The 144,179-nt window shown below is 43.5% G+C and overlaps 2 protein-coding genes across 6 annotated transcripts; both read right to left on the bottom strand.

The window, feature by feature from the left end:
- Positions 1 to 20,159: 20,159 nt before the first annotated feature.
- On the bottom strand, positions 20,160 to 28,249 carry NRN1 (neuritin 1). Of its 2 annotated transcripts, none has more exons than XM_071452487.1 (3): positions 27,596 to 28,249; positions 23,360 to 23,504; positions 20,160 to 20,619 (listed from the first exon to the last, which is right to left on the bottom strand). In XM_071452487.1, exons 1-3 carry the CDS (start codon positions 27,648 to 27,650, stop codon positions 20,388 to 20,390), a joined length of 432 nt encoding a protein of 143 aa, XP_071308588.1. In that variant the 5' UTR covers positions 27,651 to 28,249; the 3' UTR covers positions 20,160 to 20,387. The 2 variants fall into 2 exon arrangements, with proteins under 2 accessions (XP_071308588.1, XP_071308589.1); XM_071452488.1 differs by lacking the exon at positions 27,596 to 28,249 and adding an exon at positions 23,606 to 23,831.
- Positions 28,250 to 64,738: 36,489 nt separating this feature from the next.
- F13A1 (coagulation factor XIII A chain) lies at positions 64,739 to 125,231 on the bottom strand. 4 transcript variants are annotated; one of them, XM_071452463.1, is made up of 15 exons: positions 124,174 to 125,231; positions 122,691 to 122,844; positions 116,982 to 117,170; positions 105,229 to 105,480; positions 98,338 to 98,456; positions 92,590 to 92,697; positions 89,920 to 90,094; positions 86,666 to 86,804; positions 80,263 to 80,366; positions 79,400 to 79,488; positions 78,392 to 78,545; positions 77,512 to 77,799; positions 73,333 to 73,493; positions 70,411 to 70,547; positions 64,739 to 66,711 (listed from the first exon to the last, which is right to left on the bottom strand). In XM_071452463.1, the coding sequence occupies exons 1-15, from the start codon at positions 124,174 to 124,176 to the stop codon at positions 66,567 to 66,569; spliced, it is 2,217 nt and encodes a 738-aa protein (XP_071308564.1). In that variant the 5' UTR covers positions 124,177 to 125,231; the 3' UTR covers positions 64,739 to 66,566. The 4 variants fall into 4 exon arrangements, with proteins under 4 accessions (XP_071308564.1, XP_071308572.1, XP_071308581.1 ...); XM_071452471.1 differs by lacking the exon at positions 124,174 to 125,231 and adding an exon at positions 123,771 to 123,880; XM_071452480.1 differs by lacking the exon at positions 124,174 to 125,231 and adding an exon at positions 123,771 to 123,836 and having other exon boundaries at positions 122,691 to 122,839.
- Positions 125,232 to 144,179: the final 18,948 nt, after the last annotated feature.

Genomic DNA, 144,179 nt, shown 5'->3' with positions numbered 1-144,179 from the left:
TTGATGGACAGCTCTTAGCAGGAGGGCAAAAGGGGAGGGGGAAGGTTGGCACACCTGAGAGGTTGGATAGGTGAAACAGGAAATCACACTGCAACAAACACTGACACTGGATATTTGTTGGAATGTTCCTCTAGTTTTCTAACTACATGTGGGTTTGCTCCAAGTGCAAAATGCTTTAGCCCTAAAGCAAATACTTACAGGTGTGGGAAGCTGGTTGCTATTCAGGATTTGAGTTCTTCCCCAGCAAAATTTCACTGATGGGATCTGTGTTATCAGGACATCAATTTTCCCCCACAGGACACCAAAATGATAGACCTTCAAAGCTAGGATAATCAAAGGGGTCAATAAATGTCTTCACCCAAGACAGACAGGAAAACATCAGGGTTTCAGTGTGACTCAGGCTGGCAGAGTTTCTGTTCATAAGTGTTAATAACCTTTTTTAAATTTGTTTATTTTGGTCTAAACTCTGAGTTGAGACGTCAGTAAACCCCTGGGAATCCTGTGGAAAGCCAGCAGTGCCTAAACAGTGGCTTAGCTGGTGGCCAAGGACAGACAATCCACATTTCTCAGTGGTGTCACATATATATTCTCCTCTGCTTGGAGGTTTTAATGAGGAGACGTTTCCAGGATGAAAAGGAATAACGGGACTGAGAAAATTTAATCCTGAAAATGAAAGAGGAAGACTGAAAAGAGGATAATCACAAGTTTCAGCATTTAAACTCCCGTACATGGGATATGGTCTGTAGGAGACCACAGGAGTCTCTGTCGTGCCTAAGGGTTTTTCCTTTTCCCATAGAGGGGTCCAGTCTGGCCACTCTGGGCCAGATGATGTTGGACAATTACACAGGAAACACATTGGCTCCAGTGCAGCAGCTGGGGCTGCTCCCCAGGGCTCGAGGGCTCAGACACAGCATCCAATGGCAGCAACTCAGTGCCTATTACCAGGCATGAGGTGAGCAACGGGAGCTGATCCTCTGCATTAATCCACAGCAACTGTGAGATAAATTACATTGCTCTAAATGCCACTGAAGGAAATTTGGCTGACGTATGCAAACTCGTTAAGCTGCTTTAATTGCAGCACTCTGGGAGAAGGGGGTGATTTCAGCAGACTGAAATAGGATGGGGAGTCCTCACTGCATGAGACAGGAGAGAGAGCACCAAACACAGCTTCTCAGGCCAAGAGAAAAAAAGGGAAATCCTCCTCTCTCAGGTGGGAAAACAAGCTAGGCAGTCTTTTCCTTTCCATAGCACCTCTTCTCAGCCAAATCAATAAACAACAGATCGAGGCCTGAGGGACTAGAATGGCACAGGCAAAAAGGACTAGGCTGACACGCCTCATCCCCCAGCTTCACTCCTCACAGGAAAAGGCATTTTCAGGTAGATATGGCTGAAATAACTGCAGTCAAAAAAGGAGCAGGTGAGAGATGATTTTTCATTCATTAAAGACAGTCATAGAACTTTGTTGTCTCTCTTTGTTAAAGAAAATCAGAAACCTCCCACAAAGAGATTTTTCCTTTGCTGAAATCATGCTTAGCTTTTTTGTTTGGTTGGTTTTGTAAATGAGGTAGGGTACTTTGCATTGAGAATAATACCTTTTTTCATGAGAAAAGTAGAGGAAAAAATTCCTCTTCCTTGCAAAACTGATTTTTAACTGGGTTCAACCGTAGACATGGATTTGTTATTAAAAATAGTCAGAAAGATTTTAATCCTGCCAACAGTCAAGCATGCTGCCAATAAAAGTGTTTGAGCCTTATTCTTAATTTTTATCCTACCAAGAACTCTCCTAACCTTGTAGAGACAGCTCAAGTGTATGCTCACCATCCTTTTGGTGGCGAGCCCAGGTTTTCAGGGCTGTAGAAGTGAACTGACAGTTCAGAAAATAAAGCCTTTCTTCCCGGATTTCTTTTTCTTTCTTAACTGACAAGTGTACTGATGGCCAGTTTAATTTTATTTGACACAGATGGTCATTTCAGTTGGCAATCATCCACCAAAACACTTGTCACCCTTGGCTAATGACCTACCCGCATCGATAACCTTGTGACATCTTTTCCACATAGTATATGACAGGTGCCTGTGAACTTCCTGCAATGATCCCTTCGTGTTTTTAAATCCCAGCCTGCCAAATGCCTGGCTCCAAAATGTCATTTCTCCCTCACAAGGACACTCCAGCTGCTGAGGGAGCTCCCTGTGAGGCTCCCTCCATTTTGGCCCTAAGGCCTGGTAGGAAGGGACAAGGAAAATACCATGGGAGGACACATCTGCCCTTGGCTTCCCTCTGTCTCACCATGCCAGTCCACAGCATGAAGGGCTGGAACCAGGGCCTGTCATTCCCTCACCCTTTCCCTAGATCTGGAATGGATTGATGCTGCATTGCAGCACTGTAGATTGGGGAATGAGGCCTTTTATGCACCTGTGTGTTGTAAGGCATGTAGATAATAATTATTAATGACCCATAATAATTCTAGATTCTTATTTTCTCTGCATCTGTAATGATTAGAAATCCATAATTTTGTCCTCTGAGCTGCCTAGTCACTACAGAGGAGAAACTTCAGCCTTTTGCATGCACTTGAAGCCTGATCAGGAGTCCCCTGTAATCCAAGGCTGCCCAGTCAAACTCAGGGTTATGTGACAAGTGGGATGCCATCAGCTACTACAAAAGTAAGTAGTAAATAAGATTTTGTAAAGTAAAGTCTTGCATCTCCATGCAATATTTTTTAGCTCCTGTTCGAAAGACATTTTCCAGTCTGATCTTTCACTGGAATACTTCTACTCAGTTTACATTTGTTTGTGTCACAGGGCTATTTGTCCAATAAATTAAACAGTCAATAAATGCAGGGGCCATAAATCTTTTCTATCACTAATTACCTTAAAAATGAGGAGACTGCTATTCTACCTCCTTTATTTCATTTGATAGTTGTAGCAGCAGCAGCTGATCTGGCTCCTAATCCCTGCCTTCAACTCAGGAGCATTGCAGGGCCATGGGGAGGACAAATATGAAAATCAGGCATGTGCAGAGTAATTTTTCTCATGAGAAAACATATTAATATGAAACAATGAGAAGCCACGGGACTTTCTGACCTGGATGTAGCACACTTTTACCTTGGCTGAGGCTGTTCTGCCATGGTGAAGAAATGCCCTCTGGGAGATGCTGCTGTGTGACTGCTAACACTTGGCAGTCACTCCTCTATGTGAGCTGTGGGGAATCTCCATCACTGTGCAGCCATCTGACCCTTTTTTCTGTGAGGTCCCAAAGGCCTTCGCATGGTTTGTTTATTATTAACATCATTTTCCACTCTCATGACTTATTTTGAATATAAGGAAAATGGATCCTATTAAAAAATTGCCATCTAGGACACAATAACCCATATTTCATCATCTTACTATTAAATAACAAGTATTAATTTACTTTTCACCAATTAGCTAAGAACAGGCACACTAATTTTCCACATGTGACAGAGAGCTAGCTGCTGCTAGATTATAAATGTCATATGTGGATCCAGGATATTTTATGAAAAAGATTAGTGAGTTGTTTCTCACATCATAAATTTCCCGGTTGGTCTGCTAGGAAATATTTCCAGTTTGTGGTGCCCTTTCTGAACTCTTGACTCTAAGAGTGCAGCCCAGAGCAGTTGGATGCAGATGACCCAGAAGTTCTGCCAGGATTTCTGTGGTGTGTATGCCTGTGTGGGAGGCAGTGGCATTTGGAAAAGGAAGATAGCATCAAAGAGTATTTAGGGAATGAAGCTGTGGGCTCAGCTGTAAGCAAAGCCCCTGTGGTTAAAGCTGTGCCTGTTGAGATGTCCCATGTGACAGTACCAAACCCATTTCCATGCTTTGCTATGCATGCCCACCTCCTTGTCGAGCTGTTGCTGAAAAACTGTTTGTTACACAGTGCTGGGGTGTAAATGAAGGCAGTCACATCACCCTGCAAAGTCTGATCAGCCTAAAGGTCCTGTGCCCTCACCCCAGCACACAGGATCTGGCAATGGGAATGGACACCAGGACCTGGCAATGTGTGATGCTGGTGTTGTCACCCCTGCCTATCCCCAGTGTCCCACTCCCCACCATGCCCTGCTTTGCAGTGGTCACTTCCACTGACTTTCCGGAATACAAGAGTGAACAGTGGCAGAGATTTTCAGCCCCCTGTGCACACAGGGGTTTTTTTTAAAGATAATCATTACAAAAACAAAGGTCATTTAAGAACACACACAGGCACAGAAAATCCCATTTTAGACTAAAAAAGTGCAGTGGAGTTTGACCTTTGCTGTGTCTTCTGCCATGCCTTCTCTCTGGAGGTTTGTATGGTTCTCATGATCGTGCTGCTTTATTATTCCCACAGCTCTGTTTCTTCCTTCTAGGCATTAAATAAAGCAAAGCAAAGAACCACAAATTTTACTTAAAATGAGTTGACCTACCCTTGGAAAACGGCAAGTGCATTCTTAGGTAATTCACAAACAGGAAAATGAGACAAGGTCAATGATCAACTCATTTATTGTGCCTTGACCTATCTTACTGAGCCTATGGTTTGCTCCTGAGGTCTCAGGGCCACAGCCCTTGTGTGCACCAGTGTTTGGGATTTGCAGGCTGAGCACAGATCAAGGTCCTTTCCTTACAGGACCTTCCAGACTCACCTTGCACACTGGCAGACTGATTTTCAGTGGATCAATGAATGAGTTAGGACACTGAGTCTCACTCTGAGCACAAGGAGTAGAACTCTCCATTCGAATTTTCAGGCTACATCAGCAGGACAGAGATATCCAGAAGAGAAATCTGCTACAGCAAAAGGCCTTTTTGGAGTAGTGAGGAGAACCCCCCAGCCACAACAGCACAAGTGCATATGGACATTAGCTGTATAGGAGGATGGATTTTGCCATGTCGAGTCCCTACATGGGTCAGAAAATAGTCCAGATATGATTCAATTCTCAGAACCAGTCCAGCCATAAAAATGGACACTCATGGCTCAAAAAAAGCAAGAGTGGGAAATAATTCATCTTAACAACCATGAGGTTCCCTGTATCCTTTTACAAACAAAAGAAAGCACAAAGGGAATAACCCCTGTAAAATGCTGGTGAGTTTGTACTGTTCACCCAGCTCTGGAGCACTGAAGGGCAGGAAACCTTCCCCAGCCCACAGAACCCATGGGTTTTGTCCATCTGCACAAAGGGTCTCACCTCTGCAACACTGCAGCCCTCACAGGAATACCACAGGCTTCTCTGGCCTGTCTACATGGGGAAAAAATGATAAACAAACACCAGGCAATGCTGCCAGATGTCTGTAAAGGTACAAGGGTAAACAGTGTGCGTTATTTAGGGGGAAAAGGCCATGGAATCCTGGTTCTTGTAGATCTTCCCAGGGAGCCAAGTCACATGCACACACTCTCAATTAAGAGCTGCGTCTTTTCCCAGAAATGCCATTTTCCTCTGGGTGCTTATCAGTTACTGGACACACAAGAGGTTTGATCCAAGACAATTTACTTCTCATACATGAGTGAATATCTAACTGCCCATCTTCAGCCTGACTGATGAGAGCCCAGGTAACTTGGCAGGCTTCCTCCTCCTGTGTCTGAGGGATGGCTGCTATCCATGAGTGCTCCTGCCACAGATATGGATGCCACCAAAACAGATTGCCCTCTCCAGTGACAAACATTGGTGGGAGATAATCTGTATGAGAATGAAATAGTATTTTCCCCAATTTATTCTGCAAGAACAATGCAAACAGGGTATCCCATTGAAATGCTGGGTTGGTTTCCTTTGCTTTCTTACTTTCCTTTGTTCTTACTGATCAACTGAAGAAAAGAACCCCATTTCTCTTTTCCAAAATCTCCATGGTAAAATTCATTTCAGATCCCCTTCATGAAATGACTGGATAGAAGATTCTCCCTTGGGTCACTCAGCGTATTCATTACATTGCTCTCACTCCTCTAAGATAATGAATCATGTATCCCAGGACCTGTCCACACTTGCAAGTTATCAGTGATTAAGGTAAGGTGCAAATACAAAGTGCCATTGCTGTTTCTTAAGAGCAGCTCAAGGGTTGAGTTAAGCAGGAATAATGCACTGATTTCTCAAGAACAGCTTCCTCACAGGGTGTTAATCAGGAAGAGGTGACTGGAAACAACTCAGCCCTGAGATACGACATAGCTGAACCAGCCACACTTGCTCAAACCTCTCCCAGAGGGCTCTGGCTGCCCTTGCCAACAGTAGGAGAGTGTTTCAGGAAGCGCTGCTGAAGATCCTATGGATGATTTCAATCCATGCTGTGCATTATAAAGTCTGTACCACAGTTTGCCATAGGGAACCAGCATTAAACCATTAGTACTAGTTAGGTTATCTGCTTATGGTTAATAATATTGGCTGGTGTGTGCACCTGTTGAGCAGCCAAGCAAATGAAAAGGCATTTGACAAAATGTTCCAGATGCAAATAAAGCCCAGAGCTAGATGAGACTTTTCCACAGGAGCCTGTGTCAGGTCATGGTATTGCTGCTCAGCCAAGTTGTCAGACAACAAAGCTATGAAGAAACATTTAGTGGGTTGCAAATGCTCTCTTCTCATCTTTCAGTTTTGCAAATTTTATTGAGTGATGCTGTCCTTATTCTGTATTTGTCCCTTCTCCGTAGAAGCACTTGACAAGTCATCTGGGAACATCTATCATTGCATAACCTCACACTCGACAGACAAAGCTGTTCACCTCTTTTTGCCCCTTTTATGCAGCCAAGGGCTCCAGGCATTTCTCAGGCATCCTTCAGCAATGTGCTTCTGCAGAAATAAAAAGCCACAAAACTCAGAATTTGGCTTTCCTCTATGCTTTTTATTCTCCTAGCCTAACCCAAAGCACTTTAAAATACATAATTGCTATCATCTTAGGGAAAGTTGTGAGGTAATTAGGTCTCTGGTCTCTAATTTATAAGCAGAAGTGGAAAAACACCCTACCCTTCACAGGATTAAAGTACCTGTGGGTACAATTCACGCTTTCAGATCATCTCCAGCCACTTTATTCCTTTTAGGCCACTGCAGGTATGTGCAGAGATGATTATAGAGACTTCCTGGTCAATGCTCAGAGGAAAGCAGGTGCTTCCAGAAGGCACCAAATGCCAAGCTGGGTTCCAGGAACATGAAGGCTTGTGCCACCCAGACCTGTGTCAGCTGTTCGTGGGTCTGGGATTGCTCCCGTGCCCCACTCACCAGTGACTCTATTCCCACATCCTATGGAGTGAAATCCAGCACAGGAGCTGCTGCCAGGGCACAGCTGGCCAAAGGTAAGTGTGTGTGAGGGTCATTCCCATCCTGCAGCTCACAGGATCCCCGGCTGTATCTGTCACCTGGGCTCAGCCTGTCCTGGGGAGCCGAACATGCAAAAGCAGGCACAGAAATGGGGCTTCAGAGGCAGCTTGGCAGAACAGTTTTGGCATGTGGAGTGACAAGTGCAGGGGGAGTACAAACTTCTTGAGCAATAATTTGCTATTATGTGAATATATATTGTGCTACATGTGAAATTTACTTGGGGACTTGCTTTATCTAACATTGCTCCATCAGCTGATCTCAGGGGAGATTCAGGACAGGCCTCTCCACCTGCAGAGGAGCTGTGTCAGAACTGGCCTGGAGATACAAGTGCACAAACATTACCTAAGCCTGTGAACAAGAACTAGCTTCAGACAATACCAGTGCATACAACCAAGCCTGCCTTTGAGAGAGGACAGGTATAGGTGATGGGATATAGCATAAAACACTAAAAATGGCCTATATTCACACTTTTCTACACAACCATTAGTTTTTGTATTCTCTCAAAAATGACCTTCCTATCAATCCAACCCTGAGGCAGTTAACACATGGAGCTCAAAGCTGCAGCTAACCCATGTCTGTACACCAGGCTAAGAACAAAATATTTCATTATCATATTGAAATCCCTAATTCATGCTGAACTTAAACTTGAAGCAGCCACAGTTGTAATAACCCTGGGAACTTAGAGGATCTGAAACTTCTGAAAATCAAGTCCGGAAGCACTCAGGATTTCCACCAGTGCCACAAACCCAAGGAAACTTTCTGATGGTTTCATTTGTATTTGGAGTTTCACTGACCTAGCAAATAATACATGAAATATATTGTCTATTCCTCAGACAGGTTCTACATTACCAAATGCAATACTCCCAGCTGCAATCAGTGCATTCTTTTGCTCTAAACTCATTTTCCAGAGCTATATTTCTCAAAAAATATGAGACTTGAAACTCCACTTTTATGATCATAAAAGATTTGGTTTCTGCTATCCTCTTTAACAGGTGCATCCAGAGTCTAAGCCCATTTTAGGAATGCATCAGAGAAAAAAAGCTAAAATGACTTGCCAAAGCTGCTGTCTGACCTTTAAATACATATTTAAAGCTCTGTCTCAGGGCTCCACAGCCCCCAAGGATTTTCTTTCCTCAGTGCCAAATGCAGAGTTCATGCAGCCCCAGCTCCTCCAAACAAGGTGCTAAATTCACATGTTAAAACCAGGTGCTGTTTATGCAAAAAAAGTGGGACAAACATCTGCATGTCACCAGGCATCTTTCCTGTACACTGAATATAAATATCCAGGGTAAACCTTTACCTCTTGACTGTGTTTCCTCCTACACCTTTATCCTCTGAGGCAGCTTATGTAAGTAACCTGAGATAAAAAAATTTCCTTGTCATGGTGTAAAAACACTAAAGCTCGACTGCCTATAATCTGCTTCTTTTGCTGGGTGTCCACCAGCTCTTCAGGACACTAGAGACACAAGAGACACTATCCCTATTAGAGGGTTTGACATCTGAAGGTCTCGTGAATGGTTGGTGAGGGAATATGGTTGGTAAAGCTGCCGAGGAAAGGTGTGCTGCAGGAAAGCCCTGGAAGAGAAGAGCAGCCAGTTGAAGACACAATGGATCTGACTAAGAGGACTTATTTAGCAGCCCATGTGCAGATGTCCAACACAGCTTCATGTCTTGGAACTTCTTCTCTCACTCTGATCCCAAAGCAACATACACTGACCTTCCTGTGCCAGAGCAACCTCATGAGTTTGCTAGCAAGTCTTTGCCCTAGTAAGTCTTCAGAAAAGCTGGTCAGCAAAGATTTTCATTAATTCACTAGTGGTAGTGGTTGATGACCAAATAACATTGGTTATTTAACCAAAAGATCACATTCTGCAAAGAGCAAATATTTCAAAAGAACAAGTATTTCCTAACGATGTTCATTTATGACATAGAAAGCTGTGAAAAAGGCTTGGAGAGACCCACAAGAGATCATGATGTCCATGTGTGATCCATGTAATTTCTGGTGATGAACATCATCAGGAAATACTTGTAACCAACAAGGTTTTGTTCGGATATATTTGTTTTAAGGTCTGTAGGTCCTCCTTTAGATATCTCACCTTATTGTTAAGGTTGAGTTCTCCAGACACCTCAGCAAAAATTACCTTTTAATGTTGTTCTAGGCATTTTTTCCTAGAGATCACCTCTTCAGACCTCTTGGTCTTTGCTCCAAGGAAGGTGAAACATAAAAGTTTACTTAAATACCTGTACAAGCAGCAGTTTGCATAACACATATCTGCTGCCAATGGTACCTCATTGCCCACTGGGTGCCCAGCTCAGGCCCCACTGTTCTGACATGATCTGTAGAGCACACACATTTGCACCAAGTGGTGAATTTGGTCACTCACTTAAAGGGCTGGTTTCTGAAGATGAGTTAAACTCAAAAAACTGAGTAAAGTCAGTGCTTATTATCACATGGGTACTCAAGCCCAAAAGCAGCCTTGGTTGTGTCATAGGATGTAAAATCCTGCAGCACCACACACTTCTAGCGGCAGAGAGATAGCAGCTGTCTGGGAGGTAACTATTCCCTTCAGGTTAAATTAAATTTATGTTGGTTTAATTTAAGACAGTTGGGAACAGTTTTCAAGCTAAAATAATAAAAGCCATTCCTAAAGTGAAATAATGGATGGCAATAATATTGACATGTGGCAATAATAATAAAGATGTACTGCCCACTAAAGGATTTTTTTTTTTTTTAATGGAACCAAAAGAAGTTTCTATGTGGACTATAACCCAGAGGCCAATGAGTCTTAGGTATCCTTAAAAAGAGGGAACACTATCCTCAAACTCTCTGCTGGGATGCAGCAGGAATTCTGAAGCCCAGATTTTTTTTTTTTTTTTTTTTTTGCACTTTAACACAGAGGATGTTGAGGCAGGTTGACACTAAGCACGTGCTTTATTCACTGATTTTGTAGCTGGTGGCATACACCAAGTTCAAGGTTAACAGGAAAATTGTAGAAAGGATGCAGTTGGAGTCTTCAGGTGGCCATCCTCTCCTGGTGTCTGCTCCAGTGCAGCAGGGGATCACTGTCTGATCAACAACCACCCCCCAGTAAAATTATACCCTTTAGTAAAGCCTGCTCAAGTTGCCTTCCAGTGATCTTTGTCTGATGGCAATGCTGGCACTGGCTGGATTATGCTTGATTAAGTAGGATTAAGTACAATTTTGAATGTTGCGCGCTAATTGGTTGATACGCCTTGTATGAATTTTTAATCAGATATCACTTATCCTATATTAAAATTACTACTATAAACTCTTTATATGTAATATGTACTCATGGATCTAGAAGGCACCAAGTGGAAAGAGTGTGGGAACTTGAGTGCTGAATGATGTGAATTATAACTTGACAGCAACATGATGAAAAGGTAGAGGAGAAGAGCACAGGAGGATGGCTGAGGTATAGGAAGCCTTTTCCCAGGAAATATGGCATAAAAAGTTCACCCCTGGAAGGCTGTGAGGAAAAGAGCGCTGGTGAAAGGGCCATATGAAAGGGGCTGCCTCAGCAGTCCTGAAGTAATTTTAAGTGAAAGGTTACAAGCAAAAAAGCCCCCTAAAATTAGAAAACTTATAGGAGTAGGCCAGTACAAACAATTGCACTGTGCAATATTTGGATAACCAGACCCCCTCTAAGCCTCATAAAAATTACATAAAAATAGTCAGTGGGATTTTGAGTATATCCTGCACTCCATGAACACACAGGGCTCCAAACTATCCCATTCATCTGGCACACAGAAATTGATGGGAAGGTCTGAGCTTTTATTTCCAAGTTTCATTGTTTGTATGATCTACCATAGGCAGGGAAGATTAAAGAATAAGGGAACGCCTAAATTTAGAAAGAACAAAGGAGAGCTCAATAGATGAATGCAAGTAATTGCATCAGGTGCAAAACCACAATTAGCGACATTATAATTACTGAAATTAAATATCAATTTATGTGAGTATGCACTATAACACTTCTGACAGCCTCAAACAATGTATGATAGCAAATAGAAGTGGGATCACAGCTCCCTAATTTGTAAAGTAGAGCCATAGAACCCTTAAAGCTCACTTAAAGAATTTTATTCCGTAAGATACAAGGACAGGAAAGGTTTCAGTGCAAAGAGGATAAGTGACAATAAATGCCCAGTAAAACCATGCATACATCTGCAGCTATTAAGACACACAGCAGCTTTTCTAAAATACAAATGTAGTACATGAAGTAACAAACCCTGCAGCAGCACCATGGAAAACTTTGGTCTGAAGGAGAGAGTGGGAAGAAGAGAATTCCCTTTGGGATAGGACACACCTCGCTTTAGATGCTGCAGGCATACAGGTTGCATGCTAATTGTGTCTGTGTCTTCCTCTAGTCCACAGGGAGGAACAAGTGTCACCAGAGACAATCCTTACCATAGAGATATCCATTCAGCATGCCAGGTGGTGAGATAAATCCAGGTCATTTCTTTCCCTTACCAATTTTCATGAGAGAACTTTCCATCTCCTGGAGAATATTTTCTCCAGCATATCTCTCCAAGGCTGGCCCTTTAAGTGTGTGAGAGCTCTGCAGCCACAAGGCAGACATTTTTTTCCCTTCAAAACAGCTTCACTTTCCTCTCCCACCTCCCCTCTTTCCTCCTGGTGTTTAGGTCTTGTTTGCTAGCAGGATGGCTTTTTTTTTTTTCACCCCGTTGCTAGGTTGGTAGCCTAGTTTCCCAAGGAAAGGAAGCTTATGAGATCACACTGTCTGTGCAAGTGCCAGTCGATCCCTCCTAAATAATTTTTGAGCCTGTGAACTGAGTTTGATCAAACTTGACAGGGGATAGAAGTCTCAAAGGTTTGAGCTGCCTACAAGTGCTGTAGAAGTAGGCAGGCAGAGGAGAAGAAATGCTGGGAGTGCATCCACTGCAGAAATATTACTGCATTATTAGACACCAGAGAGTCCACATCGAAGACAGTCATTACCACCGAACTCCATGGGAGATACAATTTCACAGATTCAGCAGCTCACAAGATGACTTGATTAATATGAGCATGAGCAAAATGTTCTTCTCCCCTTCTTCTAGATCGCAAAGCTTCCAGTTGCAGAGCAGCAGGGGAGAGTGCAGAAATGACAGGCTGGTAGAGTGAATTCAGAGCTAATTGCTGCTCCTTCTCATGCCACTCCTCGTGTGGAACTCGACTTCCCTGTGACTCCGGTGCCCCTATTTGCGTGATCTGGTTCACACAAAGGATTAAATTGCACGGACTGAAGTCCTAAAGAGCAAGTCCTAAATTGCCGTGGGCTCTGCTGAGGAGGGTGAAGCTGCCTCATAATGGGCCATGGTTTCTAAGGGCAGCTCCATGATGAAGCATCCAGATCTGTGCTCCCGGCGCTGCTCGGCGTTGCAGTTGCTAACAGAGATCCATTTACCACGAGTGTGAGCTGGAACATGAGCTGAGGACCAGCAAAAGCTGTGAGCTGTGCCTGGTGCGTGGGCTGGCTCTCATTTGTTCCTGCTGTGGCTTTTCCTAGAAGTCAGGCGCCCCAGGACTGCCTGACTACTGAGCCTGAACAAAACCCTCGCAGTTCCTTGTTAACACTTGCTAGGGAGAAAAACAAGCTATTTGCACAGGTGGGATTCAAAGAGAAGTGGAAATCACTCGTCTTACAGAAAAAAAGAAATATGACCCACTAACCACAGCTGACATTAAAATAAAAACTGGGGAGTTGTGCAACTTTTTGTGTTCAGTGAAATATTGATGTTTTCTTCTTCTCCTAAGCCTTCTAAGTATTGATGTGCCAGATATCTGATTTAGGTGGAGAGAGTGCAAATCACCAGCACCTAAAGAAAATGGAGGGAAAGTAATTAAATGAACTTCTGATGCACAGCAAAACAGGGGGCTTGTGAGCAGTAAGTGACAATGCTGAAAACGGACTGGGATTTTGCAAGCAGGACAGATATTGCAACCTGCCCTGGACAGTCCAGCCAAGGGCACAGGCTGAAATTCACAGCCTTGAATGCTGCAGCACAGCACCTGCATGAGGCTGGGCTGCTACAACCTTCTGTAAGATGAGGCTTCTTCAGAGAGGGACGGGAGCCACAACTCTCCTGCACCCAGGGCTGAATGTTTTCTGTTACATAACAGACCTGTGAAGCGACACGGGAGCATCCTTTACCTATTATTTGTTGCTGTCATTTCAATCCAGGCATTTTTCTTCTGATGAAAGCTAAAAGGTAAAATATTTTTTTTGTAATTAATAAAGCCTATCTCCTCATGTAGCATTTTTCACAAATCTCAAAGATCTGAAAGTGCTGTTCCCATTTAATGGGCACTAGGAGTAAGGGTGAAGGAAATCAAGTGACATGTCTTGGCAACAGAAAAAAAAACAAGTATTGCATCATGGCTCTAGTAAAAAGGGACAAGGGCACCTATTAAGCCTCAATAAACAGCAAAGCTTAGGACAATTTTCTGACATACTGGATCCTTCAATGAGGCAGTGTGAAACTAATGTGACCAATGTTCCATGCTAACAAAACATGTTCTGTATTTTTCATCTGACAACATAATTTAAGGATTTGTTAAAATATGGGAAACAAAATGAGGCAGCGCCTTTACAGGAATCATTCCTTTGCAAAAGGCAGCTCGTGCCAGAGACTGGAAAATTGAAAGTGCCCCAGGAGAACAGAGGAAGGGATAAAACCTCTTACACTACCCAGTCAAAATAAAATACATTAAAAGAAGCATAAATACCAAACTGACCATTTACTGCAAGACTTCTTGCACTTAAGGTACTACAATTGTCAGAAGTGCTACTATTAGAAGTCCTGACAAAGAGAGACTATACTAGACACATGGTTTGACTCTTGAAGACGTGCATTTGGCAGAATTAGACCATGTGCATAGCTGTATCTGAAGGAAACTTACTGACAGCCACTGCAGCAAAATAGGTATTTTAAGGGGATAAATCTGATAAAACAACTCCTATCACTATCAGTGATTGTTTCTTTCTTATGGTTACTAATGGTTTTTTTGGTTGGTTACTTGGTTTTTACTTTGGTTGACTGAGGTTCTGAGGTTTTCATTTGCTGCCTTGGGGAGTATCAGTTTGAATATCCAGTAGTTTCCAAAGTGTTAAAGAAATTGGTGGTATTAAAGTGGTATTAAAGGATGCACTGCCCATCCACTCTTGAGGCTGCTTCCTGGCAAAAAAAAGGTGCTCTGCAGATTTGATCTCTGATGCTTGAGAAATCTGGTAAGTTTTTCACAGTACTTAATAAATTGATATCCTGGACAAGAAATGTGAAGGTGCAAAGCACAATGGACACACAAAGCTCTTTGTACTTTGGTGGCATGAACCTGGAGTTCATATTGGGATAACATAAGGTAAAACTGAGCATTCAAAATCCTTACCTAGGCAGAATCCACATTGACTTCAGGGGATACATTTCCCAGAGAATGGCTGTGTAAAGAAGGTCAGGACTATTTGTTGGTCCCCTGCAGCAATGTTGTTTCTCTGAAGAGACTTCCAGCACCTGTGATCAGGGATTTATTACTGCCAGTGAGTACCAGCAATCAGGTGTTGGTCAGTCTCACCTTGACCTTCAGGAGGCTGTTTCCATCTTTTCTTCATATCAGCTTTGGAGATAAGCAAACAAAGAAACAAAATAAAACAAACAGTACAGCCTAAAGAGCTAAGGCACAAGCCATAGGCTGGGTTTCTGAGAATTTGATCCATTTAAACCTATTTCTTCAGTACCTCCTGAAAGGCAAAGTCTGTGCCAGCACAGTCTGCCCATTTGTTAGCAAACCCATAGTTCAGGAACATGGGGTTTTGAGCAAAATCTTCAAACACAGACCCACCGTGGGGATTTGGGGGGAAAGGAACAGCCAGTAACTCACCAGTAATAGTGCTGTTGTCACTCTCCCACATCATCTCCAGTTTCTCTTCTCACTGGTAGAACTGGGCAGCAGAAGGTCCTTAGCCCAAAGCAAATGAAAGCCCTTTCCTGTACTACCATTGCAATGGGCCCTGGGTTGAAACTCTCCCTCAAGAGAAGCTCCAACCAGCTGGAAGCACATTTGCCAACAGTGCAATTGATCTTCAGCTGCCTTTAGCCTAAAGAAACTCTTTCAGACATCTAAAATCGCATCTGATTTCATAACAGACTCCTCTGCAATCCCCACCACTTTGCCTGCTCTCAACCCTTCCCAAAAAAACCCAAGACCTAAACCAAAAAAAGCCCACCCAAACCCACTTGTGATGAAGAATGAAGTGGCTCAGAAGAATAAGCTGATTTGACACCTCCTCCTGCAAGTCCTGCCAGCCAACTCCTGCAACAGCCTTGCTCTGCAGCACTCTGCAAGCAGGATCTGCAGCTAAGGCAGGGGAGAGGGAAGAGGTGGAGGAGGGAGGGGGGAAGGCACAGAGGCTGCTCACATAGAAAGCCAGGGCCATTCCTGCTACCCGCCCTGGAGGCACCACTTCTGCATCAGGCGGGAGTATCAGAGGGAGAATCTGGCTTTCTGGATTTAACAAGCTCACTTTTCCTTTAATTGGGGCCCTCAGGCACTACTGTAGTCCACCTAATGGCACTAATCATTAATGAATCTGCTTGGTGAATAGAAAGGCTGAACTGTTCTCTCTCTCCTTAGGTTGTCAGCCCTTCTTACAGAACTTAGTGGGTTTCACTGGGCAGGACAGCAACTGCACAGATTTTAAAAGGACCCTGGAGAGGAAAGGGCTGGAAGTGCCACTGATCCATTCATCCCTGGATTGTGCAAATGAGCCAAGGACCATCAGTAACTGGCTGCTTCCTCTGAGATGTAAATAGAGGCACGAAAAAGTCCTGTCAGAAATGGATACTGCACCTTATTTCATACCATGCCTCCCTGCTCCCTCCACAAGCACCAACCAGTTTGTGCTCACTACCACTCAGATTTTTCCTCAGTTTTGTGTGTCCTGGCTCAAGCTTTTGCTCCCAGCACAGGCCCACTCCATCTCCCTGTTACAGCCTTTGAACAGATGGGAAAAGGTCTCTTTTTTTTTTCTTTTTTTTTTCTTTTTTTTTTTTTTCTTTGCCCTTAAAGCAAAAATAATTGACCGCCACCAGCTCAGCCCAGTGCCGGCAGGGTCTCGCCTGCCGTGTCGGAGGGCAGCCCGAGCCGGGCCAAGGTGCAGCTCTCCCTGCAGGGCTCAGCCAGGCTGCTAAAAGGGAGAGGCAGGGAGGCAGCGGGAGAGCAGCCGCAGGCCAAGCACGGGTGCATCCAGCGCTGCCGGGGAAGAAGGAGCCAGCGCTCTGCAGCCCTCCGGGGACTGAGGGGCTGCGGTTGCTCAGTCGGAGCTGGGAATAGGAATTAGGGCAGGCAGAGCCGCAATGGCTGCAACTCTTCCTGATTATCCAGCCAGCTAGAAATACACTGGCTTGTCTTTTGTTTCAGCTGTGGGTTTTTCCCTGTTGATCTGCATTTATGTTTTGTTTTGTTGGGTGTTTTTTTTTTTTTCCTTTATGCATGCGTATGTGAGCATTTTCTTTTAAGCAGGAGAGATAATTTTACTGTGGTCACTGTCAAGGTTTAAACGCCCTTCTGTTGCGTTTTTTCCCTCTCCAGTTCACCAGCTCACGTTTGCCCGGGAGTTAAGAAGGGATGTTAGAGGCTTGAGCCTCTTCCAGCTCTTGCTACAGCAGCCGCTGCCTGGGGCAGCGGGACCAGCCTGGCAAGAGGCAGCCCAGCCTTTCCCGCAGCCTCTACAAACCCTACAGGTGCAAGGCGGCAGGAGGCAAGTCCAGTACACTCAGTCCTTTTCTGGGACTTGGCGGAGGGCTCGTGTTTCCTTGCCCACACAACATGGCAAGGCAGAGCAACCATCCATCCCTGCGGTGGAGAAAATTAAATACGTAAAATCAACCTTTGCGCTCAGGCTTCAGAAACGGCCCTTGAAAGGAGCAGAAAAGGGAACAACCAATGCCTGGCGCATTGGGGAGCTCTTATAAAATGAAAGGGTGGGAGGGAAGGGGGAGTTTGTTGGCTACTCGTGCTCCCCGAAAAAAGCCACGGAGCTGCCGGCGGGAAGAGCCTCGCTTGCCAGCGTGTCCGGGGGAGCTGAGCCGGCGGGACCGGGCTTTGCTGCCCTCCCTGCCGCCTGTGCGGGAAATCCCGGGCTGCAATGCAGGCCAGTGCATCCCGGCTAGCTCGGCAGGCCTGTGCCCCGGGGCTGAGCGCCCGACAATTATTAGCCCCAAACAGGAGGGTCCGGGAGGAGACAGAAGGGAGGAAAGGGGCCCGGGAGCGACCACCGGGCACCCTCCCCACCCGCTCCGCTGTTTTTCACTGGTTTGCCGCCGTTAATTATTCCCCTCAACGGAGGGTTAATTGGGGGATGTGCTAATTACGGAGAGATTATTCATTAGTAATTGAACTTCACACGAAGATAACGCGAGTCCGCTAATGAGCTGGAAATCGCCCCCTTATTCGGGCGTTTCAGCTTTCTTCTGTGGGGTGAGGGAAAGCTGGCAGGCTCCCTTCCGACGGACGGGCACCGTCCGGCAGCCGGGAAGGCGGGGGCGGCGGCGGGAGCGCCCCGAAGCCGAGCCGGGGACGCCGGCAGAGGCGGGACCGGCGCCCGGGCACCCCGGGGCGGAGCGGGGCGCGCTGCCGGCCGCCGGCGGGGTCCCCGGGGCCCAGCCGGGACTGACAGCAAGCTGCGGAGCCCCTGGCACCCCAGCAAGGGCTTCCTCTCCCCTCTCTCCTCGGCATCTGGCATTTCGTGCGACAGGAAACCATAACAGCAGCGCCTGACCTCATGAATACAGAGATGTGCACAGAAAAATCAATTTAGGTCTAGATCCTCTGTGGGGAGGGAAAATAACCCGAACCATTTAAACAAAGCTCTGCTCTCCAGGGTTTTCCTTTTTCTTTGGTGGTGGTGGGGATTGAATCTAGAGGGAGGCCAAAGTAAAACGAAATTGAAGCAGACCTGTGTCTGCCGAAGCGAGGCTGAGCTCTACAAAGCCCCCCCCAACACACGCATAATGTATTTTATCATTAAAAAATCAACATTGCTTCCAGTGGTAAAGGCGCCTGACTCCAGTTCCCGAGCACATTCGTTGCTGGGATTCAATCCGTTTGGGAAATGCAGATTGGCTTGCGACCCACTGTTTGATTTATGAACTGTTACATTTGTTATTGCTTACACATTACATTGCGGACCTTGGGAAAGGAGGGAGCAGGGAGAGGGGGCGAAGGAGAGACTCTGCCACCCTACACATTGGCAAAGGACAGCTATCGCACAGGCGACGGCTCCCCGGCGGAATAAATCACCTCGCACCAACTCGTGGTCCCTACCTCCCCATCGCCCACTCGCCCACCCACCCCCGATCGCCAGCTGGGCTCTCCTCTTAAAAGTAAAAAGGACGTGTTCACTATTTGATGTGTATTTCTTTATAAAGGCATCAGGCGTCTATAAATAGCCGAGGTTAGAGCAGCTTCTGCTGCGAAATCAATACCCCGTCCCCCCTTCCCCTTGCTCCTTCGGCTGAGCTGCCTTATTAATTATGAAAGGGCTCCTCTGCGCCCCGGCTCCGGCTCCGCAGCCTCCTCCCCCTTAATGGTGGTGCTGCCTTCCCTCCGTCCCTCCCTCCCTCGGCCGGGCTGGGCAGCGCTCCGCGCCCGCGGGAGATCCGCGCCGCCGCCCCCGGCCGGCCCGGAACGCGGGGGGGCTGCGCTTCCCGGCTTCGGGGGCAGGAGGAGGAGGAGGAGGGTGGGAGGATTTACAGCACATTTATAAGGAGCAAAAGAAGGGGGAAAATAAAAAGAGAGGAAAAAAAAAGGAAAAAAAAAGAGAGAGAGAGAAAGGCTTCGACTAAGCGATTGAGGCACCCTGTCCTTGTTTGAACTGAAATTGCCGTGTTCGTCAAGGGATGGGTTCAAGATTTAGACTTCCTTGCCTTAAAAGCCCGGTCCTTTCCAAGATACTCTAGGTATATTTTATAAAAAGGACGACACCCTCATTTCAAACAATAATTTTTATTTTATACTTCTGTCTATACTTTGTAGCAAATCTTTTTTTGTTATTTTTTGCTGAATTGACTTTATAATAAACTTTTGTTTAAATTACATTTTTCTTCTTTTTTAAAATCAAGGCTCTTTTTTTTTTTTTTCAAAATCATTTTGCTGTTGTTATATTTTTTTCCCTTTAGGTTTACATTTAAGCCCCCTTTTTGTGATCTCTACTGTTGGATATTCAGGTATTTTACTGTTATGTGTAACATCTAAAACAAAGAGGAGGAAAAAATTAAAGGCAGTGAATTCGGAAAGATGCCTTCGAACAGCAAGTAAAGATAAACTCTCAGAGATGTTAGCAGCATTCCTTCATTCCTCCGGGCATTTAGATACGTCTTTCTTTCTCTTGCTCCTTCTTTCCTTAGCTGTTCGTTTCCCTCTCTTTCTCTCCCTCTCTCGCTCTCTTTTCCCCTTGAGGAAAAATGTTCTTTTTTATAGATTTTTAAATTTTTTTTTCCAGTGGAATGACCAAAAAAAACAAGCGACTGTGGAGGAAAGATGAGAGATTGTGAATTATTCACCATATGCTTCACACGTGGACATCTACCTTGGATTTCTCGCCAGTGCCTTTTCCTGTCTGCGGTTTTTGTTCTCGCCTCGCACACTGCCACATTTTTAGCGGAGCCCGTGGCTCGCCGGGAGGTACCCGGCCGGTTACAGCCTTAGCAGTGGGTGGCCCAGAGCCGTTCCTGAGATTGCGTTTGCACAACGAGGGCTCGAGTTAGTTTCTTTATATTTTTTCTCTATTTTTGATTCGAAGCGATAGTAAAGCTGAGGTCCGATTTGGGCTGCGCGCCGCTGCCTGTTTGGTAAGATTTGGCAAATAAAACACAAAAAAAAAAAAAAAAAAAAAAAAAAAGAGGAAAAAAAAAAAAAGGGAGAACGCTTCCACAGTCCTACATGGGTGTTTCACCATCATCAGCCACCACCACTACCATCATCATCATCATCAACCACAGAAAAGCACAACGTCCCCAAAGCAACGGATGGACACTTCCTCTATAGATCCAGCACATGGAGAGGGTGTGGGTGTGAGTGTGCTCCTCGCCCCCCTAGAAAGGCAGCCAGGTCACTAGGGCGGCCCACAGAGCCGCCAGCAGCAGGGGCAAGGCCGGCGGCAGCAGGGACGGCGCCGCGCCGCTGCCGCCTCCGCACAGTTCAAATAAGCTGCCTTGGAAATCGAGGTTTTTGGATTCCCGTCTCAATTTCTCCCAGAGGTCTGTCGCTCCTTCCTGGCAATCGGTGAGCGCTGTGAGGGTGCAGGCGTGGAAATCATCCCAGTACCTGCAGGAAGGGAGAGCAGCCGGCGTCAGAACAGGCAGGCACCCACCTTCCCGGGGAGGGGGCCCGCCCCTCGGGCCCGCCGCCCCCTCCTCCCGCGGCGGAGCCAGCCGGGCACGCCTGGAAGGGAGGCTGGGCCGGCGGGGAGGAGCCGCTGGACGAGGATTCGGGGTCCCCCCCATCCCCAACCCCGCCTTCGGCACCAGCCCTGTCAGGGTGCTGCGAAATCGCTCTGCCGGGTCCCTGGCGGAGGGGTCTCTGCCTGACGGGAGGAGGGGACTTGTCCCCCCCGGCTGCCAGAGCCAGCCCAGGGGGCTCGTCCCGGGGCTTTCTCGTCACCGGTGGGAGCGGGCTGGGGAGATGGGGGTGGGAAAGGCACCCCCTCGGGTGCGGCGGGCAGAAACCCTCGGGGGGGATTCCCCGGGGCGGGGAAAGGCCCTTACTGCGGGAAAAGCTCAAGGAGGAAGAGAAGGAGAAGCAGGAAGGGTAGGAGAAGGAAGAAGGAGCATCTTCCGCTTCTGGGCGCCTCGCACCGACCCGCAGCAGGGCAGCGGGAGCGACCCCTGATCCGTGGCCAGGGATCTAAAGCCAGGGAAGAGATTCCATTTCCTAGGATAATTTCCAGCTATTCGCACAAATTTTCCTCTTTTTTTTTTTTTTTTTTCCTAATTACTTTCTTCACGGGGACTGGACCGGCGTTTGTCGCCGGGGCAGGCACCCGTCGTCCCATGGACCGCATAGGGAGGGTACTGGAGGATCTTTCCTCTCCATGTCTGAGTTACCGAAAATCACCCCGAATCTGCCTTCTATTTCCCCCATGCCTCAAGGCAGACGTCTGCGAAACTGGGTCTTGATTTTCTTTCTTCTCTTTTTTTTTTTTTTTTCCCAAAGTAGTCCTGCTGCCTCTAATTTATGAGCACTCTAAGCTGGTTGTAGACTCCCAATGTTTGCTACATTTGTAATAAATAATGAGATACTGAGAAGCCAGAGTCTGAGAGTGTGCCTCTCCTGCAGTATTTCTGCTGTAATTGCATCTCCCAAAGGAAAATTAAATCTTTCACCATCTTCTTTCAATACACATCCCAGCACAGGGTGAAGGCAATCGGATGGTGGGAGGTGGTCAGGAAAAGGGTCTTTCTTGGAAAAGAGTTATTTTTAGAGATCAGGATCACATCTGGTCTGGCACTCGAGGGTACAAGATACCAAATCAGAACGCTGCTGCCCACGGGTATTTATTTCTGTTGCAGGACACAAAGTAAACCGCAGCCCAGCATTTACAGAGAGGTGCCAGCCTTTTTAGGTGTTTGACTTAGAAATACCTAGGTAGAGAGAGAGGAGTGTTACAGAGTCTCTTCACACTTCTTTTTCCTTTCCTTTCCTTTCCTTTCCTTTCCTTTCCTTTCCTTTCCTTTCCTTTCCTTTCCTTTCCTTTCCTTTCCTTTCCTTTCCTTTCCTTTCCTTTCCTTTCCTTTCCTTTCCTTTCCTTTCCTTTCCTTTCCTTTCCTTTCCTTTCCTTTCCTCTTCCCATTTCATGTCTTTTGTTTCCTGATTTTTGCGGAGCAAAATAAAACCCCACAACTATTCCAAACTTATTTATGTCTCAAGATACTCTCTCGTTTCTAAAGATTACTCTTTTTTCTTTTTTTTTTTTTTTGTTTTCTTTTTTTTTTTTTTTAACGGGGGATTTTGCACCGAGAAACAGGCAAAACACCCTGTGTTGCAACCGCTCTTTTCCTCTTTCTTTTCTTTTCTTTTTTTTTTTTTTTTTTTTTTTTTTTTTAATATATGTGGTTTGGGTTTGGGGTTTTTTGTTTTGTTGTTTTGTGGCGGTTTTTTCCTTTTTCCTCCCAGACATTTCGAAAATGTTCGTGTTTTCCTCCCTGTGCGGGACACGATTTTGCGAGGCGAGCTCCTTTTCTCCTCTTAATATTTTTGTTGCTGTTGTTGTTGTTATTGCTTTTGTCATTATTATTACTATTATTACAATTATTATTTTACTCCCCTTTATCGTTGCCCTTTCCTTCTTGTGCCCTCTGTGCCAGGAGCAGGGCGAAACTGGGGGCAAATGGGTTTTCCCGGGGCCATGGAGGTGGCAGAAGAGAGCTGGCGCTGGAACGGCCGTCTCCCTGCCGCTGGGCGATTCATATCGTGACAGGGCTCTTCCCTTTTTAATTACGTTTTGTTTTCCGAGGAGCAGCCTCCCCAGCTCCGGCTGTGCCCGGCCAGGGTGGGCAGCCTCGCCTCGGCCTCGGGGGGAGCCCGGAGCCCGGCGGTGAGCGTGTCCCACAGGCAGCAACAGGGAAAGGGATAACGATGCCCGGGCAGCTAATGTCAGCACCCCAGAGCAGATCGGGGGAAGGGAAAGAATATGAAAGAGGAGCTAAGTAGGGAAAAGAAAAAAAAAAAAAAAAACAAACAACCAAGAAAACAAACCAGAAAATAAAACACCTCAGATTCACGGAGGCAAAAAAAAAAAAAAAAAAGAGAACAAAAAAAAAAAAAAAAAAAAAAAAAAGACGTTGTAAAAATTCCCGCCAGACTTCGCTGCTCCCCAAGCCCGGCCTGTCCCCGTGGCAGTGAGCTTGGAGGGACCCTGGAGCGGAGATCCCAACCCCAAAGCGTAACCCCCGCGTTGCTTGCGTTCCTTCCCTCCTTCCCGCCACCATCCAGCCTCGCCCGCCTCGCCCAGCCCCGGGTGACCCCCATTCTCCCCCGCGACCCGAAGAAGAGAGGAAAGACCTACGCGCAGATCGTTTGCAGATTTCTCTTGTCGTCCAGGTCCTGCGGGTAGTTGGCCATGTTATCGCCCAGCCGCAGCAAACAATCCGAGAAGCCCCTAAAGACCGCATCGCACCGCCCCGCCGCTCTCACCGCCTGCACCAGGTACGCTGCGGGGGCAGGGGCACAGGTCAGCGCCGCCGCCCCCGGCCCCGCTCGCCTCTGCCCTTCTCCTCCCCCGCCCGCCCCCAGCCCTTGCTAAAAGCGCGACCTGGGGCAGCAGAGGGGCGCTGGGACCGAGCCGGGCTCGCCATCGGCCGCTCGAGGAGGTGAGCCAGGGGCTCTTCGCCCTTTTCTTTTTTAGTACCGGAGGGTTCGGTGTCTGTGGATTAGCGACGTTGCTTTCATTAAATTTTTTTCCTTTTTTTTTCCCTCCATTTTTTTCTCTAAGGGGAGAGGAGGAGGGGAGGTGAAGATGCGCTGCCTGCTTCTCCCCGGACTTGATCCTTTGTTAGAAAATTCCTCCTGGAAGCAGCAGGAGCGTTTCTCCGTACGAACGCAGGCGCACGTACACGCACACGCTCCCTATTGCCCAGGTCGCTGGGCAAACACCGTGCAAGGCGCAGCGGGAAAAAAATTAAATTAAAAATAGTAATAATGAAAAAAAAAATCACTAGAAAGAGCTGCGTCTTGCGCCTATCGCCTCTATCTCTGCGATAGAGACACTCAAAGAAGGGACCGCGACATCACTTAGCCAGCGGCGGGGGTACCGACCCGGCCATGCCTGTGCTTGGGGCGGCAGGGCGGGACCGGGCCGGGGTGAGCCCCGCTCCCCCAAACCTGCCGGGCAGCCCAGGCATCCCCCGGGATGGCTCTGGTCAAGGGCATTCGCTTCAGCACAACAGGAACCAACACAAGAACAGCCGCCTGCAAACGCGGGAAGAAAATGAGTTACGGGCTCCTCCTGCGTGCCCCGAGAGGACACGGCACGGGATGGGACACGGGACCCGAGGCAGGCCTGTGCCCCCCCGCGGCATCCCGCACACGGGGTACCCGGGCACGGCGAGGCGCTGGCTGCCCGCCGCTCTCCTGCCCGTGGCGGGAGCTGGGGACGCTGCGGTGTCCCCGGGCCTGGGGAATGTCGCTGCGGCCAGCGGGGGCGGGAAGGGGCTTCCCCCGTCCCTTGAGGAGGAGCCCCTTGCCGCCCACACCGTCGGGCGTCGGGAGGGGACACCGCCCGCGCCGTGTCCCCAGGGAATGGCTGTGACACCCCACGGGGGGTGTGTGTGTGTTTCCTTGCCGGGTACGGGTTACAAGCTAAATGGCTGACTCCAAAAGAGACTGTTTCAACCCAAATCCTCCTCTTGCCGTTTGATTCATCACTAACATGACTTGGTGGCCACTCCCCTCTACACACACACATACACGCACACCAGCACCAGCCGCCACCTCAAACCCCCAGCAGGCTCCAGACATTGGCTACGATAGGGGAAAAAAAAAAAAAACCTAAAAAAAAAAACCAGGCAAACAAATAGAGAAGAACCGAAGACCATCCCGATGGTAAAACCATGTCCTATAAAACCCGCGCCATCTCTCTCCCAGCAGCTACAGCCGAGGGGGAGTTGCCACGAATTTCTGCAAAAAAAGTGTTGGGCTGAGCTAAAAATCCGGGGTTCGGAGAGGAGCCCTGCCCCAGGCTGGGGCCGGGGGCCGGGGGGTGGCGGGGGTCACCTTTGGGACCAGTGGTGAGCCGAGCATCCCTCGCCCCCGAGGGACAGCCTGGCCCTGTCTGCCCGTGCCGCTGCCTCCGCACGGGGTATCCCCGGTTCTAAGCTGCCCCAAACACCGCCGATAAATTAAAAAAAAAATATAAAAGGAAGGGGGGAAAAAAAGGAAAAAAGCAAAAGCGGATAGACACGGTTCCTGTCTGGTTCAAAGACAACACAACGGGATTTCTCATGAACTAGGTCGCCTTTGCCTTGCCGTTGCCACGACCTTCCAGAGCCCGCACCCATCCAAAGACAGCAGTGTGCAGCAATGTGCAATGCAGCAGGACCGCAGGAGCCCTCCGTGACGGACCGGGCCCCCTCCCGAAACACATTCCCCGTTCTCCCAGTCCTGAGACTGGTCTATCCCTCCTGTCCCTTCCGCAGAGACTTAGCCCACGCCAGCCCCCCGCTCGGTCATCTCCCAAAATGTCAGGGATTTCGGACAGCTCCAATCTCCTATGCTTAAATCCCAAATAAATAAATAAATAAATAAATAAATAAATAAATAAATCCCCCCGCCCGCGGCCCCCCCCCTTTTTTTTTTTTTTTTTTTTTTTTAAGTCCCGGTGCATAGACATTTTGGGAACGAGCCCAGCATCCATTTCACACGAGCCTTTACCGGGGACGGGGCAAAGCCAGTGGCCCTTCGCAAACCCCACACCGGCAAACAGAAGCTGATTCCGGGGGTGGGGAGGTGTGGAGGAGGTGGGGGGAAGGTTACCCTAAATACCGAAGGAGGAGCAGAGAGGAGAAGAGCCCTCCACGAGCTTCAAAGCTGTCCCCTTTCAGGGCACCGCAAAGCCACCGCACCGCCACCATCCCCACGGTGTGCAGCAGTATTTGGGGGTAACTTTCCAAACGACTGCTCATGCTCATGCCAGCCCGGGAACGGCATTTCCCAGCGACTCTAGCTGCCTTTTGAAATTTGAAATAAAATCCATCCTCGGCTGAACCAAATAAACACAACAGAAAGAAAATCTTCCTCCTCCTCCAAATGAATGAACGAACACACAAACAAAAATTGCAAGGATTGAAATTAAGGATAACATCCAAATAAAGCCTTCCCCCTTCTTTCTGTGACAGTACAAAAACTGGCCTTGTGAAGTGTTCAGCCTTATTTAAAATGGAATTGTAATACGAATGTAGGGGTTTGCATCATTTAACCACATTTCCCAGAGGTTAACATTTCGCTGCACTATTTCTTCTCTCCCCCCCCCCCCCATTAGATGAATAAATATTCAAGGGTTTTTTTGCCTCCCTTTCTAATTTTCCCCTCCTTTTAATTTTTTTCCCTCTTCTTTCTTTGTTGCTCATAAAATTCTGCAGAGGTTTTCTGGAGAGGAGTGTGACCGATCAAAAGGATCTCTAAATAGCAATGCCGAGCTTTTTTTTTAAATTGTATCAGAATTCCTTTGCAGGAAAATATTTTCAAAGGGCTCTTCACACCTGACAGTCTAGATAATAAAAGAAGTGCTTTAATCCCCCTTTCATTTAAACCTTATTTTGGATCATGCTCGGGAATCTACATATCCAGTAGTAATCTTTAAAATTTGCCTATATAGGACCAAGGTGGTCATTAACTTGGAGATTGTTTAATGTCCGTAACTAAAAAAAAATCTCATGAAAGAAACGTATAAAATGAACCCGAGAGCAAACCAACAAAAGCAACCAGCGAAACCCCAAGATATTGAAAAAAAACCGGCAACAAGCACACAAAATACACACCGGCATGGAAAGAAACCTGGTCTATTTTAAGTTACAGCATATATAGAATTTTTTTGGACCTGCTCGATTTTTGACAGGTCTTCTCCAAACACAAAATTAACGACTGGGTGGTGGGACTCCGCGATTTTTAAAAGTAATTTTTATTTGTTTAATCACTGCATTCGAGTTGATTATTTCCTTTAATTTAGTGATGGGTTTTCTTTGGTTTCAAGATGCTCTACAAATGGGAAAACGTTCTGGTTCCCAAAGGGAAACCTTCGCTTGTCCCCCTGATTTTCTGCAAAAAAACTTTCCAGCTAGATCTCTCGCAAGACATTTTGTGCCCGTTCTAATTTATCTGTCCCTCGGGGAGAGGAGGAAAATTTCTTAGCACCGGAGCCACCAAACTGTAAGTGGAAGGGAACGAAGGGAACATCCGAAACCCAGATACAAACGCAACCGTTCGTGGCGACCGAGAGAAAAGGAGGGAAAAGAAGGAAGAAGAGGCGGAGGGAAAATAAAAAGCGAAGTATGAGTGAGCATGCACCGCTTTAGGAAAACGAAAACCAAAAGTGGTTTACGAGAAATCAGAAAGCGTCTCGCTTTCCTGCGGGCTCCCCTGCCTTGACAGCGTGCCGGAACGCGAAGCTGCCGCCGCGAAGGGAGCGCGGGGAGCGGGGAGCGGGGTCCCGCACCGACCGCGCGGGTTATCCCGGCGCTCCGCTCCTGCATGCATCAGCCGGGCTGGGGCGCGCACAACTTGACACGGAATTTGGCAGTCCACTTACCTATCTGTACAGCAAGGATCAGAGAAATATAACTGCCGTTCAACTTAAGTCCCATCCTACATTTAGTAAAACCATTTGCGGCTGCAGATCTTTAAATAGTTACTTTGGAGAACGTGGGGGAAAGCTGAAAAATAGACATTGCCAACAAGTTCCGAGCAGCGGAGGACTTTGCAGACAAGGGGGGGAGACAAGAGGAGAAGGAGAGGAAGAGGGAGGCAGCGGGAGAGGGCGAGGAAGGCTGGCTGGGAATGGTTCGCTCCATTAGGAGGGGGCGGAGGAAGTACAGCCTCACGCCCACCACCGGCCCTGACGTGGGGGGATGACACCGGCCGGGTTTTTTTCCCCTATTCTTATTTTTTTTTTTCTTATAAATGTGCACCTTGGAAGAGGAGCGCCATTTATAAGCATCACAGGCTGGATTTACGCGCTCTCCCCGTGTCCCCCCGCCCCATAAATCGCCGAGAAACTCCCCCCCCCGCTCCCCGCGTTCCTCCGGCCCCGTGTGGCGGCGATGGGGGCGGCAGCCGGGACCGTCCCCCCGGGGCGGGAGCGCTGCGGGGGCGGGAGGGGACACACAGACACACAGGCACAGACACACAGACACGCACACGGAGGAGCCGCCCCCCGGGGGTGGGGATAGCACGGCAGAGCCCCCCCGCCCCCGGGGCCGCCCCGTCGGGGCTGGCCGGGCCGGCCCCCGCGCTGCGCAGCGTGCAGGGGACGGGGACGCGCGGGGGTCCCCTCCCCCTGCCCGCCCCTCCCCCACCATGACGTCACCCTCGGGCTGAGGTCTGGGGGGAGCGGGGAAGGAGGGGGGCTGGTCTCTCCCGGCCTTTTCGCTGGTGCTCGATCCCGGCCGCGGCGGCAGCCTGGCGGTGGCACCGCAGAGGGTGGCGTGGCCAACGGGGTCACGCGTGGGACAGCCCGGGGGATCGCGGTGGGGCTGCCCCGCGGCGGGGACCGTGGCACCCAGCCATGGCACCCCATCCTCTGGCGTGTGATGGGGCTGCGTGCAGGGTGTGGGGCCCTCGAGGCTCCGGTGAGCCCTGCCGGGGATAAGGCTCCTTCTGGGCTACTCCGTCACCCGGGCACCCTCCCGGGACCGTCCGCAAGGCCATCCCCTCCAGCAGCACGAGAGGAACCCCAAGGTGCCAGCACGGGCTTCTCCCAGCGCAAAGTAATCAGACAAAACCCCCTGCAGCCTTCTCCCGTGGCTCTCGCACTGCACAGTTTTCCCCCTGCCCAGCTCAGCCCTGACCCTCATCACCCATCGCCAGGAGCCAGAGGGGGGCTCGTAGGAGTGAAAGTTACTGTTGGCTCCCATTCCTCCCAGCTGCCCCCAGTTTGCAGTTCCAGCGTGCTGCCTGTGCTGCAGGGTCCCTCTCTTTTACAAACCACTCGTGCCAATATTCAGACCTGAATGACAGAGAGACAGCAGCTGCCAGGCCGGGTACCCACGGCTCCCATGGGCTGCAAATGCAGCCAGCCGGCAAGGAGAGGGATTGCAGGGGGTTAAATGACAGTGCAGCTAAGAGTAAAGAAACTGGAGGGCAAGAGGGAAAGCTTCCTTGCTGAGAGCTCCATTCACAAAATAGGGCTGGTGAATGCCACTGCCTCTTTAGGTCTCCCTAATGTGTGCAGTGGCAGCCTGCATGGGCATCCCCTCAAAGCCACCATGGGCCCCCAAGCTCTGTTTCTCCAGCTCAAAGGCAAGGGTAATTTTGGGTAACTATGCCAGCCATCAGCCTGGCCCTGCAGATGAAAAACGCTGGCTTGCCACCTCTGTGCCTTCCCATAATTTCCTTTAGATCCACCTTTTCTTCCTATTTATAGATTTCCACTATGGACAGAGAGAAGAAGAATTAGAGGACAGAGCTGGCTGAAAACTAATCTGAGGAATTAAAAAAAAAAAAAAAAAAGGGTTCATTTTCAGTCAGCTCTCAGAGCCAGCTCAGCACGTGGGCACATGGTAGTGAATGAATGAAGTGCAAGGCACAGGCCAGGGGCTGTGTCCCCAGGCAGCTTGCCCTTCCATTCACTCCACCATAAAGCTGTAGCCCACAGTAGGGTTGTCCTGTACACCCTCCTGAAGACATTGGCAATGTCAAGGAGGCAAAGGCTAAGCTCTGCAATATGCACAAAATTCTCCTTCAAAGTAGGAAAAGTTTTAAGATGAAGCTGAGGCAAAACACTTTTTCCCAGGTCTTTGCTGCTGTGGTGAAGAGGGATTTTATAACGCATAAGAGAGATTGAAGCAGTTATCAAAATGTGGAGCCCTGTCCTTTTACCCAGAGGGATGGGTTTGATAGCCCAAAAGACCTTTTATATCTCACAGTTGGTGCATTATCAGCATAAAAAAGGAAGAGGATGAAAGGAGCGTTTGTTGAGGTACATGGGCATAAACATTGGACTTTTCAGGTCTTGGCAGCTTGGCCATTTATGGCTGTGTTTGCTGCTTAGAAGGACAGGACACCTTTGCAGGAGCACCAGATTGTGGAGGCTGCAGCCAGAGGAATTTTTCATTTTACTTCTCTGCCCTACTGATAACTGTATTGGTTTATTGGTTTATTATTTCTTATAGATTTATAAACATATCTGCTAGGGTTTTGACTGTTCCTCTTTTTTCTCAAGGCAGACAAGCTATAGCTTCAGGTTAAAGGCTGGGCTGGCTCCAAGAAGCTTGGATTGAATATTACACTCTGCAAATCTGCTTTGGAATTAACTTTGGGGCAGTTTCCAATACACAATCAGGAAGAGTTTAATATCTGGCTTTTGATATGTCTATCACTGCCGAAATGACTGTAGCCTCTGGCAATCTGGCCACAAGTCTCATAAGAACAGGCATTTCTAGGGGATTTCTGGCCCAGCAACAACAAAAAGAGATCTCACAGCTTGAGGCATCAATTACAGAGGAGAAAAGGGTCTGGCCAAATTCCTCTAAATGTTCTTGACTTTTGTGGCAGTCCAGATCTGTCTGAAATTCAAGCCTGACTCCAGTCTTACCACCTTCCCTGCCCCAGGAAGGGGCCCACTGCACTATAGATTCTGAACAAAAGCCAGCAGTTTCTGCCCATCTCAAATAGCAGCACTCTCAGCTCTATTGGAGCCGGGCAGCAGGATGGAGTGGGGACAGTTGTTTATCAGACTGTCCTTTTTTTTCTTTGTTTTCCCCCCAACCTGGTATTGGAAGGTGTCATGTTTTAGAAGGTGCTTGAATATCAGCCAGCCTCCAAGAGACATCAGTCTGTGCTTAAGGAGAGGAACGTCTGACCATGCCCTGCTCAGTTCCTGTCAGGACACTTTGCTCATCAGCACGATTTTGCCCTTGTTTTTAAGAAAAAGCTCTCCACGCTGGCAGCAGCAGCAGCAGCAGCAGCAGCAGCAGCAGCAGCAGCAGCAGCAGCAGCAGCAGCAGCAGGAGCAGGCTCATGCTCCACTTGTGAGGGTTGGCTGCCATGTCCCGCCGTGGTGGAGGCAGAGGGACAGAGCCCAGGGCTGCTGGCCAGATAAAGCAGTGCCAGGGATAGCGATGGGCACGGCGTGGGCGGCTCCGTGCGCGCCGGGGGCTGCGGGGATGTTTGGGTGGGCAGCCCTGCCCTGCTGCTGCTGCCAGGCACGGAGCAGTGTGCTGGGCAGATGATTTAATTCCAGCCTAGCTCCACCGAAATTATCTACCACAAGGGGACCCACCACGTTTAGAGGATGTGTTTTCTCATTTAGTTTTTGGCTGGCTTACTGTCATGGCTGAAACTCAAAAGAGGCAGCCGGCTCAAGGTAACAGAGAGATGCTTTCCCCAGCAAAGCTGTCTGTATCCCCACAAATTCTTTTTCCCTTCATCCCCTTTTTAAAATGCAAAATATCTCTTCAAACAGCTCACACCATGGGCTTTTTATTTCATGTTTCCAGGCTAGTAATAGGGATAAAAATGAAATCTTTGGTGCTGTCAGTCAGAGAATGATTTATTCTAAGCGTCGTCTCAGGTTGAAGGGGAGGGTCCAGCGATCACGGTGATATTTAAAAAGTCCCTCCCATGGGTGTTGAGCAATGCATTCGCTGTTAGCTCATCCTGCAGTAACACTGCCTCTACCAGGAGGTGACCGCTTGCTTTCTCTCTCCCTCGCGGTCAGCCAGAGACCCGGCCCTGGAGAAGCTGATGAAACAGGAACCAGTGGCTTGTGCTCCGCACCCTCCTGCCTCGAGGGTCTCCTGAGAAGCAGGGATGGGCTGAGTGACAGCCTCACAGCCCTGCAGAGGTGGCTGTCCTTGCTCCTGCTGTGGGTCCCAGTCCTCAGCTGCTGCCTTCCCTAGAGCAAAGTGGCCAGAAAAACACATGCAAATATCAAACCCAGCTGATAAATGAATACCTGTTCAAAGTATGATCCTCCAAGATTATATTTAAGCAGAAAAATGACGAGAACACACTGAAAATGTGACAGGTAGGATTAAAGAAATACCTTTTGCTAACAGCTGGAATTCTAAAGGGTTTTTTTGGGTGATCTTGTTCATTAGACACCTGGCTTCATTACTGGCTGGACATGCCTGGCTTTAGCTAAGCATAAAAAATTAAAGTTACGCGCCAGAATCTGCCCCACATCGCTCTAGAAATTAGTACTTAAAAGGCACTTATCATTCACCAGGAAAATCATTGTCATTTCATGCTTGTGAAAATATATTTCTGAAATGTAAACTGTTGCTCTGGTTTCAAATAGAAAATCAGGAAAGAAAAAGTATATGGCTGAGTTGATGTAAAAGGACATTATTGTTTGATACCAAATCTTTTAAAAAATGAAAAATGCTGGTTAAGATATTTTTAACCTATTTGAAACATTAAAAAATGATCTGATATAAACTTAGAAAGTGATTAGAATCATGGAAACCTCAGGCCCAGCTTCTGTGATTTTCAAAGAGGAATACCAGAATGCCAGGCTCCTCTATGCTCATTTGAAAAGCTCAGTCTCTGTGTTCATTCTTCAGTACTTTCTTTCTTTTAAAAAGCAGCCTTCAAAAACCAAGGCATCACTTGACCATGATCAGCTTGTGCCAGCCAATCCAGTAAGGGAAGAGCTATCTGTTACAGAAAGAGCAGTGTTTGCATTTAGCTGCACTCCTCTGGGATGTATTTTTAGGAGGGTGCCTGTGCATGCACTCCAAGTGCTGCTCATGAGCGTGACCCCTTTCCATGGGATGGTGGCACTGGCTCTGCTGCCGAGCCCAGGCGAGCTGAGGGGAGGCATGCTGAGGAGCCAGATGGAGTTCACACCCACTACAATTATGTTTGCAACACATGATTTGCTTAAGGTGCCTGTGGATGTTTCAAAAGAGTGGGGTGGCTTCACTAAAGCAGTCTCAGAAGAAAAGCAGTATCAGCTCCTGGCATCTTTACCACTGAAATTTTCCTTCAAGAAGCAGAAGCCTAAAGCCAGTCTTTGGGGTTTTTTCACTTTGATGGCACATGTAGTGAACTTTTGATTATAGGCTACAGGGGAGTATATAGACTTGGAAAATGGCTGTGTAAAGCCTTGTATGGGTGGATTTCCTGGCATCCAGAATTCCTATTGTCACAGAACACAGAACCATAGGACAACTCAGGTTGGAAAGGACCTCCAGAGATCATCTGGTCCAACCTTGGATGGAAAAGGGAATCTAGATGGGATTATCTAGCACCTTGTCCAGTTGTGTCTTAGAAACCTCCAATGCTGGGGAGTCCATCCTATCCTTTTGGAGGTTGTTCCAGTGGCTGTTTCCTTATGGTGAAATCCACACCACGTGTGGAATCTGAAGGTTTGTGATGAGCTGTAGGTAATGTGCCAGAGCTGCTGCTCACTCTCTGACATCCTTAACAGATACCTTGGCCCAGATACTTGTCATCCTGAGTGCCTGGTAATAACCTTGAGTGTAGTCCCATGGCATTAAGATAATTCAGCTTCTCTGGTTGCAAATGCCAATAACCAAATTCTGGATCTTGGTTCAGAACCAAACTTCAATTCTGGAGTAAACAGTGCCATTGTCAGAACAAAATCTGGGAGCATAAAGCCTATATCCTCAGTATGTATCAATAACTAGTATTAAAATTTGCTGACATGTGAACATTTCCTGCTTCCATGGACATTGGCAGCACAACTTCTATTGACCACAGTGAGATGGGATGTGCCTCAGTGGGGTGATATTCTGATCCACGTGTTTCTGCCATTGATTTATAGAGTATCTACTGCCACAGCAGCTATTAACCTTCAGTTACAGTAGGACTTCAATAACTGAAATACCACTCTGAGTTTTCTTTGTAACAGTCAATATGATTTGTTCTAGAAAAAAAACCCATAAATACATATTTAAAGAACCAACCTTATCAGATTTCCAGCTTTCATAGGAAGATACTGCTTCAAGATTTTTCTTCATCAGTCCTTAGTCATGAAAACCAAAATTTCTGGGGAACTTGGGGCTTTAGGGAGCAGGAAACCAATGTGTTAATTAATTGTGGGCTGATGAGAACATTGCTAGGACAGATGTTCAGCCACTCACACGGGCATTGCAAGAACTCCAAGTGAGATCTCACTTTCCTAGGAAGGATGAAATCTGGGAAGAAGAACGTATACAAAGATGAAAAGGACTCTGTGACAAGGAAACACATTTTAGGTCTGTACATTCATCAGCAGTCTGATTTGCAAAGATGCTGAGAACAGGCAACATCACCCTTCTCTACTATTAGCTTCAGGAACCCATTTATGACACTGGAAACTGGGAAAGGTCAGAGATAAGTCCTGCGAATCTGAGTAGAAAGCTTCTTCCTGATGTGAACTGCAAAGTGATTTCACAAAGGCATGACTTGAGCAGAGAAGCACACATTCATTAAAGAACATCCTTCTTCAGCAGCTGCATTTGGGCCACATTTGTTTCATGCATGCCCCAGTTGTCACAATTAGCTCAAATATCACTGTCATGTGTCAGCGCCATGCAGGTGATTGCAGCTGGAAAAGTCAAGAGAAGTTCCAGGCTGCTGTTTGTAGCTGCTTAAGAGCACCAGACAGCCAGGAGCCTCCTTGAGGACTTGTCTTGCTCCTGAGCATGATCTAGCAGTGCAATAAAGAGGCTGGGAAGGGATGTGGGTGGCTGTGAATTAAGGTGTTTCATGCATCACTTATCCATTGCCATTAGCTTAAATGCACTCAGGACCTAAAACAGCCATGTTTGTTTGTGAGCACCAAAGACCTTTGCCTAGTAACATTAAGGAGTTACTTCTCTTTCTCATGTTGTTCTCTGCCTGTGCCATCCATGTTCATTCTCATCTTTAGGTTTTGTAACGAACAGTTTGCTCTGCTAGACCCTAGTGATTTGGGGACTGAAGCCCGAGGGCCCTGGACAAGCGCCTCCAGCTGAGGAGCAGGCAGTAGCCATTAAAGGCAGGCTGGGAAGAGGCAGGCTGCTGCAGTTTGTCTGTCCTGTCACTAGAGTGAGACATGCTCACAAGCATCCTGGTCTCCTCTTTTGGGAGGTGCTGAGCAGGCCTGTGGGGTGCCAGGGGTGCTGGCATTGAGGGGGCACCCTGCACCATGGTAGACCTTGGCATCCTCAGCGGGCTGGGGCATGGGATTAGAAACTCTCCAGGTTACCCATTCTTCTGCACAGACTTTTTTTTACAGTTGCCTCAGAACAGTGAAAGTGAGGGAGTGGGTGGGAGAGCCCCTAAAAATCCTTTGTCATGACCTCTTGATAGCCCCTGATTCCTGGGCTGATCTGAGCTGTAGTCCAACAGAGACCTCAGAATCTTTCTATTGACTTCCAAAAGTCTTTGAGCCAGACCATCACACTGCTTAGCCTGAGCCAGACCAAGCAGCACGATAGGTATTGCAGGTATTTCTCATCCAGGCAGCAAGGAGAGCAAACTTTTTACTGAAGGGTAAAAAGACAGCAGTACTTCTGACATCTAAATAAAATGACTCATTGAGAAAACTGCCCTCTCTGCCCCCTGTGAAATGCCCATCTGAAGACCCGTGATTCAGACAACACATTTCAGAGGTTTTTCTTCTTTCCCCCATTTTTTCTTTTTCTCAGAGTGTGATGCCCTGCCAGTGAGTGACTTGTGCAGTCCAGACGGAGAACACAAGCTGTTAAAAGGTAGTGATTGCAGCACTGATCTCTTGCAGGCTCTGCAGTGTGAGGAGGTGGTTCTGAATCACAATGAACTTAATTGAACAAGAAATGGCATTGATTTTTCCTTTTCAGCCCTCCCCATTGCTCACAGCAAAGGTGCATCGAACCCTCTGCCCATGCCAAGCAGCAGAATTGCACAGCACAGTAGAATGGAGATTTTTTACTTTTGTCCTATAATTAGCATGTATTTATTTTTAAATAGGGCAAAACCCAAACCTCTCTAGGCTTTGAATTGGCATCGGGGAAAAGCACTGCTGGTGCAGTATGAATTTCAGGAGCCCAAGGAAGCAGGTTATATGAGAAGCCATAGCTTGCTCCATACTCCCCTGGCCAGGAAATAATGTTGCTCTTGAGTCCATCTGATTGTTGAAAGAACTAAAATGACACAATTGTCAAGCTGCTGAAGGGCTCCTAAAAGGTCATTTTATTTATTTTATTTTTTTAAGCTGGACAAGTAAAGGTATATATGCTGCCTCCAATCTGCAGGGAAACAAGGAAGAAAAGCATCTCATACTCCACTTATTGAATCATTGCCCTGTTAAGCTTGTTAACACATAATTACATGTTTGAACAGCTAGTGACTTCCTACAGAAGCTGTTAAACTTATCAGTGAACATCCCCAGGTGTTTACACTTACTTAGAAGTGTATGAAGTGCTTGTGAATTTTCCAGTGTCTCCAGCTAATTTTCCCAAAATGTGAAAAGAAAAAAAACCAAAAAAACAACAACAACAACAAAAAACCAAACCCAAAACAAAACAAAACAAAAAAAACCCAAAAAACCAAAACCCCAACAAAACAAAACAAAACAAAAAAAACCCAAAAAACAAACAAACAAACAAACAAAAAAACCAAAAAGAAAAAGGTATTTGGGAAATTCACTAGCAAACTCATTCCAGCAGCCTTAGTGCCCAGATCTCAGCTCTGGTATCATAACTGGGTTCCTTGCAATGCACACACAGCTTGTTTTTTTTTTTGTTTTTTTTTTTTTTTTTTTTTTTTTTCCCTTGAGGGGAATTCTGCAGTTGATATTTCCAGGCTGAGCAGGGGAGGGAAGAATGGCTAAAGGAAATTTAGGTTCGCCATGTGTCACAGTGAGATCAGCTACTACTCTTGATAAACACATATCCCCAGCAGCAGGTACTGGACAGCAGATCAGTTTGACCCAATGCTGGAAGTGGGAGGGCAGGACAAACCCCACCATGCTGCTGATCCTGGCTGCCAGCACAGTGTTTTGGGGCTATGAGCAGCCTAAGTGCTGGGGCTGCTCCCAAGATCTGGCTGCTGCAGAGTCAGCACCACAGCCCTCTCCCACCTGCCTCCTGCCACTTGCTACTTTCATTGCCTTCTGAGGAGTGAGGTTAAATGGATAGTTAGCATGTATGGGTTTCATGGAGAAGCTCAGTCATCACCTGTAATAAGAGTAGGATCAGACTCTTCTAGAGTTGGTGCAATTCCTGAAAGTGATGAGCATTGTACAAGAATGGAAGCAGTGTGCTGTATTGCAGTAAGATACACATAATGAAGTTCTTGGCATCCAAGGACTCTAATGGGGAAAACACCACCAAGAATTGCTGTTACCAAAGGGAGGAATTACACAGAGTAGCCTAAGAAATGAAACTGAAGGAAATGCCAATATTTTGTGTTTGCATGCCTGTGAACTGCTTAGGCAAGCCTTCAACAGACCTTGTCTGCTCCTGCTAAGCACTCATGCTTTGCAAACTCACCTCCAAGCTTGGCAGAGAAGGCCATGGATTTCACCTCCTGCAAGCCTGCACCAATGTCACAAGAGGCTGTTTTTACCATCCTAAGGGAACAGGTGGTATTTCTGCTCTCCTGGTGAAGGGAAGTCTCTAACCAGCTGCAAAGGCTGAAGAAACCAGCCAAGACCAGAAGCACCAAGGCTATACAAAGTGTTGGGAAGAGCTGCATGGATTTTTTCCTCTGTGACAGCAAAAGCTGTTTGCTACAGCTCACAGCAGTGGTTGTGGCTGGGCATATATTTTTTCAGCATGAAATGGAGAAGGGAATCTCTTGAGGCCATCAGGTAAAGGCTATTGCAGGCCCTCCAGCCCATTCCCATTGCTTATGTCCTCATCTCCCTGTGATAAAGTTACTGAGACGTCTGAGGTTGGATGTGATCACCTGGGAAGTGTCTCACATTAGTCAGCACTGAGTGCACTTGAGGATAAAGCTGCACCATTCATCTCAAATGTGAGGCAGCTGCTCAACTCCTACAGCTGTATTGGGTTTGGATTCTAACATTTTCCAGCAAAAAGCCTTGAAACAGAAAAAAAGTATCAGGAAAAGATGATAGGAAGCCTAGTGGTCTGATAGACGCAATACAGTGAGACTGAGGTATAGAGTTTAAAACATAAAATATTTCATATATTAAAAATATTCCAGTGATTCCATTGGGAGGATTACACCTAGCTTTACACTTAGCTCAGCCTTCTTTTCCTAACTTTCTGAAAAAAAAGCTGCTTTCTACTCACATTTTTTCAATTATTTTCTCTAGCCAGAGAAGGATTTTTTTGTGTGTAAAGTCTGAAGTTAATCTGACAAGGATTCTTAGAGAGATGAGCCTCACACTGAGACTAGGCTTTCTGGTTGGTACAGCATTTTCAGTTTGGGGAATTTTTAAATTTTATTTTTAAACACTGTATCTCTAAACTTGAGGTATGGAAGCATTTATATGTGACTATTTAGCTTTCTTATCTGAAAAATTATTCTCCTATAAATATTTTAACAAGGATACTATTTAATTTGAAGAATTCTGCAGTGTTATTGTTTTAACACATGCCTCTGAGTTCAATCTGCTTCATGCCAGCAACAACCTATGCACTTATTTAAAGAAAAAGTCCACCTATCTGCCTAAGTTGCTGTGGCTTTACAAGCAAAGCAGACTGGGAAACCCTTTTCTCTCTATACCAGAATTTTATGAATGAGAAGACAACCTTAGGAAAACTAGAGAAAACTGGATAAGCAGCTTAAAACCTCCTAGAAGATCCATATTTGTTCCTTTCTCTCACTAATTTCTGCAGTTTGTTGCTGATTGAATAGGTTGTTATAGGCTCATGTGGCTGCTGCTGCTGCTGCTGCTGAATGTGGTGGTACAGGTAGGCTCTGCTGGCTGGTGTGTGTCCAGAGAAGAACTGTGTCAGATGAGAGGCACAGGGGAAGTGCTGGTGGTTTCAGGGCTGCTGATGATGGGATGGTGACGGCCAGCAAGGGCTGCTGGGGCTCTTATCATCAGCAGCTTGCTCTGAGGTCCTGTGGCAGATGCAGCCAGCCTCCTCCCTCCCACCCTGTGAAGAGACAAGAGAGGAAATGGCATTGTCTGCTCTCTGTGAATGACTAAGGAAACTCTCGGTCCCATCAATCTTGTGAGGAACATCAGGTGTGTCTTGGTGCTTCTGGGACATGGCTGAGAAGGGGAGTTGACCTTCCTGCTGCTTTGGACAATCAGCTTAATCTTCATGCTGGACTTCCTAGTTCACAAATAACATTTAATTACATATTTTATGTAATAAGTTACATAGTTTATCTATTACTTATCCAAATAATTTAGTTGTAAATTCTATTGATTAGCATGCCTTTTGCGAGAAGCCTTTGATGCAGGCACAGTCTGGGCGCTATTAGCACCAGCATCACCTTATGGCTGGTTTCACCTCAGTGTCTGCCCAGGTGACCATGCTCCTACCACTTCTGGTGAGACTCAGGTCTGGCATTGCAAGTATATTTGGGCTCAAGAGCTGTAAATTGTAGGAGGTTTTCAGGCTCTATCCAAGCAATGGAGTCCCAGGTAACATGAAAACCTAGCTGGCCTTACTCTTGGAGCTGAGTTGTTGTCTAACTGGCAGCAAATCACACCAGTATCTCCAGAGTGCTAAATTTATTCCTCACTGCTTATTTTGGTAGGTAGGAAAGATTTCTCTTTCACATCAGTGGGATTAAAGTGCAGCACAGTGAAGTGGAAGATAAATCTGAAGTGCCATCAGATTTCTCAAATCCTAGCCCATGCTCTGCTCACTGGGGACCTCCCTAGCTCTGCAGCTGACCTACATTTAACCTTGTCTTTCTTGCCCTTGCAGCTCCTGGGCTTTAAAGAACAGATCTCTCACAATGTAATCCTGGTTCTTTCTGGTATTTTCTTCATTCCCAATTCCTGATTGTTAGAAGAATGGTTAATGGAGCTCGTTGTTTCTTTCATGTGATCCAACAGATCTGCCCATTGTGGAAATACATCTTGTTTTCCCTGGTGTGGTAAGAATCCACCATCAGGAAATAATGTTTCTGTTTTATTGCTTTATGTCTTTTGTTTGTTTGTTTCCACTCAGAAATTTTCTTTAAAATAAAGATTTTCTTACTTGTGCCTCTTTGTCTCTTCCTCCTGTACCTTGCTTCCAACATTTATGATGTTCTCTTCCTTTTATCTTACGGTTTTCTTACTGCTTTCATTCACAGACATGTATTTCATCCAAACTCACTTTGTAAAGCACTGCCGGTCACACTGTATGACTTTTCACTGGCCAGAGTGTCCTGTCTGTATTTTGGGTGATAGTCCAGGTTGTTTCAGCTCTCTCTTTCCAAGACAGAGTTTAAACTCTGCTCTGCTAAGCCCAGTGTGGCTTTCAGGCCAAGAGATTCCAATCTCACACCAATCATAGCAACATTATTTAAATTTGTATGGTTGTTCAGCCTGGAGAAGGCCCAGTGAAGACCTTACAGCACCTTGCAGTACCTCAGGCACAAGTGGGTCTGTAAGAGAGCTGGAGAGGGACTTTTTACAAGATCAGGTAGTCACAGGACAAGAAACAAAGACTTAAAACTGAAAGAGGGTAGGCTTACGTGAGATATTAGGAAGAAATTCTTTACTGGGATGGTGGTGAGGCACTGGAACAGGTTGCCCAGAGAAGTTATGGCTGCCCCATACCCTGGAAATGTTCAAGCCTAGGATGGATGGGGCTTTGAGTAGCCTTCCTTAGCTACATAGTGGAAGGTGTCCCTGCCCATGGCAGGGGGGGGTTGTAGGAAGGTGATCTTTAAGGTCTCTTCCTGCCCAATCCATTCTATGAAATGATTCTATGATCCTCAGTTAGAAGGAACCCACAAGATACCCAAGTCCAACTTCTGGCCCTGATCAGGACAACCCAAGAGTCACACACTGTGCCTGAAAGTGTTGTCCAAACACTTTTTGAATTCTGTCAGGCTTGGGGCTGTGACCATTTCCCTGTGTGGCCTGTTTCAGTGCCCAACCACCCAAAGCTATTAAAGATTCTAATATCCCTACCTAAACTTTCCCTGACACAACTCCAGGCCATTCCCTTGAGTCCTGTCAGTGGTCACCAGAGAGCAGAGATCAGTGCCTGCCCCTCTTCCTCCCATCACACAGAAGCTGTAACTGCAATGAGGTCTCCCCTCAGTCTCCTCTTCTCCAGGCTGGACAGACCAAGTGACCTCAGTCACCTCTCATACAGCTTCCCCTCCAGGCCCTTCACCATCCTCATGGCCCTCCTTTGGATGGTCTCTAACAGGTTTACATCCTTCTTATACTGTGGCACCCAAAACTGCCCCCAGCACTGGAGGTGAGGCTGCCCCAGCTCAGAGCAGAGCAGGACAATCCCCTCCCTTGCCTGCCTGGCCATGCTGTGCCTGATGCCCCCCAGGACAGGGTTGGCCCTCCTGGCTGCCAGGGCACTGCTGGCTCATGTTCAGCTTGCCATCGACCAGGAGCCCCAGGTCCCTTTCCATGGGGCGGCTTTCCAGCCTCTCATTCCACAGTCTGTCTGTACAGCCAGGGCTGTCCTGTCTCAGGTGCAGAATCTGTAACCTTCCCTTGTTGAACTTCATACAGCTGGTGCTTGCCCATGTCTCTGATTTGTCAGGGCCTCTCTGAGGGGCCACTCTGCCTTCAGGGGAGTGAACAGCCCTTCTCAATTTAGTATCATCAGCAAACGTACTTAGTATACCTTTGATTCTAAGTCCAAATAATTTATGCAGGTGTTGAAGAGCACTGGCCCTAAACAGAGCTGCGCAGAACCCCACTAGTGACCAGTTGCCGGCCTGATATCACCCCATTCACTATAAACCTTTGTGCCCAACCTGTCAGCCAGTTTTTTGCCCAACAGAATCCTGCTATAGATCTGGAAGGATCACACAGAAAGGATAGTGGAGAGAGCAGCAGAATGTTCACTTCATTATAGGAAAGGTCAAACAATTAATGTAATGAGCTCCTCAAAGTGTATAAGGGTGCAGATCATCAGTGCACAGACTTAAAAGACAGCATTGTAGCAAACTCCAGAAGCAGTTTTACTAACTTAAGAAAATTCTGAGTCTATGATGGCACCTGTCACAAGAGGCAAAAAACCCCTCAACAAACCCAAAACAAACATCTCCCCTGTGAATCCTGTTCCAGGTCTTTGACTGCAGAGGAATGCTAGGCACAGAACTATTAGTATTATTAGCTTGAAATTGCATCTTGAGAAAGTGACTGAACTTGGAAAGCTGGAGAGAAGAATTCCACTGAGGAACCACAGAGCTGGTGGGGGACATAAAACCGTTCATTATTCTTCAGGTCTGGGGAAAATTACAGTAGAAGTAAAGAATTTACTTTGAAATACATTCTGGTTATTTCAGACACTAAGTGAAATTTGTACCAGCTGAATTGTTAGCATGCTTTTTTTTCTTAAAGGGAAGAAAATCATGTGAAGTCATGGCACACATGGGGTGCATTCTTTTTTTATTTTTGAAGTGAGATCTAAATTAGTGTGATCTGAATTAGTCTGATAAACTTAGGGTAAAGCTAGTCTGGACTTTTGTAACTGGGAGCTGTACCCTATACAATACAGCAGAAAACACACAAGCCATCCCTCAGGAGCTGTGATTAAGGATGTGGTTAGTGGCTCATTCCTGCCCCAGAGCTGAGCCCACCAGGAGCTCAGAGAGTTAGCAAGAAAATGCTCTTCCTTGATCCTGGGTTTCTATTAAGCTGATCACTCGAGCTGAGAATTGCTCCATCTTTGTCTCTAATGTCTTTGGAATATCTAAATGGCCTCAGGGGATAGAAAAATAATATTTACATGTAAGATCATAAAAAAAGAGCTATGCCAGGCTAAATTTTGCCTTTTGATGCATATGGCTTAATGATAAAGGAGTGTCTTGGGCTAAAGAAGGGATCAAATTTGCATCTCATGTAAAGTCTTGGATTTGCTGCTGCAAGATTAAACAATCAACTTTAAATCAGGGGTTTATAACAAGTGATTTTTTGCTTGTTTTTGTAGTAACAACCACCATTAAAGAATTTTTCTTTTTTTATTGAAGACACAAAAGGGGAGGGGCAAGTGGTTTAAAGCACTTCAAATACATAGTAAATTTTATTGCATGAGCACCTTTTTTTTAATGCTTCCTTACCAATTAGAGGGAAAATTTTACATTTTCTTATATTGTTGGTGAATTTAGGATTGGTTTTGCAGTGTCCTGCATTGTATGAAAGGAAGAGTTGGGAATCCTTCCTGACCTATGGCCATGGCCGTTCATTCTGGCTACTCTTTTAGAGAGACAACATGCAAACCACATGCAAAGTGAGAAAAATCCCACAGCAAATCCCATCACAAAGGTTACTGTCTTCTACGCTGATTTTTTTTTTAGCAAACTGTCTGGAGAAACCCAGATTCATCACAGCTGCTTCAGCAACTGGCAAGCTTCTAATTATGTTTCGCTGTTCTGAGTATTACTGCTAGGATATTTTTTGAATCACACATGATAAAAGGTGACTTTGACTTAGCTAGTTATTAGCTAACAAGCACAAAAAGAAGAGAAATCAGGCAGTGAATGAAAATTATGTAGGAGGGAGAGAGTGACTTCAGGAATCATCAAGCTGTGTTCTAGTCACTGCTGCAGGTGGTGTAGCCAACCTGAAGTAGTAATGGTTTGATGGCTGCTGGAAGGTGCAGCCAGGGTGGTGATGTTTGCATCTTGGAGAAGGCCACTGTACCTTCCAGTGACCTTGAAATAAGTTATGCCCATCCAAGAGGTATTGTGGCTTCATCTTGTTAGTGGAATCAATCCATACATTCAAAGTTTCTGACTCATGTCAAGCCCCGATTTTTGCAAACCCAGGAGCGTATTGTCTGATCTGTGGTTAGCAATATCACAAAGTAACTCAGAGGGAGAGAACACAGATCCATGGCAAGCTTTTCAATGTAAGTTTTGCCACAAAAAAAAGGCTTTGACACCTTGCGCACAAAATTTCCACATCTGTATGTGCAGCTGGCTTGAGCCTGTGTGGAAGCTCATGCAGCTGGCCCAACAGGAAATCCTCACAGTCCACATTTGCAAGTACAAATCAGCCCTCACTGACAAGACCAGCTGATGGCTATCCCAGCCATGGGTCCAGTAGGTCTCATGGTGGTGCTTTCAATAGCAGCTTGGCTAATACCTAATCCTCTGTTCCCTTAGGAGCCAAAGAGCTGCCTTCTTATGCTAACATCCATCAATCACTGCTTTCTTAGGTGAGAACATGGGGCAGGAAGACCTAGGGGAGCTCAAGTTACACAGCCCAGAGAATTTCTGAAGGAATAACAAAACTAAAAATTTCTTCATATAATCTTACAGCGGATTTGAATTTTTTAAGGAAACAATCCTTTAAAACAGCTCTACATATTCTGCTTCTCTATAGACTTCCACTTGGGGACCAGCTTTCTTGTTTATCTTACCGAAAATGTTTTCCAGTGCTTCAAATTTTCAAGGGATTTTGATAAGATGAGGAGGAATTTTGCTTGTACACAAGCTGTGGGAGAACTTTTGGCATTTCTCTTCACACTGGTGTGTTTCTGTCTCCATTTGGGAGCCATCTGAGTCCCTCCACTTGGCTGTTACCCTTCTGTCCGTCATGCATACGCAGCAAGACATCCATTTTCACTCTTTTCTCCAGTTCAAATAATCTTGTAATCTGATAAAAAAGGCCATTATGGGGACTGAAAAATCATGAAAAGTGACAAGTGTTGTCCCCTCCTGACTTTCCTGACATTATCTCTCACTCAAGCTGCCAGGAAGCAGCATCTGCTTCCCTTGTTATCCTGGCATTTCCTCTGCATGATGAAGAAAAATCCTCTTCCTCATTACCAGCCACGCAGTGCATCCTGCTTTGCACCTGCTTCTTGTTTTCCCCAATTATTTTCTTTACTTTAGTTTACAAGTCTTAATTTAGAAAGGAATGAGCAAATGCAATTCTTCCCAGATACATTTTTCCTTCTCCTTACCATCCCACTGAAATGCCATCCTTCCTTATTCCTTTCCTTCCTCTTCTCTTTCTGTCTGCTCAGATTCACTTCTCCCAGCCTTTGTTGTTTCACCTCTCCTTCCTCTTCTCCCACAGACTTATTGCTCCTGCTCTGTGGTCAGCAGTGAGATGATCAGCTCTGTTGTGTGGTACAAGGAAGGCTTGAAGCATCAGCTCTGCTTGGCACCAGGAGCCTGGGGTGCCAATCAGCCCCAGGGCATTGCACCCAGTGTCCCGTTTGGGACCAACTTCTCTGTATTCCCAAAGAAACCAGCAGGTGACAGCTCACAGGTTTGATGCTGGTAGTGGTGGTTGCTCAGGCCAGTGCAAATAACCTGCTCTACTTTTGATTCCTAAGGCCTGGAGGAATGGAGCATCACAGAAACTGCCTTTGAACCACTAGGAAAAAGCTGTAAATTCAGGGTGAGTCTCAAGCAATCTCATATATCTCCAACACCTCATTCCTTGTAACTCCTCAAAACACTCTGTTGACAGACACCTGTTGTGTGGCAGTGGTACACTCCCTGTGAAAGCTTTTCTAGGCACTAATAAAAGTGATCAAACTGTCTCAGAGCCCAAGGCAAAATGTTTGCTTCCACATATGCCGGCACAACTTAATACAGATAAGCTGCCTGTGAAAAACATAACCTCTAAAGGGTTCTATCTCAAAATTTCCCTTAATTTGATGGGAATAGCTAGTGACAAGCAGAGCTCACTGTGGCTCTTGGAGGGCCAGGCTCTGCAGTCCAACACAAGTGGAGGTGGTGGGGTTTGACCTCCAGCTTCTGTCAAGCACTCGGATTCCTCTCCAGCCCTTGGGCTCTAAGCAGAAAACGCCGTGGTGTGGCTGTGACTCAGACAAGCACGGAATGCAAATGTACCTTCCTATCAATTAAGCAGGAAGAAACAGTAATTTGGCTGCAAATATCCTGACTACTAAAGCAACCAGTTTAATTACTGAATCTTGCTGAAATTCAGCTTCATTGAGAAATGAAGTCTAATTCTCTTCCCATGGGGGTGGCTGCACTTCTGTTCCCTTAAGGAGCATGGTAATTTTTCTTATTGTGGTCCTCATGGTTGGTTAAAAATCAATTTTCTTTATCCTAATTCTATCTACAAAAAATCCTGCTGTGTGCTAACTGCAGCCACCCCTTTGAGCCCAAATACCTACTGTGATAACTTTTCTTAGGTGAACTTTACCTCATAAGTGTTGTGTCATTATTTAACATGATCAAAAGCTATTATAATGGGTTTGTATAATTAAAGTAATTAATTTAAATAATTACCTTTTTTCTTTTTTGTAAGGAAAAAAGATATATGTAATAAAGTAGTGCTCTTGTCTTAATCTTCCATCTTATTGCTACACAAATTGAGCCTCCCATATGTGGACCTTTTTCTCATTTCATAAATATAGAATAAATCAATTTAACAGGATCTAGAAATTCTCCAGGATGTGTAATTAAGGGCTTGGTCTATTTGTCTGCCTAGCTTTCATAATCTACCAAATATTACTGCTTCTGGTCTAAAAGCTGGGGTGTATGTTCAACTAAAAGGTCTGTACTAGATTGGGTTTCTTTCAGTCTAGCACATACCAAAATGTCTCATCTGTAAAAATTTGGGATTTTGACACTTAACATAAAAGAATAACTTTTAGAAGTTATAGAAGTGGAACTACTATTAAGAAAAAATATTCACTTGGTTTTCATTATTCACCCTGTTTCCTCAAATGGCCCAAATCCAAAATGTTTTGACACCCAAATCCTGACATCAGCCTGTGACTGTAAAGTTAGTGCATTTTTTCAACTTTTAAGGAACTGTATGTTGCCAGTTTGTCACATGCTGTAAACTGGCACATCTTTATTGAAGCCAGTTGTACTCTGTCGACTCCATGCAAAATAAATAGTTGATCCATTGTATTCTAAGTCTTTATCCAACTCTAATTAAAACCAAATAATTCTTTTGCCAGCTTCCTAGAGAGCTAGACCAGACTCCGGGAAACAATGGGAAAAACTGTAATTTGTGTGATTTTTTAATATCACAGCCAAGGAATTATATTTATGCAAATGTCCTTGGCTAAAATCCAGCAAGCAGAGCTGGGGACTTCAAACAACCTTCATCCCTCCAATTTAGGGCCTCAGAACCAATGCAAAGAAGCCCCAGAACCAAATTTTATAAAATATGTAAATTTGAGGTCTGAGGGCACCAATACTAAATGGCACTCCTCAGCTCAAAATGCCAACCAGCTGACCAGAGAGAAAAATTTAATGATGCTCATATAGGATAAGAATGATGTTCTTATACGATAAGCAAAATCTTAAAGTTTAAAATTTGTCCTTTCATCTTATCAACAAGCCATAATGGATGAAAGTAACTTGCTACACGATTCTAGTTCACTGAGAAGAAGGAAAAGAAGTGTGACAATGAGTCATCTGGTACAAAGCATAAGAATTCAGTAAATAAAGCTTTTTTTTTTTTTCCCCAGGCAAACTGACTTTTATCTGATAAGGTCTGCATGACAGCTGTGTATTTCCAAGAGTGCCATTCTCTAGAGGCAAGAGAACTAAAGAACACCAGTAAGTCGGGGGTAACCTACTTCTCTTGTGTATCACCTCACATGCTCCTTTTTTTTTTGGAGCTTCTATCTCAGCAAAGCAGGGGAATCACAGGCAGTGCACACACTTACAGAGCTGTTCCCACCAAGACCGACCCCCCAGACTCTAACTCAGGTCTTTGGATTGCTCACTTACAGGTTTACTGTGCCCTCAATCAGTCCTACAAATAAAAACAAGGCACTGGGACTGCTGTTAGAAGCTTTGAATCAGGGACCTTATGATTTGCTGCTGGCACAGACAGACAGGCACAACCTTGTCAGCCCTGCTAATAAACTTCAGTCACAGAGCAGACCTTCTGACAGACTCCACAAGCTGATGATATCTTGCAGCTCTTAGGCAAAGATTGTTTCACATGTCAATGCAAAAGGCTTCTCTATGATATTATTTTTAGATTTAGATTAAGATTTTTATTAGAGATCTAGAGTGAAAAGAGAACATGAGGAAGAGGGGAGGGCTGTGACAGCAATATTTTCAAATGCTTCTCCCTTGCCCCCTGCTCCTTAATCTATGCTGAGTTACCATTCAGTGATGGAGCTTTGCAATTCCACTCATCTCCCATCAAGAAGTCATGGACCACAATATGGCAGTGCTGGATATTGAACAAAACATGCTTCCTGGAAGGTGGCCCCAGCCCCAGCTGTTTCAATAGAGAATGGAAGATAATGCATGGCTGTTGGCAGGCAGGGAATGGTGAACTAAGTGACTTTAGGCTCAATGTAACATCCTGGCCCTGCTCTATACAGGGCTGCCCATGGACACAGATCTACTGAGTCCTAACCCCTTGTGAGCTGTCTGTCCCAAGGGCATCCACACTGCACATCACAGGATTCACCTGCTCAGGATGCACCTACCCTGTGCTGCTCCACCTCTGGAAAGATCAGAGAATCAGAATGATAGAATACCCTAAGCAGGCAGGGACCACCAAGATCATCAAAGTCCAACTCCTGTCCCTGCTTAGAACAGCCTCAAGGGTAACACCATGTGCTTGAGAGCATTGTCCAAGTATTCCTTGATCTCTGTCAGGCTTGGTGCTGTGATCACTTCCCTGGGGATCCTGTTCCAATGCACAATCACCCTCTGAGTGAAGAACCTTTTCCTGATATCCAATCTAAACCTCCCCTGACAGAACTTCAGGCCATTCCCTCGGGCCCTGTCACTGGCCACCATGGAGAAGAGATCAGTGTCTGCTCCTCAGGTGTCCCCTCAGTCTCCTCTTTTCCAGGCTGAACAGACTAAGTAACCTCAGCCCCTTCTCATATGGCTTCCCCTCAAGGGCCTTCACCATCTTTGTAGCCCTCCTTTGGATACCCTCTAATTGCTCTGTGTCTTTCTGATACTGTGTTGCCCAAAATTGCACACAGGGCTTGAGGTGAGGCTGTACCAGCATGGAGTACAACGGGACAATCCCCTCCTTTGGCCAAATGACAATAATAGAGACACGAGATCCCTCTGATACCCAGAGCACCTTGCATCTTTACAGGCATCTGTTCTGTCAGGGGCCCACTGATGTCTGGATGTGAAAAGTTCCCTTCAGAGGTACTTGTGGTCTCCACCTTGGGAAATAATTACGTGTATTTATGATGTCTTCCAGGTCCAAGGGCAGGTGAACTTTGCAGAGAGCTGCAGAGCCATGCACTGCTGCCGAAGCCACAGATTGAGGCTGTTTAAGGCATCTCAAGTGGCCACTACAGCATGCAGGAGGTATGACGTACCCCAGTTGTGCTGGGACCACAGTGGGACACACTATCCTCTCCAGGGGTATCCTGGCCCCTCCACTGCCCAGTGGGACACCACTGATGTGTGCAATGTGTGCAGGAAATTTATTCACACACCTTGGCCGTGCTGCTCATGCACAAGGTGCCCTTGGTGTATGTCAGCACTGCCAACCTTGATGGAAAACTTGACACTAGGTAGGAGAATCCAGTCCACCTGAGGTCATCCAGGTCCTTCACTCAAACTGTGCCAAGGCAGAAGGGACAACTCACTGTGATCCTCACAAGGGACAAGAAGCACACACTCTCTGTACGTGCATTAGCAAAATCCTCTGTACATATTACTCTGCACCATGACTAGCAATATCTTTGATACTGCCTACCCTTGAGATTCCTCTTTCTCTTTCCATCACTTCCAACTCCATCCCTTCTAATAGTTCTCATTTCTCTGTGCCCTCTCTTTTCTCATGGCAGACTCTTCTTTCCTTTCTCCACCTGGCTGGATTTGCCAACCCCTCTCACTGATATCCTCTCTCTGAGAAAAAAAAAGTTAATTCTCTTTTGAACTCATTACCTGAAGCAAGAGGTGTAGCTCCAAACTGTGAGGACCAGCTGACTGACTGGGACATCCAAAGATCTCTCTCCCCAGCCAACACTCCCAAAATGTAGGTTTTGTTCTCTTCATGTAGATACTCCAGCACAAGGGTGAGCAGGAAATGGGGCAATTTGGCCACTTTGTGCTGCCTCCATCACTGGTGGGTAGCTGATTAGATGATTGCATGAATTCATCTATATGTCTTAATACAGAATCTTCTGGAAACCTAGGTGGTTTTACATGTAATTGTCTCTTTCAGACCTTTGTTGAAACATTCATTTCTTTCCTACAAGCTCATGTCATGAGTGGAGTGTTTGAAGCATGTACCCCATGCTTCAGTGTAGAAGTTCCTCCTGAAAATGGACCCTTCATGGGCCATAATATTCTCCAGTCTTTGGAGAAACTTTTGGTGGATGAGTGCCTTTCTGCCACCAGCTGGTTCATGGCATGTCCAGAAAAGCTGAACACCTCTTGACTGGTGCTGCAATATCCTTTACATTAAAGGGCACGCTGTGGTCTCAGTCGAGGTGTGACCAATTAGTCTTTGAGCAGGAAATGGTGGCTTGAGGTGTTCAGCTGGAATTTGCCAGGCAAGGATGCAGCTCTGCAGATTCTCACAGGTGCAGTGAGATAAGTGCTGGTAATAGAAAGAGAAAGGCTCAAAAAAATATTTACCTGGCAATATCCCCTTAAACCCATGACTCATCATCACAAACACAGTTCCGATTCCTTTCCATTCATGTCTCAAGGACTAATACCTCAGTTCATGAAAATTTTAGGCAGTTGCTTTTCTGTGTGGTATTTCAGATTCTGGCTAATGGATGTGGGTAGCACAGATGACTTCGTTATGAATGAACAGTGCTCTGGTGAATAAGTCCATGCATTTCTCCAGCTCCTCACCAAAACACGTGAGGCTGTGAGTGGGTTTGACAGGGTCAGACTTTGACATCTGAAATGGAGCAATGATGGAGCAGCTGCTGCTTCATATGCTTGTCAAACATAGCCTCAGAATGCAAAACAACCTGGATTTTAGGGCTCTGCTTAGAGAGAAATCCTTTTGAGTCAAGGTGCAGGTCTAGGCATAATGCGAGGTCTTATCCCACATTATTGCATTGATTATTGTAATTATGTCCTTTCAGGACATTTTCAAGCTATACTCTATCCAATTAGAGCTGTTTTAAGTACCTCTGTACTGTACATCGTGTGGTGTTGGAGAAAGGAGGTCGTACATGTATTTTATTTAGTTTCTTGCTCTTACAGTAAGGCTTTTTATGGTAAGAGTTGGCATTATTTGTATTTGTATTCTTTATTTCACTAATGGCTATATATGAAGCTATCTTCCTGTGCACCATGCCAAAAATGCGTTTTTGCAGTGTACAGTGTCCAGTTTTATATACAGATGGAGAATAGACCCTCCTTGCCCTTGGCCCATTCTTTTGTGATGGGTTTTATACAGTGAATTTTCTTACACTTCATTTGCAACAGAACACATGAAATTGTGGCATCATCAAAGTTCACAGCAGAAGTGGGAAAAGGGTTTCTCCTTGAATATCTACATATGTTGATCAACAGTGTTTAGTGGAGCTAAGTCTCCTGGGCTTCTTATGCAGGGGAGTGACTCTACTAGATTTATCTCCTCCTCCTCCCTTTTTTTTCCTTCCTCCTTTATGATTTGGGCTTGGTTTTTTGTTTGGTTTTTGTTTGTTTGGTTGGTTGATTGGTACATATTGGGGTTTTTTTTGTTTGTTTGTTTGCTCAGTTTGAGTTTTTATTTGCCTAAACTTGAAGACAAACTTTCAGCACCAAGGCTTTAATTTGCCCCAAAATGGATCCTCCTTCCCTCTGTGCAGAGGGTGAGACCAGTACTGATGTGTATTTTATTTCTGCCACCTTTAATGGATTTAAGCCATGGTTTTCTTTTGACTCCTTCATGGAAAATTATATCAGACTGGGAGAACTTCCACAAAAGCCATTTACAGATGGAAGTCACACTGTTTCCAGTTCTTTAAACTGCTTTTCCACCCCACAGAACACTCTCCTCTCCTCTCCTCTCCTCTCCTCTCCTCTCCTCTCCTCTCCTCTCCTCTCCTCTCCTCTCCTCTCCTCTCCTCTCCTCTCCTCTCCTCTCCTCTCCTCTCCTCTCCTCTCCTCTCCTCTCCTCTCCTCATTATTGGAGATAATAAGTTTTCCCCCTAGGAGGCCTTGTTTTTTTCAACACTCCCATGTCAGGATGAATGTGCTCCATCATGTTTCTATGCGTGTGATTAGTTCATATGTAGACATCATCACATGCTCTGATGCTTTGCTGAGCCAGGTGTAGTTTTACAACTGAAGCCTCGAGTGTCCCTAAGAGATACTCTTTTACCTCTGCTAGAGTGCCAGTAAGCTCAGACTCTGGGTGCTGCAAATCACTCTTATCTGATCTGTTATTCCTCCTTCCCAAACTGAGACCCTCTGCCCCAGTCCTGCTGGTTTCCAGCAGCTCTGATGACCTCTCTGAATTGGGCCCATTGGTTGCAAAATCCTGAAAGCTCCCTTTGGAGCAGATTTGCCAGGCAGATCTCCCACCATGACACAGTTTGAGGTGTTGGTGGCTCCTGCTGGGGTGGAGAAAGAGGAGGAAAATCAGGCCTGTACTGTTTGGCAGCCTGCTGGGTAAAGCCTGCTGGTTTAACAAGGGAAAGAAAGGGTAAGATATTATTATCTTCTTTTTTTTCCCCCACAGTTTTCCCCTCTATGCTTTCATGGAGTGAAGGTCAAAATTGGATGCCAGCATTTACTGTGCATTTAAGTGTCATCAAGGAAAGGAACCCCAGGTGAGTCTGTGGATGTTTCATGCTCCCTGCTGGTCCCACTGGTCAACTCTCAGTGGAGCAAGCCCACCACAGCTGGTTTGTGTAATGAATTCCCCCAGCTGTCCCAGACTTCAAATTGTGTCTGGGAGCATCTGCCCCACACTTGTGTTGTTATGAGTTAATGTCTTCTGGTCTCTGAGTCATTGCTGATGAATATTCGGGTGTTTGGAGCCTCATCCCTTGCACACATGAAGACTCTCCAGCAATGTTAATGAGACTTGCAACCAATCCTTGTTGACTAGAGCACAGCCAGAGCCAAGCAGAGCAAACAAAGAAGAACAAATTGGCATGCTGCCATAATCCAATGTCCTGATAGCCAGATCCTGACCTGCTGACCATAATGCTTCTAGAGTCAAATACTTCAAAATTACCTTTGCTTTGTTCTTCATAAAAATACTTACTCCTAGTCAAAAATAGAAAAAAAAAAAGCCCTAAAATGTCTAAAAGCTATTCCTGGGACATGTCTGAAAAATACTGATTTCTTAAGTCAGCATGAATATAAGGTTTCAGTAATTCAGGAGGATGATATAGGATACTAACATGTTCTAAATCCCCCGAATGTGTGGGGTTTTTTCCCAAAAGCGATCATCATTGTGATAGATTTTTCTGTTTAAGCTCATGCAGACCTCCTAGTCTCTATCATTGCTGTTCTTATAGTAGCAGGCACCAAGATCCTGTATGTAAATCAAGTTGCAGACTCATTAGTGTTACTGCTGCTTGCTTGCTAGCTGAGACACCAGTTCTGATTTAGGGTATTTTGACACTTAGCAACAAACTAAGCTTTGTGAGCAGGTGGCTGAGCCAAAATAGTAGGAGAGTTCGCAGTTAGCTGAAATAATAACAAGGAATTGCTGGTCAGAATATGCTTTCTTTCTTGATTTATTAAAACAGCCTACAAAAACTCGTTGTGAAGGATCCACTCCCACGAGACACCTGTTCAAAGCCACCATAATACAGGTGTTTTTCTTTGCACACAGAGTTGCTACACCCAGAGTATCCAACAGTGGATTCATTCACCTGTGGTGGCCAAAGTCATCAATAGCCTGTGTTTCTTGCCTACCCAGGAGATTTTTAACTGCTCAGTTCTAAGCTCTCCCAACAGCTTCTTGCACCTGCAACTCTAAATTCACCCTCCTTTCCAGATCTTCATTGCTGTTCTCTCTGTCTGAAGAATTGGAAGTTGTCTCAGATGGTCTCTCCCAGCCCTTGTGTGGCAATTTCCTTTTCATCACTTCACTTATGTTGTACAGAGAGGGTAAGGAGATCCACTTGTCCTTTGAGGGTCTCAGTGATACTTTGGATCAAGGACCTCCTCTCACTGTTTTCCAGCCTGGCTGCCTTTCACAAGCAAAACAGCTTTCCAGGCACTGGAGATAGCATAAACCTGTCACTGTCTGCTGTGTCTGCAAACTTTCCCTTTCTGAGAGGAAAGGAGACCACTTCCCTTCACATGAGACCCTCTCACCATGCCAGATAGCCAGATTAAAAAAAAAGGAACAACAAAAAAATTGGAGGAGAGATCAGCTCTCCACTTTGGTCAATGTGCATTTGTACTCTCTGGTCACCTTTTGTTCCTTTTATGCTGCATGTTTGCAATCTAATGCAAGGATTTGAAACCTATGGCTGAAGGTCAGACATAGCCTGAAAATTAATCTCTCATGAGCTGTGGCCACTCAGTTTTTAAAGGCATGACTGCTGGCTTGCTTGACAGCCTGAGCTCCTGGGGTGGCCGGCCAGCAGTGATTGAAAGAGCAGCAGAGCTGTTGCCCAGAGGGCAGAGCCCACCCTGGCCTCAGGGCTGGAGGATGGCACTTGGGGAGGTCCCAGAACCCGTCTGCTTCTCGCAGCTCCGTGATTTCTCTGCGAGGCTGTGAGCAAGCCTCTTCCAGAGCTCTTGTGTTCTGCAAAATGGGGCTAGAAATAGAAATTTGTCTCATGCGCGAGACTTGCCATCTGTTTGGGAACCTTGGTAGCAGGTTCACCAGATGAAAGTGAAGTGTTGAAGGCTTTGTATGGGAGGATGAGAAGGTGTATGTGTGTCTGGGGGGGCAGGTTGGGGTGGTAGTCTTGCAAAGGTTCGTGCAGCAGTTGTGAAAGCAGCCGAGGGGACGGGGAGCACAGCCTTGGTTGAGATGCTGTGAGTGTTTCCAGTGTGCCGAGTTGGACATAAAGCTCCACACTCAGACTCATAGGCCAGTGAGTGGTAGGTACTTGGTAGCTTCATTATGGGCATGCAGCCTGAACCACTTTAGAGGGAAAAACTTATTTTCAGAAGGCGGAGGAATATTCACTAGGAAAATGAGCTTTCTTGCAGCATGAATTTGCAGAGATCGCTAGTCACTTTCTAAAATCCTGCTAGTTTACATTTACAGATAATTATGTATAAAGAACTAAGTTATATTAACAGTTGCAGAAGAAATCAATGAAGATATTGCAGAGAATTGTGATCCCAATGAGGAAATTAGCTGCAGAAGAGGAGGAATTGTTGACAAGCAAGAAGCTTTTCCCAGTAAAATACCACTGCCACTATTAGGAATGCATAAGGAAAAAAGATATATATAACTCAGGACGTGAGTGAGTTGTCTGGCTTAGGGGAAAAGGTAAAGGAGAATTGTTTTCTAAAAAGTTATTTTTAAGAGGTAAGCAGGTCTTTAAAGCACAGGCAAGAATTCTGCATATTATGTTTGCTAGCACAGGGAATTCAGCAAATGAGCAGCAAACCCAAAGGGCTCCATCCCAGATGATAATTCTCAAGCAAGGAGTACTTAAGTGTACCCCTGGGCCCACATGGAGAGATTGGGCAGGGACTTCTGCGACAAGTGCACTGCAGAGAAAGAGGAAGAATAATCAGCAAAGGCCATGGTATAGACTGGAGTTATCAGAAAAATATTAACCCTGTAGAAAGTGGTCAAATCCTGTTATTGCTTCTATGAACCCTTAGCCTGATTATTGCCATGTGACACATTAGGTCATTTCTTCACAGTAGCTCTTGGAAAGCCCTTTATACATTCATGAATAGGCATTGAAAAAAAAAAAAGTAAGCCTCTTTCTTAGCAACTTGATACATTCCAAAGGGCCAGGGCTCAACATCCTTGGGTAAGTGAGTGCTTTGAAGATGCCTGAAGGTGAGTATGTGTGTGCATGTGTGTAATGCATTTGTGGAGACCTTGAGGGCACTCTGGTTGATGGTGCCCAAGCATTTAAATGGAATGACTTGGAAGACCTTTTAAGATAAAACAACTGCAGGGAAAGAGTTTTTGAAATGAAGAGGTGGCAAGAGAGAAGCACTGGCTCTTGGGTTTATGGTGCTCTTGCCTTTAGACCTCGGTGCTGGTTTTTTGAGTTGTTTGGGATCTCAATAATGTACTCAAGGCTACTGAGTCAAACAGAGTTAGGCTCAGACCTCAAAACTATTACAGATCTTCCCATCAAACCTCCAAGGGATCAGTTTAACATTCAGGCTACAGGATATGTAATGTACTTTACCACAAAGTTGATTAATTTTCGTATCAACAACCTGTATACGTGCTAATATTTCAAAAATCAGTGGATCAGTTTAAAGGGAAAATTGTAGGCAATACTTTAGCATCATTATCAACTGAAGTGATGATTCAGAGGTAGTAGGAAACCATCAAGACTGTGGCAATAGAACGAAACAAGCTTTTAAGGAGGTAGAGCTGTGGCTAATTTTGAGTGAGAGTCATCAAAACATCACTATACATACTTCTAGGATGCCAAAAATTGTCTAACTGTGTTGTTCCACATCACTCGGAGCCATTCTGGATCAGCCTCCAGTGTAGTGAGATGCTTAAGATGACTTACAGAAGTGTTGAGAGAGGAAACAAGGTGAAAAGTGTTTTCAAGGCTGATGCAGTAGTAAAAATGCTGGTCTCTGATGAAATGAGAAAACCTGACTGGAGTATGGGGATGTTGATTTACTGTGCTTGACGCACAGAAACGCTAAATTGATGTTCTTCTCAAGAGAAATTTCTGAGTCAAAGATGACACAGCAATGGTGTGTTCAGCGTTTGCACTAGTATTAAAGTAAATTTATCAAAGACCCAGGATACAAGTATCCAGCTTGGGCTAATTAAAAGTAGATCTCGTTGTTGCAATCAAGTACTATGTTTTAGTCAATAAAGAGCACAAAGCCAAACCAAAACCTCATGTAAGCCAGTCCAACCCTGCAACAGCAGCTGCTTTAGATATTACTTTAACCTGCCTTTACAACACAACAAAACATAGTTAATATCGATTCCTTTAAAAGCTGGCACATTATCTATGGTCTTGTATGTGTTCTGATAAGACATGACTCGTCCTGGGAGGGACCATGTGCTTTCACTGAAGTCAGCAGGAGCCAAGCACTTTTTAGTCAGTACCTTTTAAAGACAGCCCTGTATCTCACTGTAAATCAACCCTCACTGGAAGCAACCATCTGGGATGATTGTTGCTGGAGACGTTACATATGGAATAACTTTAACTCCTCTGTCTAATTCTATGTTACCTACAGGATTTATAATAACCTGGAGTAATAATATCATGTTTCTGATTTATATATTTTTTGTTAATCCACAGTCCATGTCAAGTCTTTGGGAAAAAAATAACATTTGACTTTTTGATCATCGTACAGATTTTAATTTGAAGCTTGTTTATTCTTCCTATCCCAGCTGTAAAACAGGACAAAAAACAGAGAACAGACTTGCACAAAGATGTCAAAAAATCAGCTGCAGCGATACTTTAATCTGAATCACCATCCTGCTCTATCTGGTTGACATTATTGCCTCCCTCGGCAAATGACTGATCCTCAGAAATATTTCCCCCTTTCTCTGACTTCAGGAATGGGTTTAGTTAATTCCTATATTATGGAGCTATTGTCTTTCTTCAGGTTCTCTGATTTTATTCCCATTATTTTCCTTGATTTTTCAGTTAATTTTTGGAAATCTCCTGAAGTCAACATATGTGACAGCAAGAGAAGCAACAACCACATTTCTGAGGAAGATTTGCCTGCTCTTCTCTGTGTTATTTTTTATCTTTTCTGGTGTTCTCCTAGGAAGAGCTCCTGGAGCTGACTTCATTGCCCATGTCTTTTACCAGGAACCTATTAGGGTGGGTTGCAATAGTAAATGTAACCTAGCCAGACATCAACAATACAGCTCAAAACTAATGAAGCACAAAAAATAAAAAAGGAAGAGGAAAAACACTATTATCTTTCATTATTTGGTGTTTCCTCATGTGTATTATTTTCTTGTCAAGGGATGGAGAGGTGAAGAACAAAATCAAAACTCTCCCCTCACCAAGGACTGTGATGAGACCAAGCAAAGGGGAGCAGAAAGGATTTCTGGTATCTGCTGGTATAGGCAGTTACCAAACTTATCTCAGCTACCTCCCAGCCACATCAACCTTTAATTCCAGCATTCAATTCCATCACCCTGGGTTTATGGTTCACCAAAGCTCCAAGTTGGTAGGCTCAGTGTGGGGCTTATGATTTTCCTGAAAGCCCTGATCTGACTGGAAGATAGAAGTGTTCAGCTGCCCAGATAGGCAACATCAATTAATATAACAAATCATTAAAATAAAAAATTACAATAACTTAACAATTATGTCATTGTAAATTTGGTTACTGCAGTGGCCCATCACTTCAGCCACTCCAGTCCCACTGAAAGCAGAATGAGATACTCCCACTTCCAAGCTGCCAGCACAGCCAGCCTGCCTCAAGCTTCTGTTACCACAGATGTTTCAGAAGGGGGGATCCCACCACCAGTGCAATGACCACAGATACCCTGAATCTTGGCCACGAGTTTTGCCTTCTCCCCTTCAGCTCTCAGACATCCCCTGCTTTGTCCTTTTGTCGGCTCTGCAATGTGTCTCAGCTTTCTGCCCCAAGTTCAGCAAGGCCAAGGAAGCAAAGAAAGGACTGGGGTAAGGGGTCAAGGAGCACTTTCATCATCAGTTTAGTCTATGCTTTGTTTCTAAGCACCAATTTTCTAGGTACAGGTTTTGTGTAAAAGAGACCCATAGGCTGAACAAATTGTTGTGGATAAAAAGCACCCAAGAAGGTGTCTGAGCCATAAAGTCCCTTTTGTGCTGCAGGAAGAGACATATTTGTCTGCTGTTTGTTTGACCAGTGATATAAAGGAACCAAGATCCACTTGGTGACAGGAATTTCAGATTCAGAGAGTGGCATAATCAGTTTTCCTGCTGGCATGTCTGTGTTGTTCTAGATACAGCCTCTTATGCCTCTCTCCCTCAAAATTTTTCCTAGCTGGATTTGTTTCCTGCTATGTAAAATTCACAGGTAGAGGTTCTTTTACTTTACTAAATTCCTACACTCCCATCTAAAGTCTGCTTTTTTTTTTTTCCTTTTCCTCAAAATGGTAGCTTTTCCTGTTGCTTAATCTCACACTTTCATTTGTAACCACAGTTGGATGCAAGTTAATTTGCAGTTTGATGATGACACTTCGCCATTGCTGAGTCTCTGAACGCAAAGGTATTTTTTTTCCTGGGCACCAGTTATGCTGATGAGGTCAACAGAGCTTTGGGAATAGGTTTTATTACTTAAAAGCTCTTCCAGAACTAGCTGATTGGAGCACAAAGTATTGTTTTATATTGCAAAAGCTGTGGCTACCTAACTTAAACCAGTTGAAAGGCAGAAAATAATTTATCAGTATGTTGCAGTGGGGTTTATAATGGCCCTGTGCAAAGCTTATCTTAGTAAAGGAAAACGTCTTCCTACAAGCTAAACTGTTTAGGCAGCAGAGGCTTTGGAACATCATCTTTATAACAGTCCCTAAATTAGCTCAACTTGTTTGTTCTATAAAGGACAACAAACCCAACAAACTTTTAAGCAAACAGCAGGGCAAACTTTTCCAGCTGCAAAGGGGATTTGGAGGCAGTGTGCATCACTAGTGAAGTGCACAGCATTTGGTTAAAAGGAGACCAGTTCCCAAAGCATGCATCTTGGTACAAGCACAGATACAGCCAGATCAGCATAAAGATACTTCTAGGGATCACACAGCATTAGTGTGCCACTCTGGAGAGAGCACCATCCATTCCTGCTGATACAAAACCAGACCTGAGGGAGACTAGAGACTTTTTTAATTAAAGCTGGTCTACCAAATATTCCTACCATTACTTCTGAAGGTGCACTTTTTGTACCTCCTGTTGGAGTGAGCAGCGGTGATGCGAGAACTTTTGTACCAGTACAACTACACAGAGAAATAGTGAATGCTTCCATGCTCTCAGATTGCATTGCCCAGGCAGATCTTTGCCATGCAGCTGTCACAGATGTTGAGCTCTTGACCATCCCTCACATCTTCCAACCAGTAACATGTTTTTGAAAAAATTGTTTACAGTGTTTTAGTTCATGTCACAGTGATCTGAGAGCACACATTGGATCAGCTTTTTTTTTATCTGAGTTGACTGAAGAGTGAAGAGTGATTGAATTGAAGAGTGCAACAAAAGTCTCTCCAGGGGCTCACAGCCATTCAGACCAGAGATGGCAAGTCTAATATAAACCCTCCAAAATACAGTGTAGCTATTGGGAACTCAGTGCCAGCAGCTTCACTCTAAATACCTGTTCCTATAAAACTTACTAATGCAAATATAGCTGAAGAATGTTAAAACTGAGTTACAGCTCACTGGATTTACCCCTTAGTCTCTGAGGTTTTTTCTATGCAGATGTCTGAAGTTCACAGCAGCATTTCACTATTATTCTGCAGGTTATTTCCAAGCAGAGGAATTTTGTAATCAGATAAAACAACCTTTAGAGCACCATACAACCACAGAGATTCTGAGACATATTTACTTTGAAGAAGGGCAGCATGCAGATAACATTTAAGCACATCTCATAATCCTATGAATCTACATAGTGATGAAAGAGATCAGTTGGTTTTCAAATGTTAATGCCCTACTTACTGTTCATACACTGCTGTAGAAAGGTGACCTGTGGTCTTTTCAAGGGCAGTCACACTTCTCTGACAGAATAGAGGTATTTCATGAAACAATGCATGCACAAAATGTGTTCAACCTTTATGGTACAGATCTTGCAACAAGAGCTTGTTTTGAATCTGTTTAAACCACAGCTGAGTCCAGGTTTAACTTAATGAATCTGGGTGCCAAGAGATCCACATTCTCCCTGCAAAGGTAGGCCAGTCACTCATTAGCAGTGTCCTTTCAAAATGCAGATGCTTAAAACTGCTGTGTTTAAATGGTACTTAAAGTCACATAATGCTGGGAGAAGTTCAGAGGAGAGAAACAAGACTGGTTACAAGCTTGGAGGAGTTTACATGCACAAAATGACTGAGGTAGGACTCCTAAAGTGAAGAAGATGTGATGTGGGTGAAATGCAGTTCAGAAGTCTATGAAACTATAGGTTCCATGTTGGAGAGGGAAGAAGGTCTCTCTGATTCTCCCAGTACCAGAGATACAGGATGTCAAAGGAGGTCAGTGGGAGAATGAGGTTCAAAGTAAATACGAGATGTTTGATTATATCTGTTGATAGCACACTTGGGAATTGCCTTGGTAGATGCCAAAATCTAAGGAAGCTCTCAAAGACCAAAAAAAAAGAGCCACCAAAGCTACTGAACAGAGATTCTATGTTGCATTTGTGCCCAACCAGGATAGTCCTGTTGCATAAGCAAAATACTTGAATCTGCAACACCATTCATTGCTACTACAGTTTTCACTAGACCAGATGTTTCCCACTCCTTCCATTAGGGTTGTCATGATGCATTTTGATTGCTTGAAATTACAGGAAAATACATTAAAATTAATACCTAAATTAAACTCTATTCTGTGAACACACTAGGAAAGAAAACAGACACTTCAAACTTTGCACAAATCAGTCTAACATGCCGATTCACTGATTCATCACTTAATTCATGATGTTTCCAACTTGCAGTTCTCTTATTCATAACTCACAACTCACACAGCAATGAACATAGAAGTTACCAAGTAGACAGTGAGAGTGCTCATTCATTCTTCCTCCCCCATAACTTTGTGGGTGTCCCCTGTTTCACACCTGGAGGCAAAAATGTCTCATCAGTCTGCCTGCTGTTGGATCCACTTCAAAAGATTTTTGGGTAAGCTGATGTATTTATAACTTCCAGCTTGGAAGCTCGATCTACACCATTTCTATAAGTTAGTGGATTCTGAGGAAACGGTCACACAATCAATACAGCAGGATTATGGCTGCAGGGATGGCAAGCTGCAGGTGATGGCAGCTGCATAATGATCTCCTCCCCTCCCCTTCAATCATGTCCTGCCTGTGTGTTGCTGTGGCTTTGAGTGGTGCTTCCAGCATATGTTAGGGTCTTGTGCCCACTCTGTGGGAGCCAAAACCTGAGCAGGAGCTGCATGAGTGTTTGCAAGGGGTCCCTTTTATTCCCAGGCTAATCCTGCAGAGACCAGACAGGCACAACCCTGTTTGAGTTGGGCTGCAGGTGACTTACCGAAAAGGCTGAGCCCAGCTTGGATCCCTCATAGAGCACACTCATCTCTCCCTTTCTCATCCAGCTATCATGCCGGCTCCAATATACAAGACAATTCCTCTCCTTCCAGTGACACAGTGTACTTTAGACTTTCCTCTTTCATAACAGGGATAGCCATCCTGGTTTTCCCACCTTCTCTCATCTGGTTGTCTTCTGTTGTCTTCCTCTGTTGTCCCATCACTCAAATTCAGCAGTTAGTACCAGCAGCCACAGCCTTCTCCTTGGGAAAAACAAGGGTGAATATGAAAGCAATATGCTGAGAAAATGGCATAGCAGGAAGGAAAGTGCCCAGCAGCAGAAAGGGGTGGGGGACCAGGTGTTTCACTGATTTGGCATTGTTTATTGATTAGTTTCAGTTCAAACCAATTATCACTGGTAGTACCAGTCACTAGAAAAGTCAATGCTCAGTCACGTTCTCTCCTTTTGGTGCACAAATCAGATGTGCCATTGCTTGAGAAAGGTCACAGCTTGGTGATAACCTAGCAGCACAGGCACTGGGGCCTGTCAAGATTTTTACCTGTAAAAGCAATTATCTAATGCCCTGGTATCACTACTGGCTTTCTTTTAGTTTTTGCTGTGCTTTATCCAACTGCATGGCGAAATTCTTGTTGTTGTATGTCCTTTTTGTAACTAGTAGAACAGTAAGTACAGGTAGTTATTCCTTGTAGAAGGAACTATTTATGACCTCAAAATAAAATGCAGCATAAAGGTTCGGTAGGATGGGATGGTAACAGGGGCCTTGACACTGCAGGTGTAGGATGATATGAGAGGCCTCAGGCTACAAACAGCTCACCAGTAGTTAATAAGTGGTTGTCAAAGGGTGCAACATTAGGAGATAGGTAAGAAAAGTTCTAGATGTAACAAAGGAGACCAAACATTGAGTACCCAACACAAGTAAAATGCATCACGTAGCAAATTAGGATCTGCTGTGGAGCCGAATCAATAAAAAAAAAGAACAAGATGTAGTGTGTACAAGAAGTCTGTAAAAATGACCTCTGATGTATCATAGGGTGACAGGAAGAAATTTTCTGTTGTGCTTATCCCAGTGAAGAGGAAGATAAACTCTCCCCACTAATATCAGACTCTGCTTGGTGGAGGACTTGGGACACTGGTGACTTGCTGTTACACATGCCCCCATCCAGATTGGAGACATCACAGGGGCAGTGTAGAGGTCCATATAAAAGCAGAGAAAGTGGAGAATTCTATAAAGTTTATGTGTACCTAATATAATTTGGACTAATAAATGTTAGTATCATTGTATTAAAAATACAAGAATATAATACCATCCTAGTTATTCCAGCTACTAATAATTCTCTGATTAGATTATCTTTAACAAGACTAACAATATATTCTTCCCAGGTCTGCGTGTAAGACGTGTTTCCTTTTGATCATAGCAAGATTTAGAATGTGACAAGTTGATGGCTATTGGAGCAACCTGCCCCACAGCTTGGATGTAACAAGTTGGTAACAAATGATGTTTGCTTCAGGAGTGACTTGTTTGCATTTAGCATCTCGCAGCTGCTGGACTGTGAGAGCTGTGGAAATCTCAGCTCTGTCTCTTTGCTTTTGGACTGTTTCCTCCCCAGTGCATCTCTGAGCTGTGATGGTTGTGTTGAGGACCCAAGTTCAGCCCTCTCAAAAAAGACTCTCAGCTGAAAAACTTGAACTCTATAACTCTTTTCAGGTTCAGAGCTCCTCCTGATCTGAGGTCGCCAATCTGTCCTCATTATTTATTGATCACACCCTATAGGTACACAAAGTGCAATCACAGCACTCCCTTCTCCCCCAGTCAGGTTTTACCTGTTTGATGTGACAGCCCATGCACGGGCTGGCAAGTGGCTGAAATCCTAGAAGCCATCCGCATTTTTTCCTTAGATTTTTTGTGAGCATCTCGGTGCACAGTGAGAGGGTAGGTGGTGCCAAGGGCTGCTTACATCCCTGGTCTCTGTTCCCAGCCATCACTTCACTTCAATAGACCTCTCTATATACTATAAGTAAAACACTTCCTGTCTCCTGGCAAAGGTCATTCAGCTAAGTGCGTGTCAGTAAAATGACTTGAAATATTTCGCTGAGAGAAGCACTCCTTAAAAATGGGACATACGTAAGGTTTCATTAGGGGCAAACTTGTGCTTTAATGGTCTCTGACAAGTTAAAACAGGTTCCAGGGAACCTTTTTCCTGGCACTATTGATGTTCTCGGGAAATCATCACCTTCTCCAATTATTAGGTAGCCAGTTGTTGAAACAGAAGGAAAACCAAAGGAAAACAGTTAAAATTAGCCTGTAATATTATTTTTTCATTTAAATAAATATGAGTTTTTGTCCTTCGCACCAAAAAAGACACATGGCTCAGAAGTGAATTTTTTAATTTTTACAATGAAGATGCAGCAACTGGTGTCTACAGTGCTGCTATGTAGAAGTGATTAATCAAAATGCAGAACACAACACACAAGTGCAATCAGACACGCTTTATTTTGAATTCTTATTACACTGTATTTATAAAATGCCTGGAATAGAAAGCAGGTTTATATGCAAGAGCACAAAATGGATAATTTTATTAAAAGATGTAGAGCTTGGTAAGACTGCTTAATTATCTAGCAGAGATTGTCACCTTGCACTGACAATGCATTATTCAGTCTCTTCTACCCCACAGGACTTTGACATGGCAAAGTTTCTGATGTGATCACATAGGCTGTATAAAGTGAAGGTGTGTCCATTCCTGAAGTAAAAGCCCCCAAAAATCTGGTTTTCCTGGATTCTGGGGTACTCCCAGACTATATCAGGTGGTATGAATTTTTGCTTTGTTCCCCACACTTTAGTAAAAAGAGCAGCTGCATTTCTCTTCCCCCAAGACTTTCACAGCTAGTTACAGGTCTTGCAGAAGTACCATGGGCAATGTGCAGCAACAAGAGGAGCAGAAGGGAAGGAAGGCATCTCCCTTGCTTTTCACTGAGACCACCAAATGACATGGCCATCCAGTAAAGCCCCAGGGTTTAATGAGAAAGATGATCCTTTTAACTTTAGAAACTCAGCCAGCTCCCATGTGCTGTTAATACCTGATCTGCTCCTACATACACACTGTGGCCAGAGGGGAGGAGTTGAGGAGTTGCTGGGGCTTGTGTGAGTTTCTGATTCTCAGGATACATCTTTATTCCTTTCCCAGATGAGATTCTGTCCCTCTGTATTCCTGGGGTTACTCATGTAACAGGTCTTCATTCTGCTTTAGCCATGATTCTTGGGAACTTTCAGGCACTATTTAATCTAAACTCATACCCATATTTTTAGTTTAAAGTCACCCCCAGCTCCAGTGCAGGACACTGGCTAGGTTGTGGCACTGGCAGGAGAAGATTCTCAGGCTCCCTGCTCCACTCCTCTTTCCTTCACCCCATTTGCCAGCATGGACTGCTCTGGGACAGCAAACACTCCTGACACACTCATGTGGGAGAAGGGTCTACAGGGTGGGTTCAGGAGAGAAAAAAAGGCAGAGAAGAGTGAAGACAAAACATGTCTTACACAAGAGATATGACCAGCAAGTGCAGGTTTTGTGTGATAAACTCTGAGCAGAGGCAGAAAAACTCTGGATTTTCACCCAGCAAAGTAAAGGAACAGCACACCAACTGCATACAGGGTCTGATGAGGGTATGAAGTGAGTCTGTGTGAGTGCCTGCACACATGAGAGAGTAGGAGAAAAAGCACAGGGAAGCTGCGGGACAAAACAAGAGGCTGAGAATATTCTGGAGATAAAACATCCTGAGAGATGCTTCCAGCAAAGTGAGCTCACCACTAACCAGAACATTATTAATTTGTAGCATAAAGCAGACCCTTTTAGCTAGAAATACCTGTTTCTATTGCAGCCCGAATGATCTATGATAACATTGTGCAATTCAGTCTAAGAATTTATAACACTGGGTTCTTTATTTTTTTCTTTCCTTTTCAGTGAAATACCAGGCCTTAATTAAAACTAAAGTTCAGATTACTCTGGCGAATGGAGCTTTTCAAATTCCCTTGCAGCACTAATGCAAAAGACCATAAATACAAGTGAGCTACAGGAATAATATGACCTGGAATTGCCTTTAATTACATATAGCTAATTTTAAATCATTCAGCATCTAGGTGCTCTTTTATACTCTCCTCAGTCATACCAATTAGTTTGCTTTATCAATTTTTTTCAGCAGAAGGATTACCAAAATAACAATAAGCAGATTTATATCTCTCCATCAGCCACCCCTGATTGTGATATTTTTAAATATAGCTAATGAGAGAAGAAGGCAGCACCTTGGTTCATGGTTTCTGAATCTGGACATTCAGCTCACCATACACATGCCTCAAAGCATCAGAATTCAGGCTTGCAATCAGCTTCCGTAAACCTGCTCGCATTGGGGTAAATTTTACCTCCCAGGTCAATGTAGAGTTCATTTGGATTCTCCTGAATAAAAAAAAGAAAAGTTTCAATATTTCAGTCAGCCAGTGCTCTCAACCTAACACAAAACTAGAGAAACTGAAGGTAGATAAGTATAACATGTCTGAAATCTTTTATGTTTCACTCATTCTCATAAACGTCGTATAAATTACTCTCTCCATCTTCTATTCCTCTCAGAACTGACCCTGTTAAAGCCTTTTCTAGCCTTTCCTCCAGGCTAATTTTAAATTTCCAAAATGAATCCATTTTCATCTGCCTCCTGTCACTTCTTCTCATGATCACCTTCAGAATGACCTTCTTTATATCTAACATATATTTTTTCTACTTTATAATTCCATTTTTCCTGTTTATTATAGCCTATAGCCTGGTGGTGATTCCTTAAGTGGTTAGATAAGTCCAAGTGTTCAGGTCATTTCTCTGCAAACCCTATGAGATGTTCAACCCCTCAGCCACTCCTACCCTGAACCACCCTGCCATCAGCAGATGGCCTCAGTGGCCCCTTCAGATGACTTCTTCATGTCCAAAAAGCAAGTCAAAATATTCTTGGGAGTCCTGCTGTTGTTGGTTACTCTTTTACATTATGTATGACTCCTGATAACTCATATGTAAAACAATGGCACTCTGCCCTGTTCTTAATTTTTAATTTTTTTTTGCTAAAATTAAGATGCATGGACGGTCTCAGGTATTGGGTTTCCATGTTTTCTCAGTGGTTTCACACGGTTCTGTGTGCAGACTTTAAAGGCTGATATTTATTGATTGATTGATTGTGTTTGGTGGATGCTGGGATACAACTGCTCCAAAGGAAGCAATGGAAAAAGCAGTATAGTGGGGAGCTATTTATGAAAATGAATTATTTTTTCCTCAGCATTAAATAAGAGGGTTCTAAGTTCACTGCTCCTATCTCATATGGCTACAGTGTCCTGAAAACAAGAAACCTTAATTAGCTCTAAATGAGCTAGCCTGGAATCCTCCCACCTGAGTATTTGTTTCAGTGCAAGTCTGCCCCTGGTAAAATGAGGTATTCCAGCTCCTTTTTGCATACACAGATAGAGGTACCTTGGGGCATGTACCCACTTTTAGGAAAAATAAAGCAAGCAGAGAAAGATCATATTTTTGTAGTGAGCATGTGCAGACTACTTCCAGCAAGTGTTTTCCCTCTTTTTATCTTTGTTTTTAATGAGAGAAATTCTGTTCCCTATAGCTGGTGGGCTTGCATCTACCAGGTGCCCACTAAAATGGAATTATGATAAACCAATGAATTCAATTGCTGAAGAAAGTAAAATACATTTCAGAGTTTATGGGAATTATCTGTGAGGGATTATCTGAATGGAAAGTGAAGAAGTAATTACAGAAGTCTGCCATGCAGACTTCTTGAGCAGCTGGGGGTCCAGATTCCCTAAGGATGAAGGTTTTTGGGCCACAGCTTCACAGTGCTCCAGTGAGAGAGGGTAGCACTACCATCTTTGTTTTATAGTGCTATCATCTCACTGCATATATATATGTGTGTGTGTGTGCATGTACAGGAAGACAACAGCTGTGCTGGGAAACCAAACCTGCCTTTCCCTGTCTCTCTACTGTCCTGTTTCTAGAACAAGTTGCTTCTCACGACAGATGCTAATACTAGCTTAGCTCTGACATATAGAAACACCCAAAATTACTTACCTACTAGCGTGAAAGTATGCTTGGCTATTATTGTTTTAGCACTATCCATCACTGTCTGGTTAATTCTCATTTGTCATGCAAAGACTATGCCCTGAGTAAGAATTGCTGCTGCCAAAGGCTTTTCCATAACTCATGCTCCTCATCTGTCTGAGGCTAATAGCTAAATATCAATATCTTTATCTATATACAGACTTTATGAATGGTCAAGACTACAGCCCTGCAGCCACTACATTGCCAGAATAATGTTGTATCAGCTAGGTCACACACGATCAGTTTTTTGGAGCCACTCAAGTGATATAGAAAAATTACCTGAAAAGTACACAGAGGCCAAAAACCTTATCTCCACATAGAACTGTAACAGCTCCATCCCATATGTACCAGTCCCTGGCAAATAGGGAAGTGTTGAAAGGGTGGGGAAAGCCTAGAATGTGTTCAATTCTCTTTGCAAAAGGAGTAAGCCACCCTGATCTGATGTTCCTGGGAGAGAACTCAGTGATGAATGATTCTGCATAATATGCTGAGCCATCATCACACTGGAGCCATTTATCACTTTGAATGCATGGAGACAAATGTGATTATTATTTAAATAAACTACAACTGCCCCTCGCTCTGTCCTCCGTGTGTATCACCTGCATCCTACATTCATCTCAGAGAAGTTAAATCTTAAAATAACTAAGCTGATCCTTTTCCATTTACAATGTTGCCAAGGGCATTACTGAAAAGGGGAAAACATGGTGACTCTAAGGAAAATGACGTGTTCTGTGAGTAATTTTTCTCCCCTAACTCTTATGCCTTTGATGCACCTGATAATTTCTGCATCCTTGAAGGTGAGGGCAGTCCCCAGCAGCTTTTGGATTGAAAAGGATGCAGAACAACAGGGGAGGCCAGCACAGCTGGGCAGCAATGAGGGCTATTGCCACAACTTGTGCAACTCTTGTGGACCATGCTGAGTCATGCTCAGCAGCACCTGTGACATACCTTGTGCACAAAGCAAACACAGTATGTTGCCCTTTCATGGTTATTTTTCTATCAGCTCTACTCTGGAGATTGGTTTTGATCTTTTTATCCCTGTCCCAGGTGTAGTCAGGATCAGACCTCCCCTGCTGGCTGCAGAGGATGCTGACAATTTATGCAGCTGCTGAAGCACAGGCAATTTCTCAAACTTCTTTTACACACACCTGGGGACCATCAGCTCAGGCAATGATAGATACTAAGCCCAGATAGATAGATGCCCATAGCCTCAAAATTTTCCAAGTTTCTCTGTTATATACCCTTGGCTAATTCTAAGCTCATAACACCAAACTCAAATGGAAAGAGGATTTACAACTTGCTTAGCATAGGGGTATCATGGTATCAGTGTAAGGTGTGACTCTGAGAATAATGAAGGTGGCTTTCCTTTTCCTCAGATCTGGGAGTGGCCTGTGCTGGGAACATGCCTGTGTGCCAGGGCAGCCCTGTGCAGTGGAGCTACTGGGGGGAGCTGTGCGCTCACACAGACACTGCAGCTATGCCAGCAGGCTCCGCAAACAACACACATTTTGTGTCTTGACATGAGCTTGAAAAGATCATCTGAGGTACCTGAACATCTTGTATAATCATGATTAACATGGGCAGAGAAAAGCCCTTTCCGAGAAACAGCACAGGACTCGATTTGCACATGCTGAGTGAGCGGCAGTAAACACTTCAAGTGCAGGATAAATCTTCCTCTCTGCAATAGCAGCTTGTAGGTGCTATTGTCAAGTGCTAAAAGTAATGTAATACAGTGAAAAAGTAAACTTGGGCTGCACTAGCAACTGCTCACAAACGCTACCAATTTCTCCAGCCCTGGTACTGAGCAGATGAAATGCTCTCACAATCTCTCTGGATAGCCCAACTTCTACTGACTATTGAGACCTATAGCTCCCCTGTGTATTGGATTTTAAAGTACAGAGAGAGTGTTTGAATTAAATTACTCAGCACAGCATTAGTTAAGTGTCTCTTGTGAGCTTCCTACTGTGAGCAAGCAGGGGACAAGCTCCCAGCTGGGTGTGCTTTCTTCCCTACCCGAACTGCTTTTTTATTGTTCTCAGCATGCCAGGTCCCTCAAGGCGGAGCGTGACGTTCTCCAGGGTTTGTTTCAGAGGATTGGTGAATTCCACAATCACAGACATTTCTTTACCAGCTACCAGTTCACCTTTGGTCTGCAAGACAAGGAAAGGACAATGCACCAGAAACTGATAATAACAGATACACAGTACTAGCAAGGCAGAAGAACAGAGCACACAGCAAAATTGCAAGAGGCAAAGAAAGCTTAGTGAGAAGAAAATTGTTGGATGGCATATTTTTCCACCCATTGTAATTTTCCCTCAAACCACATGGCAGATCAAGAGGCTGGCCCTCATTTCCATAGAAAACTAGAAATCTGTATGTACAGTTCTGGAGCTGAGGACCCAGCTGAGGGTGAGTCCAGCTGATGGGGTCTCTCTCCCAGACTCTGCTCCCCTCCTCAGGCTCCCCACTAGCACTGAAGGGATCTGCTCAAGACATTAGCTCCAGAAGAGAAGGGCAGGTCGTACTACCCTAAATTAGAAATACCAGGCTATGTTGGTTATACCCTCAAAATTGTGATGCCCATCTTCCCCTTGCTTTTGCATTTTCTTCTCATGCCCTGAAGGGTTTTTAACCTTGCACATGGGCTCTATGGAGGCCTGAAGGCCAGTTTTCCTTCAAACCCTATGTAAGCAAAGGGACAGTATATTTTGCATTGGAAAATTGTAAACCTCCAAACAAATGTGGTTTTAAACAATGCATGGGGATTTGGGGTTCTTTAGCCTCCTGGAAATTCAGCATTTCTCACAGAAAATGTGTACTTATTTTGCTCAGGCAAGGGTTTTCAACTTATGGCTGGCAGATCTTCCAGCCCACTTCATGGTCCATCAACTGATTTAAAGAGCCTTGAGAAAGGTAACTAAGAAAATCAAGTATCTTGTCAATAAATTTAAAGTGGTGCTTTAAGGAAGTATGACATTTGCAAAAAGCTGCATAGATTCTCATCTAAGGGATTACTCTGTGCCAAAAACCAATAAAATAACTGGAGTAAAGGAGGAGATACAACTAAGCTCTCAATGGCATTTGGCCACCTGAATACACAAAAGGACATCAGTGGCATTTTCAGAAGTCTTGGCTCAATTAGAGATCCTATAACGTCTTAATTTCAATTGACCATTTAAGATCACTGGGTGTTAATCAAAATCATCCTGAAGTCCCAGACTTGCAGCTGAGACCATGATATGTATTTGCTGGTCTTATTTTTGTAATCCGATCTCAAGGTTAGAATTTCCTCAACTGTTGAGTCTGAAAATCTCCTTAGACCAACAGACAAAGACCAAAGGTTCATCTGAAGACATAAAGGGATATACATTTTTTCATTCTTCTCTCTCACTCTCACATCAAGAAATTTGGTCAGCCAATCACATCCACCAAGCAAACTTCACAAGAAAACTAAACAGACAAATTATCTCAAATTTCATTAAAAAGCAATAAATCAAAATTTCTTCTATCAATATCTGCTCACACACATGTGCACACACACGCCCCCTTAAAAATCCAGCTTTTAAAATTTCAGTGTATTTTCATGCATCACAAAGAAACAGAAAAGAGAAAAACTTAGTTTTACTCAGAAACATGGGTTTTGGACAACAGTCTACCTATATGCTAAAAATCCTTTCTTCAGAACAGCAGAGAGGATAAACTATTTTGAGGTTGAAAATCTGAGATGATGTAGAAGATGTTCTGTTTAAGTATTGAATTGAAATAATTCTTTACTTTTAAATTTTGGTTATCAAAGACAGGTATTTGAAGTAGAGTTTGCTTGTCTTGTTTACCTCCTCTCTGGAATGCTTAGTATCGAAAATGCAATTATCTGATCAGAACATCATGGTATTTCTAACCATAAAACAGAGTAGATTTTTTGGACAACTTTGATGTAGTCTTGATCCACATTTCTAAAAAAGCTCTTTTTGCAGTTGCTACATGAATTATTATATGGAAACCTGAGCACTAGTTCAAATAAATATATTGAGGGGAAAAGTTGGATTTCTTTCAAGGTCCTGAATTTTACAGAGCTGTATTCATACTTATATAAAGTTTCCTGAACAAGTCTTCTGATTTTTTTTCCCTAGTATTAGGAAAAAAGCATATCCAAATTCCATCATTCAAAGCAGATGAAGGCTTGGTGCTTTTGAAAACAATGCAATTTATTTGGATGCTCAGTTATGAATTGAGAAGTTTAAATCCCAGTTAAAGGGGCTTGTTAAATTAATCCCAGTTAAGTTAAAATGCCTTGTCTTTGCCATACAAGCATAGCTAGTATCACAGGCATTGCTCTTCTCCATTTTCATAGGTACCACACCACTGTCTGCAGAAACGCTCCAACTTTTGGAGAACACCACTGGCAGTACATTTAGAGTGGCGGCAAAGCACTGAGGTCCCAAGACATTGTCCTGAATCAGTGCTGCCCATTCAAGTTTGGAGAAACTTTCCACAATACCTGTGGAAGCTCTCCCAGCAAAATCACTTCAATAGCAGTGTTCTTCATTCTTCAGCAAGAGCCCCCTTGTTGTGCTGTGTTGCTTTAAACATAATAGACTTTTGAAGTAGTTAAAGAACTTGAATGACTTGAGTGAGAGATCTCTATAACCCTTTGAGTTTCTTCAGCTTTCTCAGATCTTTTCCCCTCTTTCCTCCACTGAGATTGTTTCAGCTCTTCACTACCAATGCAGCTGTCAGCCTCTCTCTTCAATGTAGGAACGCTCAATACACTATACAATAATGTACCTGTACACCCTCACACCCTCCAGCCAGCCACTGCTCTATAAGGTCCCTGTTAGATGCTCTAATGTGCATAAACACACACACTCCTCCATCCCACAATCAATGCAACACCCTTGTAGAGGACACATCCCTTCCACCACAACCTTGAGCTACCTTGATCTGCAGGGTGGGAATTTCCAGCATTACCGCCTTCTGCACGGCCAGAATCTTCCCCGTCTCATTGATCCGTGCGGTCACAAAGAAATGAAAGGAGGCTTGCTCCAGCAGGTCACGCATGTACTCGCTCGATTTGATCACAACGTCGAAAGAGCTGGCTGAGGGGAGACACAGCAAAGAAAAAAGGCATCTGAAGCCATCTGATCACTAACTGCTTCTCTCATCATGGCCAGTGCCAATTACATGAGTGTCTAGAAAAAAAGGTGGCTTTTGAGCTAAGGAATGGCTTTGATTTTTTTCCCTCAAACTAATTTAATTTCTTCACTACACCATTTCCCCTCTAATTTTTCCCTCTTTCCATTTAGGCTGTGAGCTTCCAGGGGCAAAGGCTGGGTTTGTGCACAGCCCCTGCCCAGTATCCTCAGCATGGGCCAGGTCACTCTTGAAGATTTCTAGGTGCTACCACAAAATAAATGAGCAGGAAAGCTGGAAATACGTATCTATTGGGCATAAAGGTCCAAACCAGCTTTTGAGTGTCATTCCTGTAAATGTTTGTTCTTTCAGTTTACTCCTGTTCTTCTTTTGCCTCTCTTCTTGGCACAGGGATGCCACCAGCAGAGTAACTGGGGGATGTGAACCCATGCAGGCTACCTGGGAGATCACCTGCTCTCCAGGACATGTCTGGTTATCTGCCTTTGCTCTACATTTGACTTGCCTGCAAAATTTAGCATGAAGGTCTTCCTGTCACCAGCATGCCCTCCAGAGAGCTTTCACATGCTCTCTGACAATAATTATCGAAGGGAACAAGTCCCTGTAGGCTAGACAGTTAAGAAGCAGGGAATCATTAATTTTAACTATATTGAACTGCAATTCCCAGGCCAACAATGGTGTGAGAATGTGATGCAGAGAATCAGACTTGCTAACTAACTGACCAGGCAAAATATATAGACCTCTAGCTCTTCTCTCTATAAACATTCATTATAACTCTAGTAAACACATCAAGATCTCCCAGCTATTTCCTGTGATGATTACTGTTATCTGTTATTTGTATTGTATTTCTGACATACACTGTAAACACTGGGATAATTGAACTCAGTTGGGTAAATGACATTCACCCCTTTTCACTCTTTTGATCCGCTCACATCAAAACCAGTTCCTTGATTTGGTTTCAAAGCTATTCCCTTGATGGCCACCTGACCTGGATTTACTAGGCCAGCCTTAAAATTACTTGATGTGCTCCTGCTCCCTCCCTCTCACTCTTTATCTTGTGTAAAAGAATTTCCCATAATACCCTTAACTGTAAATTATAAATCAGGCAAGGCATTTCTCATCTGAGAAGTAAATACATAAATAAATTAGTTACAAACCAGGAGAAATTTACTTTACAATGGAAGAAAAGGCAAACTCTTCTGTTTAAATTTAATCGCTGGAGGAAAAAAAGAAGAATATACTTCCATTGTCTTAGCACTGGTTGTGTGGATAATTTGTCAGTACCACTTATTGCATCTGGGAAAGCCAAGGGAGACACAGCACTGAGCTGCCTTATATTTTTTTTAAAAAATAGAGAAAACTAAATATAACTCAGTAGATCCGAGAGCACTTTTGAAGGCACTGGAAGGTTTAAGCTATTCAAATCCTCAAAGATGTTTTCAACCCACACAATTCCTTTAATCATTATTCTGAAAATAATTCATTCGTTTCCTGTTTGAAAACTGAGCTTGCCTCACACTTTCAGTATTTTGGGCTGGGAGAATGCCTTTAATAAATCTGTTTAGCATTGTAATTTTTTGTTACATATATATATATATATATATATATATATATATACACACACACACTTCTTGACCTGAACAAATCCTCTTTGGGTGCCTCAGAAGGTACTCTCCCATTACATCCTTGACAGATTGTTCTCACACACTTGCAGATAATCACACTACCTTCCTTCACACTGCCCACCTGCTCAGACATTATTCCTGATTTCATATTTTCCTTCTTTCCAAGGAAAAGGTGAAAGAATTCATGCTCAAATGTCATGTATCACCTTCAGAAATGGAGGAGTTTTTGTCCTGTTACGGAACAGGGTGCCCCACAAGTTGATGCCTGTAGGTCAGATATAAGCAAATCCCCACCCTGAAAAGTGGGAATAACTTTAAAAATGTCTCATTAGCCAGAAGCAGTGATGGGGACATACTCTTGATACACATACATAAAAATCCATGTTCTGGTCTTTCAGGTGCCTCTCCCCAGTCTGCATTCACTCACCATCGCTCAATTCAGAGTTTCCAGCACTATTTCAAGAAGCTTTTTTTTCTTAGCATTTACTTAAATTAGAAAAAATGAATTGTGATGCTCAGTGATGTTTAAAAATCTATTAATTTCATTTCTTGCAGAGAGGAGACAGGTGATCCTCAAAGCACTGCAGAAGCTGTATTTTAGGTAGTAATACCCTACACAGACCTTTGATACAAGAGCAGACATAAATAAGTGCTGAAACCATGCACAAATCACAGCCAGAAAATGTAGCAGACACTTCTCCTACAAGATGACCGAATTTTCCCTCATCAAAGAAGTGGCACAGAATTTAGACCAAGACTATTGAAACTGATTTTTTTTTGCTGCATCTATTCAAGTATCCAAAAGTTTTCCAGTATTTCAGATTAGATATTTAGTAACTGATGTAAGTCACTATAAGCCCTCACACTGTGTTTCGATAGCGTATATTGGAACAATCCAACGCCCATTTCCAGGCCCCCTGCAAATGATCCACAGAGGTAGAAAGAATCAGCAAGTAGCTCTCAGGGCTTTGTTACAGGCTGGAGGTAGAAGTTTTATTAATCTTCACAAGTAGATCCTTATCAGTGGACTTCTACTTTTTGCAGAATAATGAGCTCCAAATAAAATGTGCTGTTTCAGATGATGTTCAAAGTGAGGAAGAAAGCAGTGGATTTTTTTTGTGGCCTGATAGGAACTGTGGTTCCATGGAGACTTCTCACTGAGACAGAACTAATCCTCTTGGAAGAAAGAGGGCTCACAGTGTCTCTTGAGCTGGGATGAGGTAGAGAAGACAGAAAACTCAGAGGTCAGCCAGGATTGCTGTGATCCAGCAGCAGACCCAGTTCAGGCGGCCGATCCTTTGGGCTCCCAAAGTCCTGCCACTCCTCCTGCACTCAGAAAGATTGATTTGCCCAGTAGCAGTGTCTAGAAGGCAAAGTCATGGCTTGTTGACCCTCTCAGCAGGGAACTCAAGTGAAGGATCCTCTACTTCATCTCTGTAAGAGCATGTGGTCATCACTTTTGCTGACCAAGGACACAGGCCCGTCTGGAGAACAAGTGATTGGCAGTCACTTGTTGCTAGAGCCTGCTAGGTAGCACTTGGAAGTACAGCTGCTTTTAAACATGTGTTGTAATGGCTAACAGGAAATAGATTATGTCCAAGTTTAAAAAGGAGAACATCTCTCTTTCCTACTTTGAGCAGTACAAAAACCTGCCCACAGCCTCCTGAGCTGGTCTGCCAGGACCTTCTTCTCTCATGAAAAGTGGCAGGATCTCCCTACTGTATTCCAGAGGGCACTAGGAAAAATAAATGGTGCATCTGTAAAGATAACTCACCTTTGGGGCTACTGCACATCTGACAAGTGTCCCTGCTCTATCGTGGCACCTTCTCATTACATATAAACTTTTTAGATCACTGTAAATATGAAATCCTGAGCCACAGAGTCCTCCAAAGCCAGATATCCACTTGAATCTACTCAGAACTTGTCAGCTTCTACCAGTTAAGACAAAAAAATACACCCTCTTGTCTCTGTACATGACATCCCATGGAACCAGAACTTCCCCTTCACTTGCTAAAATGCTGCTAGGAAAATAAAGGAATTCAAAGGAAAAACAATACCTTGCAGCTTAACACCTGTGCTCCTTTGATTTCTTTTGTACAAAAGAACTAAAATTAACAATTCCCAGAGATGCAGCTTGGTGTAAAAGAGCATTTTGCAGGAAGAAACAGCCTGAAGGAAACAGCCTCAGCTTTAAATGACCCTGGTATCCAGCCCGGGGTAGGGAGAGGATCCTTCTGATACTCAATAGATATCCTACCCCTGGCTACTGGAACTGGCTCTACCCATGGGTGTAAACACTGGTGAAAGTTAATAACACAGAAAATAACTATGCAAGACTTACATGAAGAGGGTTCCAGTTTTGCACTGAAAGAGTGTTTCTTGAATTCACTTTTTGGGACTCCTGTATAAAACACTATGTTGCCTGAAAAGTAGGTAGTTGCAGTGTAGGAGTTGCGACTCTTGTTCCTGAAAGTTATAGTGACTTTAAAGTCATTGCCAAGGACTGCCTTTTGTGCTTGGAAGTCCATGTCAACATCTGTCTGTGGCTGGTACGTGGTGTCTTGGATACTTTGCTTTTTAACACCATACATCACAGCAGTCTCAAGAGCCAGCCTCTCCTCATCTGAGCCTAGGAATGAATGAAAACCAGATTAAGAAAAGAAACAGAAGTCCAGCATCAGCCCCCCTGATCATAAGGGTATGTCTTCCATAGTTTGTAGTACCTGAAATAAATAGATGAGGACAGTGAACCCTCCTGGGGTAACACCAGCAATGGGAGAACTTGACAGCTACCAAGGGAGTTGGTGTGGAAGCCATATCAGACAAACTGATGTAGCTGAACTCTTATCAATAGAGCTACACTGGTTTACTCTGTGTCAACATCTGGCCTGAATAAGAAATGTCTAAACATCTGTACGGAAAGCCTTGAATTGTTTTGAATGCTTTGAGTTGCTCCATGACTAGCCTTTATTTTCACTACGACTAAGTTAGTCTAAAGCATTTCAGAATAGTGAAGTTTGTGCTTTGCTTGTGCCTTATGATCAAGGCATCTACAGTGTTTCTGTGATAGAGTTACAAATAAAGAATTCCAGAGGGGACTTTTGCAGCTTTTCATGAAGCTCCCTCAGTGACAGAGGTTTCCAAGTCATCATCCAGGATTTGACTGTCTATGTCTTATATATAAATCTATGTCCATATGGTCCCAGCTCATTTCAGGTTACCTTCTCGGAACTTGTACTCCTCAGTAATGTCCATCATTCCATCACCTCCAACTTCCTTGGTCACAATCAACTGCCCAATACGGGTTGTGTCAATGTTTTCTACCACTTGGGTTCCATTTTTCTCCATTCTTGTGTAGAAAATGTCGCTATTCACCTATGAAATTAAATGAAAGAAGATTGAGATATATGAAAGTAGAGAGAAGGAGTCAGCCTATCCCCCCCAAAATAATGACATATTGACTTGAAGTCCTGCTAATGCCACATCTACATTTCAAGTTTAAAATTAGTCGTATGCTGAGATGCATTTTACTATTCACAGCTCCAGAATTACAGAGAGTGTAAACTTTACAAGGCTACAGAGAGGTCATTCAAAATTGAGGAGCACTACTACACATTTCTTGTACCAAAAAGCTTTAGAAATAGAGAGGAGAATGCTTAATAGCTAAAATGTCTTCATTCTTTTCTGTCCTAAGCCATTTACAATTCAATTAGAGAGAAATTTGTCTCACAGTGTTGCAATTCTGGGCATGCCTCCTCTGGTGATGCAAGAGGTTAAAGCTCCAGACCAGGTCTCTATCTCCTTATTGAGATATTTCCCTCTCAAATCTGTCAGCCAAATCACCCCTGTTAGATCTCCATGACCCACCGCAGCCAAAAGGAATTTGGTGAGCAAAGAGAATGAGCAGCTAGAGCTAGTGACCCATTCAGCACAGCTGAATCTTGGAAGGAAAAATGACCACAGCCTGAAGATTCAGTGAAGTCAGAGCAGCTTTTTCTTATTATTATATTGAGGAGCAGAGAGTAGAGAAATCTCTGTCATTCATTAGAGCCATATCATTCCTGCTGGCATGTCAAAACATAATGATGAGATTGTTCTGTGGCATGAAGTATACATGAAGTAACTTCTCAATCCATAAATTGGAGAGCTATCTTCTGTCTCACTGTGGTCTCTCTGATATCACTCACTCCAGTAAAAATTTTCACATAAAACAAAATTTCACTTTGTACCTCAGCATAGACAAAAGGAGCATCAAATTGGAAGCAAACGTGACCATGTTTAATGGCTTGAACTGAGGCTGGACCACACCTGTACATACCTATGGGGAGAGGAGAGACAAAGTGAGAGACCAGATAAATTAAAAACATGTAAAATGTTATATTTTCTCAAAGAAAAAGAATTCTTGGTGTTTGACAAAATCTTCTAATAGTTTACAGGAGCTCCTGACCAAGAAGCAAAAAGCTTAATTTTGTTACCAGCCTTGTAGATAACACAGACTCGGCTCTGGAGCAACCTGGTTATTCAGTACCTTTAATGGCACTGTAACATCCACTGTAAGTCTCAAGTACTTGAAATACGGTTACAGCTGGGTTTGGTTAAAACAGATCATTTTGGTAGGAGTCAGGTACACCACAGGCCAACAAAGACCTTGCTACAAATTTGAGAAGATTGCATTTTGAGGGCTGGGAAATTAAGGACTGGAAAGAAAGACCAGTGACTTTATTTCTCTCCTACCTACCACCTGCTCACGTAGTTCAGTTAGGGCTGCATAAAGTAAGGCTCCTATACAGGTACTCTAAAATGCAAAAAGCCATCTTTGGCAACAGGATCACATCTCTTCAGTACCAAGCAGGACCTTTCTCATGAAGGATTTTGTGTCCCAGGGCATCATGAGCAGTGTTATAATAAGTACAGACTTATTTTAGAGTTCAAAACAAATTAGAAGAGGGCCCTGAGGTGAGTGTGGTTATTTGGTCCAAGAAGTTGTCACTGGTCTTATGGTGCCACTGGCTCAGCTATCGTCAGCTCATTGTTTGAAACAGAGATCCCAAACATTAGAACGTGAACTAAGGAGGACTTCAAGCAACATTACCATCACTAGTTTCTTGAGGTGTCCCATCAACAACTTGCCATCCTCCGAAACCAACAGGAAGGTCAGGTCTGGTCATCCAAGCTTCATTCCAGCAATGATAATTCCTTAGAAAAGAGATGGGACCAGTATATTAAATTCTTGGAAACAAGCACACAGGCCAAAACAAATCCTGTGTATTTATATCCTGGCATTGCTTCAGTAACACTGTTTGCCAATTCAGGGATAAAAATGTTGACCCTTTAAAGAGAACAGATTTTTAGGTCTATAAGTTTGGTACCTAGCTGTTAAAATCTGAAAGCCACAATTTTTCCTTGTAGTTTCTTGACTGAAAGTTGAAGAGGGTTTTTTGATTCTTCTAATACGTTCTCAGTGTGTTTCAGAAGATATGCCAGTGTTTGGAGATTGTTGGAGTGTATGAAAAGCTACACAAACTAGAATCCCTTTCCAGGCAGACACCTCCACTTCAAGCAAACTTTGAATCTTCAAGCCAATGAAAGATGGTCTGCTTTATAATTATTCAGACTGAAGCTTTGGCATCTCTTATGAAAAGATTTGGAATCAACTCTGCAACGTACAGTGTGTAGTTTTGTTTTCATGGCTCAAAACAAGCATGCTTTGCTGGCTTCCATTTGGGTTGAGAAAAAGACCCTGCACAGCCTTTCTAAAACTATCTCCAATGTAGATTCCTCGTAAGTTTTTTCCCATGTGTCATGACAATGCATGATGTCAGAACTCCTAAAAAACACATCTCATAAAACCTACCTACAATCACTGTGGGCCAACTTGCATCTTTAAGGCCCAGGACAGTGACCTGAATTATAAAATTCTGAGAGTAGTTCATCTAGGTGCTCAGGGTTAAAATGCTCTCACCTGGCTGGATGCTCAGGAGAATTAAAAAAACAGCACAGTACCATCACAGTCTGCCCTGGGTGTTTCAAAGATAAGCAGAAAAGATGGACAGATGTTGTAACTTCCAGCAATGCTACCAATGCTCAAGGGAGAGAACAAGCAAGAAAAAAAGATAATCTGGAAAGAAGGTCTTTCAGTAAAGACAGCAAAGTGTTTGAATTTCATTACTGCAAAAAATAAAAGAAGGAAAGAATAGAGAAAGGGGCAATTTTGCTTGCAAATTATACATATCCTACAGCAGATCTGAATAAACTTACATCTGTGTAGCTGCTGATATAGCCTCTAGTACATGCAATGATATTAGCAACGAAAATGGGGATTGTTAAACTCTGACCATTTCATTAATAATAGGTGAAAACCAGTATGGAGCAGAGTCAGAAGGATCTGAAGCTTGTCTAACAAGACATTTCAAAGTGGAAATGAAAGCTTGGATCAGGGTAAAACTTGTCAGTTAGGAGAGTTAATGAAGCAGCACTACAGAAAAAGGAATTATTCAAAGAAAATGACACACACTCAGAGAATTTTTGATGCTGCTGAGTAGTCAGCACTGAATCATGCTCACAGAACTTTGCTGAGGGCTACCCGAGATTGGGGACACACTTCGTGGAAGGTGGGTATTTGCACACTGCTATGCCAACATAAGAGAAAGACAATCCCTGCCCTGAAACCTTCACTGGTTCACTTTGAATCAAAGTCAGATGTGTCACTGGCTTTGCATTCTGCGAAAGAAGAACCTGAAGAGCAGGCAAAAGGAAAGGATGATAAAAACAAGGCTGGGAGTGGGGTAACAGTGTGGAAAATGGCAGATCCACTTCAGTTATTTAATTAGGTAACATAGTTTTTCTATATTTTTTTCTGTATTTGTCTCAGGAACAGGACCTTGGTTTCTGGTTTCTATTGGTGTATACTGGACACAATAGGATGGCAGTTTTTTTAGGTATGCTGCCATGCAAATACCAAGTACACATAAAGATATTGAATCTGAATGGACAAAAAGACACTGCTTGTAGAGCAGTGAGCATTAAGAAAAGGAGGATGAGGGAAACATTTGCCTTTCCAAAGGTAGCAGAAACCTCCCTATAGAAGTGAGCATAGCTGAAGAGCTGATTCCATGGCCATAATTTGTTGAACTGATTCTATAATTCTTGTATTCTACAGCAAGCCTGAGACATTAAAGACAGCAAGAATGGCAATAGAGATCAATGTTGTGACCATTAAATATTTACAGAGATAATTACGGATAGACTAAACAAAGCAATGGGGAAATTAATAAAAGATGACTAGGCGGGTTTTATGCCTGGAAGACAATTCAAGAATGGTAGTTCGTATTGCTTATGGGACAGGCAGATGCTGGAAGCAGCTGCTGCCCTTTTATGAGCTAACAAGTTCAGGCATTGAGGTTGAAAGGGACTGCTAGGGTCAGGCACTGATAATATTATTGAGAAATTAGAGCAAAGTCATCTGGGACTAAATGGGAGAGCAGAGGTCTCAGAAGGGCTTTCTCCACAGGCCTGGATATGGACGAACTCCCATGGGGTTGGGTCACATCAAGAAAATTTCTGCTGAGATGCTGATGTTGATCTGCTTGGACCTCACAGTAGGAGTGAGTCTTGATTCCCATCCAAGAGAAATATTCTTTAAGTGTCTTTATATCATCATTAAGAAAGACAAGGAGAACAGACAGTACTGATGGCCCCAAATCCGGCCAGATTTATAAAAATAACTTTCTGCAAAGTCTGTGTAATTTTGTATATGTGTTTTGTTGGTGGTGGTGTTGTTTCCTATCCTGAGGGAGAAGACAATCTTTAATAAAAATAAATAAATGTCAGATAACATTCAGAGGGAGCCCCACACTCAGAGATTGATTGGACTAAAAATCCTGGCTCCAAGTATCCCTGAATTCTGAGAGTATTTAAGACCTGAAGACAGATCAGCTCCAGCAGTACAAGGCTAAAGTACAATAGAAATGATATATTAATAAAGAAAAAGAGCTTTGCTTCCAGTTTGCAAGAGATTATAAATAAAAGTGAGAAATGCATTTAAAAAATCATTATAAATACCTTGAGCTTGTCCTCTTAAAAAAAGAAATAAAAGAGGCATTAAAAATAAAATCAGGGTTAAGACACAAGTCATTTGGAGTCAGCATGTGGGCTACCAAGGAGTGTTACAGAATAATGAAAAGAAAGGACACAGAGGAGAAATGAAAAGAGGTGTATATATTAAGTCATGCCCAAAGGGTTATGTGCACCATGTACTAATAAATGCACTGGGAGGATAAAAGGATGAACAAGGCAGTTAAAAAAAGTTATCAAGCCAGGGAAAAGCAATGTAGGATGGAAGGATGAAATGTTAGTGTAAATTTGCATGTGGATTTCATTGGGACTAGGATGATTTTGGATGATCGTACCCTGTCCCAAAAGAATGCAGGAGAAAAGAGATTAAATTAAGAAGTCATGGGAAACAGCTGGGTGAAAGAAAGGGAAGTAAAAGGAAGTGTCAAAAGTTGGTGGGATGTATTTCATAGATCAGGTTAGGAGAAGGAAAGAAGGGATGAGAGTGAAAATTGTAAAGCATAACAATGATCCAGTGCTGGGTGTGTATGGATTGTGCACTGAGGCTCCCAGTCACTGGCTCTTGTTTCACATATCTTATAGGCAGAGGAGGCTTCAGAAGACTTCTCCTTTACAGATCTCTGAGCCATAAAAGGATCAGCCCCATGAGATATGCTGAGTCCTTCTGTCTCACAGACAGCAAGAAAAACTGCCCAAGGATACTAACCAGAGTCAACAAGGCAAATAGCAGGATCATGGCTCTGGATCACAGGAGAGTAGTCTTTAACATGTTTAAGGTCCTACTTGGAAGAATACCATGGGAGGCAGTTCTGGATGGATGCAGAAGATGGATGCACAAGAGGTAGATGTTACTCAAGAGTCACCTCCTCCAGACTTAAGTATGCTCCATCCTTGTGTGTAGGAAATCAACCAAAAGTGGCACAAGTCCACAGGGTAGTCCCAATTAAACTCCAATTAAACATAAAAAAAGTGGTGTTTAAGAAAGAGGGGGAGAGTGGGGACAGGTGACCAGGAGGAAAACAGAGCCACTGTCTGAGCATGCAGGCACAGGTATAGGAAAGCCAGAACAGGGCAAACAAAGTATGTCGAGGGACATGTAGAGCAGCAGGAAATGCAAGCAAATCAGTGTCAAAAGGAAGCCCATAGAATGTGGCTCTGCTGTTGAACACAGCAGGCAACCTGGTGACAAAGGATTAGGAGAAGGCATTCAATGTTTTCTCTACCTTGCTTTTTACTGCTAAGATTTGCCCTCAGGAATCACAGCCCATGAAACCAGTGTGGAGGTTTGGAACATTGAAAACTAGACAAGTAACAAGATAGAGAACAGTTAAACAAACTGAACACACACAAATCCAATGGATCTGATGGAAAATATGAGGTAATCTCATCAAAAATGCCGAGGGAGCTTGCCAATGTCACTGTAAAACCAATCATATCTATCTTCAAAAGACCATGGTAATTGGAGGAAGTTCCTGCAGACTGGAGGAAATTAAATACTGCTCTACTCTTCAAGAGAGAGGAGTATCCAGGGAGAGAGAGACTTGTCAGCTTCCCTTTGATGTCTAGGAAGGTTATAGAGCAAGTTCTTCTGGAAAACATTTCCAAACTTATTAAGGACTAGGTGATTGGCAGTAGTCAGCATGGATTTACAAGCAGCCAGCTGTGCCTGCCAAACCTCAGAGCCTTTTCTGATTAAACAAGCGACTGAAAGGACAAAGGGGAGACCTACATGGGGGTTGGTCCTTTTGACTTTAGTGTCATCTCCTAGAACATCCTCACGGACAAACCTTTGAAGTGTAGACTAGACAAATGGACAGCAAGATACATTGAAAACTGGCTGAATTGCTGGGATCAGAGGGTTGTGATCAGTAGTGATCACCCTAGCTGGAGCTCAGTCATTAGTTGTGTACTCCAGGGGTCAATACTGGGTCTGACACTGTTCAACAGCTTCATTATTACCTGGATTATGAGACTACCTGTACCCTCAGCAAGTTTGCTGATAAAGAAACTGGAAGGAATAGCTGATACAACGCAGACTGTACACAAGGAGAAGGAGAAACTAAGGCAGCTGGGACTGTTCAGTATGAAGATGGGAAGGCTGGGTAGGATCTTATCATGTGTATAAATTCCTGGTTAGGGAATTGAGGGAAAGAACACAGAGCCAGACTCTTCTCAGTAGCCCAAGGACAGGACAAGAAGCAATGGGCACATACTGAAACACAGAAAAATCTGTGTGAAGATCAGGAAACACTTTTCTTACTGTGAAAATGGTTGAGCACTGGCACAAGTTTCCTAGAGAAGTAGTGGGGTGCCCATCCTTGGAGATACTTGAAGCCCAACTGGACACAGACCTGAGCAACCTTCTCTAGCTGACGGTGCTCTGAGCAGGAGGGTTGGGTGACTTCCAAGGGTCCCTTCTAGTCTCAACTACTCTGTCTTGCTGTGACACAAGCATCACATGTAAATGAACCTGCTTTCCTTAGATTTCCTCTTGAATATGGAAATCACATAAAAGATGTCACAGCAACAGGTTCAGTCACTTCCTCCACCACATAGTGGGTTTATTGCAGTTTTAATACAAAGACTTCCAGAGACTAGGTTATTAATGAAACATGCTGATGAGCTGCTATGCTAATGAGTTGAAGATCTCATTGACACAAGTCAGGTATATTAACATTGAATAGGACAAGTATCTCCTGAATTTAGGAATGTAGAGGTCACATTCATTTTGGAGGAGAGGCTTGAGGGCCAATATCCCACACAGAGCATATAATCAATATATGCTACACTTCTCCTGTCAGGCAGAAGACAGTAGGAGTTTGAAGAGCCAGTTAGAGGACTGCCTTCTCAAAAAGAATGTGTAAACTCCTCTTGGCCCTAGGGAGTTTCCTTTTTATAAATCTGGTGATAGCATTTCAGTATCTTTTATGATACCTTGACTTGTTTCTTTTTCAGCTGAACAGGGTTTATTTTGGAAAGCACCTCTTTGCAACAATGACTGTGTGCACACAATGTAAAACAGTCTACAAATATGGAAACTGGGCACAAGCAGATCAAAAAGGGTGTTTTTCCACAGATATTGGGGTACCCCTTGGACCTTGGCTCCAGAAGAATGGAAGTGCTCATCCTACCTTCTTCCATTTTTAGAAAAACTGATCCCTAAGAAGCATAAGCCCATTCCAGCTCTCCAGGGTGCTTAAATGAGCACTGTATGGGAACATTAACAGCAGGATTCCCCAGGGGTTGCCTGTTTACACTGCAAGTCTTCATATTAGTCAGCCTACCAACAATCTATTCATTCTGTTTCACATAAGCCAGCAGTGTTCTTCCATGCACAGAGAAATAAACACAATACAAACATTGCCATGTTTTTTACGACTTTGATCATTGACACATTAAAGGCATTTTCCAGGAGGACTCACCACACAGAATCTTTTGTAAGTCTGGTGTCCACTTTTCCTTCGTCATCCAGAAAGAAGTCCATCCGTAAATTGGCATTGTTATCATGGGCAGAAGAATAGTTGGTAATGAGTCTTGCAGGTATCCCCAAGCATCTCAGAACTGTGGCAAAAACAGAAGAGTGATGAGAAGGACAAATATGGAGACTGCGTTCATGGATGACAGGGTGAGAGGACTGAAATAGTAATTACCAGAACAAAATGGGAAAACTCAGTCAAATCAACCCAAATAATTCCTTCTATCTGATTTATATTGCACATGCTAAATATTTGATTTGGTCCCAAAATTATGAGTGTTAAAGACAAATATTGGTACAAGGGTTATAACTGAAGCATCTGATTACTAATAGTTTCAAAGCAGCTTTGCATAGTAACCACATGGTGGAATTTCAGGTCAAATCTGGGTGCAATGGGTCAGCTGTATGACCAAATGTGATACAAAAGAAAAGAAGTTTGAGCTTGCAAGAGATGCACAATATATGAGGTCTCTTAGCATCAGTAACTTGGGAGAATTATGAGACTATGGTAAAAAGAAAATTAATAGAAAGTATCTCCTTTTAAGGAGATCTTATTTGGAGTTTTTCTGTTTGATGTCTGCTGTCAGACAGGATCTGGAGGACACAAAGAATAAAGTAGAAAATTACTGTTAACAATGGGGAAAAGCTGCATTATTTGCAACTGAAATGACAAGGTTTGAGAATCTGAATAAAATGCATTACATAATTCATATTGCCTGCCAAGTAACAGCATTTTATAGTCAATTGTCCCTTCTTTCATTAAGACCTTAAAAGAAGGATCAAAAAAATAGCCCCTAGCCCACACTCTCACACCATCACAAAATAGCACTGATGACCCTTCTTACCATTTGACAAGTGGTAAATTTAAGAGATGTGGAAAAACTCTGGAAATGCTACAGCTATGTCCATAATCTGAAACAGTGCACCAACAGGCTTCTGTGTTTGTTGTATAGTCTGGCAGATAAATAGGCATGGAGCACATCCCCGGGCTAGGGGAACGGGTCTGTGGGGTGACACATCATCTCAGCTACTCCAGATTACATCTTTGTCTCAGCCCGGAAAAGGTCCTGGCTTTCAATTTAGGGGCCAACATGGTTCTGCAAAAAACAGAGTGTGAGGGGTTTTTGGTGGTTGACAGGGTTTGTTTTGGTTTTTTTGGTTTTGGTGGGGTTTTTTTGGTTTTGGTTTTTTGGGGTTTTTTTTTTGTTTGTTTGGTTGGTTTTTTGTTGTTGTTGTTGTTGGTTTTGAGTTTTTAAAGATTTTTTTGTTGGGTTTTTTTTCAGTTTTTTGGTTGTTTTTTTGGTGGTCGTGGTGGCAGTGGTTTTTGGTTTGGGGTGGATTTTTGGGGCGTTGTTTGTGGGTTTTTTTAAGGGAAAAGATTTTTATTGAAAATTCTATTTAAAAATAGTTCCAATGCTGCAGAGTTGAACAGCCCTGCTGCTACTGCTGGGTTTTGTATATTCATTACTGTCACTACTGTGACTCCCAATAAAGTGTAACACTGCACATTCATTTCAAATTCCTGGATGAAAAATTACCTGGATGCATCCAATACCATATGTACCTATTGATTAAACTTAATTCAAGTGCCTTCCCAGGCTTCCAGCACATGAGCCATCAGGGCTCATTGGAAATAATTTGTCTGACAATTTCAAGATTAATGACCATTTTTTGGAATGTTTTAGCATTTTTAACAGATGAGTATCTGGAGTGTACAATATAGTGACCTTGGAAAGCTGGACTGGTCACAATGATAAAACATTGACAGATGAGAGAGACTCAAAACCACCTCAAAACAACCCTGAGAGTTGCACGTGATTGTTTGGACCTTCACTGTCCCCTGTGCAGTGGTCAGCAGCTGGATGTGTCAGTGGCCATCATCAGATCACCCAATACTGGACAATATTTGCGTTTCATAATGCTCAACAAACTTTATACTTGCAGTGCAAAGTGCCAGGTCTCTGACTTGACTAACTTAGTCAGCAAACCAAGGCAAGTTTTGCCCCAGATAAATACGCCTCTCCCTTTAACACAGCAGGCTCCAGGCTCTGCTGCATCGCCCCAGTTTCACAGTGGCCTGCAGGCAAATTACTGCATAGTGGTGATTCAGGGGAAGTGTGGGGGGAAGGTGGGAGAACTGGTGTGTGCGTCTGCCTGTGATCTAGGGAAATCCAGATAAGGCAATGGGCAGAGAAGACAAAGTGGCCCATGGAATCCACTGCAAGGAATTGCATCCATAAGAAACATTTGCATGAACTTTTTCAAACCCATTGTGTGAAGCTCAACATAACCAGGCAGTGTGCACTCACAGCCCAGAAAGCCAACAGCATCTTGGGCTGCATCTAAAGCAGTGTGGTCAGCAGGGAAAGGGAGGGGATTCTGTCCCTCTGCTCTGCTGAGACCCTACCCTGAGAGCTACCTCCAGCTCTGGGGTCCCCAGCATAGGAAGGACATGGACCTGTTTGAGCAACTCCATAGGAGGCCACAAAGTGTGTGCCTGTGCATTAGCAGATGATGTTGTTAGAAAGTGCTAGACAGTCAAAATAGGGGACTAATCCAAGGCTGCTTTCCCCAGTGGTTTTTATGACGTGCAACATTCTGCTTACTGCAACACTAGAACTCTAGTTTGACCAAATGTGTTTAGACTTAACCTTGTAGTGCTAGACAATTCATAAACTAGGCCGTTGTTTATTTTCTCCATTCTTCTGGTTCATGAACTCTACATAAAATGTTAACAGTGCTCAGTTAACAGATGCAGGGACAGTGCAGCTCAATTTTCCTAGGACCAATACTCAGTAGGTAAGTAAAGATTTGGCCTTTCTGGAGCAGAAACATGTCCCATACTGAGTATTTATTCAATGTTTTAGGTCTAGACAACAAGCAGTCTGTCTAAGAATTCATGACAGAAATGTGGACTGTGCTGAAGGACTCAACTTTCATACAACCTTACCCTCGTGAGTCACTGAGTACATTTCACTGAACCAATAAATAGTTGACAGATTTGTGTGGAAGAGCAGCTGACCTGAAGGACACACCAGAGGTTTATTTAAAGACCATCTATTTCAGCCATGTATTTTTAAGTACCTCTAGTATTTACTCCTGAACAGCACAGTGCAAGGAAGTATTTTAGTTAGTTTTACCTAAAAACTCTGTTAAGCAGGAGCCACATAGCAGCTTGGAGCTTTTCTCACTGATACCTACATGTGTTGAAGACACCAGCAAAAACCCAGCACTGGCCATATCGGACAGGTTGCTTAGAACTGTAGTACTCCAAGAGAATGTCCACACTTCCCGTCCAGGCTGAAGGTGCAACACCATAATCGTACGAATTGTTCCAGGATCCAGCAATCACACCGTCATCATCCCTGGAGTTAATCTAAAATCAAAGGAAATGAGCATTAGAGATGTCAGAGCCTGAATAACAAAAAGCTCTTTAACTCAGCAAACCAAAATATGAGAAAGAGTGAATATAGCCAAGTTTAGGCTAGAAAGTAAGAGAGAAGTGTTTCATTATGAAGGTAGGGGCATAAGTAGGACAATCTTGTTAAGGGCCATGGATTCTCCATCACTGAACAATTCTGAATGAAGGTCAAACACTTAAAAATAAATCTGAAATTAAATCACCACACTGAGTATCCATGTTGCCAGTTAATAACTTTTATTAACATTAAACATGCTTATGGTTGTGTATTTTTAATAAACACAATCAGTTTTATACTGGTAGGCAAGTCTCAGAAATATTAAGCTGTATGCTTTCCATCATCTGTTTTTCTGTCCAAATCAGCCCAGAGATTTTAATAAAATCACTCCTGATTTACAACAGATTGAGAGGAGAACCAGTCTACTGTTTTCAGAGTAGAAACTAATTTCTTTGGTCTGGCCCACATGAAAACAAGAAGGAATTTGCTGTGTAAGTTTTCCTCTGGTAAGATTATACAAAGCAAGGAATTTTGCTGACTAATGGCTATACTGATAGGCATTAACGAGCAATACATCTCCTAGCTGCAATTTGAACCAAACCAGTTGAGGCTGTGCAGAAAGCTCATTCATGCTGTACCTTTTAATTATGCTAATGTGGAGCAGCTACACGCAAGCCAAATAAATCACAATTCTCATTTAAAAGCTTTTGGCTGCATTAACTACTCTTTTATAATTAGAAAATCGACTTCCTGTGAACTCTAGGACTGAACTGAGATAAGTATTCAGAGTCATAACCAATGGGTTAAGAGGTTGTGCCCATCTCACCAGTGTAGGAAACACGCCAAGAAAAGAATCACTTCAAGGACAGGACAACATGATGATCTTCACTCTCTGCTCTGACTGTAATGAGTGGAAGAAGAGAGGGACTCTACCTGCTCTGCTGTGCCAGAAAGCCTCAGAAGGATTCCAGCATGGGGGGAGCATATCTTCAGACAAGCTCAACTCTACCACATTTCAACTTGATCAAGAATGAGGTTAAGTAACACAGGTGGGATTTCAGCATCTCTTGCCCACTTATTACTCAGGTCCAGATTTCAATGACCAAACCCTCTACCCAGTTATGGCCCAATTCTGCAGATCAGCCCTAAAGTCTATTGAGTCCTGGATTTCCAATGGTGAACTCCTCCATTTCTCTAAAATGTTGAGTGGCTCAAAACCCAACTAATATCCAAGCCCTATTTGGATTCATAAACTTTGTTCAATTCTGTCCTGAGGACTTTCACAGTCCTTACATGAGGGACTTTTGCATCTTCTAGTTCAGGGATGAGGAAACCACATTTGATTCTTTCTTCTATCCAAAGGTCCAAAGCTGTATTTCTAATTTCTCGGGTGAAAGAACTAACTAAAATGTTAAAAGACAAAGAGAAGCAGAGGTGTTCTCAATACTTCTTGCTGAAGCTATTCTATTTAGCATGCAAGATTGAGAGGCTGGAGATTCCACTTCAATGTCTTCTAAGACAAAGAGCTGCTTTTCTTAAAGCCTGGGCAAATTCTATAACAAATGGGTTAAAGGATCATCTATCTCCAGCAGCCACGTTTTGTGGACAGTCTATTTTAGTAGCTGGCTCAGGAGAACATCTAATTACTCCAGCTCAGTGACTAGAGTCTTATTCTGGGAAGCAGAAAGCACCAGTTCAGACCTCTAATAAGGCAAAAGAGAGGACTCAGCCTCTGACTTCCACAACCTGGATGAGTCTAGCATCTTGAATATTAGGGATGGGACTGTTCTTGCACCCATAGCATGATTCCTGGTGCCTGGCAACTGGAAAGAATGGAGGTCTGGATAGTCTCCTCAGTTATTTTAGGTACTTTCATTCTGACTGGGGTATGTTTTGTGGACCTCATGTTAAAGAGGACAGTTCCCACAGTGTTTCCCTCTGGGGTCAAAGCAGCCCACTTATATGACTGTTCTCAGCTGGATTAGGTCATTGGGGCTTGGATCAGACACAACAACAAACACCATTGCAGTGTTCTAAGACTCCATTGAGGTTAGTGCTGGAGTCCACATAAAGTCCCTCTGGTCCCCATCCAAAATTCCACCCATCATGCCACTTTATTATCCATAGCAGAAAAGGCTTTCTCAATTATATTAGCTACTGGAAAATGAGCACATTGTCACATAAGAATCACTTATGCCTGGAGTGAAATGTCTAAAAGTGGCTTTCCCACCAGTGAGGCACAATTCTCAGGAAAAGGCAATAAGCCAACAGCAGTTGCTTGAACCTTAGTGGAGAGAAATAAAATGTCAGACCCCAGAATGGACAATTGTCAGAATGGACAACTGATCTGTTGTGTGTTGTAGAGAGCATGTCAGGGCAAGAGGGACAGTTAAATCAGCACAGTTTTGATTTATGGGTCCTTTCTGACACATATTAGGCATCCATTACCTACCACTGCTGAGGCAACACGGCAGATTTTGATTGGGTTTCCACGACCAGAGAGCTCCAGTTCTGCCTTGTCCATCAGGAACAGGCAAGCATCCAGAACGTTTTCTTCAAACTTGATAAAAGAAAATAAAAAGGGACACAGGGGAAAAATTGACTCACTTTTTATTCTGGAAAGAACAGGCAAAGCTATTTTTCCCTGTTGTTGTAATTGCTGTTCAGTTTCAAAATTAGCTGGTCACATCAAAGCTCTGTGTTTAACAATAGAAATTTTCTTCTGGAATAATCACCCATGTGTGGGAAAAAAAATAAAAATGTGAGAGTCTGTGAGGGAAGAGAGTGTAATTTTCAATTCAATCTCAGTCCAGTTTCTAGAAGGTTGAAATGACAACATAGACTTTGTGACAGGACATGAAATTTTAAGTGCTAACAAGTATATAATAGGAGGGTATATAATAATAACTACAAGAAGCTTGTCTACTTGCAAAGGACTTTATGTCCTTCACAGATTCCAGACCTGCTAATTCCAGGGCTTCTCTGATACAGCCAGTGCATTGCTGAGAACTTGAACAATAAGTGGTTTGCCAGTGGTAATTTGAAGACACTTATATTTCAAAGTTATTTTTTAAATCTGTTTAAAATTGACAAACCAAAAGCTTATTATATAGATTAATCCTGGTCTAAAAAATTTAGACATCAAAAATACCAAGTGACCTAAAGCAGTCTTCTCCAAAAATAGAGTGAAAAGGTACATTTTTTTCAATCTAGCATGAACAAGTACAAGAATGAATTGAGGGCAGAGGTGTCTAAATAGACCAGAAACCATTTGTCACAGAACTTGCCCTGCTATGTATTTCATTTTCCTCAGAAGAAACTGCATAACAAAGGAAAATACCTCTCTCCTCTGGAAAATGGCAGCAGACAGGAAATGCACAATAATAAAACAAATACCTTCTAGATACACAAACTTATATTAACATTCAAGGCTGTGACAGAAACTTCATGGTGTTAGGTTTTATGTTCTATGCTTTCATCCTGAAAGATATGATTCATGCTAATAGGATTTTTGCTCTCAAGCTGCTACTAGAGCTGGATTGATTTCCTAACTCTCAACAGCCTGGTTTAGGGATCCTTGGCAGATAAGGCCGTCCTGAATTTCACCTCCTGAAGAAAGTGAGAAAGACCCCAGATCAAACTGCTGCTTTGGCAGTCTGGGGAGAGGAGAATGAAGAGTGAGGTCAGAGAGCTGAAAAGGAAGCCCCAAAGAGTAAAGACTGCTGCTGATACAGCAGGGAAGATGGGAGGGATAGAAGTGACATCCTAGACACTGAGCTCTGGCATAAACCAAGAAAGGGGAAGCACGATCGTGTTTCACCATCTTCAGCCATTTCCTGGCCAATCGAAGTCCTTTGCTTCTGCCTTGAGGATACCACTGCCATATGGATCCTTTTCAGCAAGCATCCTCCAAGGCAGCACATCTCTCTTATCATCACCCACACTTGCACTGAATTACTTTCTCTGGAGCAGATATTCACTAGTGATCACTTTACAGTCTGAGCAAAACCGAATTAATGGTGTTTGGGAATAGGGAAACAAGGATCAGTGTTTCTCAGAGACCTACTACTAGTATTTTGTCATTACTGGGAAGCTGAATAATTGCATATCCCAGTACTCTCTACTGGGATGTGATGCAAATAATGTCAGGTGAATAACTGTGCTGTGGAGAACCTTTTTCCCAAGGAAAATCCTTGCAACAGAAAATGTAAACTCTGGGCCCTTGCAGCTGTCATTCCGGGCTCAAATTCACTTTTCTTCTAGTCTGGCCCAACAATCTTTTACCAGGATCAAAATCTGCTATCTGCACTTCAATTAATCAGGCCTGGGTTAGATCACTAAGAGGTTTACCCTGCAAATTAAACTTTTCTTATCTACAGTTTATGAGACACTGTCAATCTTGCCAGTGTATACAGAAAGAATAAAGAGGAAATAAATAGCTATCAGGGTTGTTGCCTTCCACCTTAGCATTTACAAAGTGACATGAATGCTAGTGAAATAGCTGGATCAACAGGGAAGAGAGGACAAGCTGCAAGGGCTTACACTTTGGAGTAGTGTAGGATGCAGAGTAGCCTTAATGCTAAGGCCAGTTTTGCCCTTCTTGACTATTAAGGAATTTTAAAAATAATTAATCAAATTAAATCAGTTTTCTGCCCTCATTCTTGGCAAGAAAATCCTACCTAGAGGGAAGTGGAATAGAAAAATAGCAGTTATAAGGCTTAACATCTCTGAAATATCAGAGGAGCCAGAGAAATAGTAGGCAGGGCAGCTAGAACAGTTGGGTGAACCTGATTCAGACACAGTCCCTGTCTGTTCCATTGAAGCTGAAATGAAAATAAACCTTTTTCAGGAGGAAGGAACTGTGGTATAACCACCTGGGAAAAAATGCAGGTGGAAAATAAGGCACGAGAAAGCACCCAGGTGAAGTGCACAGAGACATGCCTTGTGTTACAGAGCAGCACATGTAGCTGTCCTGGGCATCCACCTGCATGCTAAACTGTTTCCAATAGATGACCTTCCATTTAAACCAAAGGAAAGAGGCTGTATCACTTTTTGCACTGGTTGACTTGAGGCTGTGTTTCTCACAGTCAGTTGCAGGCTGAGATGTGATCTCATGTTGCCTGTGGTCTGACCTGACCAAATGCATGTGCTGTAGAATTACATGGGCACAGTTTTTTGGGTTTCCAGGCTCAAGCAGATCAATGTGTGGACTTGAGAGAAGCCATGATGGCAACGGAACTCTATGTTCACTTGTTTTCATTTCTTCTTCGCACAAAACCAAAGTCAACATTAAATGATAGATATAGCATCCAACTTCTGACATTTTTCAGCTAGAGAATTCCTATGTGCCTAGATTTCTTCCAAAGCCAAATTTCCCCTGGATCCTCCATGGAATTTTCTGAGTGACTGCCTTTTGCACTTTCTTAGGAGGGATCACAGTCATGTTACAAGGAACACCTCCATCCTCATTCATTGCAGCCATGTTTCAACTGTTCTGGGTTTTTCTCTTCCTCTGTCCACATTTCTTGCCTTTTTTTCTCTCGTGCTGATGCTTCTCATTACAGACAACAGATTTGAAAACCATCTCCAACCAGTTTTGAACTCTATGCTCCTTTTTAATTCACAACATGGATTAAAGCTTCCAGCTGTCACTGTCCTAAGTAACTTTTTAGCTTAAGAACATTACCATGCACTAGTCTATCTGCATTTTTGTATATGAACATGTACCTTTCACCTCTTTGACTCTGTGTGGCCTTGTGCTTTTTACTTACATGTGGTAAAGGGCTATATATCATAAATATAAAAAGCATAATTGTATGATATATCATAATATAGGCCTTTCTGCTAGTGCTTTTACTCACAGAAATGATGCTGTTTTTAACATCTAGGATTGCCAAAAATGTGTCTTTAATGGTTGGAAATGGACAGGGTAAGATCAGGAGCACACTCTCCTCCCTTTCACTGAAAGCAAGGGAACCAGAAGAATATTTTTCTGTTCCTTTGAAGATTGGCATGTCTGTTAAACCCCTACAAAATAATTAATTCCATTAAAGCTCTTAGCTTGGGCCTGTTGAGATGCATCTGCCACACTCAGCTTTCACATGGGCAACCAATAGCAAAAGATGCACCACAGCACGGGGTGAAAATCAGGTCCTCTGATTTCAACCAACACAGGAATTTCCATTTCCAAAGTACATGACTAAGGACTGTGGAATGGCCCTAAGCTCCCAGGCAGAACTACCTCCTAGCAAAACCAAATAAATAATGCAGTTTCTCGAGGAAGGCTGGTATTTGTGTCAGGAAGATGCCAGAATCCCAGAACATAAACACCTCAGACCAAGCCACCATAGGCCATAAATTTAGCATCTTAGGACATAAATCCAGTATCTGGTTTAAGCAGCATCTTCCACCTCCAGCTGCTTATTCCCCTCTCTCCCTCCCCCTTACATCTGTCATGGAGTGAATCCCAAATCTAGGAACAGAGCAAACCCAAGAAATTACACAGGGAAAAAAAAATTAAAAAAATCAAGGAGATGCTTATTCAGCTAGATCAGCTCTCCAGTCTGAGTCACTGCATGGCTGCACAAGTGCTTGCAGGGGGAAAGAAGGGCCAGGAGGGGGCATTTTTGGTCAGCTTACATGCAAGCCCAGCTTTGGCCTCAGGAGCTGGTTCCACATCTCTTATATCAGAGGCACCAGCAGTTTATAGAATTTCTTCACCGCTCCTTATTTATGGGTTGTTTTTGTCACAGTCAGGAAACCAGTCAGACCCTGCAAACAACGGCACTGACACAACCAAAGGAATGGTGCAGAGGCAGGAACTCCCTAATGCAGTGCTGCCACAGGGAAAAAAAGATGAAATTGTACCCTTAAATTAGGAAAAAAGAGAGATGTGAGTTCAAAGAGCTCTCCAGGGCAAGCACACTGGCAATCCATCCTGCTCAAGCTTTGAGGTGGTATTTAGCTGAGGGAGAGAAAGCAAATTGTAAGGACCCTTCTGCTAGGCTGTGCTAGGGAGATACCACAAAAACTGAATGGTTCCATCACCACAGTAGTAAGGAAATACCTTCTTAATTGTGCTGTTGTAAAAATCAACAGATGAGATGAGACAAATTCACCATGTCCAATATCTATGTATTGGAGCCCCTCTGAGTGACAGCTAGGGTTATAGCTTTGCTACAATTTCAGTTGTGCTTGGCAATGCCTTTTTCCCATTCTAACACAATAAATTAATTCTTCCATCCCATGGGGATTTTTAGGCTGGGTAGCTCTTACGAGAAAGTTGAGGTAAAATAGGCAAGTAAAAAGTCTGAAACAAGGGGTAGTGGTTTTAAACTAAAAGAGGGTTGGTTTTGATTACATATAAAGGAGAAGTTTTTTTCAATGATGGTGGTAAATTTCTGGAACAGGCTACCCAGAGAAGCTGTGGGTGGTCCATCCCTGGAAGTGTTCCAGGCCAGGCTGAACAGGAATCTGAGCACCTGGTCTAATGGAAGGTGTTCGTGTCCATGGTGGGGTGGTGGAAACAGATGATCTTTAAAAATCCCTTCCAACTCAAATTATTCTATGATTCTGTGTTATTGAAGGCCCACCAATACCCCACTCCAGCCTGGTGAAGGGTGTCTTCCCCAGACTGCAAGAGACCACTGGAGACTGATGATATCAAGCCCAGGCAGAAAAGGGAGAGAGAATTTAAAACTTTGGAATTAAATACTACTTTGTCATGGGAACCTTGTGACTATCTGATCCCCAAGAAGAACAGAATTATTTCCACCAAGTTGCTAAAGCTAAAAAGAAAAATCAAAAAGCAATACAACCTGTTGTCAAAAAATGAAAAAAAGCCAAAAAAACAACTCTACCTTTCATAAATTGATTTGATCCTGAAGCAACAATAATGCAGCAGCAGAAATACCTCTGCCCTGTGGAAACCTCAGCTAATGATTATAACTTCCAACAGGCAGCTTCTTAGTATCTGAAATATGCCCCTGAAACAAGGTCTTTAAATATCAGCTATTATAGTATTGCTTTTCTGGATTAGGCATATACCCACTTCATGCAATTTTAAAATGATACCCCTTATCTTTCTGAAGGAGAAACCAATAATGCATTCCAGAGCCCACAGTCTCAGCCACAGTCTGGTGTCAATTAAAATCATTTGCTGTCCTACTGGGAGCATCCAGAGGAGATCTAAACAGCTCACCTGCCCATAACTCCAGCTTCTTGATTTTACATCTTCAACGTTTCCATGGAATACAATACCAACATCATTCAGGACATATTCTTCCCTTTCTTTCTCATCATCCAGGTACACAGCATCCACTGCATTAGTTTACCAAAAAAATATTAGTACAACTGCCTAATTTTCACATAGGACAGATAAAACATCTTAGCATATAATACATTAATCTTTGGTGAAAAGTACCCCTCTTGCATCAAACAAAACATTACTTGCTTCAACAGAGTACAAGGGTAAGGAGGTGGCCATCCTAGTTAGGAATATGATATACAAATTAAAAACATGCAAGATGGAAAAGTGCTGGCTGACAACTCCTGCCAGTTTTCTCAGGGCTCTGTAAAGTATGATTAAAATGTCACATCTCATCAAGAATTTTATGATTAGTGTGTGCAACTAATTTAAAAGTTGGAGCACCATGACGCAATTCTACATCTATACAAACAGATCAAAGAACAATTTCAAACCTACTAATGTTAATGGAAAACAGCTCAGGTCAAGAGATCTAAAGAAAAATCTGTAGTAGTGCATTAAAAAAATGGAATACAGTTTTTATAACTTATTGAGAGAAAGGTTTGATTGCCTTTTCTGTGCATTAGTTATTGACTGGAGTATCCCTTCCCCACATAGCTTGACTGACCAGGTAATACGAGGAGAAATTCATATTCACAAGTGTCTAAGTGAGAACTAGAAGTAATTGCATGAAGACTTTATCAAAACATATACAAAAGGTACATTCTAGACTGAACTTATATCAAAAATCAAGAGCATATGCATACACACTTGTCTTGCAAATATGATTTACATATGTAAATAACTCATTATTAACGTTCATAAGGAACCCTGAATGACAAGAAACCATTCAGACATTCACAGGTAAGTATGAAGCCAGCTGTGATGCTGAGATTCTAGAATAGTTGAAAATTTCTTTCCTGTGCCAATGCTTGTATTTTGAGACTAAAATATACACGTTAACATTTAATAGCATGGAAATTAATTAATTTGAGGAAATCAGTACTGTGGTTCCAGATAGCAAATTGAAGGAAATTTCCAACAGTTTGATATGAGCAAGTACAAAACTACACTCACTACTGTCATAGTAGATTTCTTCAGCACCCCATTACAAATTACTAGAGGATCATTTGACTTTTAAAAGCCTACTGATTTGTTCTGTTTTGTTGAAATGCAAATCAGATTTGCACTTTCATGTAAACCTCATCCTCAAAAGCTTCTTCATTTCTCCATGAATCTGCAATTTGGCCAAAAATAAGCTAAAACCTGAGCCCACAAAACAACAACAACAACAACAACAATTTAAAAAAAATTGTAAAAATTAATTAAAAATAAATAAAATAAAATAAATTAAAAATAAAATTAAAACAAAAACTAAAAATACATTTAAAAAATAAAAAAATAATTAAAAATATTAAGAAATTTTAAAATTTAAAAATAAAATAAAATAAATTAAAATTAAAAATTTTTAAAAATTGTAAAATAATTCTAAAAATTTAAAAATTGCAAAATAAAAATAATTACAAATATTTTTAAAAATTAAAAATATTACAAAATTTTAAAAAATAAAATTATTTAAAAAATAAAAAAAAATTAAAATTAAGAAACTTAAAAAAATTTAAAAAAAAAAAGATGCTAGAGAAGCAGGGGTTAAATACAAGGAGACTGTATTGCATTTGAGGAGATCAGTGCTTGCTGTTATGCTTTATGGCAGTTGCTGTCCAGGCCCTGATGACTAAGTACAACTTGGAGCAAGCAGAGGAACAGCAGGTTCCACGGAGTTTTATCTAAGGTAGACAGGTCTGAGACCAACTCTTGTTATTTGGCAGGGTGGTATTCACTGCCTTCTAAAGGCAGGGCCATTAAGAAGTTTGTAAGCTTTTCACTACCCATGACCTAAGGCAGTGAAAAGCTGCAGCTGTGTACAAAGTGGATGATCATGGGTTTGCTATATTCAGAGGCTATGAGGTGAAAGAGAGTGCTCAAACTTGAGAGTGAATGAAAAGGCTGCAGCCATTTCTGCAAGCAGGGACTCTCATACACTTATGAAACTGCATATTACGTGATTTTTTTTGTGGTCCAACAAGTTCTGTATAACATCCCACTAAAAATATGGCAGGTGTTATAGATCATATAGGCTCTGTTTCATTAGGCTGGATTTGCCTGATTTGCTCATTGAACGATTATCTGCATTCTTTCACTGAGCACTGGATTTTATTAAAGTCTGTTTATACAAATAGTACATAGAGTTCATTTAAAGAAGGAGAATTCACACCTTCTTCTGTGCAGTTACACATTCAGTGAAGTGTGTGCATATGCCTTCTTGACAGCTGTTGTTTTCTTTTGGGGATTAAAAATACCAACATTGATCTTGCTGGTATCAACTGAGATGCTTATGCTATTTTGAGACTGCATGATCTTTGCTAAATCAGATGAAAATTGATTAACTTCTCTGTCGATTATTTTAAATATTTGTGTTTTTGATAAGGTAAAAAGGTCTTTTGTGTTTTATGGGGAAGCCAGCTGCTTTGATTTTTGACAGCTTTCACTACCCTTGAGACTGTTTAGAAAAAAAATATGAGGCATTTGTGACTACTTTGATGCTAAGCATGCTCTACATAGTGCAAATCCTAATTATTTTCTGCAAGTAGAGGCTCACATCTGACAAACAGAAGAATTCCACAGAAATGTGCTGGGTTTGTTTGTTCTTTTTCTCTAGCAGTTCAGAGGTTTTTTTACTCACTTCTTTTATCCTGGGAATTTACTGAGACACCAGCAATGCTACAAAGAAGCAAATTAGCTTCCATGCTACTCTGTTTGAAGTTGGGGAAGGTGAAAATACACTTCACGTGAAGACAGCACTGCAGGTGAGGAATCCCTTGCTAAAGACATGAGGAGTGCAGAGTAACCCTTTATATTTGGGAAAGGGAATGAGTTTTACCCAGCATGGAGGGACGCTAACCCCAGCACAGCCACCCTGTGGTGCTGGAAAAGCCATTTCTTCATGCAGACAGTGACAGCTGAGCACAGCAGCACCAGCAGACAGGTGGAAGTGGAAGCACCAGGCTTGCCCTGAGCTCCCAGCCTCCCTTCAATGTGCTCCTGAGGGAATCCAGGAATGTGAGGCTGGGCCTCAACTGGAACCCACAGGGCTCATGTTGGGAAGAGGACAGTGCTGTGACAAACCCCAAGCTGCAAGAGGTAAATGCAGTTATCTACAAAAAACACTCTACCCAGGATCAAGGTCAGTATGTTGCCTCGAATAGTTCTAGTACTTGCCTACATTAATGTAGCAGAAGGATGAAGTTCTGTGTGAATTTTGCCCATGTGGAATCTATGGCACAAGCAATCAAATTTAAGATTTACCTATAAAAGTAATAAAATTATTAAAAGTAATAAAAGTTATTGGGCCAGATTTAGATGACTGGTAACATGTGAGATGAGTCCAGAGTCTCCTCAAACTGTATCAGAACATTTAAGCAGAAGAAATATGCAGCTGACCCAATAAAGCTGCAACATATTAAATGGTTTAAATGTAATCCACTTGCATGAGGCTTGGGTAAGTGAAATGCACACCTCAGCCCACAGGGTCTGCAACTTACTCAGCTATACTATTCACCTGCACCTGTGAGAGAGGCACAGAAGTCAGCACAAGGTCTTTTCCTGATAAGCACTTAATGTTCCCCAGCAGAAAGTTGCAGGGACTCAGCACCTGCTTGGAAAGAGCTCACAGCTCCTTGTAAAGCACTCACAGTATCCAGATCAAAGGAGTTCTTCTCTGCTTTCATGTAGTCTGATATTGCCAAGAGTTTAGTTAAATTCCAAGAAGTTATCCTTAACTACTTGCCATTTGTATCTTCTGTTCCAGAACTGAAGAGAGCTCTGCACGCTTAAAAGCACATCTGTTTTATCCAGCTATGTCATCTGGTTGTAGAAAGGATGCTGCCTCTCCTCACAGACTTTACCTTGCTTATTAAGTAATTAAAACTTCACCTGAGTAACTGAAATTTCAATCTACAAGTTAGGTGAATTCCCAGATGTTTGGGGCTGGTGTATATAATTTTGGAGAATCTGGCCTTGTGTCTTTAAAGCATTCTTTGTTATCAGCCTTAAATATAGCTAAAGGGATTGAAATACATAAAAGCATATGATGATTCTGGAAGCAAAGTACTCTGTAGCTTGACTGGTAAAGTATTCAAACTTCTTCTGAAGCAGCAGGACAAAAAAAACAAGCCTGCCTGGGAAAATATGTCAAAACTGAACTATAGTGACAAAAGGAGTAATAAGAAAGGGCACAAATGCCTCTGTCTTAAAGAAAAGCTCATACTGACATATTGATGCTCCTCTGAGATGATGAGTCGGAAAGCTGCACCAGGCTCTAGAGCCAACACTCTGCTCCCTGCTACAACAATCCCCATGCATTCCTGGCATCACTCTTCTCTCTTTTTAATGAGGCTTTTCACTCAGGCTTTTCTGCTTAGCTATTAAACCAGCAAACAAGCCTAGAAAATTTTCAAACTATTGTTTTCTCTGCACTTTAACTGCCTCAGTTTTTCTACCCTTTTGTCATTCCACAGAAAAATCTTTTCCAGCCAGGGGATAAAGCACGTGGAAACAGTCCTTGATTTTCTAACAAAAGGAGAGGAGGGAAAGACAGATATAGGAGCCAATTAGCCCAAACTACCTAGGAGTAAAAGAGGAACAAGAAATGAGGATATATCCAAATCCAAATGAAACAAGCAGGAAATGAAAACCACAGTAGTCAGCAAGGGACAGGACCTGAAGCCATTGAGACACACCTGAAAATGTAAGCTGCAGAGGGAAATGGGGTCCCCAAGTTGCCTGCCCTGGATCTAGGGTCACACAACATGTCTTTGCTGCTCAGAAAATCTTTTTTGCTTTCCTAAGGTAGACTTTTTCCATCAGCCTTGCCAATGCCTGCCACTGGTGGCAACTGCTGTATGTCTTGCTCCCTGTGGGTTTACTCCCATGTTGTGGTTTTTAATCTTGCTGGCTTTTGGACTCATTCAGCTGAGGTGTGAGGGAGGGTGGGCACAGGAGAGCAAAGTGTCTGTATACCATGAATATTGGTGGATCAGTCTGCACATAGAGTTACTGGGCAAGGAGGTGTGAAGTAGGGATTGATTTTCCCTTTTTTCCTCTGACTAACAACTCACATCAGCCTGTGTGGTCCCAGTCACACCACAGTAGGGTAGGCAACCCCCCCACATCACTTCTTGCCTCCACATTAGGACTGCATGCAGTCCTGGCTGGTTGTCTGCTAATCACAAGGCAAACTGAGGCAATTTAAAAAGATTTTCCCTTGGGTTTATACCTTTCCAAAGATGTGCTGAGCCACCGCAGCATCACTGTGCTGGCTGTTAGAACACCCAGGACTAAAACCAAGTAGTGTTCTAACTTTAGGTAGAGCTTTCTACCTTCCCTGACTGAAGCTGTGAGTCTGATGATGCCAAAACAAACCTTGAGAAGTTTTGTCTGCTCACAGTGGATCATAGCTTTGGCAATGTTTCCTCTCTTTCTGTTGCCCACCCTCCAGAACAAACTGTTCGCACACTGCTCTGAGGTACCTCACACTGCTTTCAGAAGTATCTCACAGTGTGGCAGGGCCTTCAGCCCTGCCCTTCCCTCCTATTCCCACTTAACTAACTCCTCTTTATTCAGCATTAATCTATATCTTCTTAAATAATGCATAAGCTAATCATTGCTTATATTCCCTTGGACTAGGGGCAAGTAATGAACCCAGCACAAATCATTCCATGTACTGACAGCAGTGCAGCTGAATAATGGGCTCTACTAATAATGCTAAACTTACTTGTCACTTGGTAGGAGGGCCCTTCTTTGGTACAGGATTATTTGATGCAAATACTGTGGTAAAAAAATGGAAAGATGAAGGAAGGGTAGCAGAAGAATATTGAAGCTAGCTGGTGACCTAAATGTACTGCAATACATGTGATTTGGAGCCTTGCATGTGGCGGAATCTAAGACAGTGCTACACCCTGTCAGAAGGCTGAGCCACTGATCCTCCTTGCCCTCTCCTGAAAGCCAGACACAGAGTTCATTGGGTAAAGTACAACCCTGACAGCATAAAGCCTGATTTCTTCCAAGGATCCTGAGAGATAAAAAAAAAAATTGTTCTTCAACCCACTGTATTATAAAAAAAAGGCTCATTTGCAAAATGTTTTGTTCCTCAGAGAGAGCACCGTTGCTAATTAGTCACCACTAAAAGGGAAGTTATAAGGGCAAATGTCATGTAGCAGCAGGAAGGCACCATCAGTGAACCCACAGCAAGCTGACTCCACCCAGCCTGTGCAGGAACAGCAGCTCCCATTGAATTCCTGCAATATTTTGACTTCAGGTGTTCAGTTCCCAAATGTGGCAATTAGCAATGTAAGACAACAGAGTATGTGAGGCCACCACATCCTGCTCCACACCAAATCCTGGAAAAAAATATGCTTATATTGACTTGTTTAAGGCACACACAGGCACACTGGAGACTCTCAGTGTTGCCTATTCAAGTCAGAGTAAAGCCTCAGAGTGTGTTTACTATGAGAAACGGAGCCTGAGCTGGCAAACACAGTCTTGGCCTCATAAAACTGCAGAATTTAGACAAAATGAAGTCATTGGTTTCCAGCCTGGAACCCTCCTCACACAGCGCTATTCCCCAGCCTGAAAGACTTGACTTTTGGCGGAGTTCCTGTAAATTTTCCAGACCCAAACTGACATGTCTCCAACCTCCTTGGTACCACGCCCCCATTCCTGGACCAACCCACCTAAAACCTGATGAGTCCAGCAGCACAAAGTGCAAGCCTTTGAGCAGGTACTTACGCTGGCACCAGGGATTGAACAAGATGTAGGTGTCGGTCGCTGAATTCCTGCGTGTCCGAAGGATGCCATAGGGAGTCAAGACAGCAACATACAAGCGAAACTTGCCGATGATGCAGGTGGCAGAGGACATGATGGACAGTCGAATGGAGTTGTTTTCCCTGTGGATAACCTTCGCTCCCCACTGACCAGGTTTTAGTGCACTGCCTACTGGGATTGGAATGTAGGTGCCCTTGTTTTGCTGTGGGTAGCGACCTGGAGTGAGAAGTGAAGACAGTTTTTTAATTTTCTAGCAGTCCTCTGTCCTTTTGTTTTATTTTCAATGGAGGTGACAGGTTTTAGTGGGCAAAAATAACCTACTCTCTCATTGCCCCTCACAGGGCCTGGTAACTTGACAGCACAGCCACACAAATACCTGCAATAGCTCCCTGCAGGCAGCCTGTCCCCTCACCCCCACCCACCTCTCTCCAGCAGGCTCCAGTCTCACTGGCTTGAGCACTGCTAGAGCATAGATAGCCCTGCCAGCATGAGAAGGGGCTGTCCAGGCTTTTCTTGCCCACCATTGTTTATCCTAGTGCAGCAAGCTGCACTCCAGCTTGCTCCTTGCCTTGGTGTCAACAACACCAGCTAGACTGTTGGTAAGTTTAGGAGTTTAGGTGAGAGCCCTTCCCCAGTTCAGATGCACCCACCACCCTTATTGCTAGCACACGAGTGCCCTCTGGGGCACAGACATCAGCTTTGGGGTTGTTTAGCAGAGCAGAACCCTGTTCTTCTCTGCACTACTGCACTGCCAAGCAGAGGCCAAGAGCTCTTTCATGAAGTCCACACAGATGGAGGAAACACAAATGAGTCCATATGCAGATACCCAGTGCTCGGTTCCCTCCGAGCATCCACTCCTCAGGTGGTTTAGATTCTGGATGCCCAGAATATAAACCACCACACTGGGACTGAATCACCAAACTTTCTCTCCCAGAAATGGGTCCCAAAGTATGACACACCTCCAAAGTACCTCACGTGAGAGTCTGCCTCATAGTAAGACAAATCACGCCCCGGAGGAGCTTATTTTACTCCGCCAACTCTAAAAGAAGCTAGACGGATAGGCTACATGTAAACATGTACAGTGCCAGGATTCAAAGTTGTGTGAGGCTCCACCCCATGAGACTGAGGTAGAGCCAAACTAAATCTGGAAGCCAACCAGAAGCATAGACAGAAGAGACATTTGTGAGAAGGATGAGTTCCTTATCTCATTCTCAAATCTACTCTTCATTTCATATTTTAGGCTGAAAGTTGGCCTCATTCAAAAATAGGGTAATGAAAAGCAATGATGGCAGACGGAGGGACAGACTTCTATATTTTTCATTCCTACTATTTAAGAACTTCAAAATTAAACTCATTTTCCTGCCCGCTTATTTTTATACTGCCAATGTAGAGATAATCGCAGATCTGAACGCTGCTACATTTTGGGAAAGGACAACTCCAGCTTTAAATCTGAAACTTGCAAGCTGCCACGACATTTGTGTTTCAGAGAAATCTGGGGCTACTGTGCTTCATCCAAGAGGTTATTCTGAGCACATGAATTTTCATTCTGTAGATATTCAATGGACATAAATAACCCACTTTGCCCTGCAGGCCAGGGATGCTGTAACCCATGAAACTCATTCAGATCAGTGAGGAACACAATGGAAGGAAAATACCTACAGAAGAATAAAGGAATAGAATAAGAGAGCAAAATCAATAGAAAACACTAGAAGATAGAGCACTGGACACTTCAAATATAAACCATCAAAAGAAAGCCAGTGTAGAGAGAAGAACCTATAGAGGTAACAGATCTGGGAGCTGAACACATTTTTGTCCTTTGTAGTGCAACTGTCCATGACCCAGCTTGCTTCTACAGTTGATATTTTTCTTCTAGTTTTGACATAATCTTTTTCTAAAAAAAGCAATCCAAACAAAGCAGCAGAGCAAACCAAGCAGTTGAACTGATATCCTTGAAAACTGTTAACAAGTGCTACTTTTAAAAATACCTCCCGTACCTCCTTCAGAAAGGTGGGAGGGGGAAGAGATTACTATTTTAACATGGTTAGGAACTGACATCCTTGTCTTTGCTGGAAGCTGCATGTCGGTGTAGGAGCCTATTGGGGAGAGGAGGAGCTGTGCTCTGGCAGTGACTTTGCACCACCATGTCTGTGTATGCCACGTGTACATGGGGAGACTGCAGAATCACTTCCTAGAAAATCTGCCTATAGGAATCTGATAGGATCTCAAAGAGGCCACAAAAACTTTTCAAGACATCCTTATGGGACCACTGCCACTGGCACCTCATAAGCAGGTTTGGCAAAAAACCATTCTCATTTGTTCTGAAAACTCAAAATCCCATTTTCCCTTCCAAACAAGCAAAGCCACAAGACACCCTAATATACCTTTTGCTTGACAGGACAGCAGCTGTAGTTGCTGTTGAAGGAGTATGCAAGGTTCTTTCAGCCCAGAGCCCCACATAGCTGGTCCCACAGAGTAAGAGGTCACTGCATTAGCTTGCTCTCTCATGAGGAGGTGCTCTGGGGCACCAGGGATGCTCTATATCCTTGCAGACATAGCAGATTTGCCAGGGATGGATATCCTAGAAGTCAGGGTACTTTGCAAGTGTAATAAATAGTAAATACAAGAGAACATTGTTTGCTCCTGAAAGACAATCATGATTTGGTGCTTGCTAATGGTTACATAAATCCTGAACCCACAAGGAAGTTTGGGAAGATGAGCAGAGCCTTCAAGAGCACTTGAGTGAGCAATTTCCAATGTTTTCTTTGAAGAGGGGACAGGTTCCCTAATATTCTGAAATAGAACCAAACTAAACCAAACCAAAAACCAAACAAAACAAAATGCAAATGGAAGAATAGGGGGTGTAAATGAAAGAGTAAGGGAATTGTTACTTCTGTCAGGAGCTTTTGGAGCTGAATTGTAAACACACATCTAGACACCTGACAGCATCAGCCACACTAGTCTCATATACACACATCTGTTGTCTTGATACTTGAGTGCTATAAAGCTGACTAACTTTGGCATTGCATGCTAAGGTTGCTGGCCAAATAATTTTTACATAGGCTCAGTACTATGTTTATCAACGCTGTAGGGAAGTTCTATCAGGATGGCTTGGCCTTTTCACCTTTATCTACATCTTGAGCACACATTTCTGGCTGCAGTGGAAAAGTAGAGCCAGCTTTGGCTCATAGTTGGGATATCTGCAATGTTGGCCCTTCCTCAGAAGGAGTAACATGCAGTGGTGATTTCATTCTCTGGCTGAGTCTCCAAGGAAGAAGATTCAATACTATCCAAAGAGTTATTACCAAAAGCCTGTGAATGCCAAGCAGAGCACTCTCTGAAGGGTCTCTGGTGCTAACCCAACCAATAGAGAGGCAGGAGGCAGTTTGAGTGCATGTCAGAACTGGGACATGTAGACAAGATAAACCCTTTTTATGCTGACAGGAGGGTGCTGACATTATGCCAGTAGCATTAGCTGGCTCAGGATCTCTCCAGCTCTGATTTGCACCATGAGTTGGCAGCCTGAACTATGCTCCACAGCCAGTTCTTTGTGGCTGCCTCACTCCACAGTGTTCACGTTTTCTTTGGGTGTAGGAGGCCCTGGCCTTCACATGAGGACATTTCACAGCCAATTGCTCTGTGGCAGACAAAGTCATTGCCTGACATCATGCTGTTGGGATGTCCCTGTCTGCTCACTCTAACAGCACATGGAAATGGGAAAATCCAGCCTGTGAACTCAGAAAGTCTGGGGGTTCCTGCACTGGGTGATTTTTTTTAATAGGCTCCTTCAAAGATATCATGTACTGAATAGAAGCTACTGACTGTCCTGCCTTTGAAGCAGGAGAGGAGAGAGAACTCACAGTGACCCCCTTTCTCAGGCCTCCAACACTCTGCATTTCAGTGCTAGGTGCTGAGGCACAATGCTGTCAGAAGACATTAATTTTTACAGAAACCTCCCTTGTACAGAACGTTTGATGGCACAAACAAATCTATTTCCCTGATGCACAGTGCACAGGTCTGCAATTCTTTGATAAATTCTTCTTTCTTATCCTTTCTTATTCTACCCTTGTTTCTGTAGCTAACTAAGCTGGGGTCCTAAGGCTCCTTCTCACTTCAGTTGCAACTCAGCTTGACTCTACACTTGAAGTTTCCAGGCACTCAGGAGAAGAGGAGTGAAGTAGCTGCTGTCGCTATTGAAGGAGTTCATAAGATAAATTAAAAATCATCAGTAAAGATCTACATGGCAAAAGGCACCATGACCGCAGCATGTGTGGATGTGGGTATGCATGGGATGTCCCCTGTCACACATAGACACTTTACAGGGACAAAGAGCAAAGTGCAGCATTTGATAAAGCTTGCCAAAATCTATTTATGTAGCAGCAAAATAATAAGCCATCTAAACCACAGAACTGTGGCCACACACATGCGTTCAAATTCAGTTGTTTTCAACATATGCCTTTCCTCCCTAGCATGTCAGCTCTGGGCCCATCAGGCAGGGAGGCAAGCTGTGTTAAATTCTGGGTAAAATTTCCACACCAGAGAGGGATTTACAGCAAGAGAGAGAGGGTGAGAGATAGGTACAGTGAGTTCAGCTGTCAAAACATGAGCAGTCCTCCTCCAGTTATCCAATTCTGCCACTGTACTTTGTAAGTGACTAACAGGAACCAGGGCTTGCTCGGTTCTATTCTCCTCCTTCTCCTTCTCTATCCTGTCCCTGGAAGCTCCTGACTACATGTAGTTTAGTTTTCCCCTTGATCCCCAGTGGACATGCACACTGCTCTGTGTGTGTTTGTGTATGTGCTCATTAAACAGCTCATAAATGCCAGGGCTGAATTAGTGCTGTGCTGTTGGCACAGACACTGGAGGGACCAGCAGGTGCTCTTGGATAGGTCCCACACAACTGAGCTTTAGTTACAGCAGGGAGGAAGGAAGGTTTGGTAGCACAGAGATTAGAGATCTAGTGAGCTTCACAGGGAATTTCCTTCCTGATGGAAGTGGGATACCTCAGAAGAGAAGGAGGTGAACAAAGCTGTATCTCAGTAGCCTTTGTCTTTTTAGGAACCCTCCTTGGAAGATTGGCTTTTCAAGGAGTCAAGTGATCTGTCTCCCTTTGGAGTTGTTGATTACACACAGTAATTAACAATTTTCCTATAAGTTCATTTGTTTTATCTAGATACACACTTTCATATAAAGGGTAACAAATCTATTTCAGCACCATCCATGGAAGTATAATAACTGTGATATATTGATAAATAAGTTTGAGCTGGAAGTCACCAGTACAGCAGAGTAAGCCTTTTGATAGCAAGCAGCCTTGGAGATAGGTGTCAGCATATGGGATTTATGACACGAAATGCAGAATAAAACAAATTAGAAAGAAACAGGAGAGGTGCTCCAAAAAAATTCCAAACAATCAAAAGAAGCAAGAAGAGGAAACATTCTTTTGTTAAAAGCATTACTCTCTAAATCTCTAACGTTTCATCTGAGTTCCTACCACCCTCAAATTCCATTGCCTTCAGAAGTGCTATATACAAACTTGGAAATGTCATAAACACAAATATCTTGAAAGAAGGTTTGCCCATGGCTCCAGTTATGAATCCTTAACATCTGGCCACTCTGTCCCAGCAGTGAATGTTTGTAGTTCTTTACAATTGTAAAACACACATCAGAGCCACACACTTTAGCTAGTAAAACAACTAAAAAATACAGCCAGATTTTATGTGCCACTTGATGCTGCTGAAGCAGTGCAAAAGTCAGACAAATAAAGACTAATTTGCATGAAATACTGCACCCATTGTCACCTCAAGGGACTGCCTCCTCTCTACTCCTCTGGGACCCAGCTGGGAATTCCAGAGGGGAGGAAAAGAATACCCCAATGCCTTTGTTCAGCAAGTGGAGGGGTTTGTTTTTTGCTAAGAGCTGGCAAACAGGTGTCTTGTCTGCTGGGAGGCAATCTCTAGGAAATATGTTCTGCTGCTAATAAATTATTTTTTCTGTGACAAAATGAGATTCCAAGTTTAGACCATCAGGTGTTTTTGTATCTCTGCTCAATTTTTTGTTCTTCTTTGTGAAACAAGGATCTAATAAACTCACAGTGCTAAGTTACCTACCAACACAGTGTGCCCTCTAGACCGGTTAGTTCTCTTGATAGTGCCAAAATCTCCTAAAACATGAAGATCCAAAGTTTTCCAAAGAGCAACTTTTACCCAGAATAAGAATTCAGCTTGACATCCCATCCCTAGTGCTGGGGGACATCTCATGTTGCAGCACCTCTGTTGGCTACAATTCACCCTGCCCCAAAGCTGCTGAGGAGAATAGGTGACAGCAGAGGTAGCAATACTTCCCACTAAAGCAGAATTACTGCTTGACAAAATCATCAAAACCTCAATAATCCTGGAATCTTTCCTGGCCCAACTCTGCTGTGAAAACAGGGAAAGGCAGTGGACACTGTAGAACAGTATGAAGAGCTCCAAAGATTCTGGTGTGCGTATCCTGAACTGGACCTCTGGTTATTTAGTTGAACTTAGATATCCCTCTGACTATAAGTGGGAATTTGGTATCACCTAAATAAGCCATATGGGATCAGCTCTAACATCTTTATGTTCTTAGCTTCTTTGATGTGTTTATAACTATCCCCCTGGAACTGGCTTGGGAAGACTGTGGAAAAAGGAGCAGTAAGTCTCTCCTCTGATCTCAGGTCAGAAGCCAATGATTTATAGAAGCCTGAGGAGAGCATATGGACGGGTGGGTGGGTATCCACACATGCACACGTGTGCAAAGGTGAGAGTAGCCTGGGGGACTGGAATTTACGGCCCTTCCAGAAGTGCGTCAATGAATAAAATGTTCATAATAACATTTAGGGCTAGACCAATATATATGGATTTATGAAGCCATTTAAGGAAAGCACAAATAGACAGCAATTTATGAGGATGTGGGGAAATACATCATTAGAGTCAGGATGCACCATATAAACTCATCAACCCCTCAAGGATTTACAGCCACGTACTGGAAACTACTACTAAAAGCAAGATTGAAGGCTGTATAAGCCCATCTCATCATTCATCTGCTTTTCAGAGAAATCCCTGCCAGTGCAGCAGTGCCAGTGGAAACTTTGCAGCACCCACACCAAACTGGCTGTCCCGGGCTAAGCCTTGCATTATGGAAAATTAAGAGGAACACAAAATATCCCCATCATCACAAAGGTAGGAGTCAGGATGGATCAAGATGGGTGAGGAAGTCCTTTGGCTCTTCTGGGTTCACTAAGGCTCCAAAAAACTGGAATTAATCCCACTGTGGGGAGCTAGATGTAAGTACAGCATCGGCACTTCTCTTGCGGCTTTTTCAACACAATCCCAGACCAATAAAACAAGTTTCACCCAAGTGGTGATGCTCACCTTTCCTCTTGTAAAAGCCAGAAAGTAGACAGAAATGAAGGAGATATGTGGTGACAGAGCAGCTCTCAAACCATAGGTACTGTGGCAGGGCTGACGTTCAGCACAAGAACTGGAATTACATCTAATTACTCTTTATAAGTGGATATTTTTCCATGTGGATTTTTTGGCACATTCATTGTGTTCCATACTTTGGCAGGCAACTATGGTCCTAATTTAATAAAGGACTATGTGCAAAACTGAATTACAATAATTCACATGTTAGCATTTCAGTCAATTTCACCAGGGATGACTCTACAGAAAACAGTCTGTTAAAGCAAGAACGACTTCAGTCATAAGGAACTATCATAGAAGAATGTCTGTAAAAGTGACTTCCAAGAGATTGGGGTGAACTATTTATATATTCCCATATATATACATACATATACACAAATATATATATATATTTACACACACACATATATATTTATTTATACAATTTAATCCCTGAATTCTGTGAAAATGGCATTTAAATGGATAAAGAAGGATTGTAATTAAAGATCATTCTCTGAGCGTTTCAGATCTTGTTTCACATGACAGAAGAAGTATTTGTTCCAGGTACCCTTGATTCATTATCAATTAGAAGGATTAAGCAGTCTCTACTTGCTTTACTTGCTTCATTAATCATCTTTTTAATGATGCAAAAAAAGAAAAAATAGGAGTGAAAAAAAAAGAGAAAGGAAAGAAAATTTTAAGGAATAACGGAAATAGAATAGTTCTGTGCACACCCACAGGACCAATCCATTACAATTGTCACATTTTTCAGGATCAAAATTAGTCTTTAATGGATAAAAATTCTGTGATGGATTAATGTCAACTTGGGGAACTTTCTCAGAGCTGGGAACTAATGACTTCTGAATAGCTTTGTAGACACGGTTGTACAAACTGCCTCCACTGCAGGCACAGCCCTGCAAAAGGAGACTTCAAGTTTTCCCAGCTCCAATTGAATTCCCTGGGAGTCAAGGCCAGCCATTCCTATAGAGTAACTTTGTACCTTACGAGAATAGAACCTTGAACCACTCAAAATATTCTGCAGTTCAGGGCAGCCTGGTCCACATTATTTGGGGAAACATCCACACTCTGGAGATACTCAAAACCTGCTCTTAGGGAAAGACCCAGAGATGCTGGAGAAGCTGGACCTGCTTTGACCTGCTAGAGATGAGACCTCCAGAGGCCCCTCCAATCGAGGCTATTCTATTCAACAGTTCTGCTGTACCATTTGAAATCTACTGTTCAGGCACACAGAGTGCTCCTTGCAAAGGTCATCTTACAACAGCCTGCCAATATTTCTGTGTGTCCATCACTTTAATCTCCTAAGCTCAGCACATTCCTAGGAAGTATAATCCTTTCAGAACAAAAAGTTTCTGTGAGCTCAAGCTGCCTCTGCTGCAAGGCTGTTTTCTGAGCCACTCCCTAGGGATAGCTTCTGCCTGACAGTACCAAAGGGCAGGATTCAGCTTCCCTGCCTTTGGTGCTCTTAAAGCCAGAGTCTGGTCTATGAGAGAGAGTCAAGAGAGGAAGAAAAAAAATCCAGAAGAGAGTTCATCCCACTTTAAGACAGCAGGGTTAAACTCTGCTTGGAGGTGCCTGCCTCTCTCCCTTGCTCACAGGCAGCCTGGGCAAGAGCTTTTTGTCTGGGTTCTGCTGTTCAGGCAGTATGAGAGGTGAGAGCGAGCTCTTCAGGAAGATAAACTGAAAAAAAATGGATGAAAATGGCCACAGTTCCCTCTGACAAAAGGTTTGAGAGCACAGCACTGAGACATTCAGCAGCCAGTTGTCTTTCCTAAGTAAGAGAAATTTCCTTTCTCTTCTCAGCATTAAACATTGGACTCGATACTAAAAGGAGAAGTGGCAAGAGTCAGGCATATAATTTCTGAATTTTCCTTCTCTGCTGTGGACTGTGTTTGTTTTGCTTCCTGTTGCTAGCCTCTGAGAACAAATATACTGCATTTTCACCACATGTTCACAAAGAGAAACATTTGCAGAGTGCTGAGTGTTGACTAGTTCCCAGAAGAGGAGCTTGAACACCTCCCAGTTGAATCTCTGTGAGTTTAAGTCCTCGCAACGTGAGGGCAGTGGTGCTCACAGAAGCAAAGAAAAAACAGGGGAGGGCAATAGCATTGAACCCTATCTTGTATCTGCAGCCAGTTGTAAGCCACCACGCATAGACGCCCATCCCATGTCACAGGAAGGACAGCAACAGTGAAGAAGAGGGAGGGGAATTCCACCACACACACAGGGCTAGCTCCAAAGGAATAATTCAGAGCTGTGTTTATTGCAGAGACTCCCCTGGCTCAGGCCGTATTAACCCCATTCCTACCATGGCTGTAGATGAGAGTATTTTTATCCATACTTAGAGATTCAAGCTACAAACCATGGATGGATGTGTTAGGAAAGAGCAAAAAAAAAGAAGTGAATGTGTTCTCTTAAGTGGATTGTGCAATGTCAAAAGAAGTGTTAATTTTCTTCTTCCAATATAGAATATCTGATTAAAACAAATGCAAACTGCACAGAGTGCAATAAAAACCAAATGTTCCATTTTCCACGTCTTCTTGATACAGCTGTTTGTTTTAAACATACAAAGATTAAGGGAACAATCTTGAATTTAATTAAATCCCAAAAGAACTAATGATATTTATGCATATTAAATTTTTAAAGGCACTTGTGGCTGTTCAGCCAATCATTCACTGGACTGTCATAACATGCCTCCCAACCCTAATTTAAATTAGAAAGAAGAGAGCCATGGAAAAAAAATGTGCAGCCAGTAACATTTTCACTGCACATATGTTTAAGAGATAAACGCCCATCTAGCTTTAGAAGGCAACAAATCTAATAAATGGCCATATCATCATAATTCAATGATGGAAAAGACTCAGCATTACAAGTTTCAGATCTGCATCTCACAGGAAAGTAAATTAAAACATCAATTATAACCTACTTTAAAGGCTTTATAAGGGAAACATTGATGTCTTAGCACAAAACCCCCCAGATTAACCTAGATGAAGCTGGGTATTTCCCAGAGTTGTGTTGTAGGGACCAGAATTTGGTGGGTCTATCTTTGGAGCACAGCAGGAAGCCCTTTAGCTTCTCTCCTTTTCTAGTGAGGTCATGCCTTTCTCTAGTTCCATGCCTTCAGTGAGTCAACAGATACCTTAGGACCTGGGTCTCTGATGAAGACTTCTTAGTGAGAGGAAAAAAGCTCTCTTTCTCTTTCAGCAATAAATCAAGAAAGTCTCTGATATCATCCTGAGTAAGTGTCTCAGCACTGGTGAAGCCACACCTCAAATCCTGTGCTCAGTTCTGGAACACTCACTGCAACAAAGACATTGAGGTGCTGGAGCGTGTCCAGCAGAAGAGCAACAGAGCTGGGGAAGGATCTGGAGCACAAGTCCAATGAGGAGTGGCTGAGGGAGCTGGGGGTGTTTAGCCTGCAGAAGAGGAGGATCAGAGGAGACCTTATCACTCTCTACACTGCCTGAAAGGAGGCTGTAGCAAGGAGGGGGCTGGTCCCTTCTCACAGGTGACAAGCAATAGAGCAGGAGGAAATAGTCTCAAGTTGTACCAGGGGAGGTTTAGATTGCATATTGGGAAAAATCTCTTCACTGAAAGGGTAGCCATGCATTGGAACAGGCTGCCCAGGGAAGTGGTGGAATAACCACCCCTGCTTAGGTATATAGTTTGGTGGTAAACATGGCAGTGCTAGGCTAACATGTAGACTCAATCGTCTTAGAGGTCTTTTATAACCTTAGTGATTCTATGATTCTGTTTCTGGTCCAAAATCACAGTCACTGAACTCTGTCTCTTGTTACTAAGTTACTTGTAAATGCAGGCTGAAAAGTTGCAAGATTCTTCCACCCAGTGTAACTTCCCCTCTTTATGCAATCAATATTTTGCTATCTCAGTTCATGCACTCACCTCTCCTGCCTCAAACAACAGACTCTCTTCCCCACGTCTCCTAAACACTAACAAAAGAGGTTTCCTGTTCCACCTACCTTTCAGCATTGCCATACAGCATTAACCAGATATAAGTTTGAAAGCTCAAAAAAGTACAGCTTCTTATGAAACAGAAACCCCCAGATTTTTCCCCTTCTTCTCTCACATGAAATTTTGCTGATTTTCTCAAGAAAGGATTCAAACCCTGTTTAGAAGAACACTTCCTTGCCTATGGCTAAGCCTGTTTTTATGGTTTATCAATCATAACAGGAAAACACCCAGCGATTAATTTCTGCTGTTTTCCTGTTTATGAGAGACTATTGCTTTGCTGATAGGACACAGCCTTTGCCAGGCACTTACCCATCAAAAACTCCAGCCAGAATTGGTCTGACTGTGGCTGGTAGGGTCGGTTGAAATCAATCTGGATTTGGAAAGCCTGTCCCCGACGCACTATCAGCTTGGGGTTGTAGTACTTATCAGTGTGGTGCTCCTGCTTGTTGATCTCCTGAGGCTCCTTGAACATATAAATATCCACAACACGCAGGTAATCTGCAGAGACACATAAATGAGCAGAGGGGGAAGGAGTCAGTGTGCTGAAACATCAATATTGGTATCAATGTTGTTAGAGGCCCCGTCCTCCCCTTCTCCAGGGAGGGAACACCATGCAACAGGAACATGCTGGATCTGTCTGGGTTTACATGCTCCTGGCTGAGAAGAGGCTTATAGGCAGACACTTCTCTGTCCACCTGCCATTTTCACAGAGGCCAAAAGGCTTATAGTGCATGGTGAGAGCAACCATAGGAAGAGCAGATTGCTAGCTGTTGGAAGCTGAATGGCCCCAAGGAGAGTCTGGACCCATCTTTCCATTGGCACTGGCTTTCTGCAAGTCTGGGCCTTGCTGTTTACCAGAGCAATCAGTGGGACTTCGATTACTGGGGCTTCGTGTCTCCCTTCTTGCAGCCCCTCATTTGTAAAATGCAAATTCACAGGGGCTTTGTGACACTTAAATACCTTGTTTGCAAAATGCTACCAGTGCTGAGAGCTGAAGAGCCTGAGAGGCAGTTAATGATCTTGTATTCAGCTGAGAGCTTGGATTGCCTGTATTAGATAAGGTTTGGGTGTACTGCATGTGTCTTGTCTCAGCTTCTCAGTACACCTCCACTGCTATTAGTGTCTTCTTATGAAAACTAAATATAACATTACAGCATATAATTACAGCATAGAGTTACAGGCAAGCAGCAGTAGGTATCTATAACACACACAGGCAAAGCTTTGCTCCCTTCAGATTCAGGCTGTATAAATGGTTATAGCAAGCTATAAGTAGTTTGTTCAGCAAATGACCAGTGTGGGGTGGCACTGGGATAGCCACAGGCACTCACACTCACCATAAGCTACATGACTGTACCACACCACAAATCTGCAACTGGAGTCTTCTCACACTATGAGAAACCACACGAAAATGAACTGGACATTGTTCTTTCGCCTGCATGCTAGGGACATAATCATGAAACCTCTGCCAGGAGGAGCAGGACCATTACTACTCACCACCAGGAGAGAGATAGCAGAGTAAAGCTAGATTTGCAGCTCTCAGCTTGTCTTTCCAGGTGCTGACAGTTAGAAACAAGCTAATTCCTTCATTTTATACTTAGAGTGGCAGAGCCAAACTCATGCTCTGGCAAAAAGAGCTGCACATTTACAGCAGCTGGTGGAGCTGTGTGTATTTATGATGGTGGCTAATTTGGCTTTCTACAAAGCACACTGTAGGCAAGAATGATGTGCTCAGTGAATGTGGCCCCTTTCACAGAAGCTCAGCACAATTGTTTAATTTGTCAGTTCTGGACAGGCAGCAGAGCTCTGCAGGCAGCACCCTCCCTGGATCAGAAGCATGGTGAGTGTGGTCCTTCTCCAGCTCCAGCCTGGGCTCTGGGCAACAGCTAATGAGAGACAGGGGAGTAATGGCAATGGGAGTAGGTCCCACTCCTGCTTGCATCATCCCTCAGATCCCTATCCATGTCCTATAGGAAACAGAAGGAAAATAATATGCCTGAGGACACAGCATGATAAGGAACCTTTCATGGAAAAGCCCTGCATAACTGAACCCAAAATCATCTGTGTCCTGCTAACCCTCATCTGCAAAAAGGCTAGAATACTCTGTTCAATCCTGAGTCAGGTTTAGAGTCCCATGACAATGTTATTGTTATTCTCTGCTCAATTCACCAGGCTTCTGGAGTAACTTCTGTAAAAATCCAGTGCTGATTTTAGCACTGGCTGAGGTTACAGAGATGTCTGTATAAAACATTTTTGCCCAGAAATCATTCCCATTGTCCCTATGTGAAGTAGGGCATGTCTTCACCTCCTTCCTTGCAAAACTTACCAATGCTCTTTCAAAAATGCTGACAAAACTCACAATTTAATTACATGAGGCAGGAATTTTTCTGTACAGGGGTAAAGCAGGGACAGGGGAGAATCTCTCCCCTTATATCTTTCAAACCCATTTGGGCCAAAAGCACTACATTTAAAAGCTGTGTATTTTGGGGTTCTGTGAATATCAACTGGCTCAGCTTCTCCCTCATTCCAAGGAGGCACAAAAACAGAGCTGAGGGTTTGTTTTGTTTTCATCTGCTGTTTTGCAATAAAACAGGAGATGGGGGCAATAGTGACCCCACCCTTCCTCTGCATGTTAGCCCCTTCAAGGAACTGCAAAGCTAAGCCACCCTGGGCTTTCAGTCCAGCATTTGCTTCATTTTATCACAGGACTTTACACAGCTCCTGTCAGAACACAGCCATCCACATCTGCAAAAAACACATTTCATTTTTAGGCTCAGTGTTAAAATGTACGAGTAGCTTGCCAGATGAAGATAACCTATGGCTGAGCCGCTGCTAATTACAGTAATGGTAATTATGAAGAGCAAAACATGAGCAGGGTAATGGGATGTGCTAAGACCAGCACCAGAGCGTGATCCAAAGGAAAGCTCCAGGCGATGCCAAGCTGTGAGGGACAGGTGGCAAGTCAAGACCTCCCTTGAAGTCAGGTCCACTGGAGGGTTTGCCTGTAGCCTGGTCTGTTGCTCAGTTTGCTGCATGAGAGGCAACAGTGTGATGCCTTCTTAAAGCCTGTGTAATGTTAAGCTTGCAGGGCAATAAATGAGCACAAAGTTGAGCAGTTTTTCAAATAAAAAGAATAGCCTCTAAACATCAGGTTTCCTCAGAAAACCAGAGAGGAAGGGCTTTGAATTACTACAAAAAATGGCGTGAATTTCCAAAGGAAGTGCCCATCACTCCGCTAGCGGGGGAAGCACAAATGCCTGGCGACTCACCGGGCTCTGCAAGGGTGAGCGGGATGACAGGGCTGTGTCCTCCCACCGAGCCCGCTCACGACACGTTGTGGTGAGATGAGCTGGCCGGGACGAGCCGGGGGGAGGACACGGCACAGAGATGTTCACGGAGCCATACGCTTCCCGCTGAAGAAGTGCTCCGTCCTCATCATGAGCATCTCCTGCCGCAGCTCCAGCAGCAGGCAGCGCACTGACCGCGCTGGGGACGCAGCCGGCGCCTCGCTCGCCCCGGCTGTGATTCAGCGCAGTCGAAGTGGGTGTCAGCAGAGAGCTAGGCAAGCACAGGGTCTTACCTCATCCGAGAGTAGTAGCTAAAATAGGTCAAGTGAATCACACCCTAAAAATGCCTGTTTCTCTCTGTTGGCTGTCAAGGGAAACGAGGGTGACTAGCTCAGCTGTAGACTCCTACACTGCACAGATCAAGGGCAGAATTCTGTTAAATTTAGGCATCTAAATGATGTGAGCCTGGTATGTAACAACTTATTATGGCCAGCTGATGGCTGGTTGCTGCAGCCAGTGGAGCTGAAAGAAGGATACAGATCACCATGGAACTGACATCCATTGACTCTCCGGACAGCCTGTGCCCTCACCTCCACTCACCGGATGGCTCTGTGTTGACTACAATCTGACACAGGTGAAGACACAGGTGTTTAGATGTTTATATCAGGTGTCCAAAGGCTAGAAAACACCTCCATTGTAACAGCACAGATAAAAGCATTTGCATGCTTTTTTCCAGTGTGTTATGGCAACGAAATCTGGAAACCACCACAGAAAAATCTGGACAGCCCAGAAGTGTAGGGGCGTGGAGGAGAAAGGGAAGGTGTCAGAAAATGTCTCTGCCAGGATGTGCTCGCAGCTCTAGGGCCTCACAGCACAGTGCTGCTCCTGCTCTGCCCATTTTATCTCCCAAGCACAACACTGAGAGTTCTCCGGGGCAAGCTCAGCTCCTGAATGTCAGGTCGAGCTCCATGGGGCAAGAAACCTTTAACATGCTCTGATAGGTGACTTAAGCACCCTGCCCCAAACAGTATGTCCAGAGACCATGCTTGTATCAGCTGGTGCCACAGGCTTAGATCACAGCTGATGTGCACCAAAACAGAAACACTGCTGCAGTCCCTTCAGGGACTCTTCAGGTCACCCCTTGCATATTTTGGCTACAAACATTGGAGAGAATTGCACAGCAGAGGTGATCCAGCTTTACAAAGAGTTCTGCTGCAACACACAGATTTATTTTTCAGCCATACCAGTCCCATAGCCAGGTTTACCCAATGGCCACAAACTCTTGCTTTGGACAAGAGATGGTCTTCTCAACAATAGCATCACCTTAAGGACATGTTGGGGTCCTCCCTCAACTCACTTGACCTGACATTCCTAAGTTTTCACTGCATTTCTGAAAAGCAGGAGGCTGCCACCCACATGCACCACTCTTCATTTAGAGCCTGATGTGAAGCACATCAAAAAGCAAATAGGAATCTTTCTCTTGGTACTGGTGGGCTTTAGCTACAGGCTCCATTCCTTCTACGGTATCCCACAGTAATACATCTCCAGTTTCTGTGAGAGTGTTGGGTTTGAAAGAGTGTCTAGCTGGGACCTGCACTGCATTGCATTTGACAATTTAAACACACACATTTGCCCCAGAGCTACAGTGTTGTCAGAATAGGTTCAAGCAAAATTTCTGCAGTCTTAACAAGCCAGTTGGTTTGCTCAGGCATTTTTTAAAAATAAATGCTTCGAAAAGAAATGTGTGTGTATTAAGATGGGGGTAGGGAGGGGTGTGTGGGGAGGGGAGTGTGGTTAAGGCACATGATTAGGATTACAGAAATAATGCTTTGCAACTTGTCACTTAAAATCTCTTTGCCTGTTTCCCAATGTGTGAAATTCAGTAATTAATTCTTGTCCACATTTATTAAGCACTCCTTCAACTCTGGATGAAAAGTCCCCTATGAGTATTAAGTAGTATTACATCCAGCTACCCTGAGCTGCCACATTCAACAACTTCTGCTGTTCAATTCAAATAGGCAAAAAATTTAACATAATTTCATTAATGAGACATTCAGAATTTAATCCTGTTTTCTTTTAAACCAGATCTTACATATTTTTTTATTTCTGGTTGACTCCAAAGAGCCGACACTGGGAACATACTTTGATTTGTCTATTCTATATCATGATATTGTTTTGTTTCCCCAGCCAAATGATTGAAACATTCTTCACAGGAGAATAAAAAATCATATGGGTATACCTTCTAGTCTCATGTTATTTTTTGTGAGTGACCTGAACATATATAGTAAAAGTTTTCCCTGCCAGACAACATTTTTCAGCAGCTTCACAGGCAGCTTAAGGCCATATAAATGGAACAGGCCGTTAAGAGAACAGACTCTTTCTGGCCCTACACTCCAATGCTGCCACAGCCATGCCTGAAGCCAGTAGGTTCTTAAGTGATTCTGTGATTGTGATCAAACTGGAAAAAACCCATTCTTGCCTTTTTTTAACCAGTCCCACAGTTCAAGCTGATAAGTGGTCACCCAGCTTCTTTACTCCTCACTTTCCATACCCATAACCCATGCTAACACTTCCATACACACAGGTGGTTTCAGTAAGTTTTCCCACGAACAGCAAGAAAAACTGTCTGAATTGGAAATATGTAAGGAAAAAGTAGTTTGGATTTAGTTCACAGACCTGTGCTAAGAGTATGGAAGATGTAAAAAAAGATTTACAGCTTAATTGTACACTGTACCTCTGGGATTAAATCCTCTAGGTACCAATCCAAAAGCTTCCATCTCAGGAACCTCATTTTCTTCACCATTGGAGTAGTTTGGTGGGATGGCTCTTCTCCCATTCAAAGGAAGTTTATTCTCCTCGTTGGTGCTCGTTGTTTCAGACATCCTGTGCTAAAAAAAGTTGTAATAGCATGAAAGAAAGAGCTCAAGGAAAAAGCAAACATGAGCTAGCATGGCACGTGCAAGATGGGAGAAGCCAAAAGCAATGTGGGGTGCCAGTGAGCTACACATTTTTAGACTTACATAAATAAAACCTGAGAGGCAGAAAACATCAGTCTAATGATAAGTACAGCTCTCTAAGGATTGGAAGGCATTTTATGTTCATCAAAACACATGAATAAGAGAAGAAGGAGGGGGCGGGAGAAGGAGAGGGAAGTCTAACACAGAAGTATTTGTCTAGGAGAAGCAGGGCACTAAAAACATTAGGAAGTTTCAGGTAAAAGAACTAGAAAATCTTTCACTCTCTCATTCCTCCATAAAAGCATTATTGAATCCAAAATAGCAAATTATATTTTCAGAAAGTGCATCACACAGTACCTCTCCCTAATAAAAATGACATTATAAGGCATACTGCAATCAAGCCAAATATTACAGCCTGCAACAGCCTGTGGATAAGGGGAGAACTGTATTTTTGTCCCTATGCACACAGACACCCAATATCTACAGGGCTAACTCCTGCACCCAAACAATCTACTTTTGAGAAAAAGATGAGGAGGGGGGAAGAGAGAGGGGGATAAAGGGGAAACAAGGAAAAGAAAAAAGCACTTAACCACTTATTTCTTTCCCACTAATGTCCTTAAGGGAAATCTTAGATGTAGGCTGATCAGAGACTTCTTTTTGAGCTACTGAAAACTGCTTTCACATCTATTTCAGTGTAAGCATGTAGCAGTGAAAAAGCCATGCAGCCCTTCTAAGAAAATATTAATGACTGAGAAGAAAACTTCTTCCCTAAGCCCCTGAAAACAGCAATTTAAAACGTAGCAAATATTTAATAGAAGTAAGCTCTAAAAAGAAGTTTTTTCAGTTATCAAGGGTACCTTCTTTTCGGATAGTCTTTTTTTCCCTTCTCCCTTGCAGAATTTCTGCAGTGCAATAGAAGCAGGGAAAATGTTGGGGGCTTTTAAGTAATCTCTGTATATCCTCCTCCTTCCTGTTGCAATAGGACAATGCTGAAAGGGTTGCCAAGCCCTCCCAGCACCACCTCGGAGGATCTGCCACCACAGCTGGCATGTCTTTTCTTTCTCCCTCCACTCCCTGCCTTTCTTACCCCAACTCTGCTCACCAGGAGCATTTCAGGGTGTTTGTGCTAAGGAAACAACATGGCCATTGAAGTTTCTGTTCTTTTTGAGATCAAATAGGAGTACTTATGGCACAAGAGCATATGAAATGGGAGACTGGAGGGGATTTTCTGAAGCACACAGTTCAAGAAGCCATGCTTACCATGTCACCAGTCTTTGGTGGTGTCTCTGCCTCAGGGAGCCTGTGATGCAGCACCTTCCAGGTGCTGGCTTTCAGGAGTCTTCCCAAGCAGACACAGTGATGGTTCCCCTGCTAGGTCCTCACAGCAGTCCTTTCAGAGGACTGCAGGACACATGAACTGGAGAGCTCATTGGCAGCCCAGCTTTTTCTAGAGACCTTGTGCTGTCCAGGACAATGAAGGTGTTTTGCACCACACAGCTATATTTGGGTCAAATGACCTTCAGCTCTTGTCTATGATGAAATGTGCATCACCTGACAGGTCTGGGGCTGCACCTTGTGGGAGCTTTTTAGCTTCATGTCAACTTTCTTCAGTTTCATCAAGCTTTAAGGCAACTGGAGACTCTGTGACACCTTCTGTCAGACATAACTCAACAGGCCAGCGGAGTTACATGGAGAAAAAGCAATGCACAGGGAAGAATTCAGGCCTTGTGTTCTGCTAGCTGCTCCTGTTTGGCAGTAGAGGTAGAAACCACCTACTGAGAACATGCATGGGCAGTGGAGAGCCCCTCTTGCACACATGGCACCCACCAAGGGCATTCACTTGCCTCTGCATCTGCTGGGCAGATGAAGAAACAAGGAGACACAGTGAAGACAACTCTACTGTCTTTCAGGCAGCTATGACTTCCAGCCCCACAGCACCAGAGAATTCTCAAACCTCCAATGGCTAAACACCACTGAAATCAAGCCAGGGAGCAGAAAAGGAGAGAATACCTCTCATGGGAAGCAGCAAGTAAATCATCTGGAAGACAGGACTCCTCTCCTACCTCCCTGGGGATTTCCCAGCCACAGCATGGTAGTTCCACAGAGGTCAGGTCACATGCAGAGTGTGGGTCAGAGATCCGAGCTGGGCACCTGGGAGCAGCATGACTGCACCAGTAGGTGGGATAAGGAGCTTGCTAGGGCTGGCTGCCAAGGCACAGCATGGGGCTGAAGCAGTTTTGGGGGCAGCCTGGTTACCTGCACACAAGTGTTGCACTGTGCTTTCTCACAGCTGAAGGGTAGAAGACTTCTGAACACTGTTTGGCTTGTAGCACAGAAAGCCACCTGGCTGGAGGACTCCCCTTCCCCTGTCCTGCTTCCCCAGGAGTGCAAGCACCCTGAGGGGACAGATCTGATCCTATCACACACATCCTGAGCTGTAATTGCCATTGACTTGCTTTTACACAGATGGGCCCCGTGGTAACCATCTGGAGGGCAAGCAGCACCCCTGGCACTGGGGAACACAATGAGCTTTCTGGGGGAGGAGGCTGGTTGCCAATTTTTTTTCTTGCCTTTTTTTTTCTTTTTTTTTCCCCCTTGCCTCCACATTTCTATGTGGTGTGTTGTGCTTTGTGCCTCTCTCTCCCACTTCCAGCCAGCACTTCAGTTCCCAAAATTACAGCTGCTGCGATGATGTTACAAAAACTGATATAAATATTGCCTCGGTGCCATGCCTGCTGGAGGCCTGCAACACAAACAAGAAACACCGTCTCCCGAGGAAGTCATGTGCTTCCCCAAGTGGCTGTGGTGCTGTCAGAGCCAGGAGGAAAACTTTCCGTCAGAGCCAGGGCTGGAGCAAGCGGCTGCAGCAGAGCGGCTCCCTGCACTCCAGCCACCGCGCCTGAGCAGGCAGCGCTTGCAGATGTCTCTCCCTGCCCAGGCATGTCACCCTGGGGCTTTCAGCAGAAGCCACCGACCACGCACAAAGTGGGGAGGCCAAAATTTTTGGTGGCAGCAGCAGGAGTGGGACTTTGCATCCAGGGAGAGTAATGCTTTGCAGGCTGTGATTTATTTATTTTGTGGGGAGAGATGTAAATTCGTGCTTATGACAGCTCCAGATGGCAGGTATTTTCTCATTACCTTGACTTCTTAGCATTTGCTATCCCTTGCCTACTAGACTGCACTGGCCTTAATTTCACTTCCGTGGTTCCGACCTACTGACGTCAGGGCTGATGCAGGAGGGGGTATGGAAAACACAAAGCCTTGATTTTCCTGTAGGGCTTTATGTTTAATGAATGATGCACTGGGATGACCGCTGGAAGAGTGCTCACTTCTGCACAGCACCCTGTGGGGAACTGTGAGCCCAAATCCATTTCTCAGAGCAGCCTTCAGATGTTACTGGCCTTTGCCAAAGACCTTTGCAGCCACAGGCACCCTTCCCACAGTAGTAGACTTTGCATGATGGACAGCCCTTCCTCTCCAACCCCACAGAAAAGCCCTTAAATGGCTGCAAAGCTTGCACCATAAAGGGTTATCTAAAATGTACTTTCCTGTTGTTGCCAGAGCCAGAGTTGTTCTGTTCCAAGTCCTCCCATGCCAGACAAGAGTTTGTGGGGGGAAAAAAACACACAAGTCAGTAAAGCTTTACAGCCAGAGGAGAGGGTGTGCCAAGATCTGTCACAGGCAAACTGATCAACCAGGTGCTCACATAAATGGGTTGCTGTGCTGTGTGCCAGTGACTAGATGGGAGGGATGTTTTGCCTGCTGTAGCTACACCAAGCACTCCTCGGGAGCAGCTGAGCATTGTAAAGCTTTCCAACAGGATGGTTTCATTTCTTCTTCTTTTTTCAAAACAGCACTCCCATGCCATTTGCAGCATAGATGGATGTACGGATGCACTGGAACATTATACTACAGCATGTGCACCAGAGTACTTGCCAGGACATCACCCTCAAGAAACCAGAGTCTCAACTCTGGCCTTCTATACATAATAACACAACTGTGCCTCTCTCTTGTCATCTCACAGCTTTACGTAGGAACCTGTGCTCTTCCTTAGATGATCAAGTCTTGTCTTCCCCCTCCTCTGCATCAGTACTTGTCTCCCAGGAATTCACATTCCTCTTCCTGTGATGCTCTGCCTCACTAAGGCTGCAGGCAGAGTAGAGCAGATCCTAGAAGAAAAAAACCCAAACTAATAAAAATGTTATTTTTAAACAGAAGGAAATCTCAGAAATCTTCATTTGGTATTTTTGTTTGCATATTTTGCTTTGGATTTTTTTAAAAAAACAAACCCAGTTATAATATCTGTCTGTGTGTAACAGCAGCCCTGGTTACCACACACAGAGGAATATATTTTAAGTTAATGCTGAAAACTCAGAAGGCCCAACTCTGAAACATGGTATGTGTACACATGTCTGTATGTGCAAAAAAGGGGCAGAGGCAGAGATAAAATGGCAGCTCTTCAGATGGTAGAACATTTGGAAGGGGATATAAGGCCAGTGTTCAAAAGATATTGTTGAAAATGTTTGTGTTGCAGGAAGAAAAATACCATAGATGTATATATTCATACACATATTCTGTTAGAAAAACACGGCTTAGGAAATTTTACTCTTTGGAAAATTGTTCCAAACTGAAAGCCTAAATTCAAACTGTAGATCTTTACAAGCATCTACATCTGTGCTGGCCATCTTAGGCTCCCTTTATCCTCCGCACAGATCTAGTCTAGGCAGTGATTCATCTCCTCCTACAGCAGACATGTAAATAGGTCAGATGAATCATGGCCTAGAAGTGCCTGCTCCCTGTATTGACTGCAAAGGGAGCTTGGGGTGATGGGTTTTGCCATATGTGTCTACACTGCTGATGTCTGCAGTGAGGGCAGATATATCCAATGCTAGGTACAGAAACAGAAAAACATTTTATTTTGGTTTTGAGGCCTGACTTTCAAGTGCTAAATTATTCTTTACTTTTATGGAAATATTGCTGCAAGTCACTATCAGTGATACATAGCGTATCATTCAATACATATTTTTTTCTATCAGAATATGTGTCTGCCACTGCCAATTATATATGTATTTCTTACAGTAAGTGTCAGATTACAGTAAAGCACATACAAGCTTGGGAAAACACATACATCTTTTTATACTCATTTGTGAAGCTGTTCTGTTTCTTCAAACAGAAATATAACCATACCATGTAGTAACTTCAGCAAAATATAATATAATATAATATAATATAATATAATATAATAATAATTATTATTATGAACATAGAATCCAGGTTCCCACTGCTATTCTTATTCACATCTAAATCCAAAGAATTCTGTTGTTTGATTGTAGAAACTGCCCTAGTTTCTTACAGGAAGAGTAAGAGAGGAGCCAAGCAAGGGCAGAGGGGGTTGTCATAAGTGTCAATATTCACAGTCTCCAACTAAATTTTTGTTTTGCTGTAGTTGAGGCCTTATAAGATGAAAGAACATCTCTCAAAAATGGGATTAGACAACCTCTCTGCTGGCCAGCTGACCCAGAAGCTGATAGGGACACAAAGACTGTGAACCTCAGATATTTATTTCAACCCCAAAAGAAAAGGGCAGGACATCCAAGCAAAGCCATAACTGTTGTGGTGTGTTTTATGCTTGTTCAGTTTTCCCCCCATTGTTCTCTCAGAAAGTCCTGCCCTGTTACCAGTTTGTGTCAATCCCCAAACCCCTCCCCAGTTGTCTTGGTTATCTTTCTTGTTCCCCACCCCTGGCAGCCTGCCTGTCACTCGACACCCCTGCCTCTTTTTCTAGAGAGTTCGGGCCAGGGTGTCGAGTGATTGGGTTAGGGGCCAGGGTCCCTCCCGCAACTGTGTTTGATGGGTTCTCCGATCATGCCAATCCTTAATGTATCCCTCTCTGATTTGCTATCTTTCACCCCTCCCACCCTCTGTAAAACCGAGGCTTTCCCTGCCTCGGGGCCCTCAGCTCCTTCTACCTGAACCTGCACGTTTCCCTACCAATAAAACCGCCCCCCCGAAGAAACTGAGGGTCGCCTCTTCATTTCATCCTGCGACTTCGGAGCTCTCTACTGCGGCCACACGTCCGCAAGGCTTGACATCGCCTTAGGCACAAGCCCCTGACTCCGGGTTGGGGAAGTGCCTGACTGGCTGGAGGTTGGCTGGACACTTATCTAGCCTGGGCGTTTCACTTTTCACCGGCCACTGCTCCACATAACTACCCAGAGACTTAAGCAGGAAAGGCCATTTTAGATGAAACATTCGTCTGAATAAAATTCACCACAGGTGCCATATGCCTTGACCACAGAAAGTTTTCTCTCTAAAGCAATTGTTTCAGTCTTCTTAAGCCCACTTATCCAAATAAGCCTTGGGCTTGGGGATCAACCTTACCTGATCTGTCAGGCAATGAGGCTGAGATAAGAGATTGTAACTTGAAGAGCAGGGGAAACAGAGAGGAACAGAATATGATTCCCATTCATAGCCTATTTCCAGATATCTACTACCTTTTGGACAGCCACTGTATCTAGACACAGGCAGAACAAGCAATATATTCAGTCTGGTAAGACTTTGTCTATCATTCTTGTTATATCCTCACAGAGCTGCTTGAATCTTTCCCAGAGTCTTCTTATACTGAAGGCTGATTCCACAAAACTGAAATTTTTTCAAGAAAATGACAACTGATTATGGCAATATAGTTAGCAAGAAGTTACCAAAACACGCTTAGCTATAATTTGCAAATTTTAGCTTTTAAGTTTAAAGCCAGGCTGCAGTCCTCAGCTAGTGGGATGTCCATGGCAGAACAGGCTTGGAGGTAACATTAAAGTTCCTGCAAAGACCCAGCTTGACTTTAGGTAGCTGCAGCTTAGTTCTGCACCCTGGCTGGCTGCTGCAGAGCTGCAGCCCTCAGCTCCAGAGAGGCTCGGTTATCATGTACAGCATCAGATGAAAATGATGGTGCTGTGCCCAAACTACCATGGCTCCTGGAAAGTATGAACTCACCTTGGATACATCAAAGGCAGAACCAACAAGCCAAGGAAAACCCAAACCACCTACAAGCAGAAGTAAAGGGTCTGTGCCCTGCATTTCTGAAGCACTTGCAGCAAAGACCTGGTAGAAGACACTTGAGATGTCCCTACCTAAATCCAGTTGGACTGAGTGGGGTTTAGTAGGTCCAGGTCTACTTTGTGCACAGATGAGCGTCCTTGTTTTACTGCTCAGCTGAGAAGCATTTTCACAGAACATTGCATCTCAGCCAAGAAGCTAGACCAGACCACAGCTCCTTTCCGTATCCAGGGGATGGTAATACACAGCCCAGGCAATCCCTGCATGCTTAGTTAACAGTTGCTTCTAATTAATTAAGTAACATATGTGGACATGCAATATTTCAATCTTAATGTCTCAAATAATTTCAACATTACTGACACACAATGTTTTAAGTACACTCAATTACAAGATTTCTGGAATTAAAGATCTCCTAAATTTCATTAAAAGATAAAACTTCCTGTTCCAGTTCAGAACAAAAATACATTTTTAAAAGGCCTGAATGTCTTGTAGAACAGCTTTTCTTCGTAATACAAACACAGATGTAGCATGTAGGCCAAACACAACAAAACACTTAAGCACATCTTAACTTCAGTCGTGTAATTCCATCTTCAGGCATGTGCCTAAACTCTGTAATGGGCTCCAGTCAACCAAACCAAGGCTGTACAATATCTGTTTGTACAGAAACACTTAAGCTGCCTGTTGATGTAGCATTTCTGCAACATGAAGTTACAGTTTAACGTGTTCCTACTGCAATTGCTTTTTGACTATTTCAAAGATGGTTGCCAGAGAGGGGTGTTGATTCATTTTTCAGTCCCAAGACTGACCTTATCTCTGTGCAAATGAGCTGAGTAATTGTTTATTCAAGGAAATGTACAATCTTTTGAGAAATGGGTTCAAATGTGGATTGTAAAACATTGCAACTAGTTGGTTTGTTAATGGCGGATGTTCTAGAGGGAAAAGGGAAATCGAAAGGATGAATCATTACCAGATGAAGTTCAAAAGCAATTCAAAATTCATTTCATAATCACAGATGTGTGCCAAATAAATCCATCCAGGACAAGCTGCAGGCTTTGATTTTTTGTGAAGTCTGCAAGTTCTTTCCTTTGCTATTCCCACTATGATGTTTGGAGTGTGGCTAAAAATAATAAATAAATAAAAAAGTTAGAAGAAATTATTGCCTTCTAAATGCTCCATATACCTGTCTCTTTCTACAGTGTTGTGCTGCATCCACAAAATTACTGTCAACGTGCACAGTGGAATACAAATACTTTTCCCTTTGGGCTTGTGGTGAGCTCATGGTTGGAATAAAGATAAAAGTCAGAGCAGCTGGGAGTGCATCACAACTGCAACTCCAGCATGCACCCACAGCAAGGTCCCTGGCCCCTCAGCTGAAGTGAAAACCCTATGTTACAAAGAACAGGCATGCACAGTTTTTCTGTTACGTGTCCAGACTCTCTATAAATCCTGTCAGGGCTGGTAAAGTCCGAGGTAAAAACTATGGTCAACAGGTGCTCTCTCCTTTTGTAGCTTATCCATCCTCTCACGCAATTCCACCTCTGGCGGTGTGCCCCTAACAGATCAACCCTTCAGAGTTTTAGTTGTGCTGTTTAGGCTGTGAGCCTGCAAGAAGGCATGTAAGGACAAAACTCTGCAGGCAGATATCTTGTCCTTGGTCTCTCTCTGGTCTCTGGACCATCCCTCTCTCAGCTGTAATCTTCACAGACTTTTACAGCTACCATAGGAATGGTATGATCTTTCACTCTTTTTCTTTCAAGCCCTTTTCTTCAACAGTCTTGTACTGCTTTTGATTTGCTTTCAAAACATCAATGGTTGGTTGCTGGGGGAGCATTTACTGCTTCACTAATAGATTGGAAACTCATCCAGAAAGCGGCAGTGCAAACAAAACAGGAATTGATGTATCTTTTATATTAAATGATCGTTTTTTCAGAAAGACCCTTGGAATTCAGAATCTTCAGACTTGTAAAATGTTATAGGTTGTTCAACTGATACAAAAAGAAAGGGCTCACTGGCTCTTGTTCAGATGTCTTCACCCAAGTGCATTGTTTGCCTGGGATTCCTCCTGAGGGTCTGTAGTTCCTGTAACTTGCACAAATAATTCCTTAGAGATGTGCATGAAACACAGCATAAAAAGCATGTGAGGAAACTATAAGAAAAGTGGTGTTAAAGTTAGGTTGACTAAGTAGCCAATAGATTTTCCAGTAAGAGCATAAACATACTACAAAGGCATCCATTGGAATACATAGGTGGAAATGAGTTCTTTTAGAGTCCTGTCACTTAAAATGGTCCTTGTCACCATCTTGCAGTCTGCTTTCCCACCCCTCCCTTGCAAGTCAGACAGATAATCAATGAACAGAAAGAAAATCATAACACCATAGGAGTTTCTAGTAAAGGATAACAAGAATCAAGTGACTTGAACAAATGGGTTTAGAATGACCAATAAGCTGAATTTCTTTGCATTATAACAATAAATTTTTACCAAGATCATGCATTCACTAAAAGCAAAGTTGATTTGTGGACTTCTGAAGGAAAAAGGTTGGGACAAGTAAGCAAATTTTTCAACTTTTCCCATTGGTAGGGACAATGTCTTACTAATACTTCTGTACCTGCTGACAGTCAGTCCTCAAATGTTGAACCTCTAGCTTACTGAAATTACATTTTCTGTTGCATTCAATGGCAAATATAATTTCTTGTGCCTGTTACTTGAAAAACCATTAAGATCTCTTTTAAAAATGTATCTCAAAATAAAAGACTTGATTTATGGGTTTAAAAATTACGAAAACCCTTGGAATGTGTAGAGAGGCCAGTGTTGCAAGTGTTATCTAACGAACATGACTCTAAGGTCATGTTTATTCTCACAAATACCACAGCTTTTCACAAAGGCAACAGAAATATGCATGTAAAGCTTCAGCAGTAACGCAAATTATGATCTAAACTCACTGTAGCCATGATATCTTTTAGAATGAACTCCTTTCAGAACTCCTCATCTTCACAGCTCTGAAGGCTGCAAACATTACACCTTTTCATGACTTTAACCATACCAAAAAAAGAAGTGCCATCTCACTGTAATAATGCTGTCTTAATTATGTACAATACTTAGCACTAGTTTTACACCAGATGAGTCATAGTAGAAGCTTGTACTTTACTGTTTGACTAAATCCCACAGCAGTTACAAGTCCCTGCAGTGAGTGCTTACCAGCTTGTGCTTAGCTCTTTGCTCAGACCATGTCTGCTGAATCCTTTGGGGAAGGTTGGTTTGAAGGGTGCTGCACTAGGATGAGCAGACACTGTGGTTGGAAATAGGTCTCGGAGTCAGTGAGAACATGCCAGAGAAATGTCTTCAAAGCTGCTCAGGTGTCTCTGCTTCTCCAGTCATGTCCATTTTAGTTAACTGGGATTCTAAAAATGATAGACCTAGGTTTCATTCCTTTCTTTTTAAAAGTAGTTTATCTTCTGAGTAGAAAGGTGTTAATTTTTGTCATTTTGTGCTGTTTGTTGTAACAATTAAGATGATGCCAAACAGACAATTGAAATGCAGTTATCTATGGAATCCCTCTTCACTTATCTTACACCATCTACTCTTTTACTGCTAAAAATAATCCCATAGAAGCAGATACCATTCATTTCATGAAAAATTGTTACCACTGGGGTTTTCAACAAGACAGCATGATCTGCTGGGCACTTCTTAATTTGTGCAGATTTTTCCTCCTTCCTGAGTTTTGGGGCTTGATGAGATCAGTGAAATTTCCTGGTAGGCACAGGATCTTTTCTCAGGTCCTCTTAAATGCTGATGCCTTGGAGAATACTGGCTACTCTCAAGTCAGATGTTACTTTGACAGTTCAGCTTTCTTCATCTGAAACATATGAATAATACTCCTTTTGAGCCTTCATAAATGGTGCTGGAAACTTCAAAGGAAAAATGCTCTTAGATAGATTTAAAACAAAAAAAAAAGTTAAAGAGCAGATGGACTTGTAGCTGAATATACTGCAGTCTTCATTCACAGTCAGCAGGAGAGGTAGGTTCCAGCCTCTTTGAATCTCTGTTTGGAAGACCATGTAGGAAATTTAATGTCAGACATTGTGAAAAATTGGTCCCATCTGCTTCCCCTCCTTCACCCAACAGATACACAGAGTGCCTAAGTACCTGGCTATCACAGATCACTGGGATCACTGCTGAAGCCTCTCTCTATGCAAATGACAAATATTCTACTCATTAAACATCCCTGTAATGAATTCCCTGCTATGGCAACTTCCAAGAGACTCTTGATTAATTGGAAGAAGCAAAATATTTCATGCTGAAGTAACAGCTGGTTATGGTACTCACCAGCATCAGCTGATAGTCTAAAGATATAACACTGTTCACCAGGAAGCTTTCACTCCTGCACATTATTTAAATAGAAGTTCTTTTTTGCAAACTCAGTACCTCTAAACTGAAGTCTATTACATTTGGCTAGTAGAGTCCTTCTAGTAAACAGTCAGTGTTTTTTCAAAGTCTTACCAAAAACTTTGCCCAGAAGAAACCCCAAGGAGTGGTGTGCATGCCACATTATTGTGTGATGCAAAAAGGATGCATCCAAGTGAAAGGACAAACAAATCTTTGTGCTAACAAAAATACTTCATTTCCATTTTAGCCAGGAATGCACTAAATAATGCATCATGGCTCAGCTACCCGAAAGGTCACCTTTTGGTCTGCAAGCAGCTGCAGCAGCTGTGTTCCTTTGAGACCCTGCTCTGAGCACAGAACAAAGCATGAGCTGACAACAAGCTTGGGCAATGCAGGTATGGGACAGGCTTCTGGAGGCCTCCCAGCAGCTACAATTGAGAACCACTGCCAAATTTTCTTTCTCTCATTTTTTATTTCAATCTCAAATAATCTCCTTCCTTTCCCTCCCTTCCTAAGTAAATTAGTCATATGCAAAATAAGAGAAAATTAACAGCCAACTCAGATTTTGACACCATGCAGAGACAAGTATCCATGGAGATTAGAGACTCCTGTTCATCACTGATTTCCCATCACATTTGACAGGAAGGTACAACAAACAGAATAAACCAGTCCCAAGAAAGGCACTCCATGAGGCCGAGTTCAGCTTAGAGGCCACCAAGCCTGTTATTCCCAAACTATAATGCAGGCAAGACCCACAGCTGCTTCAGATAAATCCCTCATATTTGAGGCTTTCATCCCATAAATCTGGATGGAAGAAATTTGTGTCTTCTAACATATTATCTCATTATCAGGAACTCCGATATGAGTTTTACAGCTTGGAATAATTTCAGCTTTCTAGATTGGAGTGTTGGTTATAACATACAGACCTTAGTTTGGAGACAGTACTTGTGAAGGGGAAAGAAAATCAGTGTCCACAATCATCCAGTTCAGAATCAGTCCTCCTAACAGGTAGATCAGGGTGGTACAGAATAGACATCCTGATCAGACCTGACTATGACAGGATGGTGGGGGAAGCAACGTGTTGTTCTGGCAGGACTTTTGCAGTTGTATTTTCTGTAGATCTAATCCTGTTCCATTTCCTGAATGCCTAGATCAAAATTGCCTACAGCCAGAATAGTTTTTGTTTCAAATTAAATCAAACTAGCAAGGAGAGAAATAACTTCTATGGGGGAAATGAACAAGAATGTAACTCACTATAAGGGCTATCTTGCATTGATGCATAGCATTCGCTTCTAGACCACAGCCTGGGGAACACTTTCTTTTTAATGGTTCCATACACAATAACAGAATCATACTGGACATACGTCAAACCATATGTACCACTCATCTTTCCTTACCCAGAAAAACAAGCAAATCTTAAAAAGAGATGCAGGGGAAAAAAACTTCCACCAACAAATCAAACCAAACCAACTAATTCACAAGCATTGAATTAAGTATTAGAATTCCAGTGCTTATGCATTTCTTAGCCCATCCAGATGTGCTTTCATCCCCTCCACTCACTCACATATCAAGATTACACCCGATCCCCATGAAATCCCTCTGAGCTCTGGGATTCCTGTCCTTTATCCTGGGTGATGTAGGATTCATTTTCTCCAGCTGTCTCTGTTAGCTTTTCCCCACTGCAATGGCTCAGTATCACCACCAACCAGCACAAAACCCATGCCATGTGGCAAGGCCCTGTGGTTAAGCAGGCTGCCAGCCCTGGAGCCACAGTGGGCACAGCAAGGTGGCAGACATCAAAAGACAGAAAAGAGAGCAAGGGCCCATTGGACTCTTCAAATGAGAATTTTAAAATTTGCACTCAAAAACCAAAAAAGCAGAATACTGCAGAGCAACCAAATTCACCATTAACGGATCTTTACAAGCTGGAGGTAACAACAGGAGTTGTTGTTACCTCCTGTTTTTCAACAACTACCTTTTCAGCCTGATCAAACTGAAAACTCCTGCTTGCTCATGTGCCTGTCTGGCACTGGCACATGAGGGCCCTGAACAGCATGTCCTACAAGTCAGGAGGGAGCCCCATATGCTTCTGACAGCAGCAGCCATTGGAACCCTTTTCCAGCCATGTTATCATCAGGTATGGGTCATTACTGGAATTCAGTCTGCATCAACAGACATAGATACAACATATACTGGACCCATCATTCAGTAGACACTTCAAATGGGGTCAGGATATCACTGGCATCACTTAGATCATCTGGCCAAGCCCAAGCTGCACTGGCCTACATAAAAAAAGAGTAAAGAAAAGCAAATCTCTTATCAATAGGTTTAAGTTTGTTCAGCAGGACCACACATCTCCTTTGCAAAACATCTGTGAATCTGGAAAGTAGAAAAGGCTAAAGACACAGACCAGTCAAGCACCATTTGTTTAAAATGTGTGATCCCAAAAATAATTGAGGATCCTTTCGAGCTAGAAATCCAAGCCAGAAAGTGATAGCAGCCCCCTGGACAGACAACAGTCCAGAGTTTAATTCTGGAGCTACAAACAGCTAAATAAGTGCTCATACTAATGGCAAGAGAATGGGAACACACAGCCTTTGCACTCTGCGCCTTTTCTTGCAGTGCTCAAAAGCCATGTGCTCTGGGCTTCCATAAGATGATTTTAGAGTCTTTAATGCAGTATGAATTCACCAAAGCACTTGACATCATTTCAACTGTTCTAAGTCACGTCCTTGGACTGCCTCTAAAAAAGCTGTCCTATCTTCACTGACAGTGTGGGCAGCCTGGTAAGAGGAGGTTTCCAGTGCAGACTCCTGCATAATGTGCTTCAATTCAAGCAGTGACAGTATTGCTTCTGCCCCCTCACCCTTCCACCCTTGTCCTTCCCCCCTTGGCTAATGACATGTTTTACTTTGGCAGAGCAAACTATGCCACATTAGTACAAACAGCTATGAGACTGGAGTAAGAGTGCATCTCTGGGAGCAAAGCAGCCCTTTCTCAGCTTCACGTTGGCCCAAGACCAAGTGAACATCAATGTGCTCCATCCCATCTCCAGGCCACCATGGGCAGGAAAGCCCAGCCCTGCAGCTGGACTGGAGTCCCCCACTGTTGCAGTGAGCTCTACCCTTCACATGGTATCTGCTGGACAATTAAGGTACAACCACACTAATTTTTTGTCTTTTGAGCATATTTTCAGAGTTGCCCCCTTTGACTTAAGTATTTAATGAATTGCAACCCAGTTAACACATTTGCGCACACTCCCAGACACAAAAACACACAGAGTTGCTTACATATGGCTTTCCTTACAGTTCTGATAATCTGGGTAATTTATTCAGTTTGGCAAAGTTTGAGTGTTTTTCCATTTCCTCTGCAGAAGGGGAGCAATGTGATTGTTGCTGTGGTGATCCTTCCCTTAATATTTTTAGCCATAATCTGACTTAAAGTCATGACTGGCAGTGGAAAGTGTCATTTTTTTAAGGCACAATACCAAAACATTTTTGAAGAGCCTTTTATTTTTCACACTGAATATTACATATAAATATATATATATATATATATATATATATATATATATGTGTGTGTGTGTGTGTGTGTGTATATATATATATATATATATATATATATATATATATATTCCTTGAAATTCACATTGATAAATGTAAACATGTAGATATTCCTTATTCCTTTACCATAAACAGGCCTGAGTCTGGCCTTTCTTTTATAATCCCTGTTCTCCACCCACTTGGGCTAAAGCTTCACAGTCAGAACCTCTGCTCATTATGTTGTTTTCAGAAAGGGACTAACTTACTCAGACATATCAATGCTGACATTAAGAGCAGTTGCTTGTCTTATCCCCCCAGGCATGTGGTTTAAAAATCTACCCCCTTCCCTGTTACTGAGGTTAATGACTTCTCTGCAGAAGAGGAGAAAAGCGATTTCATGTTTTTCCTTCTTTTAAGAGGTTGCAGAGCCAGCAATCCTCTCAGTTCTGAGAAGACAGCAAATTTCAGCTCCCTACCTTCATTTATGCCTTGATCAATGAAGCTGTTGGCAGAGAAAACCGTGACACACGGTGAGGAAAGGAGCACAAACCTGATGGAAATGGTGATGTTATTCCCACTTGGAGCACAGACTGTAGGCATATCCCTGCAGCCTTTACCAAAGCAAGGGTGGTAGCACCACCCCACGCAACCGAGAGCTCTGCTGCTGCATGGCAGTGGTGCAGAGCACACAAGGAGCTGAGGTGGAGGTCCAGCCCTCAAGTGTCCTATTCTTGTGTCCTTCCCCTCATTCCAAACAGGAAACTTGAAAGGCCTGGGAGTGGATGTGTTCTGAAAGTCACAAAACTTTCATTACATTGCTTTTCCATAACCTGTTTCACAGGGAGTGAAACGCTTAACATGGAATTATCCCATGGGACTAACCAGGGAAAAGGATGCCATGAAGTATAGATGAAAATAAGCTCAACTGGCCCAATGGAAAGCTGTCCCCCCATTTTGTTGTGGTTTCCTGAAAATTATCATTTGGGATGAATTTTTGTTTGTAATTTAAAATCCAGGATTAATCATTCAGGAAGGCTGACAATTCTGTTTTTATGTTTTGTACCTCTGGTGGGTGTTTTCCAGCATTTAAAGCAATTCCCAGATTATTTATTTTTTTGAGGTGGGGAAAAACAAGGGGCTGTTTATTTTCTATTCAGGCAAATAAAAAGTGACATTCTAAAATATTATATAACTTCCATCATTGTGACTAAATATGATTGGTGTATCTGAATAAACCAGATTCAGATAATTGTTCCTGAAATGCACCAAACAGAAACCACCACAATACTTTTCTTCTACAATGGGATTGCAAATATAGGTGATGTGAAACCAAATATTCTTTTAATTTTAATATTAAGAACTCCTAGAATCATAAGTAGAGAAACCATTTAACAAAGAGATGAATACATATTTACACACACACATTTACTATGAACTGCATTAAATATGACAGAATTCCCAGCATGATTATGCCCATGTCTTTTGTTTCTCACTGCTGCTCCTCTAGAAATTTCAAGACTTTTAGGATTTCATCTGAAAGTTTTCAGTGAGTGCTAGAGACTTGTGCCTTCCAAAAAGCAGCTCAATCCTCTGTGATCTCAACAATCCCTGGATAGACTCTGGTAGATTCAGCAGCCTGTTATGTAGCAGATTATATGAGAGGTGCAAAAAAACAACCAGTGCCACACTGGTGGAATTAGGACATGGCTTTCTACCACTGCTTCAGTATTTCTCCACCATCACCACCCTGAGCACTTGGACTCTGCCTTCCCACTGATTGTCCTGAGGCAATGCACTGGACACAGATAACACATCTGTGCCAGACTGCACCTGCACAATATTTTGGGGACACTGTGGATCCTCTGCAGTGGCTGAACAGTGACGCTGTGCTTGTGCTCATCCGGGCGATGCCAGGAGACCTCCCATAGGCGCAGCCAGCATGACACTGTTCCTCAACAATTCCTTCACCAGGACACACTACAACTTGGGATATTAACCATGGGCTGGCATGGGAAGGGCAGGAAGTGAGAGCTGATTTGCTTTCACCTTGGCCTGTTTAATGCCATCTCACACCGTGATGCCACCAGCACCTGAGTAATCTGCCGGCATGTGTGCCATGTACGTATGTATTCTTGCCCACACTGTGCCTTAGGAATGAAAGGATCCTGCAAAGAAAGGAAGGGACAGCTCTGGGAGCTGGGAATAAGCACACAGGGTCAGCTAAACCTCCTTTCTAGGTAATTTTAAGTTATTTCATTACACAGACCCACTGTTATTTAAACACAGTCCCACTGTAAGAGAAAAAGAACCAAAATAAAGCAGACTGTTGGATGGAGCTCACCCTGCTTAGAGCTACTTTGACACTTTTAATAAATATATAGCTATATATGCCAGGTCTTGCTGTCCATACTGACCCAAAGGTGCTGGATCCTGGCTCACTTTCCCTTAGCATGCACCACATCTGACCTAACTGCAGTTTCATGGGACCAGACTGAACCTCCAAAATCTTCCTCTGCCACACTCAAGTTCATTTTCTCACAAAGCCTTTGAATGAAGGCAACCTTCCACCACATCCTGTAAGCAATTAGAACATTTCCTACCTGCTGTAAGGCAGTCTTATTGTGAGTGTGCATCACAACATAGCTTTTTACAGGCTATTCCACACCAGGATTGCTGCCTTTTTTGCAGGGGACCGAAATACAGCCCCTGTGGAAGTGCTGAACGGTGTATTTGCAAGCAGAATGTAGGTTTCTGCGCTGTTTCTGAAGCTCTGCAATTCACTTCCTGCCTTGCACATAGACCAGGGTTTTGCTTAGATGCAAAGCTGAGATTGAGCTGTCAGTCACAATATACTTCTCTTTTTCCCCATTTTAGAAAAGGGATTCATATCTGTAAAGGATGCACTCAGTTCAAAACACTGCAGCCTTAACTACTTTGGCTCTGGAGCAAAATATCAGAGAGATGAAGGTATGTGCCAGAACTAAGTCTGTGCCACAAAACAAGCCTAACTAATGTCTAAATTCCAGCCTTGCTGAAAGTACAAACAGCAGCCTCCTTTGCTGTGCAGGTAAAACCAAGCTGATTTTTTAACAGAGTATTTCCTAGCAATTTCTATGATTCTTGCTGACAGTTTAGTTTTAAGGACCAAACTCTCAGACAATAACTCATGACCTAATTCTGAAGTCAAGACTTCAGTTCATAGACAATTTTCCCCATACATCCCTCAGCAATTTTAGAGAGAAAGGATTCTAAAAGAAGGCCACAGTAAGCACAAAAGAGACAAAAGCAGTTATCCAGACATTTAAACCAGATAAACCCAAGTAAGTACTAGATAAGGATTCTCAGCAGCAGTTTTTGCAAACCTATGTCAAGGCAGGTAAGAAGTTGGAGAGTCTTAACTGGTTACTTACTGCCTTTCCACCCACCACTGCTCACCTCCACCCCATATGAAATGAAAATAGAAAATAATTCTCAGTTAAAACCAAACAATGTGCTCCTCCCTACCAAAAGATATTAAGATATTTACGTATCTTTAGTCCAAACTGTATTATAAAAGGCAGAGAAAGCACTCAATTTTTAAATAAAGGGATAAAACCCATACAAACAAACTGAAAAAGGCAGCAAAACCAGGATATTTACTGTCTCACCTGTCTACAAAGCTTAATTTTGAATTACCTTTGTGGCTTTGCTACTTAGCCTACACACTCAGATATTTAAATTATGATTGATTTTTCCAGCTCCTTAGAATAGAAGCTTAATTCTAGTAATCACAGCTGCTCATTGCTATAGCTGGCTAAATCTTATTTAAATTTTGAGGCCCCAACTTCAAGCCTCCATCTCTGGGTATCTTTAAGGATGAGTTAGACACACATCTGTCAGGGATGATGTTGATAAATTTGCACTTGCCTTCAGAAGGAAATATGGTTTAATGATCTCTTAAGGTCATCTATGGGACTAATTTTCCATGACAGAGTCTGATCATAACATAATCTAATTGCACTAATTCAAGAGAAAGTTACCTCATCACAATGGCTCTCCCTCCAGCTTTCCCCTCCAGCTTCTATTCTGTTTCTATTTAATTAATCCTTTCTCTGTAGTGTAGTTTGGCTATAGGAAAAGGGGGAATCTTTGAGAAACTAACTACCTACTAACTAACTAACTAACTACATCTAGGCCAGATAGACAACTTTCTGATGACAGATGGAGAACCATCAGCTTTGTCTTTCTATTGTACCATCAGCTGTATGTGACATAAAAACTAGCAAATTCAATATTGTGAGGAGAGAGGTAACAGAGAGTCTCTCACCAGGGTTTCACTGTCACAGACTCCAGCTTTCTCCACCAGCAGACTGCTCAGCAGGACAAATTTGATCTGGGCAGAAGACTGCATTTCTGTCAAGTTAGTTGCAGTATCTGAGGTAAAAGTAACATTTGCTCCAGCACAAAATTTGTCATTGCTATTTCCAGCCTCAGAGAGTTTTTGGACATTTGAACCATTCCCAGAGACTATGTGTTGTTGATATCTGCGATATCAGGGTTCTGCATGGTGTGCCCACTTTATCTACAAAAGGCTCCTGGGGACCTTCCTGTTGTGTTGGCTTTACTGTCAGAGTCTGGCCTAAAGGAATGAGAGCCTTGGCTCCCTAACATTTCTGACAGACTTTTTGAGGCAGATCCCATAAAAATTATGGAGCAGTTCACAATCCACATGTGCATATTTTTGAAGCGTAAAATGTTCCAGAAATTCCTGGTGTATTCTCCACAATTCCTACCCTCTGTGCTGTTTTCCTCCTTTTTTTCCTTTTTTTTTTTTATTTCCATTCACTCACCACTTCAGTAAAGATCAAAAGTCAGTATATTGTTCTGTTTTATGGATCAAATCCCTCCAGACTAATCTCTGCAATGGCATACAGATCTGCAGATGTATTCTTGTGGAAAAAGTTAAAAAGCATTTGCATATTGTTCAGCATATTATAATATTTTGTCTGTTCATTTTTAATTGCCTCTAGAGTGAAGCTTTATGTTTTTATTTGAACAGAAAGATTTCTTTTATCCCTGAGATTTAAATTAGCAGTGGGCAAAGCAATTCCATAAAGAAGAAAGGAGAGGAGATGAACATTTCACCTTCCATCAGAAAATAATACATCCAAAGTGAGATACAGAGGGTGTGTGCCCTGAACTGGGACTCCCCCATCTTCCCACCGCTCAGTCCTGTGACTTGGTGCAGACCCAAACCCACCCACCCCACATAAGGCTCCCATTCAGCTGCTCCAGGGGAGACTTTGGAGACCAGCACAGAAGCTTTAAACCTCCCATGCTCAAACTGAGCATTCCTCTTTGCTTCTTTGCCAAAATCATCAGAGAGGACTTCAGTGGCACTCCTTTACACATCCTGTTACCTAAGCAGGGCTGGGCAGAGTGGCCAGCCCTGGTAGCAGGCAACTGAAGCCCTGCAAGTGCCAGTGCTTGTCCCCAGAAAAGTGTACAGGCATGAGAGCGGGAGGAGAGCACCCGGCCAGAGTGGAGCTACCAGAGTTTCAGCAAACACAGACTGCACTGGAAGGGGACTTTGGTTTGCAGCCTATTGGCCAGTAGTGGGAGAAGGAGCAGAAGAGTAAAGGAGTTCCTCAGTTACAGAGGAAGAAGACCATTAGGTCATCAACTCTACGAGAATGTCAGGGAGCCACCTGGACCTCTCTCTGCATTTTGGAGCTGATTTAGTGGAATTCTGCTCCCTGAGCAGCATCCTTATAGGGGAAACACTAGCACACAATTAGAAGTCTAATACATAATACTGTATTATTTACAAACACACTCACTTGAAAAGGATGAAAGTTGATTTTAAGTGCTGGTTTTAAGTGCTTTTGGTTTATATTTTAGTTCTCTAAAATTAACTCTGATAAACCTGACTGCTTCTGATGGTAAAATAAAACAGATTCAAAACCTTAATATCTGCCTTTAAAATAAACCAAAACAAAAATAGTCACCTGATTTCAATTCCCTCCTCTAAAATCCTCTGACTTTATTTGCCTTTACTCCTTAGATAAAATGAAGAATCTGAGCCCCCTCTTTGCCTGTACACAATCCAAGGGACAGTACTGAAGATATTTCTCCAAATGCATATGACCAATAACAAAATCTGATCAAATTACTTCAGAAAGAGTTTTTCCAGTGGTACATGTGTGCTGTAACCTGATAGGGAGAACAGCAAATTTCTCTGCACTCTTTTGGTACAGCACTTCTATTATACAGCCCGAGATAGATACATGTGATAGCACTGTGTCAAA

The sequence above is a fragment of the Agelaius tricolor genome, unplaced genomic scaffold, assembly GCF_023055355.1.
Source record: "Agelaius tricolor isolate 1412-34295 unplaced genomic scaffold, bAgeTri1.0.p SCAF_2, whole genome shotgun sequence".
NCBI classification, from domain to species: domain Eukaryota; kingdom Metazoa; phylum Chordata; class Aves; order Passeriformes; family Icteridae; genus Agelaius; species Agelaius tricolor.
This window is presented reverse-complemented; position numbering and strand designations above follow the sequence as displayed.

Bases quoted from the DNA above. Each gene is read 5' to 3' on its own strand.
- NRN1 (XM_071452487.1), bottom strand. From the start codon at position 27,650: ATGGGACTTAAGTTGAACGGCAGTTATATTTCTCTGATCCTTGCTGTA. The intron at 23,505-27,595 runs GTAAGTGGACTG...CTGCCCCCGCAG, and splicing joins GATCCTTGCTGTACAGATAG to CGTACCTGGTGCAGGCGGTG. The intron at 20,620-23,359 runs GTAGGTCTTTCC...CCCTTCCTGCAG, and splicing joins AATCTGCAAACGATCTGCGC to GTACTGGGATGATTTCCACG.
- F13A1 (XM_071452463.1), bottom strand. The intron at 79,489-80,262 runs GTAATGTTGCTT...CTCTCCCCATAG, and splicing joins ACCTCAAGAAACTAGTGATG to GTATGTACAGGTGTGGTCCA. The intron at 73,494-77,511 runs GTAAGTCTTGCA...GTCTCCCCTCAG, and splicing joins AAAACTGGAACCCTCTTCAT to CCAGCTCTTTCGACGTTGTG.